The 144,179-nt window shown below is 40.8% G+C and overlaps 3 protein-coding genes across 8 annotated transcripts; 2 read left to right on the forward strand and 1 right to left on the reverse strand.

Annotated features, from left to right (window-relative positions):
• The first annotated feature begins 8,101 nt into the window (after nt 1–8,101).
• WASHC4 (WASH complex subunit 4) lies at nt 8,102–47,648 on the forward strand. 5 transcript variants are annotated; one of them, XM_066183953.1, is made up of 34 exons: nt 8,102–8,212; nt 12,066–12,205; nt 13,282–13,335; nt 13,442–13,507; nt 13,679–13,724; nt 16,137–16,204; nt 18,917–18,999; nt 19,973–20,015; nt 20,529–20,632; nt 21,291–21,411; nt 22,879–23,002; nt 23,101–23,228; nt 23,840–24,000; nt 26,182–26,308; nt 27,655–27,780; nt 29,060–29,167; nt 30,444–30,590; nt 30,699–30,778; nt 31,660–31,765; nt 32,496–32,612; nt 33,639–33,807; nt 33,942–34,096; nt 35,583–35,657; nt 36,465–36,569; nt 37,951–38,085; nt 38,810–38,918; nt 39,595–39,661; nt 40,388–40,474; nt 40,977–41,124; nt 41,282–41,378; nt 41,850–42,046; nt 43,047–43,146; nt 44,551–44,626; nt 45,368–47,648. In XM_066183953.1, the coding sequence occupies exons 1-33, from the start codon at nt 8,152–8,154 to the stop codon at nt 44,616–44,618; spliced, it is 3,522 nt and encodes a 1,173-aa protein (XP_066040050.1). In that variant the 5' UTR covers nt 8,102–8,151; the 3' UTR covers nt 44,619–44,626; nt 45,368–47,648. The 5 variants fall into 5 exon arrangements, with proteins under 5 accessions (XP_066040050.1, XP_066040051.1, XP_066040052.1 ...); XM_066183954.1 differs by having other exon boundaries at nt 45,387–47,648; XM_066183955.1 differs by having other exon boundaries at nt 46,224–47,648.
• A 203-nt stretch (nt 47,649–47,851) lies between these two features.
• APPL2 (adaptor protein, phosphotyrosine interacting with PH domain and leucine zipper 2) lies at nt 47,852–81,645 on the reverse strand. The gene is made up of 21 exons (XM_066183958.1): nt 81,535–81,645; nt 76,700–76,798; nt 66,735–66,794; nt 66,178–66,249; nt 64,270–64,357; nt 61,469–61,510; nt 61,293–61,351; nt 60,187–60,333; nt 57,935–58,017; nt 55,261–55,419; nt 54,075–54,263; nt 53,713–53,755; nt 53,579–53,635; nt 53,377–53,465; nt 52,780–52,932; nt 52,607–52,656; nt 51,640–51,814; nt 50,966–51,002; nt 50,716–50,856; nt 49,993–50,040; nt 47,852–49,214 (listed from the first exon to the last, which is right to left on the reverse strand). The coding sequence occupies exons 1-21, from the start codon at nt 81,586–81,588 to the stop codon at nt 49,089–49,091; spliced, it is 1,971 nt and encodes a 656-aa protein (XP_066040055.1). The 5' UTR covers nt 81,589–81,645; the 3' UTR covers nt 47,852–49,088.
• Nucleotides 81,646–96,939: 15,294 nt separating this feature from the next.
• Nucleotides 96,940–115,919, forward strand: CUNH12orf75 (chromosome unknown C12orf75 homolog). 2 transcript variants are annotated; one of them, XR_010720875.1, is made up of 7 exons: nt 96,940–97,065; nt 104,199–104,223; nt 109,787–109,822; nt 110,772–110,851; nt 111,648–111,683; nt 113,067–113,469; nt 114,536–115,919. XR_010720875.1 is itself a non-coding variant. In XM_066183959.1 (6 exons), exons 1-6 carry the CDS (start codon nt 97,023–97,025, stop codon nt 113,072–113,074), a joined length of 228 nt encoding a protein of 75 aa, XP_066040056.1. In that variant the 5' UTR covers nt 96,940–97,022; the 3' UTR covers nt 113,075–114,150. The 2 variants fall into 2 exon arrangements, 1 of the variants encoding a protein (XP_066040056.1); XM_066183959.1 differs by lacking the exon at nt 114,536–115,919 and having other exon boundaries at nt 113,067–114,150.
• Nucleotides 115,920–144,179: the final 28,260 nt, after the last annotated feature.

Raw genomic sequence — 144,179 nt, forward strand, 5'->3', positions numbered from 1 at the left:
CTACGGTTGAAAATAGATTAGATATGCAAACATCCATATCTCAGTTAGACTTTTTTATGCTTTCCTGCAAAAGAACTGCAATAGTAATCACCAAGGTTTAACTCCCAGGTCCCCAACCTCTTCCTCAGGGTACTTCAAATGTTGAGAAGTACGTTAAAGACAAGAACTGCTGCAGTACTGCCGTTCCATGCCTTTTCAGGGGGCACAGGAAGGAGAGGTGCTTCAAGAGGTAAATTGTGCCAGTCCCCAAGGAAGTCAGGTTGGCACAATACAATCCCCCCACAGAGTAAAGTTACACAAGGGCTTGCATTATGACCCTTGTACCACTATTCCTTCCCTGATAAAGCCCTGTGTAGCAAAATTATATCCTGTCCTTTATTCAAGGCACTTGGTGGTGCCATAAGTAGATGGCACTGAGTAGAATTAACAGAATTTTTTTAAAAAAAAAATAATTAAAATAAACCACTGTGCTTCTGTTTTGCAAAGAAAGCTCCACAAAGAAAAATCATTAGTCAGTTCCTAGAATTTCTTTTCTATGAGGTGAAAAAGCTACAGGAGTACTTGTCCGCTTCAGTCAAAATTCTTCTCTTTGATGGTGCCACGTGGAGTGTGTGGTGACATCTCGGTTTGGAAGACAGGAGTCAGCTAGGGAAGGCAGGAGCCTCCCTTGGAATGGAGAATGTAAACCCTGTCCCCCTGAATTATTATAATTTTGAAATTAAGGGGGCTCTCAGGCAAAGATATGAGGATAGGAATAACAGTTCTTTACTACTATGTATAACAAGGCAAACAAACAACAATAACTACAGCATTAACAACAAACAGAACCAGGAATCCCGTGACAGCCTTCTCGGCCGAGACGGGAAGGGATGGAGGAGAGGCTTTGCTCCACAAAACCCTGGGGGCAGTCTGATCCCGGTGCCCCTGCAGGACTCTGAGGAGCACCAAGCTGGAACGGCAGGAATGAGCAGAAATCCCAGGCTGGTGGATGAGATGTACCAGAAGCTCCGCGGTGGCAGCTGGAGGATGTCCCGGGCAGGGCAGGGGGTGCGGGGCTACAGCGTAGGGACACCCAGAGCAGCAGCGGCGGCCCAGCTCCAGCAGGACAGGGAGAGGCGAGCTCAGGATCCCGGGCACACGAGCAGATGGTGACTGGTCCCTCTTTTAGTGAGGTAGGTGACAATAATGCCCCGGCTCAGTGGCTGCTCTCATGAGCAGAGGCTCACCCCACAGAAGAAGCAGAAGCTCCGGGCTGGGGTATGGCAGTGGCAGCGAATCCCTTTCCCCAAGCAGCAGTAGCTCGGACCCTCGGAGAGAAACTCCCCAGAATGAGAGAGTTGCAACCAGATGACCTCCTTCCCCCTGAGCTTGGCCACTTCTTTGTTTTCTTAGCTATGCATAAGTGCCCAGTAGTCCGTGTTTCTTAGCACCTTATGGGAAAAGTTCCATAGGTAAGAAGGAACAAAAGAAAAGAAACCCCCAACAAGTGATTTGATTATGGAATAATCAACCAAGGGAGTTAGTTACTTTCTTTGACCTTAAGTATTAAAAATGAAACAAATAAAATTAATCAAAAAGTTCTCTTAACAAAGTGGGACAATATATAAGTGGTTCCTTCTCTAGTATCTATTGTACTGTGGGTTTAAAAAGAATGCTGTAAAGTAATTCCAGATTTCATTAAGAAAGTTAAAGATTTTGCTTCTTTTAATCTTAAAATACTGTTATTGGCTGCTTCCATGAGTATGCAGCCTCATATCTTGCAATTATCTCACAGAAAATCTACAAAATTTCATTGCTAAATTTCTTTAAAGTACTCCCTCTTTAAATTGCACAATAAAACAATTAAAACTCATAAAATGCATCATTTACATGCATGAACTGTTGGTCTGAAATGCCTGCTGTTAATATCTTGTTTTCCTTTTTGAATTGGCAGTTTCTTTCAGAAAGATTAACTGCCCAGTTTGATAGATCATGTTGTAGCAATACAAGGATTATACAGGTTCATGAGCAGCTCAGTTTGCAGCTGAGCAAACCCACTATGCTCACAAGAAGTATTGACAGTCCTCACTAAAGGAATGATAACACTATCTCTGACAGTAGGAGAAATTAATGTGTGTGTAGTATTCCCATGACTTGATAGAAGCTGCAAAAATTCCATGCAATAGGGTGTAATCAACTTCTACTATAACAGCTGGCATCAAAATGATCCTATAATTCAAGGTTTGGAACTGGATTAAAGCATTGCTGAAGTTAATGGAACTTCAAATCTTGATTCATGATCCAAAATCCTCTCCGACTAGAACACTACACTTGGCATTTAACCACTAATGCACAAGGTTATGGCAAAATGCCTGATTTTCCTGGGTAAGCAATTTGTAATAACCTGTGGCTCTATTCCCTGTACACACACAACATAGATAGTACAACAATGCAAGTGTAAATCTCCAAGGTTTACTTAGTTGGCACACCTTCATCTTCAAATGCAATTCCTAACCTAGTGAGACAATAACAGAACTCCATTTACTTCACAGACCACTAACATGTTAGATGACAAAAGAGGAAAATCACCAGAGGAGATGTCTGTTGTCAGATATAAGAAGAGTTATATAAAAAAGAGCTGGGAAGGAAGACGTAGGATTTATTGTAGATTTCATAGCAATAAGAGGGGCAGGGAGATGAATGGCCATGAAAGTGTGCTAAAACACAGACAAGGATAGTATCTGCAGACCATCAGTTTCACACTCATCATCAGAGTGGTGAATTCATACAAATGGGTTTTAACAACCACTTAACAAATTGCCTATGTAGAATTTCAAGCGCAAATAATTACAATAAAGATTTTTGGTATCCTGATAATTATTAGGCTGATCTTTTTGAAATAGGTCTTGTATGACTGTCTTGGTTTAGGAAGACAGGTATCTGCTAGGTAAAATTACAATCAGAGGCTCTTTGGCAAAGATTTGGGAAATAGGAATAGCAGTTCTTTACTAGTATGTAATACAAAGCAAACAAACACAAAAAAACTCCCCCCCCCACCAAACAACTACAGCATTAATGACAAACGACAACAGTACCAAGAACCTTGAGGGCTTTGTTTCACAAAACCCAGGGCAGTTTGGTTTCGGTGTCCCTGCAGGATCCTCAGAGCACCAAGCTGGAACAGTGGAAAAGTCCCGGGCTGGTAGCTGGGATGGCAGGGTGTCCCGGCAGGCAGGGGCAGGATGTCCCGGCAGCGCAGGGGGTGCAGGGTCACGCTGCAGCAAGAGGAGCAGCGCCGAAGAAACCGAAGGCGAGGCAGAAAAGCGGCCCAGCTTCCGCGAGTGGCAGAGAAAAATTCAGGATTCAGGTCGAACCGGTGATAGTAGATTTCCCAGGACTGGATCCCTTTGGCCACAGTGAAACTCCTCCAGCCAGCAACAGCCGTTCTCCGCTCGGCGTGCTTTGCGGCGGCTGAGCTCCTCGAGGAGCGGCAGACACGCGTCTCCCCGAACGCCGGAAGCAGAAAAGCCCGCAGCTGCCTCAAGCTTTGTCTTTTACCTGCGTTATCTCCCCCTTCCACCTTTTGTCCACCTCTTTGTTTCGGTTAAGTACTCTCCAGTATCCAACACTTGGTCTCCTTGGTAACTTGTGGGGAAAAAATTCTTTAGAGAAAAAAAAAAGGAACAAACCTAACCCCCAACAATGACCTAGTAAACTCCAACATCAGTGTTAAATGTCATAACAGTTACAGTGTATTCCTCTGGGCTTTAAGTTGTTGGAAAAAGTGACACAAAGCATTACCCATTGATTTTTGTACCCCAGTCAGAGTACCTTGCAAATTCTCAATTTCTTGTTTATTTGGGGAAAAAATTCTTAGCACCAGTGCTTACTTTGGAGCACATTTTATACATTAAACTTCCTTTTTTGATTTTTTTCCTTCCAGTACTGATCCTTTTTTCATAAAGCAGTAGTTCAGCTTTGGGAAAAAAATCTGCAATTACCCATAGTAAGCTTTTCAGCATGGGTGTTCAGCCTTTGTGTTACCAAATTTTCAGGAGATGTATGTTAGACATGGCAAAAAGTCACAGGAGGATATGTTTACAAAAGCTATTCAGGAGTTAAACATGCTTGTACAATAGCAAAAATGTGCAAAATGTTTTCGCATGTACAGAACAAATATAAGACCTAATGTAGCTAAATATTTTAAATCCTTGTTGATTTCTGTGAAGGAGAAACTACTCAGTGTCTTTGAAGACATCATCAAGACTTGGTAAGATCATTAGGAAAGACTGTTCCACACAGTGTGCACATACTGAAATACTTGGGAAACTGCTTGGAATCTTCCAGGATTTGCTTTCTTTTGAAAATCATGCCCTGGGACTCAGTAATCAACTAAATTAGCTCTGCATAGGGTTTTTGTTGTTGGAAATCAGCCTTGATGGGGCTTTTCATGATGATTAAAGGTTTGGTCATAGTTCAGACCCAAATTCCTCAGGAGTACTTTAGAGTTCATCCAGTTTTAAAGATGGAGTAATTAAAAAAAATAAAGTAAGGCTTTGTATGGTTGTTCACTAAGTATGCTAATTGCATGACAAGTTTCAACTAAAATTTTATATGATAAAAACATCTTATGTTTTTCCACTTGCTGAAGCAAGATTTTGTGGGAAAGTTACTTTGTCTTTATCTCTGCAACATTTATATTTAAAACTAGTATTTTTTTCCCCCGAGGGTCTTAACTAGACCTTAACCATATAAAACCTTACAGCTGACATTTCATTTTTCCAGACTAACCAAAAGGAGGCATATATTTGATGAAGAAAGGAGATTTTTTCACCAATTTAACAAGTAGCAAGAACTCTTATGTGCAGATGCCTTACTCAGATGGATAAAGAGAAGTCTCTCAGATTCCATACGACAGAGTTGAAACTACATCTGCAAAAATTGTTGCTATCTTAGTGGAGTGGAGCTGCAAAGAGCAGATCTCAGATGGTAAATCCTTTCTGGGAATTCTGCCGCAAAAAACTTTGAGCAAGATCTTTATTTTACTTAAAATGTTCAGAGCTAAGCATCAAACATTCCACAGACAAGTAACATAGAGAATAGCTGGATTTCAGCAGATGCAGCAAGTCAAATTCTTTCTCCTGTAAGTAATTACAATTCTAGTAATTACTAACTGTCAATCTTGGCGGAGTTTTGCCTGTATACATGAGAAGCAATATCTGCTCTAGGTGCTTTTCTATCTTTTTTTTTTTGTTTGAAAAAAATGGCTTCTGTTTGGATGCTTAAAATATCAGATGGATGGTTTAAAACATCAGAAAAATACTGTTTAAAATACCAGGCAACTGTATTGTCCATTGAAGTATGATATTTCCAATTTGGATTATTTCAAAGGAAAAAGGGTGTTTAATAGCTCATGGAATCAGGCCCCTGTCGATTTATGAATCCACAAATAACTAACCACTTCATAAATAAAACAGTCGTAGTATCATATTAATTCTGCTGTATTTTGGACTTTATTCTCTCATCTACCCTTCCTAGTACCCAAGTGTAACAAGTAATTTCAGCTGGAACATATTTGTGTTCACATTTTCTCAGTTCCTGTGAAAGTCCATTGTGAAATTTCATTTCATGATCATTTTGGCCTGATCAAAAGAAATTATTGTTTTATCGATTATGTCTGTGTTCAGTAATGGTCAGCTTAGAAATCACTGTCTATTAAACAAAGTCTAAAGACTTTTCTTACTACTCCATTTCCTGAAGATTCTAACATTTATTTGAGCAATCTTTGCAACTCCTATGAGTTTGTACCACATAAAATCTTCCTGGTACAAATGGAAGCTGTGTCACCCAACTTTCAGAAATTATGTTTATAAAATGTCAGTAATTTCACATGAGTGAACAGCATAAAGCCATTCACTGATAAGACAGCTCAGCAAACATATCAATCAAATCCAAGGCAGTCTCACTGCCAGTGAGCTTCGAGATAAAGTCTAAATCAGGTTTCCAGAGAAAACAGGAATTCTAGAAGAATCTACAAGTGACCTAAATATCTTCAGTGTGAGAAACAAAACACTGCCACCTAGGGAGCCAAAGGAAAAGCCAATTATCAGTCATTTGAATAAATGGACCATGAATAGCAGCATAAATTTAAGCAGTGTACTTAATTGAGTATAATTGGGATTTTTTGTTGTTGTTGTTGTTATGGAGCCTCCTGCTCCATTAAAAAAAAAAAAAAAAAAAAGCTGTATTTCAATGCATTTTCTTTTGAAATAATTTTCTTTTTCCATATTTAAAATAAGGGCTAATCACTTATGCTGTGGGGGTCACAGTGTGCCCTTTGGTGTGGCCACTGCAAAGTTGGATTACCTTGCATCCAGTTTTGACGATCTCAAAACATTGCAATAAGCAACTCTGCAGTATTTACTTTAAAAATTCAGTTTAGATGTGGGAAGGGAGGGCCCTACCAAGTGCCAGTTCTGCAGGTTTCTCCCTTGTAGCATCCTGCAGAATTGAAGGACACCTTTTTCTGAGACATAGAGCAAAAGGCCTGGTAACTACTTTTTAAGCAGTCTGAAAGCCTCTGTTCATGTGCAGTGTTACACAGCTGAAGGAAACAGTGCTTTTTTCAAAGAAAGTCTGTAAAGAAAATTCCTCTATTTTTTGTCTCATTTTCCAAAATTGGAAAACCTACATCAGCTTTGAAGAAATGTACAGCAGCTATACTGAGTTCAATTAAAGCTGCACAGACAAAACAAAATCCTTAAAATCTAGCATAAGTTGTTTTCATTTTGTGGGATACTCATTATCTCCTTAGGGACATTTGTGTTCTCTGCCAGCTGTCAATGTCCTACACAATTAAACATCTAGTTCCATTAAAACCCAATGTGAAATCTTCAGTTTGCCTAACAGCCAATGAGTAGAGGAGACGTATTGACATATTCACGTCATGGTTATTTGACATGTTCCAAATCAGAGCTCTCCCCAGTAAAAACAAAATCACAACAAAACAAACAACTTGTTTCAAACATTGTTTATTTCATTTCACACAAAGCTAAATTTGATCTCTTCTTTCCCAGGGCGGCCTCTTAGAATGCACTTTCAATTAGAAAAACTTATCAATAAACGTGATCTTTCAGCCAACCACACCTTTTATCCCTAGAAACTTTGAAGTCAATATATTCCAAAGGATGGATTCCTTTCAATCATAAAGCAACCAGAAAGTAGGTGCTATTTTCCGAATTGCTGCATTATCAAGCTAGCACTTATGCATGGTCATGCCCTTACTGATACGTCTCGCATCCGGGTTGCTATTTTTGCTGCTCTTTCCCCACGGACATTGCTGATGCTCGTGGTGATACCGCTTTTGAAAGCCATTTCCTTTTCTGCTGAGGCTACAGATTCTGCTGAGCTAATGAAATTGCTGTGGTGGCCGTTAATGGCCCTGAATGGCTACTTCTCTCCCTATCCCAAGTGATATTTATTCTGATTTTACACCCCCTAGGGTCCTGGGGGAAAAAAAAAAAAAAAAAAAGAAAAAAAGAAAAAAAAAGTGGCACATAGGTAAGTATCTCATGGCCCTTGTGACCACAACTGACGGGGATTATTAGCGGGCTCTTTGCAGCTGTCCCTGAGCTCCAGACCGCCCCAGAGCAGGGACAGTTCCTCGCACCGCTTCCTTCCCCCAGCACCGGAGAGGGGAAGCGCTGGGGCGGCTGCGGGGGCTGTCACGCCTTAGAGCCGGCAGAGCTCTCCCTCCTGCCGGCAGCCTGGCAGAGGCGCGGGGTCGGTGTCACAGGCACCGGCCTGGGCTGCCCGGCGCCAGCGGAAAAGCAGCGAAGCTCCCAAAGCCCCGGTGCCTCCGAGGCCGGCCCCGCCTCACCCAGCACCACCGGCTCGAGCTGCCGGGGGTCGGAAGACAGAGGGCGGCAGCGAACTCCCTGGCCCGCCGCAGGCCGTGCCCGCGCTCGCCCTCAGCGCCCGGCGCGGCGGGCGGAGGGAGCGCAGCAGGCAGGGCAGCGGGGTGGGCCGGCGGAGCGGCGCCAGCGCCGTCCCGCCTCCTCCCGCGGAGCCCAGGCTCCCCCTCCGCCTCCATTTCCCGGCGTGCGGCGCGGGCGCGGGGCAGGAAGTCCCGTGCGCCTGAGTCAGGGGCGGCCGCTGCCGGGGCCGGCGGCGATGGCGCTGGAGACCCTGTCCCCGGACTGGGAGTTCGACCGCCTCGACGACGGCTCGCAGAGTGAGCGCCCGCGGAGGGCGGGCCGGGCGGGGCCGGGCCGGCGGGGTGCGGCGGGAGCCGCGGGCTGAGCAGACCCTGCTCCCCGCGGACCGCCCCGCTGCATCCCCGCCGGGAGCGGAAGGCAGGAAGGGAGGGAGGGAGGGAGGGAGGGAGAAGGAAGCAGTCGCGGGAGCTGAGCGGGGTCGCCCTCCCCGGATCCCCCGCCGACCCTGCCCCGCGCCCCTGCCGCCGGCCCAGCGCTGATCCCCCTGCGGCCAGGCCTGCGGGGATGGGCGGCCGCCGTGACCTTCTTTACTCCCACCCCCCTCTCCGTAGTTGTCGGGGTTGTTTTGGGGTGGGGGGTGGGGAATGCCCGTTCCAGCCCTTCATCTTTTGGGAGGGCCAGCCTGCCTTTGCCGCTCTCTCTTTTCTTGCACGAGCCGGGCTTCTCGTGGGAACTGTGCTTCTTTCCTTCCCGGTCATTTCTCGTGGCTCACAGATTTTTGCAGTGGCTTCCTTGGTTATCCAGAGAAGTCACATCAAGATATGTTGTAAGCAGTTAGTTGCACTCAGCTTTCATTGGTAAGGGCTCTGTCACGGGAGGTGGGCGGTCACTTGCAGTTTCACCTTTAAAATATAATCGAATAAGATCTTGCGATGCTGAAGTCTTTCACGGTGGGTTCGTGTGCCTGTCAAAATCCACGTTTTACTCAGCCTGTGGAGGTGACCTAGTTCCTAAGCAGGGAACTTAGATGATTGTCACACTATAAGACACACTGTAAATTGAACTCTGCCAAATTAATTATACCAGGTGTTGCTGTGAAAATATGTCACTCATGGACCAACTGTTTCATATGTAATGTTATCCCAAGGGCTGATACAGTTTATGCCATGTTCGTTTTGTCTGGATTTCAGTGGCAACTGAAGCTGTCCTGAGCAGAGCTTTTCATCAGTTCTCTAGTTGTAGAAAGGAAAATGTAGCTTTTACTCAAAATGCCAGATCCCCACTAGTTAGACCAGGACATGAAGTGCCAACTCCAAAAAAATTGCGTGACTTAACATGCCCTGTTATCACCATCTCGAGGGTGAAGAAACAGGCTGATCTTCCATCCAGAACAGCACACAGCGTTCTAGAGGAAAGCCAAAGAAAAATCCTGTGACTGGAAAGGCATTTTTTTGTTCTTGTTGTCTACTTTCACTTTTGTATCACTAACATGTAGCAATTGCAACTTTCTCAGCTGAGGACGTAAGATACTATGTAAGACTAGTTTGTTACATGTCTGTCCTGGATAAATATGGCTGTGGCACTTGCAAATCCTGCTACAATGAGTTCATTGAATATTGATATTGCTAATTGTATGGAAGAAGTTAAGATTAAGCTGAGGGATCTGTGCTGCTGAGTTGATCTCTTGCACTGTTCCAACTATAATGCTTTGGTTTTATCACTTGAGGAGAAACTAAATCAAACTTTATTCTAAACACATTATACCTTATGAAGTATGTATGCTGCTCTGAAGAAAAGGATGATACCTGCTTTCTGTGATTTCATTTTCTTCCTCTGTATGAGTCAGTTTATTTAGGAAAATTGTTCTGCCTCTTAGAAAGCTCCAAGTAATTTTTCATCTGTGCAACTCTGCCTATCTCTGGCTAGCTAAGAGCTTCCACTCTCTTGTCTCACTAAGAAAGTGAGAAGTTATTCCTGTCTCTTATTTTATAGATATAGGCTATCAATAATTAAGTATTTAGAGAGCTGTAGTGTTGTTCAAATCCATTATTTGTCTGCTGGAAAGGTGACAGTCTGTGGATCTCTAGCAGAGTGCTGCTGTGAGGTTTTGTTTGAGAAATGCTCAATGTTTTTGTTTCACAGGGAACTGATTTGAACAGCAGTGCCAATTTCCTACTCTTGTACGGCTTTGAAGTTCTTTTCTGTTCTTCTATAAAGCCCCAGTGACTCAGTTTTTTTGGGTTTGGTTTGTCTTTTGTGTGAAGGGAGGAGATGTGATTGGGGAAGTACCAGAGTATACCTCTCTAATGTCTCCCCTACTCCAGATTTTCCAGCAGTGAAGCACTGAAGTTGACATGGTAGCTGGTTAAAATCCATTCAGCAGGGCTGTGCATCTATCAGTGTTTTACTGGTTTGCTGCAGCAGAGCTTACAGAAGATGCACTGGAAAAAAACCTGAAGGATGAGATGGATTTTATGGAATAGTATGATGATACAATTTAAGGGCTACACATCAGTGCCTGGAGTGCTGCTGATGGAGAGTGTTTTGTTCACTTGCTTCTTCTCCTACGTGAAATTCAGTCTCCTGATCTTGACAATGCCTGTGCACTGTCTAGGCTGCAGGTACTGCTCGAACTCAATGGCACGGATGCCATTAATGTGGGAGAGTGTGCTGTGCTCCTTGGTTAGGCTTTACAGTCTGTCTGCCTTTATGGTTGGCATTGCTGCTGCTGCTTTCAAAGTACTATCTTAAAATTATTTCAGGTCTTCACTGCAGTCATTTCTCCTCAGTCTCAGCCTCCCTGTACATAGTCCTTTTTATATTTTCCTTATCAATTTGTCTTCATTGATTCCTCCCTTTCTGCCTGGTGCAGTTTCTCAGTCAGATATTTTCTTTCTGCAAAAAATGTTTCAATGGTAGTTGATTCAGCAGTGCTCTCCCACTGAAGTAGCCATCAGCTACCATTTGGCTCAGTTGTTTGCAATGTGGATGGGTAAGAGGGTGAACGTGCAGAATAATAGAATACATTATTTTTAACTTTCTAGGGCAGTCTACTTGCTGAAATGTGAAAAGGGCACACATAAAGCTACGTGACAGCTGAGTTCTTGTGTAAGAAAAGTTCAGTTGTTCAGCTGACCTTCATTCTCTAACTTTTTTTAGATAATCCTATTTTCAACAAATAGCAGAAGATCACAAGCTGTTAGATTTGTTGCCTAATTATGGGGAAGACACTTTAGTCTTCACATGAAAAAGATTGTACTTCCTGAGTGTAGAAGCCTCGAAGTGTAATCATTTACTCTGTGGTTCAGATTGTGCAGCTAAGTCAGTAATTGTCTATAATTTGGGGAGGAGTGGGGAGTATCTTAATATAGAAAATAAAAAAGATCAAGATAGAGAGCATGAAACTTTATTTGCACCAATTGCCTTTAGATTTACTTTACTAATTAAGACCACTGTTGTTGGTGTTTGACCAGCTGAATGTTAGCCTTTGAACCTGTTTGTCCCTTTGAACCTACTTCCCCCTGACACTAACAGGACAGCCATGCATTTCAATGCCCATCAGAAGAAAAATTCTGCCTGAGAAGGGTGAATTTGAAAGTGGGAGGGAATGACTAAAAGCCATAAGCTTTCTGTGGAGTACTCAAATAAAGCACTGAGAAGTACCAGGGAGAAGTGGAAAGAGGATTGCTGAAAATTCAACTGCTACTCAGGCTGAAATGATTAGACCCATTGCCTCAAAGTTCTTAAATAAATGCATGTGTACTGGTTCAGCTGATGGGTAGGGTCACCTGCTGTGTTACAATTTCTACAGTAATTTCTTTGCTCAACACCTTATGTGATTGTTAAGGTCTTAGTTTAACAACACATGTACCTTAAAAAAATAATTTTCTGCATACAGCTTTTAATGTTTGATACTCTTCAAGTAGCATTTGAATTTCTTTTAAACCAACACTAAGTTATAGGATTGTTTTAAAACAAATAAGAGCTTTGTAATAAATCTACATTTTATTAAGAAAAAATGCCACAGCAAAATAAGGAATACAGGAGTAAAGCTAAATAGCAACAGGTTAAATGTCTTTTAATAACATTTTTTGATATTGCAGTTTATTGAATTGTCTGTAAAACTGTACAAATGTTATCGATTCTCAGAGATCCATGCTGAAGTGCAGTTGAAGAATTATGGAAAATTTCTTGAGGAATATACATCTCAGCTGAAGAGAATTGAAGATGCTTTGGATGATTCTGTTGGAGATGTTTGGGACTTCAGTCTTGATCCCATTGCTTTAAAGGTCTTCATATATTTAATATCCTGTTACTTTCCTGGTTTGTCCTTTCTTTCAAAACCTCAGAAGTAAAGGATTGATGCATTTGTGCACTTAAAATTTTGACTTTTGTGTTTGAGAAACGTATTCAATACTATTTTAATTATCAAGTAATTAGTGACTCAGTCCATATAATATGAGAAGAAGTTTTCATATTACTATTTTCTAGTCTTATGGATACTAGCAGAAGTTAAATGAATTTCTAATTCTTCATGTGTTGGGAAAGCTGATTTCAGCAGACTTCTTACCTGTGACTGTTAGTGTTTTTATCTGGGGGCTGTGGTTTCAGGAGAGCTCACTAGTAGTTTTAAAACTGCAGAGTGAACTGTGTGTGTATTTTGTAGGTTGTGTTTTGACCTAATGGCCTTGGTGCAGTATTGGCTGTTTTCTTGGTCACAGGTTCCCTTTTCTCTGTGGAGCATTAATTTTTCCTCTTCACTGAATTTGCAGAGATAATTCAAAAGCGCTTTTGTTGCCATCTGAAACTTGTCTGTGCTGAAAATGCACTCTTAATCAATCATCTGTCTGAATGATTTGAATAAATTATGTGTAGGGCCACCACAGAACTGCATGTTTGTGGACTAGTCAAAATCAGGCTGACTTAAGTACAAATTGTCAGTGCCTGCATACAGATGTATTTTCTGCTTCTTGTTTTCCAGCATTTGGGTTATTAATTCATGTTTCAGTTTTCCTGAGCTGTTTTTCTCCTACATGTGCGATAATGACCATGCTTTTGCTTTTCCAGTTTTGTAACTAAGTTGTTGTAAATGCTATGTAATATACCTAGTAATTTGCCTGTCTGACTGAAGTGAAAGGAAAGGTGTTTCCGTGTGAAGGTGAGGAGTGAAGGATTCCTGCAGTGCAGGTTGCTAGTAATGTACAATTGTGACTCTCTTATTATTGACCTTATTTGTGGTTAAACGGGGGGGAATACTTGCCTAGCTGGATAAATGTATTTTTGACTAATGTTTTCTAAAGTTGCTGATTTGTTGTTTCTGTTTTGTTGTTTTTGGTTTTTTCTTTGCTTTTTATTTTAATTTTAGCTTTTGCCATATGAACAGTCTTCCCTACTAGAGCTCATAAAGACAGAAAACAAGGTAAGCACTTTATGCTTAAAGGAAAAAAAAGTTATTCAACCTCAACCCAAGCCCTCTAAATGTACTTGTTTGTAATCTGTGTGATTTTTCCTTACTTTGAGTCTAGGTTCTAAACAAAGTTATAACTGTGTATGCTGCTCTTTGCTGTGAAATCAAGAAGTTAAAATATGAGGTAAATTCAGCTGACTTTTTATTACTGTATATGAAAAGGTTTGCAGTTTGGCAAACTGATATATAGATTTATTTTTATCAGTAAAGAAACAAGATAATGTCTAAATAATTTTTGTAGTTTGATTACGTATGCCTTATTTATTAAAAACCAAATTTCTGCTTTTGTTGTTAGGCAGAAACTAAATTTTATAATGGCCTCTTGTTTTATGGAGAAGGAGGTAAGTAGCTCCCTTTACTGTAAAAGTATGTAGTTTTGTATTATTGCTTCAGGTTATATTAAATGCTACAATAACAGTAATTTTATTACATGGATGCATGCTTTCTCTGTGATGCACACCAACTAGAGAACTTTGAGGGTATAGGGATATATGTTAGTGTCTTGTAGTTGTCCTGAGTTAGCTTAGGATGATAAGGTTTATCTGTAAAGCCCTGCAGTAAGTATTGTTACGTGAACAGGAAATTTTGCTGCAGCCTTATTTACATGGGAAGTAGGGAGTGTGAGCTGCTGAGATTGTATTAAATGTCTTACATACAGCTTGTCTACTGTATCAGCTATTTTGCAAGATATGGCATTGAAAACATGTATTTCACATGTAAACACATCCTAAACCAAATTACTTCCTTTTGGAACTGCATTTGACATTGATTGTAGTAAAACAATAAATCTGTGATTTAACTGCAGTAAAACAATGAAACCTTTAATAAATTACTTGACCCAAGTCCTGCCCTCTTCACTTACGCAACTGGTGCTCCAAGACAAGTTGGAGTGGGTTGATGTCAGCTGCCCTTCCAGTGCAGGTAACTCATGCCACACATTTAGACCATGGCATGAGATGGGCACAAGTAACTGTAAGTCAGTTCACAAATCATGAGACACTGCTTTAGGTAAAAGCTGATTTTTGTCTGGGAGTTAAACTGGTAACTCCTGAATTACTGGCCTTAAGCTTCCACCTTAAGGGGTACTAGTGTAGGAATAAGCACAGATCTTGATCATAAAGATTGAATATATTAAAGAGTTGCTTCGGGGACCTATCACCCAACTTCGTGTCTGTTTCAGTAATTTGAAAGAGAGGCAAATTCTTTTCATAGTAGTATTTTGAAAGGGCATTCTTAAAGCTTTTCAAGAGATGAGAGAGTGTGACGAAAATATCAGGGAATGTGAAATCTTTGAGCTTGGGACTGTTTATCATTCTTTTAAGTGCTATATAAGATAACTGTTGTGGTTAAGGAGCATGGAAAAGTGGGGCATTTATTAGCTTGTTTGTGGGAGGTTCTTTGGTGTGGTTTTGTTTCTTTCCTTTTTTTCTTAGCTGACTTGTGTGTCTTGGCAGATACGGTTTTAAATATTTTAAAGTCATATGCTGCCAAAATGATACTAGGAGATCCCTCAGAATTTTCCATGTCTCTAGCATGAAAAAGTCAGACTGTAGCAGATTAATATATTACAGCAACAGTTTGTTCCTGATGGGTATTGTGCAGGGAATGCTTGGAAATGGCAGGAAGTGAGAGGTCAGCCTTCTGAGGGTTAGGTAGGAATGCAGGAATTATGTTCTTTATTTCCATATCCCTACTTGTTGCATTTTTTAATGATAACAGCAAGCTGGCTTGCTTTAAACAACTGGCAAAGTTACTGGCACAAGGATGGTTGAAATTTAAACAAATACTATGCTGGCTTTTTCCATCTATGTAAAGAATTTTTTTTTTCCCCATCTTGTCTCTGCAGTGGCTAGGATTAGTCTAGGAACTTCAAGTACTTGGATAGCAGTTTTTTGGGACGTACATTAAGGAGATTAAAGGTCATATAAAATGTGTGAGGGGGAAGCAATGCAATGTTTAGTATCCTGTCCCAGAGCTCCATGTTAGAGAAATATGGAGACTGCTTTAATCTCTGACAGCTGCAAAAGAATATATTTTTTGTAGCAAGAAGACCTGCATTTCTTAGGCAGGTAAAAGTGTAATTTTAAGTGAGCTTTTTTTGTTCCAAGTGACCCAGAAGAAAAATCTCAAGTCTGTAGCATCTATCTATTGTCAGATTGGAAAGAGGGTATTTTGTCAGGTGATGTTCAAACCGCTCCAGATGACTGAAACAGCTTGGCATGGCTGATGTAATTATTGTATTTCTGTGTTCTGTGTCATACAGATAATGCTGTGAAGCTATGGTGGTAAGCCTGTTCTTTTGTGCAGAGGGATATGTAGGAAAAAGAAAATGAATTCTTTCTGGTTAATCATGTAGTATATTCTTTCAGTAAAAAAACATCTGGGTGTTTCTTGCACAAGATAAATACCTAGTATTTTCATGCAAATTTCTTTAAAATGGAAGCATATGAAGTTACATAATACATATGCCCTTAAAGAATTATGGGGTTTATTCTTTTTCTTTCAAATGAAGGAGACTTTTCCCAGCTTTGTATCTAATTTATAAACAGTGTAATTTTTAATGAAAAAGAAACTCCAAAAATAAGTCTTCCTTAGGAAAGCAAAACTAGGAGGTTTTGAGGCTCCATCAATGCATTTATAATAGTGCACTCTACTAATATGACAAATAAATGGCTTGGAGGGCAACCTTCAGTGTTAGTTTAACAGGCAGAACACAGGCTTTAGAAAGTGTTGACAAGTGTTTCTCTCTTAAGCCACAGATTCCAGCATGGTGGAGGGAGATTGCCAAATACAGATGGGAAGATTTGTTTCTTTCTTGCAGGTAGAGTATGTTTTGATTGTTTGACAGCAATTATAATCCTAATTTTACTTGCAAAGTGGATTTAACAGTCTGCCATATCCTGTTTGCATTTTGCTGAAAGGCATAGCAGTCATTTGATGTGTTACCGTGTTTTGCCTGCAGACCTGTCACAACCAGCTGACGTATCACACATCATTTGGGTATTTTTTTATACTTCTCTCTGGAAGTCTAATGAAAGAAGGAATTAGAATTTACTTTAAAAGATTTCAGTTGAAGAATATAAATTGAGGTTGCTTTCATCTGTAGTTAAAGATAGCTGTTTTTATGAGTTTGGTTAGTAAGTTTTAGTGTTCATTGAACATTAGAAATGGCTTAATTGTTTTATATGTTTGGGGGTTTTTTAGCTGGTAGGAGAAAGCAAAATCAAAGTTATGTACCTGAAAAAAATTGCTTGTCTCTCCTTCAAACATTTTTGGAAGAACGCTTATTTCTTATATAGTTTGGTTGTTCAGGATCCTTTGTGTGAAAACAGGATCTGTTTTTCTTCTGAGGGTTTTTCTTCTTGGGTTTCAGTCTGTTCTGGAGTTTTTTGTCCTTATTGTAATTTAAGTGACTGTCCCATTCCCAAAAGTATTTTTATTTTTATACAATATTGCTTGTAATGAAATATCTATGTTGAAGTAGAGAATAGAGAGGAAGCTTCCAGAATGTTTAAACAAATTCTGGTTTAACAAGAGTTCCTGTTCTTGCTGTATAGCAGCATGGCAGTAAGAATTTACTATATCATTACAAGTCAAATGCTGCACGAAGTAATTTCTCAACTTCTTTTACAAAGCTGAAGTGCAATTAATTGTTAGGATCTCTTGGGTTTTCTTCCCCAAGCTTTTTGTCTTGTCAGATTTGTAGGTTCATCCTTCATTCTCTGTTTCTTTCCTAGCAAATGTTTCAGACCTTTTAGTGATTCTCAGATGGGGCTACTGTACATTGGTGTATTTCCAGAGCTAGGATGCTCTGTCTAGGTGGAAGCTGAGAGCGGGGTCCCTGGCTGTCTGGATATCTATGTGCATTGCAAACCAACTGTGTAGAACAGATTTAGGTTTTTATGGGGCTTGTGCTGATATGTATATTTTTAGGGTAAACACTACACAAAAATACAGCAGTATTGCTTGTGAGCCCACTTCCTATGTATGCTATGATGCATTAGGGATTGTTGAAAAACTTTGGAAGGAAGGGAAATACAGGATGTTACCCCAAAGGGAGGGCTTACTATGCTAACAGATGTGTGTTGTTTAGGATAAAGTTATGAGGAATACATTTTGCTTATGAAGTTTGTTATTTTTCAGCAGTTATATTCTCCTAAATCCATTCAGCGTTCTATAACCCTAGATTCGGAAATGCTGTTCTGGTCAGTGTTATAAGCATATCCCCAAGGGTGGTGTGAAAATACAGGGTTGACAAAAAGCTGAACAGTTGCTCTCATAGAGCTAATATTCATGTATTGGTTTATTGGCTCTTCCGGGATTTCTGGATTAGCTAGATGCAGTAGCCTCAAATTTGCTAGGTCAAAAAGTTTTTTAAAAACATAATCAAAATCGTGCTCTGAGATATTAGTTTAAAATTACAGTCTTGTCTGTATTATGTAGCTGCTAATATGCATGTGCAGTTGAATTGGACTACTTTCCAGAAATTTTAAAATGGCAGCTGGTGCTGCCTGCCCAGGAAACATGATCTCAGCTATCCATTAATCCATTCCTCTGGAATCTGTTGGCTTATTTCAGCCTCATTTGTTAGAGCAGTAGAAGTATAAGAAGTAATGTTTTGTGAAAACTGGTGACTAATAGAAGGCAGAAGCCCAAATAAGATCTATTTTTGATGGAGAGAAAGACAGAATTCAGCTGTTAGCCAGTCTCCTGGCAGGCTGACTGTTCAGCCGGTGTGGGCTGTCTGCTATAAAGCCATCTGTGTGCAGACTGGCTAGACTTATCACACAATGACATTTCCCTGATGGGATTTGTAAGGTAAATTAATAAACAGATATTACTGCAGTCAAGAGAAACTCAGATTATTTTATCCTGTTGTTCAAGGAATACCATGTTAAAATCCATTATAGAAATCAAGATACTTCTTTATGTAGTCAGAGTTGACATGTTCTTTCTTACTCATTTTGTGTTACACAACCAAGCCTAGGTTCTACCATTGTCAGGCAAACCTTTCAACACTTTTTGAACACTTTCAACACAAAAAAATGACTTTTTCTGTTTGTTTTAAAGCAGTATTCTGTGGCTTATCACTCTTACAGTAGGTACAGGCTTCTGTGGTAATTTCTAATTTCTAATTTGGCTATTATCAGCATCCAGAGTGTGACTCTTTAATCTAGTGGGGGAAAAAGCACAGTCTCTGCCACCAGGGATATTGTCCCTGAAAGTACTTGGGCTTTGTTGTCCAGTTGCTTCTTGCTGCCTTAGATAAATTGAACCAATAATATAAATGGTCAGAGCTGTACTGGAAGCTTGTGTTTGGTAGTTTCTTAGCTTAGTCCCAGATCCTTTTTCAGAGCTGTTAGTAGGATGTCTTCCATCCTGCTGTAGATCTGTCCACTGACTTGGGTTAGGGATGTAGTTGGAGCTTCAGCTGCATATTCTGTAGTTTATGTTCAGTGTTTTGGGTGCAGTGGCAACTTGTGTATGAGGAGGATCTTTACATTTATATGCATTTTATTTTCTTGTATTTCAGGAGCTGTCTTGCTTTGTTACCCGGTGTTACGAAGTGGTGGTGAATGTAGTGCACCAGCTGGCTGTTCTGTATACCAGCAACAAGTAATGATTCCCTAAAATGCTGTCGTTAGTATGTAGAGTTAAATGTATAAAATATGAATGTTCTATTTAAGGCATGGTTATTTTTGGAATATCGTTGTCTAGAGATAGAGTCCTCTGCTGTGCAAGTTTGGGCTTCATAAAGAATTATGGAAGTGGTTTTGTTTTCAGAAAAAATAGTGCTTGTATATAATAAGATGCAAGGATGTTATTATTTATCATTTTTAGTCTTTATGTTTGAGAAATATTCCTAATTTTTCGTGCTTGCTCTGTTTGAGAGGCTTCTCCTGTTTCTTGATAGATTGCTTAAAAATTAGATCACTTCTACAGTCTATTTTGAAAATGTAAATTTTGGTGTATATTCTTCATGGAACAGCCATGATTTTAACACCTGAAGTTAAGCTTAGTAAGGGTTGTTTGGTTTAGCTCCTTGGAAAAATGTGAGGAAGGTTTAGTTCTGAATAGGATTGTTGGAGTTAGCTTTGAATACCTCTGCAGGACTCTCAGTTGCTTCCATGTCCCCCAATAGGATAGTATCATTCTTCTCAGTTTTATTTGTGGCTTTTATTTTTGGCTTATACCACAGCACAAGGCAGACTTCCTGTGTGGTGCTGGATGTGTAGCTTGGACGTGGCTTAATTAAATACGAAGTGATTTTATTTTCTGGGTATGTCAAGGCTATTTGCATAACTGAATTGGGAATTGTTGACACACGTATAAAGTGAATACACTTGGTGGTTTCAACCAGTCACATGCTGTATCTTTAAAAATACAGTATCAAATTCGATCAGAGCATACAGATTTCACATAGCATATACTTCTCATCAGGTTTTGATGTTCTTTTGTTTCCTGAAGTTACTGTGTTAATGAAGAAAAATGTACCCCAGGAAACAGAGAACACACCATGATACAGAACTGATAAATATGATCTGTTCTAAGGATTAAAATGGCATTAAAATATTGATTTTATTTACAGGAATGCACCTAAAATTATAGAGACATCTGGAGTTCATTTTCAGGTGGGAGTGGTTTGGAACTCTTTTGCTTATGTTAATATATAAATATGTAGGTCTTGATGATTAATCCTGAGAAAAACACCATAAAAGTTACTTCTGCGTACAGCTTTCAATTTAAAGGTTTTATTTTATTAATCAGCTTTTTTTGGCCTTTATATGGGAAGGCCTGGTGTCTCCATGTCTGTCATATTCTAAATTTCTTAGCAACAAAGTGTTTGTGTGCTCCTCTCTTGCAACGTGTGCCTCTGCATATAGACAGTTTTAAAAATTGTGTCTTCAGTGTCAAGATAGATCAAGGAATTTAGTTTGTGTGCAGACACCCCTTTAATACTTCTCGTGTCAGTACAAGTAAAATCTTTAAGCTGCCAAGCCACAAATTCTCCTGTTTAACTCTCCAGCTGATATCTTGTTGGCTGAAAATATGTTGAAAGGAACTGAAATTTTATGTGCTACATATGACTGCAGTAAACTTTTTGATAACTACAGTCCTTTTCTTCATTTTTCCTTCACAAACAGGCAATGTATGAGCATCTAGGAGAGTTGCTCACAATCTTGATCACTCTGGATGAAATAATTGACAATCATGCCACGCTGAAAGATCACTGGACCATGTACAAGAGGTGTGTCTCTGATGTGGAAAATACTCCTACAACCTAAAAGATAAAAGCATATGCCTCTGTCTGTGTTCCAAGAAAGTCATTGTGGGAACATGGATTTTGGTAATCTCTCCAGAATTTCAGTGAAGAGCAGGGTTAAGCTCCCACAGTGTCCTTCTGAGGGCACCAGTAAATATTTTGTGTATTTGAGTATGAATATTGCATTTTCAGTGCAGGGTAAGCATCTTGGCAAACAATGTAATAGTTGATGGAGTTTAAAGAATATTCAGTAAAAAATTTAGTTGTGTAAAGAAATGAGCTAAGACTATCCCTATCCATATTGATCATGGGAATTGGCATACAGCTTTAAGAAGGGATGGTACCTTAAATAAAAGGTGAAGAGTCAACAATTTTAAAGGTAGCTGAATTAGTGGAATATTAACTCTGTCCTCAAAAATCCAAATAAATATAAGTTACTCAAATGCAAATCGTTTATACGGATCTAGTGTATTTTTGTGGGAGGTTGTTTGGTTTTTCGTTTGTTTGTTTTAAATTTTGGGGTTGCTGCTAAGGGCAGGAGGTGGAAATCAAAATCTCTTATCAAAATAGTGCAGGATATGATAGAACTGTGACTATGTTTTAAGTGTGCTCTGTGTGTGTGTTCCACACCGACCCCTTACAGGCTGCTAAAATCTGTCCATCACAACCCTTCTAAGTTTGGGATTCAAGAAGATAAGCTAAAGCCATTTGAAAAACTGCTGTTAAAACTGGAATGCCAGTTACTTGATGGAATGATATTTCAGGTAATGGACTTAATATTCCCCAGTATGATGGATGAAGCTTATATGAAAGCAACACTCTTCTCAGAATGATTGGTTTGTTTGTTTGTATTTTGTTTTTGTTCCGGTTACAGTGATGTGTGAATTTGGCTCTTGCATCTGTGCCTGGGAGAAAAAAGGCTCTGTTGTAAGATCCTTTCTTGCTCTTCCCATGTGCTTGAACTGTGCCAAGCTTTGAATGGTAGCAGTAAATGCTGACTGTTTTGCTGAACTAGAGAAACACAGACAGCTTGGCATTAGGGCTGTGTATTATCAGAATTCTGCTTTTGTCCACATAATAGTGAGCAGGTTTATGTAGCACAGGTCTTTATTTTAGCTGCAAATTAATTAGTTTCCTCAGAAATCTTTAAATCTAAAATATGTTCAGTGTGACCTGTCATTCTTTGCATACGAGACAGGTTGCTGTCGTTAAGAGACCACTGTGGTGGGAACATACCCCTGAAACATGCAGGGGCACAGGTGGATGAGAAGGATTTTATTACATTTTCAGTACAGTTAAAAGAAATGTGTTCATAGAGGAAGCCATTTCTTTAGAAAAGTGTGTATTACAGACATTGAAATGTGGTATAGTGGGCAGAGGATAATGTTGTTGAACCTGTTCAAAGCAGAGTCAGTTGCTCAGGTTGTGCCGTTACATCTTAAATGGCATTAGGGAAAAAGGGCTTGTTCTGTAAAAGCATTCAAAAGGGAAATTGTAGGCAAATAATTAATCACAGTTTGGCTTATTCTTTCAAAGGTCATTGCTACCAGCTATCTATTTTTTGTGTTATATTTCCCTGATGCTGTGTAAGTACAAAGACTTCATTATAGGTTGGAGACATCAGTAGGATTTGACTGGAATTTATTCAGGAAGTTTGCCCTCCTGTCCTGCAAATGCCTCTAACAAAAATTCATTAAAAATATTAGATGCAGTTCTAATAAAGACTTTTTTGATCTCTTTAGAAAGTAAGAAATGTTTTCTCTGTTTTTTGACTGTTGTGGGGTTTTGGGAGCTTTTGTAAACTGCCAGCAGTAGTGTGTGATTTTATGCTGCAAGGTCATGAGCCACATCCTACAAGCAACTTGTGTGATAATCTTGCTTAAAGGACAGTTAGTAACATATTACAGTGTGATAATACAAATATGCATATAGTTTCTTAGCACTAGCTCATCAAATGGTTTCTTTAAAAATGTTCCTTAAAGGAAATGGGAAAATAAATAAAATGTGGGTTTGAATGTCAGGTGTAAGAGTGTTTTAATATTTTCTGGTTTTATACTTAAAAAGGTAAGCATAGTTAAGAATCTGTATGCCATAGAAGGTTAAGGCTTACTTTAGATTAGTCTTGAATCAGTGTGCTCTTCCAGTATTCTCTTGAAAACCAGTACTCTTTTGAGGTCCAAAATGTATGGCATTGTCTTGATATTTTGACATTTTTCCCCCTTTTTATTCAGGCCTGTATAGAGCAACAATTTGATTCTTTAAATGGTGGAGTGTCAGTGTCAAAGAACAGCACATTTGCTGAAGAATTTGCTCATACTCTTCGTACAGCTTTCGCAAACGTCGAAGCCAAACTTGGTAATGCAAGCTAATGCTTTTCCTGCCAGCTCCACTGTTTCTAAAATTGTTTATATTGTTTGTGGGGGAGTAAAATTCACAAAGGTGTATTTTTGCAGGTGAACCTTCAGAAATTGACCAGAGAGATAAATACGTGGGCATCTGTGGCCTCTTTGTACTACATTTTCAGATTTTTCGAACTGTTGACAAGAAATTTTATAAGTCATTGTTGGATGTCTGTAAAAAGGTGAATGCTTTATTCTTTTGTTTTTCAGTAATGAAGTAGATAATTTCCTGAGTTGTGTAGCATAGCACAGACTTGGGAAAAGAAAGAATACAAAAAAGCCACAAAAAACAGGGTTAAGAATTTTCTACTTTTTACAGCCCCCACCTGCCATTTTCTTTTAAAGATGGTCTAAAATTTGTGCACTCACATAGCAGCAAGGTAAAATAAACTTGCCATTTCTATTAAAATCTTTCTTCTCAAGATTAATGTTTTTGAAGACAAAAAACTGTTTGAGTTATGAGTACTCTGGTGCTGAATAAATGTTGTCGGTTTTGACCATGGCTATAAATACTTGTTTTGGAAGATCTCTAAGTGCAAACTTGACTGGGATGTTTTCATATTGGATGGCATGAAGAAATTATTAAATTATCTAGTATCGTTTAGAATCACTGTGAGTGGTTATAATTTTGCCCGTGATGTCCTTAGTGAACATCTAGGGAAACTTTTAACATCAGTGTAGTACTCAGTAGAAAACAGTTACACAGAAAAAACTGAACTGTGTTAATTGTGTTTATTGCTACTTGGTAGTATTTCCCCCTCCTTTTTTTTTTTTTTTTTTCTCTTTTTCCCAGGTACCAGCCATTACATTAACAGCTAACATTATCTGGTTTGCTGACAACTTTCTGATTCAGAAGATTCCAGCTGCAGCCAAACTACTGGACAAGAAAAGTATTCATACAGTTAAAACACAAAGGGAGAACTTTCTACAGCAGAGGGCACAGTCACTTACCAAGTATGCTTCCTAAATACTGCTTCATGATGCTATTTTTCAAATAGTTTTTAAGCACGTGGGCTTGTTCATTCAGTATAGTAGCATGTTGTATGGTGTCTCTCAGTGATTTTAGTCACTTGTTCCACTTCACTGCAGCAGTGTGTGTGTGTGTGTTAGCCTTGCTGCAAAAATTTTGGTCCAACTGCTTTTCATGTCATGCTTTCAGAAAAATATATATTACTACATCAAAATAATAATGTTCCTGGCAGTTCTAAATATTTGTTTCAGCTACTTCTGTTTCCATAGTTTCAAATTCCCTTTTGTTTTTTAAACTAGTGTCTAGTAACCTGGGCTGCTTTGTTTTCTATTAGGGCTCTCTGCTTTCTATGTGTTTATGGAGGTAAGTTGCTAGTAGGCTTATAGTGGTACTTTCCTCTGCTTGGTGATGATACTTCCTTTGCAAACATTTCTTTCTTTGTGACTGTTTTTATTGTTCGTTTAATGGTCTTTGAAATTATCTGTATTTGAGGAAAGCTGCTCTTGTTTTGTGTTCTGCATGTAGTGTGCAACTCACTTCTTTCTCTTCTAAAATATGCTTAAAGATAAGATAGAATGTTTTTAGCTGTTAGTCTTAAGAACAAATGTCCTGCATAGGAAGATAACAGGGCTAAGGTTTGTATGTTTCAGAACAAAATAAGAAAGTGAACACTGGGATCTTTGGAATAGCAGTAAAAACTTTGATTTTACACATTGTCTTCCAATTTGACAAGCAAGTTGGCAGAACTGAGTTGGAGGGGAGGAGGGAGGGGGAAAAAGCAGCTCTGTGCCTGATTTTCTGACAGATTATTTTCACTTCTGCCCTGTTTCTTTTTCAATCCACTTTTTCCTGGCCCTGATTCTTTCCTGGGCTTTAATTTCTAGGTAGGGCATAATTGCACTGCTGCTTTGCTTCTGTTCTTGGGCATTCACATACATTTCATGGAAACATAGAATCATTTAACTCGGAGAAGAGTTGGAAGATCACCAATCGTAACTCAGGAGTGCCATATTCACACCACTAAAATATGTCCCTAAGGCCCACATTACGCATTTTTTAAATACCTCCAGCAATGGTGACCCAGCCCCTTTCCTGGACAGCCTGTTCCAGTGCTTGACAGCCCATTTGGTGAAGAAATTTTCCTCATATTCAATCTGAACCTCCTCTTGTGCAACTTGAGGCTGTTTTCTCTTGGCCTGTCACTTGTTACTTGGGAGAAGAGACCAGACCCCACCTCACTAAAATCTCCTTTCAGGGAATTGGAGAGAACAGTGAGGTCTCCCTGGGCTTCCTTTTCTCCAGGCTGAACACCCTCAGCTCGCTTGCCGGCCTTATGCTCCTTCCCCAGATTTGTTGCCCTACTTTGTACGCACAATTTTGAGGATATTGTAATAAAATCCAGATTTTGCATCTGCTGATTTGAATTGTGCAAATAACTTTTTCTTACGTGTTTTCAAATAAATCCTTGTACTGCCTTTGATAATTGGACTATTCCCTAAATATGAGGACTCTTTTTAAAAGTGTGATTTTTGGTGACAGGATCAATGACCTAAATACTTTCCTGCTACAACTGCTGGAATAAGTTCTATTAGAGTGTCACAATTCTCTATTGAACTCTACTTAAACATTTAATTACAACTAGTGTAATTCAAGCAGATAAACTTCTGTAGAATTATGTTACTTAAGAGCAGTCCAGTCTGGCATTGATATAATGACAAGTTATATTTGTTTGTGTACATATGTAAGCAACATAAGAAATAAAGCATACGTAAGAAATTCAAACTGGGATGAAAAAAGTAGCACCAGTGTTAGACTTTTCTGTCTAGTGTTTAAAAGCATTTTCTAACAGTTTTATATAGCCTTTTAATTTAAGGAAGTGTAGTATGTGCATTGCTAAGAGGGCCATGTGTTCTCTTGAAAAGTAGATGATTTTTGACTCATTGTACAGATATAATTGGCAGGCTAGCTAATCCTTACCCGTAGGTAAGGAAAATGTAAATGAGCATAGAGTTCTGATACTTTTGGAAAGGTGAGTTATTATTTTGGAGACTGAAGGTTTAAAATATTTCCCTTGCCTTGCAACATTTAAAATTTTGGAAAGAAATAAGAAAATCTTCATAATCTTCTTACTTGAAGTGAACAACATTTTCTGTTTCCTTCCCCAGAGATATGCAGTCATATTATGTTTTTGTGAGCTCGTGGATGACGAAAATGGAATCTATCTTGTCCAAGGAGCAACGCACAACGAAGTTTTCAGAAGATCTTTCTAACCGCTGCAATGTCTTCATCCAGGTGTGCAATCTTTTAATGTGGTGATGCAGCAAGCTGATTTTTTGGTGCAAGTTGTTGAACATAAAAAGAAATCACAGGAGTTCTGTGGTCGCTGGTGTGATACTTCACAGTTTTGGAATTCTTATAAAGAATTTCAAATTCTTTTAATGCCCAGTACTCTTCCAAGAAAATCTGTAAAAGGTCCTTTGATAAAGAATGTGGGGAAAGGGAATCTGACTAAATATTCAGCGGCTAGAATTCTGAATTTTTCTCTTGACATTAGGAAATCAAGAAAGCTTCATCTTCTCTGTGGTAAAGGTTTTGAGTTTCTTTCCTTTTGAGTCATGAGGTACTTACAGTGGACTGAACCAGTGTCTATTTAGTTTTATTTTGGACAGTACATACTCCCAGTAAAGGTTTTGTGTTGTTTCATTGTGCTTTGCCTAGTGATGGTACTTTGCAAGAATCTTACTACATTCCGAGAAAGCTGGTTTTCTTTTGGCCTACTAACAGCATATAGTCTTAATGTAAGATGCATCTTATTTCTGAATTTATTTTTTGCTAGTTTTTATAAGTATCTATCTACCTGACAGAAATGTGGTGAGAATAGATGTGTGAAAGAAGCATGATCCTGAATCTTCTTTAGCTAAAGATAGGCATGTACTTGGATCTGTGGTTTTTACATTTGAATTAATTGCAGTGGACTTAAAAATTTTGCTCCATACTGAATTGTGTTTCCTACATGACTTGCTGTCTTTTCCTAGTCTCTTTTTCTTTTTTTTTATTGTTACTACTTCTTCTTTGAAGTAAGTTTAATAATTGTTTCTCATGCTGTATATAATCAACATTGAATTTAAAAGCTTAGCATATACTGATGTAGAAATGACTGGTATCTTTATTGTGGGATGGGCATCTCTATTTAAAAAGTATGAAACTCCGTAAATACTGTCAGTATATTTGTTCCACAGAATCTGGAAGTTTTATATTGTTTTCGTGATGGGATGTTTCTTGGGGAGATAGGAATTGTTTGATGGGTGGGTTTACAATAGACTGAAATTATTAGACCTTTGAGGCCCTGTGATTATTTCACTCACTAACCTGTGTTTAATTGGGATGGCTTTAGAAGAGGTTAATCAGATGATCTAATGACTTGTAGGTAGTTTCACAGTGTCTGCTAGTAAAAGGGTCTCATTCAGCTTTGGGATCCCAGGCTTGCTTAGTGTAGTGAAGTGGCAGGCTCTCTGTTGTGCAGGGGCAAAGGTCAGCTGTCTGTCATGTATGGAACAAAACAAAGAGCGCTTCTTTTATTGACATGTGGAAATACTGATTATTATTTTTTTCTTCCCCTTTATTCGTTGTATTTTTAGGGTTTTCTTTATGCATACAGTCTTAGCACCATCATTAAAACTACAATGAATCTTTACATGTCAATGCAAAAACCTATGACCAAAACCTCAGTAAAAGCCTTGTGCAGACTTGTGGAACTTCTGAAGGTAGGTCACTGGATGAAAACTTTTTATTTCATGTAGGAATTACAGAGAACATTGACCAAACATCCCATATTAAAAAAAACAAAACCAAACCTGTGACAGGAAGTGTTTTTGTGTGCATGGCTTCTTGTTTGAGAGTGGTTTGGTTAGAGAATAGATTTGGAAGGCTAGGACTGAGTTTGTTTGTTTGTGGGTTGTTTTTTGTAGCTTCTAACTGTCTTCCTTAGTTGATGTCACAGAATGGTTGAGGTTGGAGGGGATCTCTGGAGATCACTGGTCCAGCCTATCCCTGCTCAAGCAGAGACACCTGGAGCCAGTTGTCCAGAACTGTCCAGATGACTTTTGAATATCTCCAAGGCTGAAGACCCCACAACCTTTCTGGGCAACCAGGCTGTGACAGTGCTTGGTTACCCTCATAATAAGAAAGTGTTTCCTAATGTTCACAGGGAAACTCGCATGTTTCAGTTTGTGCTCTTTGCCATTTGTTCTGTTATGGGGCCCCTCTGACAAGAGCCTGGCTCCATCTTCTTTGCACCCTACCTCCAAGTAATTTTGTACAATGATAAGATCCCCCTCCAAGCCTTCTCTTCTCTGGCTGAATAGCCCCAGCTCTGTCACCTTTCCTCACATGTGAAGTGCTCCATCTGTGAATTGTCTTCATGGCCCTTGGCTGGACTCTCTCTCTTGTACTGAGGAGCCCAGAACTGGAGCCAGGACTCCAGGTGTGGCCTCACCAGTGCTGAATAGGGGAAAAGGTTACCTCCCCTGAGCTGTCAGCCAAGTGTTGTCCAGTGGACCCAAAGCTACTATTGGCCATCTTTGGGACAAGGATACATTGCTGCCTTGCACTCAACCTGCTGTTCACCAGGACCCACCAGGTCCTTTCCTTCCAAGCTGCTTTCCAGCTGGGTGATTCCTGGTATATACTGGTGTATGGGAGATCGTTCCTCCCCAGATGTGGCAATTCACATTTCTCCTGGTATTTTTTTCCAAAAGGAAGATACTCTTTTTCAGGATAACTTCAGAAAGCAGTGGTGAACAGAACTGAAAAAACTCAAACCAAAAAAACAAAACTTGGATCAGTCCTGAAATTTTTTAATGCTCCTAACTAGTTTGATTTTCTTGGTTTCTAAGGGTTAATTGTAACTGCTAGTAACAGCACATTACAAAATGGAAAGAGTTTGTATTTGCAGTGTGAATGAGTCACACAACATAAAGCCAGATTCTAAAGGCAGCAATTTTGGTAACTACATGAACTAATGTGTTTTGGGATTGACTTCAGGCAATAGAACATATGTTTTACCGAAGAAGCATGGTTGTGGCAGACTCTGTGACACACATCACGCAGCATCTGCAGTATCAAGCTCTTCACTCTATCTCTGTGGCCAAGGTATGTAATCCAAGTTCTAATAATTAATCTCCCAATCTAAGTATTTTTAAAAATATTAAGTTTAAAATAAAATATTTTTTGTAATTTTTCAAAATCTGTAGTGTAATGGTCTATCATACTCCAGAGATATATAAGCTTTCCAGTAATTCCAAGCTTTTTCCTAGTAAACTGTACAGCATAGATGATTACCTGGTTTTTGACCAAGAATGGCTCCCCTCTTCCTCTAAACTGCTGCATCTCTTGTCATCTTCTTCTTGTGTTCTTTTTAGATTTCATTTCTAGTGAATTTTCACAAACTAACCTTTGCTTAGCTCTTTTCTGATGCACATTCATAAAGTAGTCTGTTGCAGCTCTAAGCAAACAGGCTGTTATTTAAATCTTTGTCTTCTTGGCAAAATAGCAGTACATGATGGCTTACAGGAGCCTACTGTGGGCATGAATTCTCTGTTTCACTGTGGCATAAAATGGCTTCTTTTGCTTGTCAAACCTTGAATTTCAGAATTTAGGGCAAAGGGGAAAAGAGACTTTAGTATGTCTGTTCTGATGTATTATGACTTGGTTTTATTCTTCCATCACATTCAGTAGCAGAGTTGCAAATGATGCATTCTATTGTTACTGGTGCAGCTATTAAATTTCCTTTTTATTTGGCTGTAATCTCAATTTATGTATCTGCCATCTCTATATTTTCTAGGGTAAGCAAAAAAATAGTTGTACTTATAAAAAATTTATATACAGATATATTGATTTATATATAGCAGGAGTAGCACAACCTGAAGTGGTTCCAACCTTTGACGTCACTAAGAAAAACTGTATATTTTCAAGCACTTCACATATATATATATATATAGATAACTTTAATAAACTTTTCAAATTATATCTGTAATTACATTACAATTATTTTTAAATGAATAAAAATGTGCCAGAACTTTTCTACTGAAGGATATTGAAAAGAACACTTGTGCAAACAGATCTTGATATTTTGACTACTTATCAGAAAACACGTAAGGAGGCAAATGTTGGTAAATAGAAGGATCCATTAGTATGACTTAACCTGTGTTCATGTTGGTTGCACATATTGTTAGAGTATAGACAGTAATATCAGAGAATTGGCAGAGTAAGTGATTCTGGATTCAGTTAACTCTGTTCACAAAATATAACTTGTTTGCAGAAATACTCAATTTATGACAAGTCCACAAGCTTTGGTCAAAAGCAGTAAGCTATTACCTTTGGGCTTAGGTGACTTTTCTCTGCATTTTTGTGTCTTTTTGTCATCAAGAAAAGGGTAATTTCTGATAAGAAGTACAGTGAGCAGCGCCTGGATGTCCTCTCTGCTTTGGTGTTGGCTGAGAACACCCTCAATGGGCCAAGCACAAAACAGAGGCGACTGATTGTTTCCCTGGCATTGAGTGTGGGAACACAGATGGTAAGTGCCATGATTGGTCCAGCCCTTCGTTTGTTTGGTGGAGTGTCTTATGAAAAAATATCAGCTTGTGTGATCTCATGTTTATTTCTTTTTTCTTCATTTCTACAGAAAACATTTAAAGATGAAGAACTTATTCCCCTTCAGTTGGTTCTGAAAAAACTGGACTTGATCAGTGAACTTACAGAGAGGTAAGCAGTAACAGCAGTATATTGAAGGGTAGCATAGTGTCTTGTGGGAGCTGGATCCTCACTGTGTGAATGGCAAAATCTGGTGTCTGCATGCTGGTGACGATTTTTGCAAGTTTTGTAGACTAGGAATGGACAGAAAGAATTCCAGAGTTAAGCCAGAAGCTCAGTTGTCTTTGGGCAAGTCGTATTTCGCCTGACTGTTGATTGTTTAGAAATTCTGTCACTTTCTTGGATGACTTGGTTTTATGGTAAACTGAAGTACTCCTTTTAAGCCAACCCCAAAATTTCTGAGTTAGTACCAGTCTGTTTGGGAGATTGGGCTGCTGTTTACATGTGAACCATGTTTTACTGTTGATGTAGTTTCAGTGCACACTCAGGTTACATCATAGTGGCCATTTGTAAGCCAGGTGGATATCTGGGTTCCATGCAGTTTTTAGGAGAGAGGCAAACACCTTTAGTGGTTGACTCATGAGATACAACCAGTCTCCATTTATCCCAGGATTTTATCAGGAGAGGCCTGTTTCTCATTTTGACTTAAAAGAGAAATTTAGAATTTATGTTTGATCTCTAGACTAGTAATTGCATGTAATAAGAAAAGAGTTATTTAGGACTTTTCTGAAATGTAAGATTTAAGTCTTTCAGGGACTGACTAAACATTTTCTCTAAAGTAGGTACCTTTTATTTATAAATAGACTAGTGGAAAAAAAATAAAAAATTCTTCAATGAAGAACTTTCTTTTGTAGGTCAGTGCATCTGGAACATTAAAATAATGGTGTAAAACTTAGGCTTGAAATGCGCTTGTCTTTAGCTTAAACACACTTACTGTGTTAGAAGAATGGTTTCTTCCAAATCTGTGTCTAACAATAAATCTTTTATTCCAGAGTTCGAGCACAATGTGACTGTTGTTTCTTATACTGGCATCGAGCTGTCTTTCCAATCTATTTAGATGATGTCTATGAAAATGCAGTGGATTCTGCTAGACTACATGTAAGTAATAATGTTACAACTTACTAACTGTTGTGACAGATTCAGATGAAGAGATGATAAACCTTACGCTGAAGCTCTTAAAGGAAAAGCTCAAAAAGCAAATCCCTGACTACTACTGAGTCAGACATTTCTTCTCATTCTGAAGGATATAAAAGCAATCTTTGTTCTAAATCTACCTATTAGATTTCTTTAAAAAAATCTCGGGTTGCTATTGTTAACTCTGTGTCTGTCTCTTTGTTCCACTCTCTGTTCTAATTTGAAATGAACACTTGCTAGACTTGAACATTAAAAGCTTTTGTTCCTCTTTGTGGTTACCTATTTCTAAAGCAGATATCACTGTGTTCAGTGATTCTGTGCTGGATACTTGTCCGGTAGCTTTTTCCACCCCTCATCTCCTCTCCCCTTGTTGAAGTACTGTGTACTTGCTGCAGATGTGAATCATGCTTTGGCATGATAATCCTGATAAAAGTCAAACATCTGTTCAAGGGTTGTACAGTACTGAAATGAATAAAATGCAAATAATTTTGGATGAAATAGCTAGTAATTAGGATCTTCCAGTCAGGAGCAAATAATACCTCAGATTAAGGACAGGACACTTCAGTAGTGTTTATGGAGTAAATTTTTAATAAAAATGGGAAGAGTAGCGATTCAGATTTTTGTTAGCTTTGAACACTATTTTGAGTTGCTGCCAACATATCAGTCTGTTAATAATATATATATATTTAATAAGTATATGTTTAGTGCACTACGGGACTGTGTACCTGCTATGATGCATGCAAGACACTTGGAATCTTATGAGGTGCTTCTGGAATGCTATGACAAAGAAATCATGGAAGTGCTCAATGAGGTAATTTGTTGTGGTTGGTTCAAATATCTTTAGCTCAGATTAGCATCTATTACAGAAAATCTGATATGATCTGTAAAATTAGCACCGAGAACTTTGATGTGAAGAATTTAAATAAATAAGAAAGTGTTTGGTTTGACTGACAATTTTGGTTATTGAAGACTCATTTTTAATGGTATCTGTGTTGGCTGGGAACATGAAAATACTGCACTCTAAATCATGTAAGTTAACAAAACCTCAGTTACAGATTTGACCGTGCAGACAGAGGAGTGCTTTTTGTCAGATTAGCCTCTGTTTGGGTGAATGCCTAAAATAAATGCTACTGTTCTTCGTGTGCATGGAGGGCTTTTAGTCATGAAGGGTCTGCAAATACAGATGGCTTCTTGACTGAATTATTATCTAGAATAATGGAGGTTTGACAAAGAAAATGCAAATTTGGATTTCCCAAGTCTTAGTTTTTAACCTTTGAACTGTGCTTTTTATTGGACTAGTTCAAGACAAAACATTACATATTATTCAGAAAATCAGACCAAATTTCTTATTGCAAGACTCTTCCTCACTGAATTTGTTCTTACTATTTAGATAGATAGCTCTAAGCTTAGTTCCACTTAAAATGAGAAGTGAGAATACTTGAGTGTAAGTTGTGTTAAACTCCCTTGTGGAAGTTTTAGTCATGTAAAAAATGGCATTAGGTAGGTAAACCTTTACGTTTTCTGAGCCGCGTGAGCTTGCTATTGTGTACTAGAACAAAAACACAGGAAATCAGTATCTTTCTGGTTCCCAAGTATTTATTCACTTTGACTTGTGTGACCCTACCAAAGCAAAGTTTCTTCACTAGTTCAATCAGTCTTACTCATAACTGCGGAGTGAAACGTTGATTCTGCTAACAGAGCATTGTAAATGGACACTGAACATGACTTTTTTTTTTTTTCCTTTTTCTGTGTTTTTTTTTTTTTTTCTTTGTGTGTGTATGTGTTTGTTTGGGATTTTGGTGGGTTTTCCTTTTTTTTCCTTAACTTTCTTGAATAGCACTTGCTGGACAAATTGTGTAAAGAGATAGAAAAGGACCTGCGCTTATCAGTTCACACACACCTGAAGCTGGATGACAGAAACCCCTTCAGAGTTGGCATGAAGGACCTGGCTCACTTCTTCTTTCTGAACCCAATACGTTTTTTCAATCGGTTCATTGACATAAAAGGTGAGGAGTTATACATTTGCTTGGTTCTGTTATTTTCATCTCTTATACTTTGACTTTGTATATCTTCTCACTTCTTTCCACACTTTCCTAAATAAATAGGTAGCACTATTTGAGTTCATCCTTTGTGTTCGCAGCTTATGTAACTCATTATTTGGACAAGACCTTCTACAACTTAACGACCGTAGCTCTTCACGACTGGGCCACCTACAGTGAGATGAGAAACTTGGCCACCCAGCGCTATGGTTTAAGTATGACTGAGGCTCACCTTCCCAGCCAGACTCTGGAGCAGGTACAGTGCCCACAGCACAGGAATAGAATATAAATCATTCCACTGTCATAGGACTGAGTCACTGAACTTAAAGTATCCAAGAGCAGAGAACTGTTTGGAAAAAGTGACCTTTAATTTCTGTTTGAATTGTGAGGCAGGATCTCTGCCTTTGGAAATCACACTGATACCAGTTAATATCAGTGTGATTAACTTTGTGTTGGACTTGTTCATTTTTTTTTCACATAATGAAATGGATTGAGTATGCAAAGTCAGAGAATGTTTTCTTGAAAATTCAGTGTCAGCAGTTTGGCAAGCAGTAGATCCAGACAGCTGTTACAAGTCTGGAATGACGTTTGAGTGGTGGGACTTTTTCCCTGGTTTATTGCTGGCTTTTCAGCAGATTCTGCTTAGTGATCATCAAGAGAAACTATTTCACAGGCTGGACACGGAGGACTTTGGGACACCTGTGAATTAGATTCTAGGAGGGTGACTTAGCACCTCCTAAAAGCTGCTAAACATGGCGACATTCAGAATAAAGTTACAGTGTCATCAAGTTAATGGTGAAGATACTCACTCTTGCAGGGTCTACAGATTGCATAGTTCTGAAGACTTTTCTTCGAGTGTTTTAATATCAGATATTTTTCGCAGTTTGCTTCATTCCCTCATTTGGCTTAACACATTGGTGAAAGCTCCTAGAAATACAGCACCTTTTTTTGATGTTCATGATGACTGTGTCTTCCTAAGTTGAAGCAGGGCATAGAACTGAGAACTTCAGCTGTTTTATTGGCACAAAAGTGCTGTAGATCAGTTTCTGTTTCCAGCTTTGGTTTTCTATTTGCCATATTTGATCAGTACATTGTTATAAAGAATTAAACAATTCCACAATGTTGGTTTCATAACTTTCATTCTGGCATGAGCTCCCTGGCACAACTGGAAATAGGGTATATAAATTAAATAAATCTTTAGGCACAAAATTAAGGGAGTAATTAAGGGACTCCTTAGGGGAAAAAGTGTAAACAATTGTAAAATTTATATTGCAATAGCAAATATTAGCAAACCTCAGTCTTTTATATAGGTTAGGTTAACAATATTGAAAATTAGCTAGTTGCTTATTTCTCTGTAGATATCTATGTCTGTAGGAATCTCTAAGGCAAGTTTCTATGTTTTAGAATCTGAAAGCAGATAACTCTCCATTTTTTTAATGTTTAATTGTGCCTAGTGGAATAGGCTGGAAGATTCCTTACTTTCAGGGGAAGCTGGAAAAAAACAGGCAGGAGTGCAATTGTTCAAACATGGGCTGAGCTGCTTTTTTCTCCTCAAAACATTTTCTTACAGACGCTGAACAAAAATTATTAAGAGGTTCTTCATTTTGCAAAGGAAAACACTGTTTTCTAAAATACCTTCAAGTAACTGCAGAAACACTGTTTCTGCACCTTAGCTGTTAGGTGTGTCAATAGTTCTTGAGAAGTTTTATCATAGTAATTCTTGATAAATAATATTGTTTCAGGGTCTGGATGTTTTGGAAATCATGAGAAATATTCATGTTTTTGTATCCCGCTACCTCTACAATCTGAATAATCAGGTAAGGTATATCCCACACTTTTCCTGGCATTTGGCTCCAGTTTGAAGGGATTGAGAAATGCAGAGGGGAGTATGTGTTAAAAAAAGCCCAGGCTGCACATGCATAGCGAGAGGCTATAAAATACTACTGGTGCTCTAGAAAATCATCTTGGGGTATGCTGTGGCTTGGTCTTGGAGAATGTTGTGTAGCATATCTTGGAAATATTATGCCAGTAGGATCACTGCATGTCAATTTTCCAGTGAAGCTAGAAGGCAGCAAGGATAATTGGCTGTTCTTTAAGAACATACTAAGTATGTGATTTTTCTGCTTGAAAAATGTGTATCTGAAAATGGGTTATTGGAGAGATGGAGCAGTGAATGATATGGAGAACATGGACGGGGAGCAAACCTTTGGGGTTTCTCACAGTGTGAGAATGAGGTCTCCACTACAAAAATGGGCGGCTTCCTAAAAGAAGTGCTTTTTTTCATCGCTTATAATTCAGTAGTGGAACTCATTGCTGTGGTATATGAGGGGTTAAAAGTGCAAACAGGTGCCAAAAGAGTTTTGGCTACTTAATGTGAGATATAATCTCAAATAGGGGAGTCTTAGTGCAACATCTGCCTTAGAATTGTTGAATCACAGCTGTGTAGAAATGAGAAGAACTTGCCAGAGAAAGTTCATTGTATCCATGCTGTGTTTTCTTGGTTCTTTCCCTAATCACCAGTTATCAGCTGCTCTCAGAAATAGGATATAGGCTATTTAGATCAATAATTTATCACAGAACCAGTTTTGGGTAATTTACTTTATTTTTCCCTTCCTGCCTCCCAGATCTTCATTGAAAGAACAAGTAATAACAAACACTTGAACACCATCAATATCCGACACATCGCTAATTCAATTCGAACTCATGGAACAGGAATCATGAACACAACAGTGAGTATCTTTTGCACTGCTGCTGTTGGATCATTTGTTTGTGATTGTGCACAAAAACCTCCTCCTTGCATCTCCTAAGACTTTATTTGGTTATGCAGTTTTAATAACGCAGTAATAATATTCTGTGTGAATTAATAAAACAAATCAGTTCTTGGATGTGGCACAAATCAATATCACGATCTTTTGAGTGTTATCACTTCCAGTTACATAAATATTAAGGAAGAGATCTAAAACCACATCAAAGGAGAGATAGATGTTCTGGTTGGATTGTTCTGGACAGTATGACCTGATTTTCACCTCATTGACACTTAGTAGACAGATACTTTTGCTGCAGTTAAAGCAAATCTTGAAAAAATGCAATGTTAATTTTTTAAAGTTCTTCTTGTAATTGTTATGCTTAAGAAATATCAGCTTTTCAATTTGCAAAATATAGCCACAGAGCTCTGATCACTTGTTGGAAAAACAAATTCTTATTGCAAGGCTTTTAATGATGTCTGAGGTGTAGGTGTCTATCTTAACCAGCCAAAGGTATATGCCTCTTTGCAAAGTAAATGCAAAGAGGTGCATTGTGTCTGCTACAGCTGGAATTTATCGTTGGGATTCTCCAGTTTGGGTACAGTGATTAAAGGTGTTTTCAGGTCAGTGCTTTCCAGTCTGCTGGTTAAGTTCCACCTTGTCGCTGTTTTCTCTATTCTTCTGGCTCTGTCAAAAAAAAAAAAAAAAAGAACAACTTGCTGAAATATTGAATCCACTCTCAAGTCATTATTTTAGAAGTGGAAATTACTAAAAATAAAGTTTTAATGATTTCTTTCACTTTTCTTCTCATAGTGGGACAGTGGGGACTGTCTCAAAAAATGCTGCTACTCATTATTTTTTGGTGATGTAGGTTTATTCACTTCTGGTTGTGAGTTAAGTTATTTTTGCCGACGTGAGAAGTATTGAGATATGTAGGGTAGAAGTTTCTGCCCTATGAGAGAGTATTTTAGAAAACTTTGAGGAAGTGAAAAAGTTGTGTCAGGAGGTTATGCAGATTCTACAGACTGAGGAAGTTGATCATATTTGCCTGTTTCAACTTGATGGTTGTATTGTTTCAAAAGGGCAGTTACAGGATATTCCAGATCAACTAATGGCTGTGTAGGGCAGGTGATCAGCTGAAATACTGACCTTGTCCCTTGGTGACTCTGCCTTTCCTGGAAGAGAGAAGACCTTCCAGGAGAATGTTTTTTCATTTTTCCTTGTTCTTTTAAAACAGTGAAATTAAAGTAAGTTGAGAACTTGCCTTAGAAGTTACTCAGGCATGTGGTGAAAGCAGGGCGTTAGATGTCTTTGTTACTTTGCTAACTATCTTGATTTGACTGTTTTGGTTTTTTTTGCCTTTTAGGTAAATTTCACTTACCAGTTCTTGAGGAAAAAGTTTTACATTTTTAGCCAGTTCATGTATGATGAACATATCAAATCCAGACTTATCAAAGACATCAGATTCTTCAGGGAAGTCAAGGATCAAAATGATCACAAGGTATAGTAGTTTTTGGAGTCTCAAGAGTAATTTGCTAAAAGAAGTGCTACTTTCATGTGACTGAAGGTGCACCAAACCATAATACTCCTATTATTTAGATATCCCCTGATAAAGGGACAGCTTTTGTCCTGGCAAAATGTGGTGCCACCAGTGTCTGTGTTCAGGAGGGCTTTATTTCGTTCTGTTTGCTCTGTAATTGGCTAAAATCATTGTCTCAGTGACTTAAGGATGATTTGATGGAGTTGTTGTCTATTGGAGGTTCTAAACTTCTTGTTCAACTGATGCACAACAGTTTTTAGTTTTGAATAATAAACTTACTTGAATGGAATCCAAAATGATGTGATCATGTAGCACTCATTTCAGTATGTCAGGATTTGGGAGTGAGGGTCTGGTTTTCCTTGCTAGAAAATTGTCTCAAAAATGGGAGAGACAACGTATTTAGTAAGATAGACTGCTAGCTTCTTTGCATGTCAAGTGCTTATTTGTTCTAGGAATACTTTCTTTTTCACAGTAAAACTATTTTACTTCTCAACTTGCTGAAGTGACTTAGTTAAATTACTCTTGTGAACTAATACAGACAAGCAGGTATATAATTTATAAAAAAATACAGCTGTAAATGTGGCATAAAACTACATTACAAATAGAAATCTATTGATGTGATGAAAAGGGGGTTTTTTTCTAAGGGTAGGTAATTATTACAAATAATTTTAATTTTTTTTTCTAGTATCCCTTTGAAAGAGCAGATAAATTCAACCGTGGCATCAGGAAACTTGGAATAACCCCAGATGGCCAGAGCTATCTTGACCAGTTCAGACAACTCATAAGTCAAATTGGTATGAAATGCTATCTAACATGTTATAAGTGTTATTAAATGGAGGAGATCTTTGTCACCTAGTAACTGACCTTTTAGCTCAGTCTAAAGCTAGATTTCATTCCAGTCAGATGGAAAGTACATGCTAAGTACATGCTCTCATCTAATTACACAGAAATGGCCTTTGCATGTCTTAATCTAAAATACAGTTATAGCTTGCATAGATTTCTGTTCCTTTTTCAGTTATTTTCTTTGTTATGGAACTGACTTTTATCCATGTTGAGTGTATCTCCTAGTAAAAACCTATTAGTGCTAAGTTCACGTATTTCAAAAATCGGCCATGTATCAGCTGAAGTATCCTTGAATGATGCACAATATGACAATGATATTTTCAGCGCTGATGCTATAAATGTGCAGAACTGACATGAACTTACAAGTGTTTAATGTGCCCTGTGGAAAGAGTTTGTATGGAAGTGAACAAAACCTTGCTTGATGACACATTTTTGTTTTATTTCTCTACATAGGCTTTTGATAGTAGGGTTCAGTTTAACTTTTATAACTTGACTTTCAGAGCCAAGGTCTGTGCCGGAACTACATGGCAACTTTCATGTACGTTTCAGAGCCTATAGGAGCTATGAAGAGTGTGTGTGTATTTAAGTAATTATAAATTGCTTCCTTGTTTTCTCTTGTTTTTAAAGGCAACGCTATGGGTTATGTACGAATGATAAGATCTGGTGGACTTCACTGCTGCAGTAGTGCCATTAGGTATTTCCACAAATATTTCATTTTTCTCTATGCTCCTTCTCTTCCCCTTGCTCTCTACTCTTGCTGATATTCCCTATGCCCTAACCTATTCTCCATGAATTTTGAAAAGCTCCATTTATATGCTTTCATTTAAGTGGAATTATTGAAGACAGTGCTGGGATTCAGCACTGTACAATCATGGGCATAAATCACTAAAAATAAAACAAATTATATGGAAAAACATGGCAAAAAAGTTAATAGAATGTACACATTAGTGAGACATCAGTCCATAAACCAACAATATGTGACGTTAAATAATTTCAAGGATGCATTAAGGAAAAATAATACAAACCTTGAGGAACTTGGAAAACATTCCCCAGTCCTTTAATACTTCTTTCTGTATACATTTTGTCCATGTTTCTGATAGGTCATTAAAACATAGTAATTTTTGCATAATAAGAAAAAATTGGTTTTCTTGCAAATAATAGTAACTTAGAGTTACCAAGAGTATCAAGTGCTAGAGAGAGGAGATGATAGCCCAGTAAAAACAGAAGTACAAATAATGATGTGTATGTGTTTAGAAATGAGGTTAATAATGCCTGGATGAGAATGTATGACAGATATGACATAATTTGAACTAAGTAGTTCAAGTCCAGAAGATTTAAATTAAGTAAATTATAAATTAGGGTAGATACTTCAATGAATACAGACAGTTGAGCATAATCATAACAAACAGTAAGTTTTCAGGTTTGTTCCTGATCTGGAAGATATTGTTAACTTTGAAGAGCTGGTGAAAGAAGAAGGACTTTCAGAAGAAACACAAAAAGCAGCAAGGTACACAAACATCATACTTTTGAGGTCTGGGGCAGGGGTGGGATGAAAGAATTGTCATTTTATGTTTACAAATGCAGCTATTAGTTATTTGTGTGTGTGCATTAGAAGTTCTGCTGCCTTTATGCAAAAAAAATTGTTTCAAAGCAAAGCAAATAGAAGCAGTTGCTTTGGAAATGTGAAGTAGCATTGATAGTAATTGACCTAGAACCTGATTTCTTGAAGGAATCCTTGTTTAAAAGCTAACAAGCTTTCCTCACTGTGTGCCTGAGCTCTAATTTTAAAATTTTCAGTGTCTTAGATAAAAAAGATGCAAATATTCTATTCATAGACCCTTTTTTTGGAGACAATTAAATCAAGAAATGCTATTGAAATGAGCTGGTACTCTCCCAAATCCTGGGTTGTGGACATAGGCAAAGGGCAGAGTGAGGGTTGTTATCCCAAGAGGTGGGTAAGCAAAGGGAATTTCAGCAGAACCAGGTAACTCATTGCTCACCCCTTGCAGGCAGCTGGACTCTGTGCTCAGTGACCTGACACGGAACTTTGCAGAAGGAACAGAGTACTTCAAGATGCTGGTGGATGTGTTTGCTCCCGAGTTCCGCAGCCCCAAGAACATGCACCTGCGGAACTTTTACATCATCGTGCCCCCCCTGGTGAGTGCTGCCGTTGCACCAGGGCACCTGCAAAAACTCTTGTCAGATCAGGGCTGTGTTTGAGTGTTTCATGTTAGACTGCAGTAGCACAAATGACAATGCCTTGTGATGTTTGTGAGTCTCTTTGTGATTCCAAGACAGCCTTTCATTCTTGCAGACCCTCAATTTTGTAGAGCATTCAATCAGTTGCAAGGAGAAATTGAATAAGAAGAACAAAAGTGGAGCAGCTTTCACTGATGATGGGTTTGCCATGGGTAAGTTTCAGCACTCTCACTAGCCTTTGGGTAAACCAACATAATGGGCATTTGCAAGAAAAGTTTTGTTTATACTTTGTCTGTTCCCATAATTAAAAATTGCATAATATATTTGGATTTGTCTTTGCTTCAGCAAAATGGATTGAGGGTTATGGTTGTGTGCAGAATTTCCTAAACGTGGAATAGCTCCGTATGGGAGCAGGCAGGTTTAACATATATTGGTGCTTCCAAATTTCTTTCCAGTAGTTCTTATCCAGATAAGGAGGAATGCAAGTGTTTGAATAAGTGATGTTTTTAAAAAATTTAAGCTTGTTCTTTGTTGTGATTTTTCCTGAAAGATTAACTGGAAGTTAAAAACAGTTTAAAATATATTTGCATGGAATTATCGGCTTAGGCTCATCAATTAAAGATATTCACAAAATGTTTTGCAAATTGCATGTTGACTTTAGTACATGGTTTCTTAATGACTAGGTGTGGCTTACATTCTGAAGCTTTTGGATCAGTACCAGGAGTTTGATTCTCTACACTGGTTCCAGTCTGTTAGAGAGAAGTATGTGAAGGAAATAAGAGCAGTAGCTAAGCAACAGAATGTGCAGTCCACTAATCAAGATGAAAAATTACTACAGACTATGAACCTTACCCACAAGCGACTGGAAGTTTGTTTACAGGTACAGCAGGGGCCTGGTTACGTGTTCTGGTAACAATTTCTGTTCTGTATTGGGTTCAGCCCTTCCTCATCACAAATCATGTAACTGTGTTCTGATGGAGCTCATTGAGAAAAAAACGCAGAGCATTGTCTGCAGCAACAATGCAAAAAGAGCATGAAGACTTGAGGTGTATGACCTGAAGGGAATGTCGTCAGGTTTTGTGGTATTTGAAGAGCTGATTCATTAGAATTCTTTGTCCCATGGAGTTTGAAACCTAATGCAACTAAACCATAAATGCTTAAATAGGAGAGAACGTATTTTGGTTAAACTTCGTATAACAAAGATTGCACATAACACTGTGAATTCTCAGAGTTGCCTGTGTGTTAATTCTGAGCTGCTAAATTGAATGATGCATCAGCTATCAAATAAGGAAAGGTGCATTTGAATTTGGAAGCACAGCAGCTCAGGTTTCATCTGTGGTATGGTGCTTTCTCTCTCTTGATTGGAGAAGCCTGTGGGACAGATCTGCCAATGGCTATTTTTACAGCCCATGATTTCATACTGTAATGTGTTGTTGGAATAGATAAGGCCCTGTAGGCCCTCAGGGTTCCCAGGGGTGTGCACTGTGTTTGGTCCTCTTTGTTAAAAACCCACATCACTGAACCTTGTTCAGACACTGATCAAGCTCGTGGTTGTTTAAATTATTGGCTTGCATGATTTTCCATGGGCAAGTTGCTCTAAGTTCTCACTGCTGCTGCAGACCTCATTTTCAGCCTCAGTGGATCAGTGACAGGTTTATTGCAGTGATGCTGCTTTGCTTAAGTTGCCCTTTAATGTAATTTGACATTTGCTTTGTGAAATGCCTGTGAATAAGGTATGAAAAGAGGAGGATTTTCAAGGGCATTTAAATGATTTAGATAACTGAAATCTAGGTGCCTAAGATGCTCATGGAAAATCCCATTGATATTTGTCTACTAATCTGTGATACACTGACGCTCCTACTCTTTATCTTTTCCCTTAGGAATTTGAACTCCTTTATTTCTCACTAAGTAGTGCAAGAATTTTTTTCAGAGCAGATAAAACTGCAGCAGAAGAAAGCCAGGAAAAGAAAGAAAAAGAAGGTGAGTGCATCCTATATGTAGAACATTTTGATGAGAATGTGTGCCTTAATAGAGTTTTTTTCATAGCTGCTTTCTTGCTCATAGGTTGAGTGAGTATTCCAGAGAGGTTTATGTGGTCATGAGTGATAAGAGACTCACCGAGAACAGCTCAAGAAGTCCTTCTTTGGAATAGGTGAATTTCAAGCTGGGCTTCTGGGCTGTGGAATAAAAAGCAATACCACAGAAGACATAGCTGACAAAAAAAGCCTGGGACAGGGAGAATTGCATACTTGCAGTGATATTAAATTCAGTAACTTCAGCATCATGCTTACCTCTTCAATCACCAGTGCTGACAATGACAACCTTAGGGGCTGTTAAATAAAGTGGTTTTCACCTGTTGGACCAGCTGGTTTTCAACGTACATAGCAGATGATGTAGTCACTATAGATATTCAGATGTTTATGATATGCTTGGTCTCCCATTGAATTCTATTATCAAAGGGTAAGATCTTAATCTGTGGTTGGTCTCTTGATTAGGTAACACTGGTGTTTTGCATTTCTATTCCTGGTTGTATATTCTCCCTCATGAATTCTGAAAGATCCTCTTGAGAAAATTTCTCTTGAGAAATTTCCAAAGAAATGAGAGTGCTCCTCAGGATCAAGAGATAGAAATGCAGTTCGGTCACAAGTTACTTAGAAACAGTAACAGTATATTAAAAACTGAATTGGAAAGTAATTCTCCACTCTAGTTCTGACAAAGGCACAAGTGACCTGTGAGATTACAGTCACTGGAGAAAAAGATTTGTTTTGTTTTGCACTAAAAAAACCTGTTTGTAAAGAAAAATTCTTTTAGCATGAATTATATTTGATCAAATTCAGTGAAGTTGCTCAGATAAATCTTCAGAGCAAGAAAAAAAAAACAAAAACAAATCCAGAGAACTCCAAGCATTGTGGGAAGAATAGACATGCTGCTCTGGAGTCTGTAGGAGACCATTTTGGAGAACATCAGCTAATTATATTTTAGGTTAAATATTCTCTGTTGTGGTACCTGTTTAGTTCCCCAGGCAATGTGTGAGAAAAGCTGGAAATGCATACCAGGGTGGAAAGTTTTGAACACGGTAATAATATTTATGTCCCTTACTATGATATTTGAACTTGGACCCTGAAAAATCTGTGAGCATTGTATTTGTGATTTTTAGACAAGTACTGCTGATTGAAGAACCTTTCACCCCAAACATAAATTTCTTCATAGGGCCAGGACTTCTTGTGCTGCAAGGTCAGGTTGCATATGCTGACCATGAAATACTGCATGAGGTGTTGCTGTGACATCAGCATCATATATATACATATATCTGCTAGGATTTGAGGGGTTTTGTTTGAGTAGAATGTTAAACATGATGCATGCCTTTATTTTTTATTTTTGTAGAAGAATCTGGTAAAGCAAGCAATGGAGACCTTTCCAACTCTACGCCTGCAGAGCCTGTTGTGAAGTGACATGGCTGGTATGGGTGATGCTTACTTACTCCAATAACTCATGTCCGTGTCTTCATCAGTAACACTCTGTAGGGGTTAAAGCTCTAGATTTGATTTACTTGCTCTGTTAAATCCAAGAGAAAATGTACAGTAGTATACTAGCATCCACTGAGGCTAGGTCTGTGTTTGTCTATATTTCCTGTAGAAACTCCTATTTTTCAGGAGTTTGTATTATTTTCAGCACTTTCTTTAGATTGAAAATAATTTAATAAAATGTTGACCTTGGAGGTAGTTATTTGAAAGTACAGATGTGCAGATAAAAAAATCCTTATTGATTTCTAGATGCATTCTTGCATCTCTATCGTAGCATTTAAAAAAAACCCAAACTCATAGGCTGTTGGTCCAAGATTTGAACTGGCATCTCTTCAACCAGAAAAAAACCCCCCTGAATACAGGTATTGCGTGTATCTGTTGTCCAAAAAATAATAGAGACCTGTCATTGTGCAGTCCTGTTGCATTTAATGCAATCACAGATTGCACTGTGGGTGTAACAGTCTATGTTGAATGTATGTTAAATCTATTATACAAAATGAGAGTGCTTATTAGTGTTTTATTTCAAACCCCCCTGTTATTACTATAGACAGTATTTGTACTGTGGGAACTTAGGATCCCATCAAACATTTATTTTCCCCTGTTTTTGCCTCCTTATCAAAGAATGGGAAAATAAGAAAAAGTGAACATAACAAATTACTTCTCATTTCATACTGAAGGTCTGATTTGCATCCACAGAAGGAAACCCAAGACCCAAGACCAGAACCACTATCAGCTCTTCCTTTTATGACCAGACACTGTGATGGGTGTCTGTAACTATTAAGTGATCTTACAGTTCATGAATATGTTGTGCCTAATTGCAAGTTTCAGCCTCAATTCTGTATTTCCTAGCCTTTGTAGGTCTGTTGTACCGTGTGTTGTTCATACAGTCTTACATGCCTGATTATTAACAATAATTGCACTGCAGGCTCAGAAGCTGCTGAACACTGTGAGAACTCTATATAACATCTGTCCATGCCTGCAAGTAGAGGTTCTAGATTTTGCAAGAGTTACTCAGATTCCTAACCTAAGTAGCTAGATTTAGCTTAAAAGAAAACACCACTCCTATTAAAATATGCAGGTGTGTTTTAATCTCCCAGAACATAACACCCTTCTAGTTCTTACCAACCAGAATAAAGTACTCCAGTCAGTCCAGCTGTGAGAACTACCCTTGGGGGTTTTTTTTGGCACGCTTAAACTGTATTTTTAGAGCAAACTTGCTTTAATACTTGTTTTAATGGTTCAAATTGTTCCACCCACTCTTGGGTCATTGGTTAAAACAATTCCTGATGTACTTTTGATTCGCCTTTTCCTGCCAGTCCCTTCAACATTCAGACAGCAAGGATGAATGTTTTGTCGCAACTGGAAAGACCAGACTGATACAAACGTTCCATTTGTTGGTTCTGAGAACATGATACACAAGTTTCATGGACTGTTAAAATCAGCTGGGTTCATTAAAGTTTTTATTTTTAATTCATTATAACTGCCCTTAAGCATGCTGCATTACTTGATTTTTGGTTTTTTACTTTGATACAGGGTGTGTTTTTTTAATTTGTGTACACTTTTTTTGACCAAACTGTGCCCGCACTGAACGCTCAGTGGCACTGCCGAGATCAGCATTCTTGCTGCTGCTTCCCATCCTGCTGCAGTTGCTATGCGCATCCTTCCACATTCCCATCTCTGCTGAAGTCACGTAAGTTCATGGAGTGGAATGGCCAAGTGCTGCATTTCCTTCTTCCACAACAATGGCAGAATCACCCATAGATGGTGTTCCTTTCCCCAAGATGGCCTTGCTAGGGAGCTGTGTACAGTCAAGACACAGCCCACGCTCTAGTCTGCACTTGTATTTTCCCTTCTCCATATTTTTTTTCTTTTGGAAAGACATTATCTTGCTATGGTAAGACTTTGCAGTTGAACATAACGTGACCTGAGCGCTGTCTTCAGGTACAGTGGTTAACAAGTCCACGTGGTTCTGGTGATGGAAATTCTAGAGGAAAGACATAGCCTATTTTTATAGACGCCTGTTTAATCTGGGAGAACTGAATGTATACTCTATGTGGCAAAATTATTTACATACACAAATATGTACAGTGATAATAGAGCTATTCTTGCTAATACAGGACTGTAGTTTGTATTTCCTTCTTTCTCTTTGTCATGTAGCAGCATAGATATACAGAAACATTTTTCTCATCTGAAATCCAAGGTGGGTCCTGGGTTTGGATGTCACATGCGACACTGAGTTACATTAAATCCTTTTTTCTCCCCACAAGGATCTGGAAGGAGAGCAAAACTCATGCTGTGGTGCTACTATTTCTGTTGCTTTTGGCCTTCCGTTGCAATTACAGGAACCAAACTGACCCTAACTGGTTGTCTGGAGATGAGACAATGGAGCTAAAACAAAAAATCCCCTAAACTAAACCAAACATGCTCACTCAGAAATTCCCTGGGGTGATAGAAGTGAGGATGATGAATTTGCTGCAGGGACATAAAACATGTCTAAGGGTTTTTTCCTTCAGGAGAGGGCTGGAACAGGCTGAAGGCCAGGCTCTCACCCCCAGCAGGCACCTGCCACCACTGCTCTGAGGTGTTCAGCCTTGTGCCAAGGCTGCTGAAGTGGCAGCAGCTGCTCTCCCAGGGGTTGTGGATGCCCAGCTCCCTGTCAGCCCTGCCACTAAGGGTTTGCATGGCCCCAGCAGCACCCAGCTGCTGCAAACTCCTGGTGCTGAAGGGCACATTCTGCAGGTCCTAATGCAGCCTGGAACCAGAAGGAAATTTGAGTTGCATCAGACATCCATCAACAGCTGTTTTCAGCTTCTCAGGTACAAAGGACCAAATGTAATACTTAGTGTTTCCTAACTCATTGTACAAATGGGTATTTTGTTACTCCAGTCTCTTTGGTTTGTGAGTAGAAAACATTATGTACATAAAACTGTGTTAATAAATGCAATTTTGAGAACCTCATTCCCAGTGTTTTCAGTAACAGCAGTTCAGTGGGTGTTAGTTTCTTTAATAAGAGAGCTTCAGTCTTTTTATGAAGATGTTTTTGTGTCACTTACTAAGAGTTTTCTTCCATGATTCTTTTAAACATTCAATAACTAGTTAAATTAGATTTATTCCATATCAAACACTTCCAGTCTGGGATCTTTCAGATACTGTTGCACAGATTCTGCTTATGGAAAATCTAGTTTATTGGTGACAGAAGAGTTAAATTAGGTTTGAGGAATTTCAGCCATTTTTTTAGGTACCTTATCTTGATTAATATAAGTTATACTACAAGTTACACCCCTCCCCCCAGCTCTTTGTTTTGTCTATTTTGTTTGTTCTTGCAAAGTAATGTTGCTGATATTCTCAGGACTGAAAAAAAATGTAAACTCATTAGCCATATCTCTCTAGTGTCTAAGCCAAGAAGGTACTATGAGACTTGTCAATACATTGTAGACTTGTAATCTAACATTTTATTGCTCAGTTTCTTAAAACCAAAGGTTGCTGGTAGACTCAGCTGTTGCATGTCACCACAATGTTAAAAATACAAAGAATTCTTACTATAAAAGTACTTATTTGTCCTACTATTACCATCTCTTGCAAGAAACCTAACCGTAAAAAAACTGCACACAGCTAACATGCCACATTCACTGCCTACTTCTGAGGTTTGCATGTCAGTGGTATTTAGAGTAATAAATCAAGGAGGTACATTTTGTCCATTATTTAATTACAGAATGTGAGAGTGTGGTCCCCTGGAAGGTAAGAGTAGGCACTTAGATTTGTTTTGTAAGCTTATTCTAGATGCAATATAAAAATAGATTATATTAATAGGAAAAATTTAGTGTTTAGCAAACTGTTTTGTAAATAAGCTAACACAAAAGGTAAATCTTGTTACACATAAACTAGACTAAAAATAACTTCATCTGAAATAAAGTAGATACTAGATATTTTTTAACCTTCATTCAGATGCACATAATCATGCAAACTATGAAAATTGACTATGGTAGGAAATTTGAGGCCTGATATTTGTCCGAGGAGCTGGCAGCTCACATGAATTTCAGTGGAATGAGAGGCTGCTGGCCCTGTAAATGTAAGAAATGCCATTAACCCTCGGTGCCTGACAGCTGTGCTCTCCCGCCCACCAGCAGCAGGGGCTCCGTGGAAACACTGCTCAGGATTGTCTGCTCCCCAGACACAGCTCTACCCTACACATTACAAATGCAAAATGCCTCAAGGCCACAGTCCTGCTGTGCTTCTGCTGTAAATCCAGAGGGCCTCTGCTGCAAAGATACCACTGCTCTCCAGCAGGAAAGGGCAGCTGGCCTCAGGTGTGCACAGGCGACTGAAAACCAGAGATTCTTGCAAAACCACTCTGCTTTTGCTGCTCCCACACAGGCTGCAGGAAGTGACAGGAGCAGCTCATGCTTCTGATTCCTCCCCTCCATGCATGGTTCCATCCTCTTCTGACATGTCATTCAGAAGCATGAACTTCCCATCATTTGTTAATGGCACAGACTTCATTAGCTGAGCTAATGCTTCTGGATCCTGAAGAAAAAGAGAGGTCAGCAAGCTGTAGCAGCTTTTGAGGAACACGTTTCCCAGTACTTCTTGCTAAGCTTTTGCAACTTCCTTTTTTTTTTTTTTAACAAGCTTTATTCTAAAGATTTGAAACACAAATACTTTTTGGTTAAGTAAAGACAACCCTTGGGTATTTAAGAAAAAACAATTTTTGAGCATTTATTTTGCTACTCTTTAGTTACTGAAAAGCAAGGAGAAAAGTACCTAAAAATTTATTATGGATGTGCTTAGTGGTTGTGATTAAAAGCTCATTCCCCAACTTGTTCTGAAATCTTAGCAGCAACCATATACAGCAAATAATAATGTCACGTCTATACAGATAAAATGTATCTACAAGGGACAGGATAACTGCCATTCATTTTAAGTGGAAAAAAACTGATTTTCATCCCTAGGCGAGGAAAGAATATGTTTCTAAAAGTGAACCTGCTGTGTGTGGGATTTACACATCATCCCAAAGAGTTGGTTTGGTTTTTTGAAAACTTTGCTCGCAGCTTTCTTTCAGACATGAACATTTGGATTTGTGTAATTCTGAATTTGGATTGGGGTGGCACATTTTTATCTCAAATGATGTTACTGAGAAATCAAACTGAGTTTATTTTTGCTGTGTTAAATAATGTCTGCAAAACTTTGTCCTTAGGAGGAGTAGCAGTTCTTTTTTCTTATGCACACCAGAGGTGGCTGGACAGTGCAGCCGAAAAGCAGAACATGACATATCATACATATGTGGGGAATGAAACACACTTACCTTCTGTGCCTCAATAATTTCTTTTCCCAAGCTAATGGCATAACAGATCTACAAAGAAGAAATACAGGTAAAGTTCCATTCAGTTCTGGTTTAGTTTTTTGTTCCTTAATTAAGAGTCAGTCACACAACTGTCAGTGCAGACTTAGTCTTAAAACCAGGCCTAAAAGCAGAGGTGGAATACCAATTGGCTACGATTTCTACTGATAAAGAAAGCTATCTGAGCTTCAGCTTCAAAGCTCAGAGAGGCTGGTAAATCTTTGTACTCCGCTCAGTTAGTTTTAGTCACCAGACTTTATTCCCACCCTTGGGGGAGTGCATATAAGTGTTTGTAGGGACAAAAGTTCTCCATCCTACTCCTTATTTCTGTTACAGCAGGCAGCAAACACCCAGTGGTGTTAGCACGTACGTTGTCTTGTCTGTGAAAGCTTCACAGCCGTACATGTCTCAACACAGCTGACATTCCTTTTGTTAGTGCTGCTACTGGACAGCACTTTCCCATCTCTCTTAATGCTGGGATTAGCCATCCCATCCTTTCCTCCTTATACACGCTGCTGCATTATCTACTCATTTGGTCCTTTTTAGACATAAGCTAGTAAAGGCTTGCATGTTAACACAGGTTTTCTTGGCTGCTCTTGTTTCTAGGGCACTCTTTCCCAGATGTGTAAGCCAAGAAGCCACAGACCTGTTTGCTAAATAAAGAATTTTATTAAATGTTACACAAACCTTTTCCCCTTCTGTGTTGCTCTCAAAAACATATGCACTCATGGATTCTTGTCCCAGAGTGTCACTGAGGTGGATCACAAAGCCAATCAGTCTCCTGTTCTCCTGATGAGCAGCAAACTGTGTCACAGTGCTGAGTTCAAACTGGAAAAGTAAAATAAATAATTTATTTGTTTTAACCAGTTCAAGTTACCAGGTTGGCTCAGGTTCATGTGACTGCGTAGTCACTGCTGTGATAGAAAGAGTTACTTACACTTGCTCGTGTAACTTGGGTTTGAGGATCTATTAACCTGCAATTACATGTAGGGAAAAAACCAAAAACTATTTTAGAGTGATTCCTGGTAATTTCAAGAGGCTTTGTAATAGAAAGGCAATAACTCAAGCAATTTTACAGATGAGGAAACATATGCACAGAATCAGGTACTTTAGCTGAGATTGGCAAGCTTCAAATCTAGGCCTTGATTCTGAGATGCTGACAAGTACAGGTCACAGCACCTTTCTGAGTCACTTGGAAAGGATCCTGAGTGCCTGGGCTAACACAAAATGCAGAGGGACATAAACACACTCCAGCTCAAGGGAATGTCTGATATCAGCATATTCTACAGTGACGCTACTGTCAAAGGACACTGTTAGGAAAGAGAATCTTCCAATCCATTGTTTTGCATCTTTTTTTTGTATCTTCGCAGGGTCTTAGAACCCCACTACATCCCTTAGATTTTGATAGGACATTCTTACAACTTAGTCTGGGGGATCATTTCTAGGTAATACAGACTAAGAAAACAGACGTTTCTTTCTAGCTAAAGTGACTCTTGGGATCTTGCTTCCTCAAAGGGTGTGTGTTTTAGAAAAACAAAACCAACAATACATCATTAGTCACAAATGGTATGAAGAGAACAGAATATTGGCAAGTTGAGGCTTCTGCAGTACCTCAAGTTCTTGCTGGTGACCATGAGGTGGGACTCAGTCATGCGGAAGATGTTGTGAATGGCCCGAGCAGCCAACACTTGTCTCATGGCTTCATAAATCACCTCGCACGTCTCGTCACACTGAACAGCCATGGACCCTAAAAACCGTACCACGAACATCTGCTGCAGCAGGGAATCTGCAAGAGAAAAGCCATGGCTTCCGTCACTGTGCCACTTCAATTTTCCAGTAGCTCAAAGTATCAGTGGAATTATTTTATTCACTTTGGAAATTCAGAAGTAAGCCTGTGGTTGGTGACTGTCATGAGTGGTGGCTTTCTGCCATGAGTCACACAGTGCCCTGACCCAGTTTCCAACTGCGTGAACAGGCAGCAGTGTGGAGGTGGGGAAGGAAGTTACTGTAGTTGCCTGGAAGCTTTAAAAGTGTGACTGGTCCTTTATGCTTCATTTGATTAGCTAGTAAAATTCTCTTGCCTATTTTGGATCACATAAACTGTGATGAATTTGGGACCGTGCACAAGCCTTGGCATCCATTAAGCCTTGTACATTCTTCCCTTTCTTCTATGTCCTTCTGACCTTCCATGCAGCTGGGCCCAGTGAGGTTTTCACCAAATCCTTCCTTGCTTCTTGACTGTCACCGTAAGGTTTAATGACAACTAAGCAGCCATTATGCAGCAAAGCCATCACTTGACCAGACTCCCTTTATGGCCAGTGGTGAGCAAGGGAAAGCAGAGTGAATGTTCAGAGCGGTAGGTACTGCTTTGGTTCTGAGAGCAGATTTCTGACAGGGCTGTGGGTTCCAGGCACAGGGGAAGAGGAGAACAGCCAGGGCCCAGCCCTACATGTGCTGGTACAGGAAGGTCACTTTACTGTGGATGTTACTTCTGCTCCATGGTGTCAAGTGCTTTTCTTAAGAGACACTGGGTAGCTAAAATCAAGACTAATTTTATCTGGAAGAAAGAAGAACTGACCTTCCTCCTCATCTTTGCTGTCTTCAGATTCCCCAAATGGATTTGCACGCCTGCGAAGGAAGAATTAAAACTTTAATTACAGATTCTGGTCATCACCACAAACAAATTCTGCAATACTTCATCTCACCTAAATTCACACTGTTACAGTGATGGATCACTGTCTCTGGTCATACCTGCCACCTCTGTTTTGGTCCAGAAATTCCATGGCAGGCAGTACAATATCAAATTGAATTGGTGTTCCGGGAGCAATGAGTTGTGTAGAGTCTTGAATGCCAACTGATTCACTGGGAATTATTTTGTCATTTTCCATATTCTTTACAGTCTGGCTAAAGTGCAAATGTAAAAAAAAAAAAAAAAATTACATTTCCATCCATCAATGACACCCTACCTTTGCCCTGGAAGGGAGACAGGATTATTCAAAAATCCAAAGCAGGACTGAACCCCTACGCAGACACGTAAGGTATTTTCCTATTTACCTGTTACTGAGGACTCTAATAAAATCCTTTTTTTAGCCTAATATTATTTAGAACAAAAGTAAACATGGTATATTAAACCTGAATGCAGATCAACTCTTGAGTGCAGGCTGACTTTCAGCAATAGGTGGCCATTTGTCTCCCTGCCCCGTCCGTATTCACAGCTGCATTACCAGCAGACACCTGGACTTGTGTGTACCCTTCTCAGTGACAATCCCAACATCTTCTTAACACCCTGCAGCCCCAGGCTCAATACAACTGCACACAGTCCTCGCTCCATGCAAGGGAGAACATTACCTGGAGTGCTGAACTTCATGTTTTTTTCCCAAGCTGGTAATGGGAGTCACTGCTTGCAAAGCTGTCTGATTTAATTTGATTGCAGCTGCCTATGAAAACAAGACAGAACAGCTCTTTTAGACATGTTGTTTACCCTACCATGTGAAGAATAATGGGAGAGCAAGTTGAAGGAATGGACTGAAAGATGGAAACAAGCTCCCACCTCTGGATTGTCAGTGAGATAGATCTGTCGGGAGATGTTGTTGATGGCACATATCCACTGCAAGGGAAAAATGAAATTGAAGTCTTCAAGCTCACTTATATGCAAGAATAATAACATTAAGAAAATATTTTTACCTCCTCATATTCTTTCTTGCTTTCTGCTTGAAGGGTTATACCCCTAAAATATAAACACAGTGTGTTAAGTGCTAACAGTGGACACCAGGACTGTTTAACTCCAGTGCTTATAGTAATGTCACCAAGCTTTACATCTATTAACCACCAAAGGAATAAGAATCGTGAATAAGCTGTAGCTAAAAGACACCACATGTGCCGTTCAGGCACTTGTGGGGGAGGACTGGAAGGAATATGCTTTTAATTTGGAAGCACCCTTCTGGAAATCCAGAAAAGCTTACTACTATACCAAGCAAGTTTTACAGGAAAGAGCATCTGAAGGGGTGGGTGTGAGTGGCTGTCCTCAAACAAAACCTGTCTCATACGCTTTGCCTGTAGGAGTAGTGATCTGAAAGCAGTATCTTCTGTCTTCACAGTCCACAGCCATAACAGAGCAGTTATCCAGGTCCTGAATCAATCCTCCAGCTACTGCTCCCCTTGGCTGACACATCAAGTTGCCACCTTGAGTGAAGAAATAAAGTCTTTCCCAAGTTGTAGTCACCAGACCTGTTTTACTGATGAGAAGATGCAGAGATAAAGACTCGTTACTGTTTAGAAGTAACTCCAAACAGGTATGAAACTGCAAACATATCATGATGCTAATCAGAACTTTATGTTCACCCTGGCATTTTTTTTTAATGATGGGTCTCTGTTCAGATGAAAAAGCACCACCTGTTCTTAGCAGGAACTAATCCTTAATGAAAGCTGAAAAAATAGATTAATTTCAAACATCCAAGTTAAAAATCCTATCTTGTACTTAAGGAATAAAAGAGTATTGAGTGACATGAAATACTATGAGCAATTTCAGCACAAAGATTCATAATATAAAAAAAAATCTATTGCAGTAGTATCTCAGAGTCCATCTCTTAGCTCTAGAGTCCTATTATACTGTAATCCAGCTTTTGGAATACTATGAGAAATTATCAGATGTACACTCACAAAGAAAAAAATGACTAGACAAAATTATAAACTCATATTTAATCAATCACATAAATAGGGTTATTATATGCCACCAATATACCTAACTCCTGTGGAAGTTTATGGAAAATTTTAAATGTAAAATCTGCAGAGGTAATTCTACACATGATACACATTCAAAGTTACACACTTGCATTGTCCTTAAAGATTTTATTTATGTAAAAGAGGTCATTTATGAAAATATGCATTAACTACAAAATATAGCTGTTTTGTAAACATTAAGATCTGGGAACAATCTGAACCCAGCCTCATCGGCTTCTTATTTTTAGCCAGTTGAATGCAGGAAATTATTCCTGAAGGTAAATTCAATCAGAAGCAAAATTCTGTTTTCAGAAAAATAGTCTCAAATGCCTCTAGTTTGGTTAAAGCTTCAAAAGCACATTTCCAAAGGTGACAGAGGTACTTGGAGGACGAAAAGTAGAGCTACCAAACTGATTTAGGACCCTCAAACATCAATACCTGAGGAGTCTTTAGACCCGCCCCCAAAAAAATGTACCCACTAAACAAACCAGCAGATAACAACAATGTTCTTACTTTCTAAGATTAAGGTAGCCAGCCTTCTGGATGAGATTTCTATTGATGGCAGGTGAAGTTACATCAGAATCTGGGGTGTAAACAGATTCATTAACTGCAATTAAATCCTGCTGGGATATTCTCATTTTTTCAGCTTCGGCATCCAGCTCTCCCTGTATGCTGGAAAAAAGAACACCACCACAAAAAGAAACCCAAAGTCATCATTAGCCATTTATACCAGAATACAGGTAACATCTGTAAGCCAAAATGAACAAAAATACCACCTGAGATTACCTTGGAGGGTAATGCAAAGATGAAATTTATTTTTCAAATAGACTTTTTAGGAAATACTGTTTTATAATACTGAAATGAGCACATGAGAAACGTTGAGACATGTTGAGAAAGAAGAGTTAAGTTTATTTTTTGAGAGACAGTTTCTAAAACTAATGCTTCTCTGAATTTACACTGAACACATACAGACGTTGCCTAGTATAGAGGTGTAGTTCAAAATAGGCTGTACTAGAGGATCTGTTGGATTTCAAAGAACTTTGTCTAATCCTTTCAAGTCTGTAACACAAGAATTCCTGCCTTGACACCACCTATTAACTGGTCATGGATTTTAATTAGCTTTAATTTTTTATTTATAATACTGTGTTCTACTTTGGTGTGATTCAGAAAACATCAGATCTGAATTAAATTAGACTATATTTTGCAAGCTAATGCCTTTCCACTCCATCACTGAATGCCAGAAAAGAATTATTTAAATTCCACTTTTAAATACGATGGAACTATACTGTCGGTTTTTACCTCAGTGTTATTTCAATAAATCTTTTGATTTGTCATTTTTGTTACAGCACAAAATGCTTTTGACAAAACCTCGCTGGCACCTTCATGGTTTCTGAGACTATATTTCTCTTCCTAAGATGTGCTTTCTCCCATCTCCAAGGCAGGAAGAAAAGTGCTGACAATTCTGAAGTTACATGCATTTGTGGCAATTAGGCCCAGTGGTTACTGAGAATGTGTTGGTGTAGATATCTCCTGTGTTTTTACACCATTAGCAATATTCACTGTAAAAATGAAAATGCTTTTGAATACCACTGAAATTCCGTAGCTGCACAATGGGTCACATCAGCTTGTTGTTCCAAAAGAACAAATCTGACAAGTGGAAAGCTTTTAGCTTGACTGGCAAGCAGATGTGACTCACTGAGGCCTTGTGATCCCAGCACTAAGGAAGCAGAAGAGTGGGCAGAACAGTTTTCAGTGGCTGTGCAAACTGAAGTCACAAAACCCTGTCCTGTGTCAGTAATTCTGTGCTGCACAGTGCCACTCAGAATTTTACCAACTTCTCTTTTGGTTTTTCCAAAGACACCACACACCTTCACTAGTTACATTTGAGTTGTACTTTCAAGCTTTACTGTGTGACAATCTTTAAACACAAAAACCAGACTCAGCAAAATAACTGAGCAGCCTATTTTTGTTTCCATTTACTACTGTACACTGTCCAGAACTCAAATCCATCTGACTGTGGAAAACAAGGGCTTATTCTGTGGTGAGGATCCAATGGCAGGATCCTCCCAGTGCCTGTAAGACAAAAGTAAGATGCCTTAGACTTACCAAACAATAGCCACTATTTCAATGGAATTTAAAATCTGTCCTCCAGTCTCTACAAATGCTGTATAGACTGTGTAGAGGGATTTATTTCACGAGTGAGTGTGCAAAGGTATATAAGGAAGTATAAAAGTACAGAAAGTAAAGAATCATTCAGTGAAATAATCTACTGTACAGAGCACTTGTTTGTAGCATGGTTCTCAAATTAACAAGTATGCATTATTTAAAGTGCCACCAGAGTTAGAATAAGTAATGCTTTGGTTACAGCTTGATATATAAAGAATGAGGCATTAAAGTCAAGGACTCACTTGGGACTATATTATCTTTATGGTCCATTCCAACCCCTTAATATTTTATGATTCTGTGAATAATGTTCTATTATGATTACACTTCAAGTGTAAAGTTTACATTTACAGGGACTTAATTATAAAGAAACTCTTCTCTACAAGTAGAAGATGTGGAAGGGACGTGTAAGAAAAAAATCACAAAATTAGGAGTACAAAAGCAGTTTATTGAAATTTAGGACTTAGCCAAAGCAGGTTGAACTCAGTGGAGTAATACAGCCTACACTGAATGCAATGAATATGTTCCCTAGGTTGAGGAGTTTGCCTTGTGTAACTATACCACCAAACACTTTAGGCCCTAAATCCCAGTTTGAGAAGTTAATGGGTTATTGTTGCTGTATTATTACAGAAGACCCAGTAAATATAAATATCTGTAATTCAGAAAGCACCTTAAGTCTATTATATTAATCCTGTTAACCCATTTCTAGCCCAAATTTCATGCTTTTCTGTTCATGAATGGACACAGGGATGTAAGAAAGCATGTGAACACTTTACAGTATATAGTTTCTGACCATACTGTAAAAATACTCTCTTCAGTGTACACACACAGCATTTTCTTTTCCATGTACAAACACTTTCTTTCTACCTGTTGCTTCAATAAAATATGCCCAACAATGCAATGTATGCATGGAAGGAATCTAATTAGAAAGAAAAAGAGACACTCTCTGGTACGTGCTGAAGGTTAGAGAGCTACTGCTCTGACTCCAATGGAATGACAAAAGCAAACAAAAGCACTAGATTACCTCTGAACCATGTCTGAAACAGATGACAAAAAGCTGTCCATTCTTTTGGAAAACATCTCTGCTCCTTTCTTAAAGAAGTTGATCTGAAAAATACCAAGAAAAAGGGCACTGAAGGTTCTGTTGGCTTTGACAGACAAGCAGCAGATTGTGGGAGTGTTAACAGTGCTCCCATTATGACTGGTACTTTTGGCGGGCGATCAAACACATGGGCAAAACAGCTGCCTTGCCTTTCTTGCTACTTCCCACTTTTGCAACTCTCCACCCTTTCACCACAGATAAACTTCTGGCTGCTGACAGGTATGTTTCCAAAGAACTTCCTAAATGACTCAAATACAGGAACAGGTAGATTCGCCCATACTAGCACAGGGCAAGGCTGGGGCTCGTGGTGTTAGGAACTGCTGCGTGCAACGGCACCCTGTCAAAGGGAATGGGACACAAATCATCCACTAGATTTAGCAGTCCAACCTGAACTACCAACTCCACCATGAAAGTTTTCAAAGTGCTGTAGCAAAGTCAGTCAGGGAAGTGTAGCTGTGCTTGCAGAAGCTTCCAGGGCAACTGGTTGTATCAACTACAGTTTCACCATGGGTTTTGTTCTACTGAAGAAGCTAAAAAAAAGCTACTAGGGCCAAAGTGCACATTTTGTGACAGAAGATTAGTTCTCTTAGCTGGTATGGCTCAGCAGGCACACAATAGAAGCAAAGCACTTGGTGTAGACTTGACCTTGTATTATCTGCTGCAGGGCACAGTCATTATTAGAGCCTACTGGAAACTGAGTGAAACATGGATACAGCTAAGGATGTGTGTGCAATTAATTAGGGTAAACATAAGAATCAGTCATCTACTCTAGAAAGAGATGTAAAAGGAAATTCTTGGATGTTAAGCAATTTATTAGCTATTTCATCCACTTTTACTTGTGATTTCACTCCCTTTCCCTAACCTTGGGACCTAGGAGTCCCAAGATTCAGATTTCTGCAACTACGTTATAGACCACAGCTTCTCTTTACAAAGGAGAGAAAGAATGCCCTCCTAAAGAATGATTCACCTATTCTATTTCTGAAGCCTGCTTCAGGAGGAAAGAGCTCTAAATTCCACTGATGATAAATGTTGATACCAGTTTTCAATCACACGAACCCTCTATTAGCCACTGCTTCTTCCAAAAATTCTGTATGACCTACTCATTTGTTGGAAATGTGAAACTGGAAACACATGTTTGAGTAATTAATTAAGAAAATATACATTTGTGCTGAAAGGCAGTTCACAATATTTAAGGATCAACATCAACTGGCTTCTGGTTATTCAGTCATTCCCATGACAACCTGAGACTTTCCTGTATAAAGCACTGGGATAAGGCAGTTTTGCCAGAAGAATAGGGAAAGAAAGTTCAGTTTGGCTTCCAGTAAAGGAAACCAATGCAGTTCTTACACCTAAGATAATTACAACAGAGAATCAGTGTGAACTCCCATGGTGGAGAAAGTGACTGAATCCTCATTTACTACCTACTTTAAATGAGGTACATGGGCTGCAAAAGACAGGATGATACAGATAATGGTGAACCACACTACAATCTCAAACAGAGCACCACATCCACTTTGCCTCCCTTCATAGCTCAATTCTCATTTTCCAAACACTTTCTTTCATCAAAATCAATGACCCTTAAAACAGGTAATAGTGAGAATCAAGTGCTGTGGTAATACTGGTTTGTTGATCCTCCTGATATCCTGGAGGGTCAGACTGTCAGACTTGAGAAATGCTCTATCAAATTGCTGTTAGAATAAAACTTAGAAAGAAAAAGGATTTTCCAGCCTTATGCTCAATCCTCTCTACTGTTGTGTCCTTCCAGCTCTCCCGAGCATGCTCCGTTCCTCATCGTGCACACTCCTCATCAGTATGCTGAACATTGTGTGCCAGGAAGGGAACTGCTACATAGGAGAGGGTTTGTGCAGACTGAGTAAACAGTAGAAGTAAATGCTGCTGCACTGACAGCTCAGCTGTGAAAAAAACTAACCCTAGGTTGATTTTGCATAGAAGTGTATTGGATTTTCTTTTCATTAATGTCTTCCCTGAATATCTAAACATTCCACAATGTGCCACAAACAAAATCTGGTTTTAGAATCTAGGCAAGCTGAATGCAAATTGTTTCCCCCTCACCCTCATTGTAATTTGTCAATTCTCAAAATAAATCCTGAATTAAAATGTTTTACTTTTCCCTGGAACATGTCTAAGTGATACAGACAATTTACTGCCAATACCTGTCCTCGTGTATATCCTAGCATAGGTTCCATCATTGCCACTCTCTTCCTGTACTGCAGAGCATTCAGGGCACAGTAATATTGCAAGGATGAAAGGTGCTGCTTTCTTCTTGCCTTTGCCACTTCTTTTGCCACTTCTGCCTTAAGCTGAACAGAAAATGATAAAGGGGTTGACAGACTGTTACTGTGTATATGGATATGATTACTTATCATCTTCAAGTTATTTTTAAATCACTCTCATTACAGAACACCTCCAGGTTAAAATGAAGGATGAGAAACAAAGAAAGCAAATCAAAAACCCAAAGCAAGTAGTTCAAGCCCTTCTCTGTCACGATACTTTAGCATTTGGGGAGCCCGCGTGACTACAAACTATGTAACTACCACCACTAAAAGTCTGGATCAGATCTCTGTGCAAGAAATTTATTTGCAGCTGAGATCAAAACACAAGTCTGCAAGTGCAGAATACAGAGGTGAATAATTCAGTGTGCTATATCACATTGTGTTCCGTAAGGCATTTCCTTTCAAAGACCGTCCTGTAGAATGGATTCACTCTCAGGACAGGGCCAGCCATACACTTTTTGACAAAGGGATGTATTTTAGAATAGCAGTCCAGTGGGCAAAGAAGAACGACTGTAGAGCAACCCCACCAAGAAAGTTATGTGCATTAAGTGAAATGACAGTCCATACAGAGTAATTTATCAGGAAGGTACATGCAAAGAAATGGAATGCTTTAGGAACAGCAGACACAAGGCTTCATGGCAGTTCACAATGAATTGTCCTCAGTGATACTGCATCACCACCTCAGCTGTACAACAGCAGGCCTATACAAAGCTATTTATAGTCACTGGGACTGCCTCTATCTGAAAAGCTCCCGTGGATCTGAAGGGCTCTAGTAGAGCACATTTGATCACTTGCCTAACTTGGATAAAACAGGTGTAACTGGCTGAGTTGATGTTTAAAAGCTTTGTGTCTGCTTGGAAACAAAATCACAGATATTCTTGAGCTACTGTGAATTTAAGCAATGAACTCTCCAAGGTTCACAATGAACAATGATGCAGACAGAATGGCAGATGAAAACATTCTATTTTCCCTTTTACATTTGTTACCTTTTCATTTTCCTTCCTTTTCGGTAACCTGCTATACTTTGCCATGGACACGTCATGTTCTGTAGACAAGGAATATTATTTTTTTAAAAAAAATGTGATGTGCATGAGCACACATTAAACATTTCTTCTCTGCACTAACAGCTGCATATGAATAGAAACAAAACAGGGACACATACCATTGCTGGCAAGGCCAAAGAGATCCTTCAGTGTGCTTACTTCTGGAAAAGAGAAATCAAGTATTTGAAGTAAAACCAGCTGTTAACACTTTGTTCAACTGAGACCATTTATAGCATATTTACTGCCCAAGTCACTCCAGTCCTTCCACAGCAGAGATATATACATTGTGCCTGCCTTGAAAATGCTAAAGCAGATCAGCTGCTAGAGAAATGAATAGGCAGATAGCTAATTAAGGGTGGAGTGAGTTTATTCTGTTGAGCAAGTTGTCACTCTGAGAAAGATGCCGTATCTGCCAGTGTCATTTCTCCAAAGAAACACCATTCCAAATATGTTTACCCTGACAAAAGGCCCACCACTATCCTACAAGATCAGCAGTTCTGAACAACCTGACAGTGCTTATGTGCTACCGAGAAATTTAAGACCCAGGGACGTATGAACTAAAGCCTTTTTCCTTTACATGGATGTTCCTCAGTGTGGAACATTTTTTGTTAGGCTGCTGTGTGAAAAGAAATCCGTATCTAACACACCTGACTGCTGGATATGATGCATCACAAACACCGGCCATGAGATTCTGATACAGGTAGAGAGAAGACAGACTAAACGGGCAACTTAACTTCACAAGTGTCAGGCACAGACTACTCTTAGTGTCCACACCAACATATGCTGCAACTGGCAAAACTCTCCCAAAAAGCTACAAAGAAAGCACACTTACAAGAACAGACATTATGCAACTGTGAAAATACCAAGGGGAAACTGTAGGATGTCATCATGGTCTCTGATTATTTTTAACACTCTACTCATTAATCAGTTTCACTCCACCTTTTTTTTTTCCCCAGAATGCTTCATTATGACTCAGATGCAGAAAGACAGAAGATTTTTCCACTTGTAACTAACTTGTATCTAGAGGTATCTACAATATTCAGTGTATAGTTGTAACAGGATCAAAAGTAAAAACAGTAACACAGTTAGTCTTCCTTTTTTAATCCCTCCATGAATTTCGATACAGCCAGGTCTCTACTAAAAAATGCTGTTCTACAGACTGCATCAGAAAAAGTGATGGATAGAATAAAAAAAAAATTACATCCAGGGAGGTTGAAGAAGCTTCCATTTTTTGTCATGCAGCAGCTGAAGCTTTGGTTGCAGGCTTCATATGCTTTTTCATATCTTTTTTAATGAACATGAGGGAAGAACCCATAAATATTGAAAAAGAATTACTATCTCTGAGGCCACATGAAAAAGGTGAGAAAGTGTTTATAGCATCAACATCTTACCATCCAAATTCTGCTTTATATTTGACAGGATATGATAAACAATGTATTCGTTAACATAGACACCTGAGTGTCTTCACACTTTCTGATCAGATACTTTAAGCAACTTAAACCAGTCATTATTTTGCTGCAGTCATTTTGTCTGACATCAAAATGATGTCTACAAGAGGGCCGTAAGTGGGACTGTGACAAGTGAAATGAGCAGTGGGGAAAAGAGGGGAGGGGAGGGGAGGGGAGGGGAGGGGAGGGGAGGGGAGGGGAGGGGAGGGGAGGGGAGGGGAGGGGAGGGGAGGGGAGGGGAGGGGAGGGGAGGGGAGGGGAGGGGAGGGGAGGGGAGGGGAGGGGAGGGGAGGGGAGGGGAGGGGAGGGGAGGGGAGGGGAGGGGAGGGGAGAGGAGAGGAGAGGAGAGGAGAGGAGAGGAGAGGAGAGGAGAGGAGAGGAGAGGAGAGGAGAGGAGAGGAGAGGAGAGGAGAGGAGAGGAGAGGAGAGGAGAGGAGAGGAGAGGAGAGGAGAGGAGAGGAGAGGAGAGGAGAGGAGAGGAGAGGAGAGGAGAGGAGAGGAGAGGAGAGGAGAGGAGAGGAGAGGAGAGGAGAGGAGAGGAGAGGAGAGGAGAGGAGAGGAGAGGAGAGGAGAGGAGAGGAGAGGAGAGGAGAGGAGAGGAGAGGAGAGGAGAGGAGAGGAGAGGAGAGGAGAGGAGAGGAGAGGAGAGGAGAGGAGAGGAGAGGAGAGGAGAGGAGAGGAGAGGAGAGGAGAGGAGAGGAGAGGAGAGGAAAAGAAAAGAAAAGAAAAGAAAAGAAAAGAAAAGAAAAGAAAAGAAAAGAAAAGAAAAGAAAAGAAAAGAAAAGAAAAGAAAAGAAAAGAAAAGAAAAGAAAAGAAAAGAAAAGAAAAGAAAAGCTGCTGCAAAAACTCACTTTCTGTTGTGTAAGTAGGTAAGAGTGTCCTTGACATAGAATATGAGCTTGTTTCTTTTGAAATTACATCAAATGTTTGCATTACTGCCTTGCTGTTTAAGTAATGAAAGCCCAAATTTGTGAAATCAGGTAACTTGGAACTACCCTTGCATGGAAAGGATTTAAAGAGGATTGATTTCTTGAAAAGGAGGGACTATACTATTCTGTGAATTTGAAACAACATTCTTGCTTGTGCTTGTCAAGCAGCCCCAAACTTCCGAAGTGGAATAAATATTGTTTACAAGCCTAATTCACTGCTAAGTTTCCCTTCTGGCAATTATAACATCAATGACTGCAGTGAAATTACACTGATGTAAAAGCACAGTGACCCAACAAAGAACAAAGCTTTATTTTTAAACTTGCACCATATGGTGCATAAAATGTTATGTGATGAACTTGAACTGGTTTTGTCTGAGTAAAAGCATGCACCTGTCAATGAAATTCTGTAGCAGAAAAAAAACCCAAGAACTTTTCTGTGAATCATCAAGGAAAAAATTAATACATGGCATTATGTCTCAGTTTATGATGAAATAAACAAGAAGGAACATATAAGGAAAATTGAAACTTAGAATAAAATTTACCTGTGAGATCCTTTTCTCGAAATTGTATTATTGGGAGAACCATTGTATCTGCAAGCTGTTTTGCCAGTTCAGAATGAAGAATATTGAGCTGAAACAGAGAATTGTTCTAAGACACAAGGTAAATAAAAAACCCAAACCACAGAGAATATCAAAACACACCAGCCATTTGTGCCCAGAGGATATAATGTACTTCAACGCTTAAAATACACTTCTCAAGGTATCTGAGACAGATTAGGGGATGTCTCCCTAAGTGCTTCATTCCTGCCTGGTATTTCCCAAGGATCCAAGAGCTTTTCAGTTCCCACATAATGGATTAGGGCAACTCACTTGACCATTAATTCTAATGCTTAACCCAACAGGATTTAAACTGTAATTATCCTTTATTAACCTGTTTTGTTAAGTCTCAATGCCACGGAGTTACAGTCCCACAACTACAGCGTCTTCCCATGAACAAGGGTTAACCAGGACAAAATCAAAACTGGGGGAAACCACAATGAAAGGTCCCAATCAAATATTTTACCTTCATAGCAGTTTCCCATTCCTGCTTTTATAAGTGTTTCTAAAGTTCAGCACACAGGTGTTTTAAAGGACCCATGTGACACCACATAGGATGAAGGCAGGCAAGGCTTTCATATCAACAGTGGTATGCCAAGAATATGAGATGGGTGCAGGTAGGACAGCTATCAATCACACTGCTGGAGCACCAGAAGGGTGCCACACGTTGAGGTGACATCCTGCCTGTTTGCTCAGTGTCCTGGATACCTCCAGGAAGCCTCATGCAGGTAAAGATGAAGTCAGAATTTCCTATGAGACAATACAATTCAGTGCTGATAGAACAGACAACTAAAACAGGCACAAGGGGAAGCTGACACACAGAAAATGAGGCCAAGGAATGGAACAAGTTCTCATGAGGGAAAATGTGACTGACAGAACTGAGCAGAGGCGCAGCTTTCTGCCCTCAAATGGCACCATTCTCTTCAACCTGGGAAGGAGAAAGTTGTTGTTTTGATCTACCTGGAATTCACATAAGCAACTACAAGACCTGTGATAACAAATGCTCCTTTCTAGTATCCAAAGAACACATATGCAGCAAGAAAAGCCTAAAAAAAAAGTAAACCTTTGGGATTCCTCTCAATACATCCTTAAAGTTATCCACGGGCTCTAAAATTTTTAACTTACTTTTTGTCCCACGACTCTCTCTCCTCTCCCAAACAGCAGACCTCAGTAGAGCCTTTTGCCTTTTTAATCAAAGTTGGAAATAGACCAACAAGAACAGACTTTTCTGATGGCACAGCACTGCTCACAGCAGAGAGTGATGTGACAAATGAAACCTAAGCAAGAAGGACCATATATCAAGGCTGTATTGAAATGTTATATGGGCAGGTCTAACAAAAGCATTTACAAACACTCCCAGTGCTTAGCAGAAACCTCCAGGGCGTGGGGGTATTCACTGCATACAGCTTCACTATCTTCACCACACAGTACTGCAGCCTTCCCCAGACATCTCTGGATTCTGCATGATCTCACAGCAACTAAACCACAACTGCCCTGCATCCATACCTGGCAAGTTTTGGCTCAAACTGCAGTGTTTAAAGCTAAGTGTCATTTTAATACGGAATTGAATAAAAGATTGCACCAGCCTAGATGACACATCCTGTTTCAGTCTCTTTTTAAATTCCCTTAGGAAGTTCAGCTTTGCTCTGAGGAGAGAATATGGGATGAATCCACAGAAACAGCTTTAACCGTTACGGAAGGGTGGTAGCAAACTTCTTTAGCCAGAATTAAACAACTCTAAAACCCAGGCACAATCTAGCCTTCAGTGGGAAGGCTCTGAGTCAAAAGGAGAGACCCAAAGAAAAACCACTAATATTCTGTATTGTAAAAAGAGATATTAGTAATTCAAATTACCTCATCCACAACTTTTGAAAAATAATGGAGGGTGGATATCACTTCTTCATCTCCTTTACCTAAGGCAAAATGCTGGAAATAGAAACACACATTTGGTCCATAAACCAATAGAGATGAATATAAAATACAACACGTTTTACTACAAAGACAATGAATATTTCTACAAAATACCACAAATAATAAAAAATAAATGTAAAAACAGAAACTCATTAATATATATTATTTTACCCAGCTTGTCGTGTGTTAAATGAATGGATTTTGGACAACACTTAATTCTTATTATAGTTATTTTGAAGACAGAATTGGAAAAAAATGACTTGTTTCTTCATAAATTCATTAACTCAAATTTAGTACCTTTTTGGGTTTAATTTGCTTGGCTGGTTCTTTTCTTTTTTTAAGATTCTCAGAAATTACCCAACTCCCTTGAACACCCTGGGGAAATTCACATGAAACCAAGTAAAGCAAATGCCCTGAGCACTTCCAGAAAACACACTGTTTACACACTTCTTCACAAGCGTTGAGGCAGAAAAGAAATCAAAGTCATATACTGAACATACCTGCTTTTCATAGGCAAGGAGCTGCTTCGAAAGCTGTTGTGTGGCAAGACACATTTCATTCTACAAACAAAAATGACATGTTAATAGAAATAATGAAAGGTCCCTAGTGCTGCTGTTACCACTACTTTGCTGCCAGCTTCTTGACTGAATCTGAAACTACTTACCCAACATTCAGCTGTGTGCAAACAGCTAGTCCCAAAATACCTGCACAGATGTCCTGCTTTCAGTTAGGATAGAGTTAATTTCTTCTCAGCAGCTGTTACAGTGCTGTGTTTTGGATTCAGAATAAGAACTGTGCTGATAACACACTGATGTTTTGGATTTTTGTGAAGTCGTGTTTATCCTAAGGATTTCTTTTTCCTTGACTCGCACTTGGCCAGCGAGAGGGCAGGCAAAAGGAGCGGGGAGGGAGCACAGCTGGGACAGGTGACCCAAAAGGACCAAATGGATATTCCACACCATGGAACATCATGCCCAGTAAATAAACAGGGGCAAGTACTCTAAAGGGAGGCCAGTCTGGGTTCGGGAAGGGAGCTCTGCCATCAGTTAGTGGGTGGTGAACAATTGCAATGTGCATCACTTTATTTTTCCTTTTTATTATCATTATTAATATTATTATTGTATTTTACTTTATTTTCAATTATTAAACTTCTTTTATCTCAAAATACAAGTTTTACTTTGATTCTCCTTCCCATTCCACTGGGGTGAGAATTTCCAGTTGGTCTTAAACCATGACAACAGAGAAGCAGTAAGAGGTACATACTTTAGATCTACAGCTTAACTACTTCGAATAGAGCTAAGATTTGGGGCTTTTGTTTTAGGCTTGGGTTTCCACCCACCACAAGAAAATAACAGAACTAGACAAACCTCAAACACGTAGGCTGCCATACCAACATAAGAATGTTTCATACTGGTTAATCATCTTTCCCCAAAATCTACATCAATAAAGTAAACCAGTAGATGTGCGTCCATAATGCATTCATGCTCAGGGCATGTACCAATGTAATTACAGCACTATAAGTGGCTACAGGAACACAAACCAGCACATCTCTCTTCTCCTGAAAGTACACACACACTTAAGATGTGCTTACACCAGGTAAGATTTGTAGGGAAGGTGTATAATTTTACTTTGACAGCTGGAAAGACCAGACAAGCACTTGGATATGTCAATCTTTAATCAATGTGTTCCTAACACTAGAATATCAACTGCTCTGCCCCTGATTAGTTAACAAGGATTTACAACAAGAATAAAAGGAAAAAGGGAAGGGGGTAACCAACATCTGTCTTAACCCCTATCAGATCCTTCTCTTCTTTAGAAATGCAGAAAACTAGTTAAATTTCATTTTAAACCTTAAAAAACTATTCCTGTCTCCAAATATATAAGGCCATAGAGAGTTTGTAAAACTAGGAGCAAATCTCTGAACCCTTTATACTAGGGCTGATACATAAAACCACTAAAACTGGGACACAGCTTGTGTGCTCTCTTATTGTCCCTTGTCATCCTGAGCGAGCAGAGCCCAGCACAGTGAACTATCTGGGCCAGAGACCCTGAAGCACCCCTTGCTTTGGCCTGCTGCCACCTGTGACATCCTGCATTACAGCCTGGTGCTTCCGCACCACCTCAGCACGCCAGGAACGGGGGCTCGTGTGGGCAGCAGGCCCAACGCTCAGTCAGTGCTACTAAAGTGTGCCCAGGTGCTCAGGGGAGAAATAAAAGAAGCCAAACCAGCCACAGCCTAGGTACCAGCAACTGCATATGAGCACGTGACAGGAAAAGCTGAATGAGGTAATTTTGACCATCTTAAAACACCACGGTGGTAACACTCACAGGCGGGAGAAGATGGCACAGCAGAAGCTTGCTGAGGTACCAACAGGAGTTCAGAGCTGAAATAATGTGGGGCCATGCTTGGATCAAGCACACCCCATGACTATTCTCACTTCACAGTGACTGATTAGTCCTATTTCTTATCTCAGCCCAGTTAGTAACAAGCACCACACTTTCACACAACAATAATGCCAATGATTCCTGTGAGATTTGCAGGTCAGTTTTGCGGATTACATGTTTTTATTCTTTAAAAAAACACTTAGGATTTCAGCATTTTCCAAGGCAGAGGATGGAAAAGGATGTTGTGCCTTATAATGAAAAAAACAAACCCTGTTCAGGGCTCAGGCATGGATAAGAATGAGCCCTAATTATCTGTCCCCAAGCAGTGGGAACACCAGAGAGACTTTGCCACCTCCAAAGTAGGAGCTAGCAAGCAATGAGTTTATGACAGGGAGGACAGGACTCCCTGCAAGTAAACAGAAGACATTAAAAGGGTTTGTTTGTATGTGTGTGGGAGGAAATTAAGATTACAAAAAGAAACAGAGGTTCTCAGACCTGGCATCTTTTTCATAAACACAACCCCAAGAACAGTCTTCTTGCAGTTCGTACCCAGCTCTAAGTCCTCACACAGCGACTGTGATGCCACCTATAAGTTGTACAGCTGGATCAGGGTGAGAGAAATCTTTTGAAATAAACCACGTATCAGAAACATGTTTCTTTCCCCTGTTTGTTTCAATTTACTTATTCCTGCAAAGTCTGCAGTTTCGTGATGGGCTCTGAATCTGGAAAATACATGCTTTTGGTTTAAATCTGCTAACAGTAAAAGAAGCTTCAGAATAATGGGCTGATAAAAACAAACAAACAAAATCCCCAACCCCAAAAAACCCTGGCCAAAGACATCCTGTTCTTTTGTGTTCACCATCCACAAAGCTTCTACCAGTTTGGTTTTTAGACTCAACCCTTAATTTCCTCACTTAATATTCAAAGGGCATCACTGCTCATCTGTGTGGGGCAGTTTGAAGATTGGCAGTGTAAAGAACTGCAGTGGAATAAGCATCTTCCAGGGATCACCACTCCCCAGGAGTGGCCTCCAGTATGTGACAGGATGATGGGACAATACATAAACCCGAGGATCTCAAAGGGGTGTAAATTAACAACACCTTACCAAGTACACAATCAGGTGACAACAGTTAATTACAGGCCCCAAGTAGACATTCATAGCCTACTACTCCAGATACAGAACAAATTGGGAGGTGTGCCTGACACAAAACTTACTATGGGATTTTAGGCTGATTTGGGGACAAGAGTTCCGTATATTAATCACAACCCACTGCTGCCAGCTGGTCACATTTTTCATTTATTGGCTCAGTTCTTTGTGTCAGAACATCACAAATTTGTTACTCAATCCCTACCCACGTGGAAAAGTTAATCTTGGGTCCTTCATCCTCCCTCCCAACACCTGCTAGACTTAGTTCCCATCAGAGGTACAAAAAAATTCATTGTATCATTTGGGAAAAAACCCAAACAAAAATCAAAACAAAACAGACAAACATCCAAAAACTGTAAACAAATCAAGTTAAGCTACCAAGCTGAAACACAGTCCATTGCATAAGGAACAGGAAGCAGGCAAAGTGCTCTGCTGACCTAGTAGTAATACTGCATTGCTAAGCACATTAATCTGGGAAAGTTTGGTTTAATCCTCCTCCCATTTCTTCCTAATCAGCCTTTTCCCCTCCCCCTGCCCTGCTGCCATTCAGTTCCAAGACTTAGAAGTTATTTGCATTGCTTCAGTTGGCAGATCCACTAAATCCAGGCAAATTATTTTAACAGGTTTTAATCTATTTCCAAGGCATTTTCCCATGGATACAGCAACATTGATTTCCTTTGTCCTGAAGTGACTGCAATTCAATACGCCACAGCAAAAGAAAAACTACAATACATTCCTGACTCCACATCTCTTTCACATTATCTTGACATTTCAGAATTCATCAGGCATTTATGGAGTGGGAGAGCTATCAATGAGATGATCTATCAAGCAAAAGCTCAGTAAAATCCTGAACAGAAATTGAAGCCTTCTAAATGAAGGCAAACTTAACCAGTACTGGGCCTTGCAAATACATTCATTTGCATTAGATGGTTTTACTTAACAGGGAAGACATCTCTGCAGCATTAATGTAAAAGAAGTGTACAAGAAGGAAGAAAGAACAATATGTAAATAAGTATAATGAAATCAGTAGTGATTACAGATGTGCTGACTTTTTCTTCCCCTTTTGTTTAACCCTGCCCTTGCATGATAGCCCTAGGAATAGATTTCTGTAAGTCTAGTTCAAATGGATAAGGTAATAGAAGTGGTGTCTTGAATCTAGTATTAATCTACCAGAAACGAAAAACAGCAAGTTTAAAAAATATTGTTTAATTTTCAAGTAACTTCAATACCTGACCCTGACTTCAAATATGTCAGTGGGAAAAAAAAGGTCCAGCTTATTTTCTGAGCTAGTGCCCAGAGTAAAGACATGTGGTTGATTCCACCTTCTACATTATTGCTTTTATTCACTAAGCTGTTCATATCACCAGAAGAGACTGATTTTTCTACAACCTCCATGCCGTTTACAATTTCCCACTGAGGCAGTCCATCCATTTTTAGGATCGCTGTACTTCTCCAAAATAAACTCTGAGGACTAATCTGCTGAAATCCAAAGGTATTTCTGTAGACAGTTGTCTAATAGACTACAGATTTGAAGACATGTAAAGGATTAAGTCGAGCTATAAATTAACTTTTAAAGACACAGATATTCCAGCATGCCCAGTTCCAATCCCAATATAATGAAGCTTTCCGCAAAACAACTTTCCTACTCCAGCTACAGTTGGCATTTTTAAAACTACAAGTAAATACCACACAAAACTGCCAAAGACTGCTTCATATAAACAAGCAAGACACTGGTAAAGGCATTTATCCATGCACTCTGTACGTGCAGAATGACACATAAAAAATTTTGGCTTCCATCTGGGAAAACTTAATGCCTCATCAAAGAGAAAAAAGACCCAATATGTGGTTGAAGTGGAGGACCCTGGAGGTAGCTGAATCCTGTCCTCCCCCTTCAGAACTCAGCAACACATTTACCATCAAAATCAGGCACAGCACAGAAAGAATTGCATTTTGATACAACAGTTTTATGCAGCTTCATTTACATATGCTTATCTTCCTACAAAACACAATTATCCAGCAATCTAGTAAATGGCACAGTCCTACAGGCTTAGGTTTGCATATTAAATGGCTTGGAAACATGAACCCAGGGTTGCAGAAGCTAAGCCTCACCAGGGTGCTCAGGCTGCACAGCACTTTACAAGATCAGGCTAACATATGGCTTGCCCTGGTGCTGATTCACAGCAGGCACTCCATCCTTGCAAATAGGAACAGATCAGAAAAGGTTCATCCAATAGCTCCAAGGAATACAAGCCACCAGCCAAAGCTCCACTGAAAAACACCAAAAGTAGCTACAATAGGATGGTTAGCTCAGTACAGAAAGAACCTCTGTCAAAAGAATTACTATCAGCAGGGTATCCATACATTTATGCTGCCTCAGATCTCCTCTCAATCCTCCTTAGCGCAATGCTTCCAGGTACGATGACAATGCTGACTTTACAGGCAGCACTAAACACAACTCCCATGCCTTTGTAAATACATTAGTTCTCACGTGGTAATCTTCAGCTTATCTCTGTCAGCAACGTGTGGTGAATATGCCTCAGGAAGGTAAGAGGTATGATGCAAGCTTATGAGTATGGAATAATAATACACAGAGTATTTCACAGAAGTCAGTGACAACAACTGTAATTTATTGCAAATGTTTGCTCCATTCTAACACTCTATTGCAGCTTCTCTGTGTCGAACTAAAAGTTTATAAAATGCTAACTTAATTTTTGTTCCATCAAAATGTTTTAGGAAAAAAGGTCTTACAATTTGAAAAGGCAACATAATTGTTCCCTTAGACACGGAAAGAAAAAAATTAAATTAAAAGCTGTATCAGTGCTTACTCACTAATTGAAAAAGAACTCTCAGCAATTGAGGTTAGCTATGCAACATAATAAATATGAAAGTCCATGCATAGCCTAAAGAGCCTGACACCCAATTACTGAGTTACAGCCCACTGAAGGCAACACACAGGAAAATCAAACAAGCAGCACTCTTCAGAAATGCAGACACAAGGAATCGTGAATTTGCAGAGAGAAGTAACGCTTATGAATCACTACCTAAAATAGCCTGACAGATTCAAGCTGGCCTGACACCCACGTAATGCGGTACCTATAAACCAAGAGTATTCCATGACTGTCAAAAGTTTCTCTAAGAGTCTGGACGTAAAAAGGCAGTGAGCTTCAGAGGTTGTGGCTGCTTTGCCTGTGTGCCTCTGGAATCACAAGACAACTGCTCACAGAGACAGATGCTGAACGAGATCATCCTTCACCATTCCCATGCTGTTCCCTCTCCAGATATATTGATAAAGACAACATGTGTTTCTTTTTACTCCTCTTCTGATATCACTGCCCCTGTATCTAGACATGTTTGTCAGGACTCATGAGATGAAATCTCTTAACAATGACAAAATACTGCATCTTACTCTCCTCTTACCTGCTCAACTGTTTAGCCCTTCTAATAGTCAGTAGAGAAACAAGAGCCTCCTACATTTCCTAAAGGCATTTTGCTTCAAGTGAAGATTCCCAGCTCAGCCATTTCTAGAGCATGATGGAGAAATGGAAATGGTAGTAAAGCTCTGAAAATAATTGACTGTGACAGTGGTCAGGAAGGTAAAGAGGGAACACTTTGCTCACAAACCATTACAAAAACCTCAGCATTGTAAATTAAGCAAATTAAATTTTCCAACAGTCGTTGCTTGCTGCTGCATTATAATATTGCTCAGGTAACAAGACATCCAGACTGACAAACGCAACATTCACAGAAATCAGCAGTAATGCCAGATTCAACATGAGGGCTTGCATGCAAGAAGGAAGCACTACAGGAATAAACTCTGTAAGGAAGATTTCCTGTATAAGACCACTACTGTGGTAACTGTTTTGTAGGGTATTACAGCACAGCTGGGAGATCTACAGCAGGAAGTATAATATGTGCTCACATGGGTGCGGTTTCTTTGATGAATATAAAAATGCTTCATTATGCTTTACTGTATTTAATCACACTGGTTTGCCAGATCAACCAAACCTCACTCCTCCAGGGCTACTTTTGGGTTCTGTCATTTCTGCTTAATCAGGGCACCAGGGCAACCTCACTCCTCAAGTGCCCCTTTTGGTCCTGTGACTTCTCCTTAATCAGGGCATCGCACACTGCATCTGTCTTGTAGCATCACAGCCTCTTTTCCGTTGAAGAGCTCCATGTGCAGAAGAGCCACCACGTGACCCCATGTGGTGTGGGTGCCCAAGGAGGGGACAGCACGGTCCTCACCCTGCAGGGCAACCAGAGGCTTGTACAGCATCCAGGGCCTTAGAGCCAAGGCAAAGCTGCTAACCCTTGCATCACCCAGTTGCAGCCCAGGCAGCAGAGCCACTGCTGCTCAGGATGCTGCACATCCCCTCTCACACTCTTTTTAAAGTCCTGCTCGAATACATGTAAGTCTGAAATGATGTTTAAAAGGATTCCTATTTTTCTAAATGTTTTAAAAAAATATGGGCAAGTATTTCTTCTCCACACCCTTTTCAAATGCACTGATCTAAGTGCTTAAAGAAGTTTGAGCGGTCTTTACAAATTTAGTGTGGCTCTCCACACAGAGCAGTGTTTTGGGACAGCTATTATGCATGTATTCACATGGTTAATAACAGCATGTATTTGGTAGTAATTGCTACTCCCCTGAGACTTTGCACTGAAGCAATGTTAACTAATGCTATTTGATCACAAGTTACAGTGGTTTGAATTACATGAAAATCTGGGCTTTTTCGCCACCAGAAACATCAAATTCCTAGTAAGCTAGCCCAAAAAGATCTTGAAAACATGGTTAAGACATCTGGGAAATGTTAAAGTTCAGAACAAACTATGGAAGAAAACAAAATTAATGGTTTTTTTTAACTGTCATAAGTGCTCTGAGGGGGCATAAACCCTGAATTTTCAGTACTGGAGACTGGTACAACCCACTGCTGCTTTGTCTGACTGCCATGACTGTGATTCCAAGGTATTTTATGGTCACTGCTTTAAAGTAGGTCAGTATCTGCAATTCCTATCTTACAGATATAGAAATCAGAGCAGGAGATGACAATGACTTTGCAAAGAGAAAATTTGACTTTGCAGAGACAAATTTTAAGTCAGGAAAATAAAAAAGGCAAATTCAGAAAGTGGCTTCTCAGTACTCTCAGCTTTTACAGAGTTGGTAACACCTCCTAATATGCTGCTACTGAGGGTCAGGTAACACAGCAACAAAAGTGCTTTTTCTCTCAAGTTGTGATTAGGCAGCCCAGAAATATCACACACATTTTTCTTAACCATCCATTTATGTTTAATAGGCAATTCAGCATTACCCTTCTATTTCTACATCTCAAAATTGCATCAGACTCCAAAGACCTATTTCAAAGGATATATCCAATATTCACAAGTGACTGAATATTTATATCAAACTAAAGTAGTGTTCAGGAAAGAAGTGGCCAAAAAGTGCTAGAAAAATGAAGTAAACTCAGCAGTACTGCGAAATACTAATGGGTAAATGTACTGAGACAATGAGAAGAAAAAGGAAATGTCATAATTGTGGTGAAACAGAAATGGAGAAGGCTAAAAACCAAGATGGAAAGGAAGAGGCAAACAAAAAAGCATTTTGTTTTTCTTGAATCACAGACCAGAGCAACCACTTCCTAAAATGACATCCTAAAATGTCATCAGCATTGGAATGGGACATGCAGCCTACAGGCCGGACATTGAAAATCAGATTTATCTCCTGATTCCCTTCTTCATGCATTTCAATCCTACCCATCTTTGCAGACAGATTCCTGTCACCCAACATGCCCACAATCTGTTACTCTTAAAGCACAATGACTCTAGCAAAATGCCTATCCCTGACTTTCAGTGCTGATCTCACGTCACCTCTCAAGCCCTCAGCTATGCCCTGCATCATTTCCTATCTACCTAAGATGTGCTGCAAACCTCTGGCTGCTCTGCATTTCCACAGCACTCAGGACATGAAGACTTAAAACCTCTCCAAAGCTGGATCCTCCCAGTGTAGGCAGCCAGATCCTGGGCAAATGTTTCTTCCATGTTAAACTATCAGTCACCCAAAGAGCTATCCCACCAAAAGGACATAGACTTGCAGTAGACTTATAGCTGAGCTGATTTCTAATAATGCAAGGATCGGGCACTCTTCAGCAAAATTCAAAATACCCCTGAGCTCTTAATCTCTCCGTGTACTCTGATTTACTGGTTTAAGAACAGAAAAGTTGTTTCTAGTGAACTCAGGAATTTAACCTACATAAATTCTTGCAAAACTTTCATAAGACGTCGTGTATGTCTTTAAAGACCCAGATATGGCATTTTTAAACACCTACTTTCCTGCACATGGGAATCAGCTTCACTGAAAATCACTCAGATTTACATTTTCCAAGGCACTGGATATAATTTCTCTTACCGGTTTTACTTTCAAAGGGATTTAGTCATCTAGGTCATGTAAACACTGTAGAGAATGTTATTTCTCCTGCTCATGGTTTTTTCACAACTACTGTAGGCTTTCACAACTGCTTGACTTTAGTACAACCCAAAATGCACATCTGCTCTGTAATCAATAGATATGGGCAGCTCCCTCCAGGAGGTGAGTCACAGCATCAAAGCTGGAGCCTACAAGTCAGTATGCAGACCTGGGAATACCTTTTGGCAAGCAATTTTGTCAAGGCTGGCCTCCCCAAAAGCTAAGGGCACAACACAGTTTTACTTTAATTGTTTGGAGACAAAGTAAATAACTTTTTTTTTTTTTTTCATTAATAAGAGCTTTCTGAGCATCAAGGCAGGAAGAGGTTGAGCTATCAGATGAAAAATGCCCACAACTCCTCTTAAAGCACAGAAGGCACACGTACCTAGCAACTCTAATGTAAATAACAGCATCATAATAGCAATTTATCTTTCACTCTACATTGAACAAAAGAAATACAAATGAAAAATTACCTGGGCACCATAGACTCGTTGCATTGCCTGAAGCAACTGGTTTGTGTATTCAGTAAGGGTTCCTGCATCTTCTTCAAAGACACTGAGCAAAGAACGAGTCTTCAATAAAAGAAAAAAACAAAACAAAACAAACAGTTTTCAGTCCTGAGTGGAAATATTAGAAAGAATCAAACAACTGCAAAGAGGTGATAGTAAAAAGCAATCAGAAATAATATGCCTTTGACTAGCACAATTCTGTTTACTCAGAATCTCTAAACATGTGGAAATTAGTTCTTTTCTTATGGATAGGTAAACTGAGGCACAAGGAGACAAACTAATAAAATGCTTCAGACACATCCCCACTCTCAGGCTCTTGCTCCTACTAATAGACAGTCCTTACGACATAATTAGAAATGTAAAAAATCCTGAATATCTTCCTGCTGACGACAGTAATTCAAACCACACTAAGGACTGGGGGTCAAACACCACTGCTTGCTCACTTTACTTCTCTAGTGTCAGACTGCATTGAAAGCACCCCTTTCCAGCGAGATAATTTACACTCTGTTATTCACACCCCACTGTCTTGAGCAACTCTTCAGGGGCCACAGCCAAAGCGAGCTGATATCACTGGACCAAAGAACTGAGTGTTCATCCCCAAGAGGCACACAAGGATACACCCATTTGGAGATACCCGGCTCTTTCTTCACTCTGCTAACTCATCCTGGTCAGCAAGCAGGAAGGAGAAGGAAGAACTTGTGTTATCTTAAAAACACAAATTCCCTTGGTTTGTTGAGGTGGAATGATCAGGAATAAAGAATTATGTTGGTGACACAGCTCCTAAGATGGGAAAGAAAAGCTATTTCAGAATAATGCTGGGCTCCAGAATTTTGTAGATCTTTACAATAATTAAAGAGGAAAGACTGTCCCTTTAACAAAGTCATGATCCATACTTAGTCTTAGCTTTGATAAATCCAATCTATTTGAAGCTAACTGGAAATGTCCCTCCATCTGTACAGCTAACTTATATGACAATAATGAGCTTCATCTGCTTACATGAGGTGCATACATAAACTCCAGTATTTTACAGATATGTCAGTCCTGTAAAAGAGCAAGTGCTTTATATATCCCCCTATTACAGGAATCTCTAATGTACCTAAAGTATCCAGGTTCAAATTTGGGCAATTTATTTTTAAAATTTTAAGATACGCCACTATTTTAACAGAAGGCACATGCATTTTCCAAGGCATTTTTTCTTCTCTGCAAAACTCTTTGCCCAGACTTTCTTTGTCCTGGAAAATTCCACACCTGCATCCTTCAAGAATCCCGGCCTATGATTAACTATCATTTCACCTCTGCTGAGAAGTATCTAAGCCAGAAACTAGTGCTGCTCAGCAGTTAAAATACATGACCTGGGAGTCAGTCTTTGGGTTCTCTTCATAACCTTCTTACTCTGAGTCACTCCAAAATCTCCCAACAGTTCACTCTGCTGATGTGCTGAGCTGCTACAACACTTCGTACCTGAGAGATGCTGGCAGTTTGGGAAGCTAGTTTGAGATCCTAGATCGTAAGGGAATATACACTACAAAGTATTGTTTTCAAATAAAGAGAACATAAAAACCAGAGAATGGAGAGAAGTCCAAGCCAATGGAATGGATACCAGGAACCCAAATGTTTAAAGAACCTTGGTACAGAACTTCCCTGTAAGGACAGCAGCATGTTTTTGAGAGTTTTCCACATTAAGATATTATTTCAGTAACTGAAAACACACAGATTTTCAAAAATATCTGGTTTCAAATGTTTTATCTTCAATGATGTATTAAAACAAGCAAAATAATGTCAACAAACTATCTTGTATCTATACAGTGCTCAACTGCCTTGTGTTACAACAGCATGTGAAAAGTACAGGGTACAAAGATGGTTAAAAGACAAATTTGGGAAAAGCAAAAATTATAAAACTTGATGCAATGTTTACCAAGCCAAATCTCAAACCAAAACTAAAAGGTTATAAAGAAGCTGCTTGAAGTAAGCTACAAATCATACACTTCTGCCTGCTGGAAAAGGTTCCCAAATACAGGAATCTCAGCTACAACAGTAAATTTTACTGAATTTTTGCAGGTTCAGATATTTCATTTGTCTAAAGATGGCTTGAGGTAGAACAGCTCCAGGAACCAACTTCTGAAAGTCTTGGCGTCTGTTATTAGCACATTGTTCAAAAATTATAAAAACAATAAATGATTCAGACAGTTTGGAAGTTATTCTTGGAAACTTTTACATTTAAGAATACCATATGAAATCACTGCAACAAAATACCAGCGTGTGTGTACTTTCTTTGTTGCTGTTTCCACAAATTTTGGAATAGCAGCTAATGTTGCTGAAATAAACCAGTAATCCAAATATTAAGCCAACATTTAGGAGGCCCCATTATTCACAACATTATCTCAGCTTCTGGAAAGATAGGAAGAAATTTTCTACTTTCATGTAAGTACTTCCCTTGATTTTAGCATGACTGCTGACATAAATTTTTCTCTATTTTGTAGCCAAATGCCTCCAAATTAAGAAACTTCTTATGGCCTCTTTCAGCCAGTGTCTGGAGACAAATCAAGACAAAAGTACTGTACTGATGGGGAGAGATAAATCAAGTTTCAGAAACCTAATGAAGAAATAACTTTGGCCTTATTCTCCTTGGTCTTGCATGCAAATCACATACTTCCCACATATTACACAAAGTGACGTTATATCCTCATTTCACCATCCCTTTGCACTCCTGTGACTGTGGAGAGCAGAAGAGAATCAGGTTCCTTCACACAGAAGTAAAGGATCCTGTCAGATGCCATGCTGCTTATTTCTGCGGAACAGTGACTTTTTGCCTTGATTTTATGAATCTAAAGCTCTCCATGGTGAATAAACTGTGGAGAAGAAACCCTTATAAAAACATAAAAGACCAAAAAAATCCACTCCTGCTTCCTTGCATGAAAAGAATATATTTTCCTAACACTGGGCCATTATAAAAATTAAACAATGCCCCTCCCTCCAAAAAGAGCTTCTAGAAAAAGCAACGACCAAATCAAGGCAAAACATCCTGCCAATACTCAGGTTTATGCACAGCCTGACACTCCAGTAATTGCAAAGGAGATGTTAACAGCCTTTATTTCAGGACACAGGAAAGACGACAACCTCCGAATTCAGTTCAGTGCATTGTTCAGCTGCTTTAGGTCAGCGTTACATTTTTATTCATTGAGAGAAGTGTTGACTGAAGAGGTAAATTAGTTCACTTCTCCTGCATGTCAATTTCTTCAGCTTTAGGAGGCAGTGGGCAGGTTGACACTAAAAATGTTACTAACTACTAGTTGTAACTAGTAATCCGGTACATTCTGGTAAACTGTGGAACATAGAAAAGCTTAGGCTGGTGACTCTGCAGGTCACCTCGTCTAAACCTCTGCTCCAAGCAGGGCTGACTGTGGTGCAACATCACGTTACTCAACACTTCTTCCAGCCTAGTGTTTAAAATTCCCAAGGATGATAACAAATACACCACATCAAACAGAGGATGGAAATCCTTCTTACTAGAAGGGGATTTCATGAAATTACAAAAAAAAAAAAAAAACAAAAACAGGATAAAACAAGGCAATTAAGATAAGATCCAAGGCTCATTAAGTTCTGACAGGTGCACTTTCAATCTTTCCTTCAAAATGTTTCATGACAGACTCCGCAACACCTTGCAGCAATCTGCTCTACAGCTTACCTATTCATTCCTCCTCCTGATCCGCCAGCAGACGAGTTAGGATTACAACACAGGGTTCCCTGGCAGCTGGGCCCATACTGATCCACCCTGCCCTCATTTGTCCTTCCCCCGCTTCACCAACTACTTTTGTATCTCTCTCTGCACCACACTTTGTCCCCAAGCGCGTTCACCTTCTGCATCCCTCAGTGAATTTCCACTCTCTCCCCTTCCTGTTCTCTCCTCCACTCAACCAGCCCCCGAACACATCGAGCCATGGCATGTTCTTCTCTGTGGGGCTTCCACAGCGCCAGGGATGCCCCGTGCAGCTGCGGCGCATCGCGGCCCCAGCAGCGGGGCACGGGGCGCTGCACGGGGGCCAAGGGAGGAACAGCCTCCCCTGCCCGCACTCGGGAAGGGCAGCGACCGCCTCTCCTCGTTCCTCAGACCCCTTCAGAAGGAGGTCATCTTCGGTGAGATCCGCCTCACTTATCCTCATAGGAGCTCCTGTATGGGAACTGCGGCCCCTGGGGAGCAGGCACGCTGGCGGTGACACTCCTGCAGCCCATTCTGTCACCGAGGCCAGGTGACTCACCGCGCACAGGTGTCCCTTTCCCTTCGGGGGAAGCCAGCGCACCGAGCCCTGCCCACCCGTCCTTCCCCGACACACCTCGGCTGTTCAGGGCAACCCTTACAGCCACCGAGCGCACACCCAGGCGGGACGGTGCGAGGAAAATGCCACAGGAGTTTCACTAAGGGCGGTGAGGAGAAAGCGGCAGTGCCCCCGCGCTGGGGGACAGCCCTCGTACCAGGAGATCCCGAGGAGCAGACTCTGCCTGCTTTTGCCCCGACGAACGCCCCGCGGGACACCACACCTCCCCCTCGGCCGCACTGGTGCCGTCCGCCCGCCCCGGAGCATCCCCGCTCCCCGACGGCTCCGACCGCCGAGCCCTCCCTGACCCACTTCCCCGCCCGCCAGGCTGCCGCGCTGTCCCCCGGCACCGCCCCGGCACCCCCGTCCCCGCCACGGGACGCTGCTCCGGCCCGGCCAGACCCGCGGGCTGCCCGCCGGCACCGAGCCTTCAGGCGCGTCACACCGACCGACGGACGGCCGGGCTGTCGCGGCAGCGGCCGCTACCTGCGGGCTGTCCTGCAGAGCCTCTTCCAGCAGGAGCTTGTCGACGGCGGGCATGTTGGAGCTGCGGCACGGCGGAGCCCTGGCAGGAGCGGGGTGCGCGGCGCCGGCACGCCCCGGCGGCGGGGCCCGGCAGCGTCCGTCCCTCCCTCGCTCCCTGCGTCCCCGTGGGGGCGGCCGCGGCGCTCTGCAGGCAGCGGGCACGGCCGGAGGGCTCCGCTGGCGGGGCCGGGGCCGCTCACTCCGCCCAGTTCCCGTCCGCTGGAGGAAGCGAGTCACGGGGAAGGCCGGTGGGGGGAGGCTTCCTGCCGCCATCACCGCTGCGGGCAGCGGGACGCCGGGCCCGGATGGAGGACGGCCCGTGCCCTCCTCCCCCCGGGCCTCCCGCAGCTCCGCTCCCTGAGAGCAGGGCTGCGGAAGGAGGGATGCAGCAGGGGCCCTGGATACACCCTCAGCTGAGAGCGGCTGTGAAGGTGCGATAAAAACCCGGGGAAGATCACCCCCTCCAGCCTGAGTTCGTGAGGCTTGGGGACCTCCAGCTGTGGGCGAGCCCTGTCCTCAGGCGCACGGAGGGACATTGCCTGGGATCAGCACGGTCCCTTGCTTATCAGTTTGTGGCTTCTGCATTTGTTCTTGTCCGTGGGCAACTCTGCAAGTGAAACTGGGACCTCGTTGTGCTCCAGACAGGCAAATCCCCACACAGCCATAGCCCATAACACCATAACCCCATAACACTTGGGGGGTTAGAAGGGATGCATTTTAAATTACTAGTCTTTCACGTACTGAGATATGTTTTCATGACTATCTTGATGCTGTCTTAATTGTGTTGGATAACTCCAGCATTTGGACATTAATTCAGATACTTAGTTGAACAAAATTAACGTTTGCAAGGTAAGCACAGCTTGATCTGTGAGTATTTGATTATATACATGCTTTTGAAGGGTGTCCATTGCTTTCAGATGCCTTTGCTTCTCCAGAAGTCCAGGGTTACAGATCTTGCAGGGAAGAACCATTGCTCCATTCTTGTCAGCTGTAGCTTTTGTTGCTCCAGTATGCCTTGAGATAAAAGTGGAGATACTCACATCCAGAGTCTCATTTAAGAAAAAAAACCAAACAAAAACAACCCCAAAAAACCACCCACTCCCGAAGACTTTAGGAAGAATGCTGGCAATTAAACAGAATATGTAAACAACCGTACTGGCCATAAGATGCTGCCATCTTCAAGGAAATTTTGCAATCTTCAGATAACTCATATTGCTACCCTCTTTTAAAAGAAGAAAAATAATTTTTAAAAATGCAGCTTGAGTTGTAAAAGAACTCCAAACGTTAAAATCAGCCAGCTTTTTGCATCTAAGTCCCACTGGATTTTTCCACTTCTGTCATTCTTAAGCAATAGCAAACATTTTGTATGACAAGGTGATTGCTAATAAAGATCGAGGGGTTTTTTTTCCTGTAAAAGACTTTTTGCAGGTTGGCTGGATGATTGTTTGTTTTAATTATGTATTAGAAAGACCACTGAACCCTGTAATTTTGGCTAAGGTATTTCTGTGTGTCTGACATTGATGGGTATTGCTTCTGAAGCTTGTGATGGGACCTTTAACCCAATGTGCCAAGCTGTAACAGTGGGACTGCTCCACCAGTCCTGAAGCTGGACTCCCTGTTCCAGGCCTTTGAGTAAGAACAGAGGTCTCACATTCAGTTCCTTTTCCTGCCTGAATAAAGATGCTGAACCATAATAAAAATCTCTAGCTAATACCAAAAATACCAAGGATGACAGTATGTATTTACATAAAGAGAAAAATAGATACAGGTTTATCATAATAATGTTTCAGAGAATTCTAGAATGGTGAAAAGAGGTCAGTGATTTTTTTTTTCTACAGAATATGAAATAGGGCACCAGTTAGGCATTAGGCTTGAGAATCTATGATCACATCTGAGCCAATTTTGTCAGTCTGCGTTAAGTCTTTTCTTTCATCTGAGATTTTGAAAACATTACTTGAAATTCATAAAGAACAAGAAAACCATGCCTCATCAGATTTTCTGTGTCTTTTAAATTAGCTTCAGGGCATTTTTTTAATATTTCCCAAACACTTAGTTTTAGTTACAACTCTTGCCTCTTTCTTTCCCCCTCTTGTCTTGAAATAGTTCAGCAACAGCTCTTACCCATTGAGCTGAAGGATTTCCTTCACCAGGAAAGCATTGAGGTGGTTTGTGGTTTTATTTCACATCAGTGCAATAACCTGGAATGCTTTGTCTTCTTCCTTTTGATGGCTTTATTTAGTCTGAGGTTCAAGAGTGGAAGCCTGTTGTCATTCCAAAGTTCAGGATAGTTATTTCCGGAACAGGTTCTACTACTTTTATTTAAATAAATAAAAAGCACTTCATTAACTTACTGAAGGGTGATGCTTTTTACTAGTTGTCATTCTTTCTTGCATCATTCCTTACACAGCTATAAATTTGGTAGATTGCTTATTTATAGTGATCAAAATGTTTTTATTGATCTTTCCCAATACAGTCCAGGTGGTTTTGAATTTCAAAAAGTTTCCTGTTAGTAACTGAAATGAATTTCCCAGTCACTCGGTTTTATTGGGCCTCAAGAATTACTCTTCAGTTTTGGTAACTCCAAATAACATTTCTAAAAGAATTAAAATAACCCACAGTGCTACCACCAAACATTTCAACAATTTATACAGCATTAGCAGTCGTATAAAAAGAACTTAGGGACCTTGAACATGGGCAGTCCTTTGGGTAGAGGTGTCTCATTCTTTGACACAAGGAAACAGAGTTTCTGGGTTTCCTGAGTTTCCATGTTCTATATGCAGGTACTGAATGGAATATACTCGCCTACTACAAAAAGCCTTGCTAGTGAAAAGCACTCATAGCCGTTCTAGGAACACTGAACATATGGAAAGAGAATCGGGAGACAGTAGGAACAGTACCCAGAATCAGCCACTGACTACTCAAAAGATCTGCCATGGAAGTGTGAACTGAGCTGGAGATCACCTCCAGGAAGCAGCCCAATTAATTGGTACGTGGGTATTCTATTACCTACAGATGACTTGATTATGTTAAGAAAAATGGCTCTTGGAGTGTGAAAACTTAAGAAAAAAACCCCCAGAATGGCTATAATAAACTGATCCATACTGCCTATAAAACTAGTAAGAAATCATCGTATCAAGTAAAATCAATAATTACTTCATACTCGAGTATGAAGTAATTCATTACATAAAGTAATTGTACTTCTTCTAAGAAAAGATGATGCTTCGTTCCAGCAAAAGCCTGACTGTACCCAAAAAATCTCATAGCCGGGAGAATGATCAGTTTTCAAGGAAAGAAGAAGAAAGTTTGAATTCATCTGGAATTTCAAGATTTGTCTGCTAAACAAATGTCTTGGCAAAATTATATAGAATCTTCCAGTATTACTGTAGATCCACAGGAATTGATGCATCTCCAAACCTGAAATGAGAGTTTTACACAGAACAGGCTTTTTACTGTTTGAGGATGGCCAGGAACATCCCTTGGAAACCAGCCAGTCAAGTCTGGCTGTGTGACGGAGAGGACCACATTGTGAGGTGGCAGCTGGGACTGTGCCTTCTGCAGGACTGAAGGTGTGCTTTCCCCCCTAACTGCCCAGCACCAGCTCAGGGCTGGAAGCAGCAGTGCCAAGCCTGAATGGTGCCGTGCCTGAGTTAATAAGCCCTGCCAGCTTTAATTGGACTGTTTGGAAACAAGACAGCTGTTGTGCATCCTTAGCCTAATTTATTTCCAAATTTGATAATCCACCCAGTATTAATGGAGAGCTGACTATAATTATTTTTTTCTGGTTAGACTAGTTGCAGAGTAAGTCATACTGCATTGTGCTCTCTTTCTCATATGTTCCATTATGACTTTAAAGAACATATTGCATTATGCTTCCTTTTTGGCTTCCTACCTTATACTTTACAAGAAATTTCTGAGCAGTGGTGTGGTAGTCACATGTTTGCTAAGTCAGCTGAGTCTATTTATGCATTTAACAGAGTGTCTCATATTCTTCTTTGTGCTCAGTAACAAATCTTTGAACTAAAGATGACTTTTAGATGTGTAATAATTTACCATAAGTTGTGCAGCTTTGTATAGATATATAAATATTGAGGATATGCTATATGATAGTAATAAATTGCTTCAAATGAGTACAAGTAAAAGATGTGGAAAAGACTTCTAGTACTCTCGCTACTAGAAGCATCCCAAACCAATTTTTTTAATAGTATCTGCGTATATTACTGGTTAAAATAATAATAGGGCATCTGATGTACTGGACATGTCTTGGACACATAGAAAATGAGTTTCTTGTGATTTTGTGTATGACCCATAACATAATATTGGGCTGAAATAAAATTCCACTGAAATTATTAATTGCTATGTGACCAAGATGTCTTGTTCTTTGTTTTAACATAAAACACATGGCTTTGTTTATTTCCATTAAACACGTTAGTAATATGCCAAAATGGATATGCACAGATGGACTGGCTGGTGGGATGGATCTAATTAAAACCTCATTGAAGGTGAAGGGTATAACTGCCATCTTTAATTTCATGTAATTTAAGGACAATTAAGTCCCCTCCTGTAACCAAGCACAGCAGCAGCCTCCACCCAGACCCAGAATAAAAATACGGTTTCAAATGCTGGAGTCACTGATGGCACCGCCAGTCAGAGGTGTTGCCACCACTTCCTCCACGTCTGCCTCTGCCCTGTGCTGTATGGACGTGTTGCTATGATTTTTGTTTGGGGGCCTGTCTGATGGAGGGCATCTGATTTAACAGTTTGCATTTGCTTTGCAAGAAACAGGAACAATGAGAGAGTGGGTAGTTCGTTGCAGAATTAGTGGAATATTTTAAGCTAAAATTTTTATATTTTTGCAGTGCAAATGTCAATATACAGGCTCCTTCTTCCTTCTAGCTGTGCTTTTTGTGATGTATGTTGCTCCCTAACCTGCTTGAGGTGATGGTCCAATGGAGTTCAGGGCTGTCTGAGGAATGGTGAAAAATCTTTGGGTGAAATAGAAGAAGTGACCAAAAGAAAAATACATGTACTTCATCAAAGAAATGCATATCTGGTATGATTCTGTACATTAATATAAGAGACCTCTAATACCTGACATATGATTATGAAGTGCCAATAAAGAACCTGCTGGGCATAGAGGTTACCAAAAGTCAAAATAACATATTCAAATTCAGGCTGGATCTGCAGAAAAGACCATCAATTTAGTATCAGAGGAAACCTGCTTTTTTAGTCTTTGCAACATCAGTACAAATATCAGAAGCAAATGCACTTAATGTCACTGTGTCTAAAGCCAGCTCTTGGTCTAATTTTTTTTTTTTTTTTAATCATGAGATCACATGAACCAATCAAACCCTGGACTTTTGTGTTTCTTTCTGAACAGCACAACTGAAAAATTCATGTGGTCTTAATTCTGATCACTCCCTTTGATTCACTTCCCTTCATCTTTCTACGGCTAAAAAAGCTGAATGTTAATATCTTAACATTTATATACAGCAGAACACACCTTATGGCCTATAGAAGTCCACAAAAGTTTGATTTTATATAAGGCATGATTATATCCTTTTTGGTCTTCTTGTCTTCTGTTTGGACTCTTTTTGTTCTCCACACACAGTGTAGCACAGAGGGGTCTGGGTACATAACTGAGGCTACTGCAGACCACAGGAGCCCCAAACAGCTCTCCTGCCTGCTTCCCCCTTGAGCAGAGCCTGTCTGTGCTGCCCAGGGCAAAGGCTGAGCAGGATGTGGTGGTGCAATAGGATGCTATTTTGTATCTTTAGAGAAACAGCAAAAAACCCCCAGAGGATGATACAGAAAGCAATAAGGAAACTCTAGGAAGCACCCAAATGGGTACTTGATACCGCAATCTATTTGTTTCTTGCTGGGCAGTGACTCCTCCCAGCAGGCTGCTGAGACAATATCAGAAGCACAAGTACAGGAGCAAGTGCAGTCAAGCAAGCAAAATGCAGTGCTGCATTTCTGCCCAGGTAGCAGGTCTGGGCACCCCCAGTCTAGCTCAGCAGGAACCCTCTCACGAGCTCTGTGTTCCTCCACAGTGCTCAGATGCTTCCAGTATTACAAGATCAGATGTTTGTGATTTTTCATCCTGTGACGGCTACTTAGAAGTTCTTCTGCTGTCTGGAGAAAGCCGAATACTGGGAACCCTTTCTCCTGTCATGTGGCTGGACCTACTGCTGCAAATGAAGGGCTTGCCAGAAAGTTGGAATTCTGCAGCATGTGCACTGAGGCCCTCCATCCAGCATTGCTGCTGGAGGCAGGGTTGTCATTGTGGCGAGCTGGTGACTTGCTTTAGTAGGGGCCAGTGAGGAGTGTGAGGGAAGAAGAGTTGAGTCATTATAGGAGAGGTTGCAAGCCACGTACTGTGATTGTTTTTTGTAGCTTTGCAGCTCTTGGAGTGTCTTTTCAGAGGTGTGCTGCCCTTACAGCATGGGTGAGAGAGGCCAGCCCCTAGGAGGCTGCCAGCAGAGCCTGACTGCTGCTGTTAGTAAAATAATTCTTCCAGCTGGCAAACCTCTCTCAGTGTTTTCCTAGGATAAAGGTCACTGTGAGCAAGGTACAAGCAAGGTGAACTGTCTCACCAGGCTGTGGGCAGCTTTTGGGCTATAAACTGCCCACCATATGTGACTGCTCAAGCACCTGAACTTGTGCAGAATTTGCCTTGCAGCCGAGAAGCTGCCCCACCCTTTTGCTTTCCATCATGTGATTTGCCATGCAGGCAGGTGGTTTGTAACCTTGCAGCAATGCCCTATGTCACCTGTGCACTTGACAACCCAGCTCCAGTTCTGCAAACTTAGAAACTTGTGTTTAGCCTGTCAGATTCCTAGAGATTAATCAGGCATATAAATGTTGGCTGGATCAGTAAATAGTTTCCCAGTTCTTTCAAATTCATTTATGGTAACACATTGCTTTTCTTTGTTTTTCTTTCACATTTTAAAACCAGAACATTTAGTTCAAGGGTCACATACAGTCATTATCTTTAAATACTCTGTAAACATAAGCGCTGACAAGATCCTAGGTCAGCAAGTATCTCTCAGTGAAAACCATGAAGCAGGCAGATAGCATGTACTGCAGTCAGTCAACAGCACCTAGTAATATGCACAGGTTTTTCTTAAAAGGGACCAATGGTTTCTAATTAGTTTTTCACCCTCTCAGACCAACTTCTATGAAGTAGCAAAAAGAAAAAAAAACTCAAACAGAAGAGCAGTATCATATCTGTGACTGTGAGGACATGAATAATAATGCAATGGAAAATGTTCTCATCAGTGTATAAACTAACTTAAAAGCTTTGAAAGAAATCTGTGACAGAAGAAAAGTTGCTAGAGTTTTTTCATCCTTCCCCTGAACAGAACTGCTTGAGCATACAAAATTTCAGAGGGTATATTAGATTTGGTTTACACTGTGTTGTAGCATTGCCAAATGGAGCCATGTTCAGTACTTTGAAAACTAAATCGAAAAAGAGTGTCTTCATTTCAGTTAAGTGCTCTTGTCATTGTTAGGTTTGAGTCCAGATCTCTTCTTGTTTATGCTTTTGTACATTTGGACTGGTGCTGCCAGCACCTGTGGTTTCACCATGTCCCAGCCTTCTAGGGCAGGTTTGCTGGGAAGGGCTACCAGGCTGACAGCTCTCCGTAAGAGCTTCCCCAAGTGACATGTGCTTCTTATTTTGAGATGGGAGAGATTTGGGATTGGTTGAAAAATGACTGGCCCGTCTCATTCTGGAGGAAAGAGAAAAGCAAGTCCTCGAATCCTAAGTGCTCACTGTCAGAAATCAAAGAATTAAATCTCTGCAGCAATTATTTTAAGTTATGTTCATTATTTTCACCCCATTCTGTGCATTTTAGGAGCCCCAAGTCACGAATTTTGAAATGCAACACAAATACTAATAAACAAAATACCCATGTTTTGGGAGTTATTCCAGGTACATATTAGGGAACACATGGTTTGAGCATGCTGCCTCCATTTTGCTGTTAAACCCAGAACAAATGAAGCTAGATAAAGTATTTAATGCAGAAATTCCCAAATTGCCCATTCCTATGTATCTCTCTACCACTTGCCTCTGCTTGTGAATCCAAAAGCTGATTCTGTGTTTAACAAGGGTGAAATGCTTAATCTATATTAATATAAATGAGAGGAGTTTGTCACCCTTATAGAGGTGCTAAAAGGATGTCTCCTATGAGAACATCATGTGAGGACATCACGTAACTACTATTGATTGCTTACAGTTTGTTTCATTTCATGGGTACAGATATTCTGCTCTTACAAATATTTGAAATTGTGTCTACAAGAGCCTTCATTAAATGCTTAAAAATTGCTAGTACTTTATCTGTCAAAAACCACATTTTGTGTGTTAAAAGCAGCCAAAGCACAATATATAGTTGGTATTTGTGGGTGCCTTTTTAATGACCTAACACACACTGCTTCCATATTGCTAATGGTAAGAACTTCTATTTACTGTATGCCGAGTATGACAGAAGTTTTGATTAATCAAAATTGTATTAAGCCCATATTTAGATAGAGAGGTGCTGTTTTGATGTACATTTATCTTTTCTTAGTCTGGCTGGTATTTGCTGAAGCAGAATTCTATTATTTCAATAAAATGGCATGAAAGTTATGAAAGCCCAGTCAGTGTGAATTGTATATAGGTACTGTAAAAAGACTGGCAAATTTTAGCTTCCCTAGGCTTTCAAAAGCTAAGGTATTAATTAAGCAGAGGTGGATAAATATACAGCTTTGGTGAAGACAGTTTTTGTTGTGAAGATGTGTCTGTTGCTTCTATAGTCTGTAGGCACACTGCATACAAAAACAAGGCAGCGACTGTGCAGGTTGGCATCATTACCAATATAGGGCAAAAGCAATTGTTGTGTGTGGAAAACTGTAATGGAAATTTACATCAACAACAGAGGAAGAATTGGCACTGAAAAAGTGCATGAAAATAAAACATAATAAAGCAGCGATATCATCTTCCCACAGTGCTGCACAAACAAGAGCTATGTGTGCAGAAGGGCCTCTTGAAATAAAAGTGTGGGACTCCAAACAAGAAATGTGCCTTTCTCATACACAGTTCTGAGGCTGAGAGAGTTTCCTCTCATGGATCTAAATGCAGTTGTCGTGCACTACTCAAGTACTAATTTAGCCTTTTCAAATGGAGCAAGTGTGTTTTAGGTACTCGTGTGCCTGAAGCGATGCACACACTTTGTTTCAAAAAGATGCAGTGCTGCACTGACATCATCAAGACAGTAGAGTATAAAGGTCCTTTCTCTAGCATTTGGCCAGTTTTTCATCTTTTTCTTTTCTGATGCTGTTGTTGTAAAAGCTGATTTAGCTGCATCTTGCAAATTAATTTATCAAGTGAGAGACAGGGAAAGAGATTAATCTGTCTGCATAGTGTATTAAAATAAGAGAGTAAGACGCTTTTCTCCTGGAATAGAGCTTTGGGAGGCTGTTTGTCGAGGTAGTAAAATGAAGCTTGAGTGATCTCAGAGGTAGGAAGCACCCTTACTTATCTCCCATATTTTTGTGAAACCTGTAATAGAAGAATCTAATACATCACAATAAAACATCAACGTTTTGGGCACAAAAAGGTTTCCAGACTGTTTCTTAGTATCGAATTTAGGCATTTGGCCATTTTTTATTTTCAAGGGCATCTGAAAATAACTCTGAAAGAGAAATCTTTACAGGGAGAGGGTAATGGCTGAGCTCAGCAGCAAATTCTTCAGTTCTGTGTGCGAAAATCCAGACTTTAGGAACCGATATCACACTGATGTGAACAGAGTAGCATTGAATTATGACTGATTTCCTCCCCAATCACTTACCTTTGAAAGTTTTAGTCCTGAACTCCATTTCTACCCTGTGAATCAGCTAAGAATCATATGCCCCATAAGCTTTTAGAAACAAAGGGATTTTCATGACCATGGACAATAATCACATTCAGAAAGAATTATTGCAAAATTAATCGTTATTTATTCTGTCAGAGACTGGGGAGGAGGGGGGCACAGAAATTTCTGTAAAGCTGGCATATCCACTAACAGAATTTTCACATTTCTTTGGCACTTATTGGCTGGCCAGTAGGTTCCTTGTTCTTTGCTTACTAGATGTTTTAGGAGAAATCATTGATTTTTGTCTCAATTCACGTCTGATTTGGCCCAATAATGAGAATTTTACTAGCGTCTTTCATGAGAGCAGGAACAGATAGATAAATTAAAATCTTGACTTAAGATGAAAGAAAACCCTTGGTCTTGGAAAATACTCTTCTTTCTTTCACTTTTAAGTGAGGTATTTAAATCATATTTTTAAAGTCTGCTTCCACAGACCATTATAAACCTACATGTTCTACCATTTTATGGGGTTTTTTAATAGAAGGAGTCCGCATTTTCATTTAAAAGAAATATTCAAGTCAAATTTTCCACTGTCACTGCAAGGAGAAAGACAAATTGCTTTCCCTTTTAAGTTCTTGCAGTTTGATTCTGTTCTGACTGTGCTGCCATGATAAATAATGTGGATGATTTAAGGTTAGATGGTAGCTGGCCCATCTATGGGCTATTCACTATGGTGTGAGCTCAAGGTGAGGCAAGACAGCTCAGAGCTCAGAGGAGTGTAGGGCTGGTGCTGAAAACCTCCCATGGTGAGTGTGGGGCTGCCAGGCAGCCAGAAAATGGAGAGAGGGGCACCTGGAAAGCTCTTTACCACATTTGCTCATTGCTAATGAGGAATGCAAGGGGGGACACACTGCATGGGTTAAAAAAGTCTGTGATGGGCAAAGAAATTTGGCTGCTCCTTCCATGCAGGGTCCCTGCACTGCTTCTCATATAAACTTGGTACTACAGGCAGAACCTGGTCTCTAGAATGGGGTTTTTAAATCCTTTCACAGAAAATCTCTTTCAAAGTGTTGTAACTACCTATTGATCAACTGCCAGAAAATGACAACTTGCTCTCAGTGCTGCTAACTAAAGGTGAGGCCTGGGGACATGGCATATTGATTCTTTGGTGTTTATTCTACTATGAAGAACAAAAAGTCAGAAATGGTGTGAGGTGGGGAATTGATTCTTCAATGTTTATCCTGATACAAGGAACAAACCACCAACAGCTGAAATGGGCAGGAGCCAGGCTCAATGCAGACAAAAGTAGGTTCTTCAATTCAGATGTGTCTGAGAAGTGGAACAGAGGATGCTTTGAGTACCAGGGTCATACATGGGTTCAAGGGCTGGTGGAACAAATTCATAGAAGAGAAATGTGCTAAGCGTTGGTAAATACAGGGTAATTGCATCTGCCTCAGGCAGACTGTGACCTGCAAATGCTGGAAGATGGGAGACTTTGAGGGGCACATACCATATGAGTTTCCTATGTTCTTTTCAGCTTCTGTCAGAGACAGGATCCTGAATAAGGTGAATCTTTCCTTTGACCTGATATAGCTTTTTTTTTTTTTTTTTTTTTTTGTTAGGCACATCCATTTTATAAATAGTAATGCTATCTCACTGCTTCCTACTTTGGATTCTCTATTATCTCATCCATCAGCTATTTCTTGTCGTTCTGACTGCCACCAGAGATGAACATTCATTATGTGTCCAGATAGTACCTTGCACAGTTGGGGTCACTTGGTGTGACCAAGTGCTTTCACAATACAGCCATTATTAAGAAATAGCGTAGAAATGGGGGTCTTAGGTTTTTTCTTTTTGTTGCTGTCTGGGTTTTGTTATGACTGTCATTTGGTTTCTGTAACCCAAATCAAATTAGTTAACACTTTTTGTTAAGAATGAAATGTTCCCAGCAATGTAGAGATCTTCTCAATGTCTCCCTTTGCCATATAGTGAGCAACTTCAAGGGCTGTAGAATCATGATACCTTTTACTAATAAGTTTTTGATTTTTCCCCTTTTTTCCATTAATGCAAATAATTTAGTAACTTGATGTATAGATCTTTCTTTATTGACATGTAAAACTAACAATCCCCAGTTGACACAAGAGTGCTTTTTTTTTGTTGTTAGACTGCGGCTTGGACTACTGAATTTTTCTAGAAGAATCATCCTTGCAGGTTTACTGGGAAATTGGGTCATAACTTTCTGTCCTTTACTGGCTAAGTGTTCACAATAGTGTACCATAATATTTGAAGATGTCAGTGCAACATACAAGCCCAGGTTGCCAGCTATAAAATAACAGTGCTCTAGCAAGACTGCAAAGCTGGCCAGGGAGAAACATAATACAAGGTAGCCGGAAAACATGGGAATTAGAACTTGAAAACAGTGGAACTGAGAAACAACATAAACAAGGCAGTTGCATTGGCAAACTGACCACATATTTGCAGTGCAACTTGCCCTTCTTAAACAGGGCAAGTTTGGTCTAAATTGAATTCCTGTTGCAGATTGGATTAGGAAAAAGTTTCTCTCACAGTGTTAACTACTAATAAAGAACTGACAAATTTTTCAGCACATTTGCAAGTTTGAGAGCATCCATGTCTAAGAAACACTGTTCAAAAGAAAATACTCAGAAGATGCTGATTAGCACTGTAATTTTTTTCTATAAAATCCTAGAATATCCTGAGTTGGAAGGGACTCACAAGGATCATCACAGTCTAGCTCTTATACTTGCATAAACTGAGATCCAAGCCTTTGCAAGCAAATGTTTTGTTAGAAAGAAATCATGGATGCATAATGTTTCTGTGTGGATACTTACATAAAAAAGGATTTTGAAAATAATACATTATTGTGCAAATAAGGGCCGTTCCCTAATACCCAGAAGTAATGAGTTTTAAAGATCCTTTCCTTGCATACCAGATAGACATACCTGCATACTTTGACAGACAGATTTTTTGGAGTTTAAGCACTCAGACTAGCAAGTATGTCCAAATGGGGAAAATCACTGAAATTTCAGATTTGGATAATCCCATTAATCAACCTGTTTTCCCAGCTGGGTAAATTTTTTGTTGATTTAGGGGAAAGAACAACAAAATCCTTTCTCACTACATCTTTGGAACTACTTACAGAAGTTCTGATCCATACATCTCCCAGTCTTCCTCAGAGGAGATGATGTACACAGGGTATGTGATGGCAGACACCAAGGGTTTGCTGATGCACGGACCACATTGCTCCTTTCCCTGAAGGTCATGTTAATTTAATTACCTTGCTTAGGTGACTGTGTTTACCTACCAGTTATTTTCAGAAATAAAGTCAAATGCTCTGTGTAAAACACAAGTAAAATTGAAACTAAAGTGTGTCTTCCCATTTGTAGTAGGAGGCAACTACAATAGAGCTGCCAAAAGAGTGGCTGACTCATTACAATCCCAGACACTATACAGAGAAATACATCACATTCCCTTTGTCTTGAGTCCCCTGAAAGTGCTACTAACTCCCATTTGGATAGGTGTGCTGGAAGTTTCTTGCCTTATTGAACTAAATGCGGCCCTTAGGTTGTGCACACAGGGTGCTTGGCTTGTGAGTGGTACACTGAATTTGTAGAAGGAATGAGAGCACTTAGAAGTTACATCACCTTTCTCTCATCCTTAATACCACTGCAGGTTTCTGAACCAGCCTCAGATCTTCTCCTTGTGGCCTGGGCAACGGCTTGGTGTAAAGACACCTCCAGGGATTTTTTGCCTCCCAGCTGCCTCTTCTAATATGTGAGGACATGACTTGGTTTCTGTACTCATCACAACCTCTTCCTCCAAAGCAAAGTGCACATTAAAAACATGTTCATAGATACTTCAAAATGTGCCAAGCCTGTGGTCAGTGTGGGTTGCTGGGATTATTTTTGTTTGTTTGTTTTTATATTAGAAAACCACAAGGGGCCTTAAGGAGCATGTCTTTCACCATTGCTTTCAGAGCACCCTTTTCTTCCTTCTTAACTCTACCATTAAAAATTTGCTTTGGGCTGATGCTTGGTGGTGAAAGCTAGGCCCGAGGGTTTATTTTTTGATGCGTGAATTTCAGAAAACTGGCCATCAAAAAGAGGTAGTTTTGAACATTTGTGAGGTTGGTTTTTTTTTTTTTTCCTGAAGAAAAATGCACACATTTGCACTGTCTGTCTGCTGTTGGGCTGCTGATGGTGAAGGAACTGTGTGGTCATACCTATGTGCCCATTAGCCCTGTCCTATTAAATTTTGAGCTGATTGTTCATGTTCAGGCAATTTGTTGGGAAGGTATGGACAAACACCCTGAAAATCCTGACTTTCTGGAGTTGATGTGAAAATAGGCAGCCAGTCAGAGGAGGGAGATCTCAGACCCTGTCCTGAGGTCGACATCAGTGAGCCCATGTCGGTGTTCCTCCCTAGGGCAAAAACCCATAGGACACTGGATGTTATTGTCTCTGCTGCTTATAGAGCTGCTTTGTTTTAATGTGTATTTCTTGGGAAACCTGTAAGAAAATTGTGATGTCTTTCCCTCCCCCCCCCCCTTCTCTGAACAAACAGCAAGATCAGGCAGCAACATGATCTGGTCCTTTTGTTGCAGACAATTATCAGTCATATGCGTATGTGATGCTCATACTGGTGTTTCTATGACACTCCTAAAACATCCTTCTGAGCCCTTAAACAAATTTGCTGTAGCAGTAGTATCTATCTATCTATCTATCTAGAGTATTTGCAGTTGTATCTAGATATATCCATTGGATTTCAGCATCCTGGTCATTTGAGGAAGGAAGCTGAGTAACCAAGCCATCAAGGTTTTAAAGTATTTTACTTCTCTGTGCGGTAGACAGGTTCGGGTTAACAGAAATGCAAATTCTTTTTGGTAAATGATACAAATGTTTAGTGAAAATGGTTGCTTGAAGAATTTGTAAACTTATCTTTCATGTTTCTCAGTGCTGCTGATATTACTTAGGGAAAGTGAATCTGTAGCTCTTCTCAACTCAATGGGTCTTCAGGTTCACCATCATGTTTCTTATAAGAAGAGAAATACCCAAACAAATCATAAAGATTTGCTTGAATTAGTGAACAGGGTGTTATTGATAGCAGATATAGGGTTTGCAGCCCGGTCCTGTGGTTACACCGATGTTCCCCTTGGCGAATGAGGGTGTCTCAAAGCTCCCGTGAAGCTCGTGGGCCAAGGAGCATCTCCACTGCCCGAGGAGACTCTGGGCTTGTTGCCTGCAGATGGAGGTCGCTCCAAGTCCTGCAGCTTGAGCCTGGGCTGAGCCGTATCTCCGGCTTAGCAGCTCCAGCCCGTCGGGACGACAGCCCGTCCGGACGAGGGGACAGCCCGGGAGGCGGGGTGTGCCTCTCCTTGGGGCGAACATGGGGTGCGGTGAGGGGCCGGGGCCGGGGCCGGGCGGCGGCGCTCGGGGCCGGCGGTTTCCCGGGCGATGGGTGGGGAGAGGAGGAGGAGGAGGAGGAGGAAGAGGAGGAGGAGGGGTCCCCGCGGCTTTATCTCCCACCCGGCTCCGCCCGCCGCCGGCTGTCTCCCGTGACCGCACCGCACCGGCGGGCGCAGCGCCGGCCAGGGCAGCGCCCATGGGCTGCGGCAACTCCACGGCCGGCGGCGCGGGCGGGCGAGGTAGGGCGGCGGGCAGGGCAGGGCAGGGCTGGGCTGGGGTGGGCTGGGGTGGCCTGGGGTGGGCGAGCATCCCCACCGTGCTGGGCGGCCCTGCGGGGACGGCGGGGCGGGGGGCGGCGGCGGCGGCGGGCACGCACCCGCACCTGGCGCGGATACAGCCCCCGGCTCGGGGGATGCCCGTCCGAGCCGCGGGAATCGCCGCCCGCCCTCTTGCAAGAGCATCTTCCTTTCCCGAGGCTGATCCTCTTGCTCAGGGGAAGAGAGGGTGATGTGGCCTGCCGCGGGCACAAGCGGCTCTCTGGTGCCCGGTTGTCGCCAGAATCACCACCTCCGACAGGAGCTGCCCAAGGCACGGCGAGCCCAGGCCGGGAGCTGGACGTAAGGATCACGCCGGGAGTGTCAGCCCCATCCTCTTCGCTTCCCTATAAGGCCACGAATGCCACTTCTGAAATGAATTTGTGCCACATCTTCTCCTTTTGCTTGTTGGAGAAGTTGGAGCATATTCCATGGTTGAGGTTTCATGCATGTTAATGTGTACTGCTGGTTGGTGCGTCCAGCTGGCTCCCTTATTTGTTCATTGCTATTTTCAAAAGAGATAAGATCTGGGAAGATGGTGCTGTTGTGCTCTTCCTCCCTCCTGCCCCCGCAGAATAGGAAAGTACATGGAAACTGATAAGTAGACCTTCACCCTGTAATTATAATATGAGCATTTCTCAATCATTTTTCATCCTAGCTGCACTTGGCAAACATTGCCACCTGTTCCAGTACTTCTGGAAGTATCAAGCCTTTCAGATGCACTTGTGAGCTTTCAGCTCTTGAAAATACACAGTAAAATAATGGTTGGACCACTTAGAATTATTGCGTCCCCATCTCTTACTGTTTTGACTTGATTTAACCAGAGCTTCAGTGGCGCCCTGGGTGGTGCTAGTCCTGACTTGGTCCTGCCAGTGAGTGTGAGTGATGCTGCCTTCTCTATGGTGTCCATATGTGTGTGTGCTTGTGGGGAGTGTTGCTGGTTTACCTGTTCAACTCTGCACTTCACACTCAGAGGAGAATGTGATTCTGCCATTCCCTACTCTGTTTCTGTTAAATGATTGTAAGTTAGGTTTTAGATACTACATCTATCTATCTATCAGAGGCCTCTCTCATTCATAAAGGATGCACTGTGTGAATTTTGTTTGAACATTCAGTGCTCTTATTAGAGCTGTCCTGTTGCACACATGAATTCTCTCCCTTTAGTTGATTCCCACATTGCTGTGACTGGATGTTCTTTCTGTATATGACCAGTCTAGCTTCATACCGCTGGGGTGATGCTTGTTCACATCCCATTTCTGTTTGCTGGGTAAAAGCACCAGTGCAAGCTTCAGAGAAGTTCAGATGAGAATGTTGAGTTGATTATTAGTCCATTTGTGGTAGTTTCTAAGTTAATGTTGATCTGGCTGCCCTGTGGAACTTGTACCAGGGTACAAATGGGTAAATGTCAAATAGACTAACTCTGACAGCAGTATTATTTTGAACTCAAAGTTTGTTTAAATGTGTCCTGTTGCATTAGAGGTAGTTGTCTTCAATAGGTTTTGGCTTGTAGATACGTAAGGTATTTTCACTGACAGTCTGACCCCTTTGATAGTTAAACTTACTTATACGTTACATGTAAAATATTCGAACTTTCATTTTTTGGTAAACTTTTGCATGCTCTTTAGAAATAGTCCACAGATCTCCAAGGGCTTACTGCAGATAAAAACCAACAGTGCCACGTAAAACACATCATTAGTATAATGGGATTATTACTGTGCACTGATAGAGCTCTCCAAATCCAATGCAGATCTGAAAGGTCCAGTTCTCTTCTCACTTTCACCACTGTCAGTCAGGAATTACTCTGTGCAGTCTATGGTCTTAAAATAACAAACAGCTGGTAATAAAGTAAGACGTCAGATGTCTACTATTTATTTACTTCATTTAACATTCCTTACAAAGTGTGTCTAATAAAAGTAAAATTATTTTATGAAGGGAAGGAGAAGGTTTTTATTCTGAATCCTCAAGCGTTTAAGGAAAATGCAACTCATGATTTTACCAAAAGATGTGAAGACTGTGTAAATACAAATAAATTTTCTGGTGTGCACAGCATGACTACATTTTTAATGCCAAAGTTATGACTATTCTGTAATAAGTAATGTCAAAGCTAGAGGTACATAACATGTAATTAACCTGTAACACTCTCTGTCATATTGTATGACTAAGTATAATATTGTAGCAAACTTCACGGAACACATTAGATGTGTTACGCCAATCCCCATTTTCTTACTCTGGTAAAATTTCTATTGTAGCCTAATTTGATTTTTCCTAAGCAGATGTATATATGGTGATAGTTCAGCTAATGATATTATCTTCTGTTGCATGGCTAGAATGACATCAGAGCTTTCAGCTCTATGGTCTGTGAGATCTAAACAAATAGATGTGATCTAGAATAACATTTCAGTCTGTGGTGCAGTACTCCAGAACACCAATATAACTCACAGCATTCAAATGTTCTTTCCAGGGTATCAAAAAGTGGCAAAAAACTCTTCAGTTGAGAAATGGCAACTTCAGTTATCCAAGTAAACTGCTGTATATACATCCATCTTAAACTACCTAGCTATTTTATGTATTAATTTATATTTATTAATTTATATTTATTATTTTATAGTTATTTTTTATTTATCAGCTTGCTGTTTTCCTTATGTTTTGTTGTCTCATTTTACATATCCTTCTTTCATGTTATTTCCTGGAGTTTTAGAAGCTTAAAAATAGCTCTTCTCTCTTCTTTTTTTTTTTTTTTTTGTCTTTTAAAAATATGCATTAATTTCCTTTTCTTTTTTACCGAGTTAAGGCATTTCCCTTCATTCTAATTATTCTTCCCTAAAAATTTTGAACTGCCTCCTCCTTTCCGTATCTATTGTAGAAGCAATGACAGCATCTTAAATTACGGTACTCTTTGGGGGCTGTCAGTCTAGCCTTAGTTTAAATTTATAGAGAAGCTGTTAGTCTGTGGAAAGCTTCAAATACAGTCAAGTTATGATGTAGGAGAACTTTCACCATGTTTTAACAGTTTTATTAACTTCAAGTTTGGTCCAATGCCCAGGAAGTCATCGTGCCATTCTATTTATTGGGTCAAATCTGTGTACAGAACTCCTACCTGATGAGCTGAAGAAATAATCAGTGTGAAACAAATTGATAATATTCTGTCCTCAGTTACAATGGGGTATAAATAGAATAAATTCATTGATGTTAGAATGTGCCTCCTTATTGCTGACTGTTGGAGCACATCAGAAAGAAGCCTGCAGTAGAAAAAACTTTCTTAACAGTTTGCATGTATGTGTGTGTAATTTGGAGGGGCTTTATTTGCTTTTTGTAAAAATTTGATATGCAAGAAAATGGGCAAGGCATTGTTCATTGAAAAATATTAGGAAAATTTTCTATAATCTGCTCAAAAGTCAGGTCCTGGCATTTTTTTTATCCATTTTATTCACATGAGTGGTTGCCTCTCATGCTTTTTATGTTTTTCTGAAGCCTTTGCCTCTCACCTTCACTCATGATGTATTTCTCAGCACAGAGGAATATCCTTTGTGGCTATCAATGTCTCTCAACCATCTTTCACACTAGGCCCGCATTTACTGAAATCCCACAGTGTTGTCAAGAGCTAAACCTCTTCTCACCTAATGGAAGATGCTTTGGGATAAATTCTCCTTCTATTTGATTTGTGATTGTTCAAATGCTGTGGGGTTTTTTTGAGGGATCACAGATCCACTGCTCCATACAGAATGTTTTTCTTCTGTAATCACTGGGGCTCAGAGCAATGTGTGGCCGAATGGGCGACGTTTATTTGCAGGCCGTACTCTTTCTTCCCCTTCTGCAGCTCTAAAATGCCCAAATGCACCCGTGGTCCTGCTGTGTAAATGGTGTGAGCAAAGAGGTCATTCAGGACAATTCAGTCTTGCCTATTTTTTATGGATGTGGCTTCGTAGCTACTCTTCCATCTCTTGCTGAGGTTAGGTTTGAGAAACCAAGTGAACAAGAGCCTATCAAGACAAGGTTTGTAGGGTCAAGTGTTGCCTTTTTTTAGGCCAAACTCTTATAGTGGGGAAAAAATGGACAAGCTTTATATATATAAGCCTTTTCTCAAGTCACTTATGGAAATCATCATATCTATGAGCACACTAAGCCTTGCTGCTATGGAATGAGTTGTAGAGTGTTTGTAGATTGGTAGTAAACAAGATTCTTTGGCTGAACTTCTGGCAGAAGGAATGTGAGTAGCAATAAAATTGTGTTGCTCACTAAACATGCAAGAGTTAGACAAATATGTCAGTGAAGTAACAGTGTGAGGGTGAATGGATTGGACTTTACAAATAAACACATCTGTATAAACTGAGATTTTTTGGTTCCTTGAGAAATAATATCTATGTGTAAGGAGTGTTCCGGCTCCCTAATGAACAAAACCTTCAAGTTTTTACCCAGAGATTTTTTTATAGCACAGTAGCTAAAATGATGTTCATTTGTGAGCTCAGAACTCTTACAGGAAGAAAACTCCTTTGTTAACTGGAAACACTCTCAGATTTATCATCAGGTACCTTAGTGGTACTTGCGTGAATTTGGACCAAACACTTGTTTCACTTTTGCTAGTGAAAATTAGAAATAACCCCACTTTCATTAATGGAATCCCATCAATGAAAGTGAGGATAAACTGGTTTGCTGTGCTTATAAAAAAAGTAGAAAACAATGTATTTCTTTTTATATGTATTTTTAAATTTATTATGAAAAAAACTGATCTCTTAAAAAGTGAATTTTTTTTTATCATACTCAGTTCTCAAAGGTTTTTTTTTGTGAAATATATATCAAAACACTGCAGTGATTTTTCAGGAGTGGTACCCTTGCTAATATTCCAAGAAAAGAAGTGCTGCCATGTGTGAACATTAGTGACATATTTCCAAACACTGGTTTGTATAGCTCTACACAAAGCCCAGGCTGATGGGTCTGAGTGACATCTCCTGTCTCCAGAGTGAGAATGTATTTGTAACATAAGGCATTGAAGTCAGGCATGGCACTGAACATGGATATGGCACTGAAGCGCACCCAGTGATTGACTTGACTTCTTGTATCATACCACTTGAGTATCACCTCTGGGGAGTGTAGCAGTACTGCAGGCACACAATTCTCACTCGGCTTGTGGTTTCAATTTGTGTATTAAACACTGTACCATTGCTGTACTTTCTGCAAGGAGGACACATTTTTTCAGATGGGCATCCAAGGTGCTTAGGCTCGGAAAATTCTTAGCAAAGGCCTCAAAAAGGGCCATGAACCTTTTTAGAGATACTGGTTTTGATTGCAGAGAGTTTAGACTAAAAATAAGAAAGTTATGGCCCTCATGCAGAACAGACACAGCAAAGGAATAGTTTCTTCTGGAAAAAATTTAAAATCCTGCTAGCTCCAGCTAGGCTTTTCAAAACACATGTTCTCTGAAATGTTGCTGATGCCTGAGCACCGCCTAGGTGTACAAGGAGGTGCCCTGAAGGCTCATTCCTGAGCTGACTCTAGATGAACTAACCTTGGTAGCAGAAAATCTCTCCCTACATTGGCAGAGATTGAGCTTACACAGCAATGCCAGCCTTCCACCTGGACACAAGTAGTTTGAGAGGTTTACATGTAGTGCTTCACAGATGTGCCTGCAAAGCCAAAAAGTCTCAGAAAGCTGCCTGGTGGAGTAAAGTTTTAAAGCAAGGGCCTGAGTTTATTGTGACTAGAGATATTCCCTCCAACTTACTTAAGGCTTTCTGCTGATGCATGTAGCCATAGTCAGATTTTGCTGATTCTGAAAGCAAGACTAATGTGTACAGTCTCACATGAGTCTAGTCTGTGCTGTTGCTGGGAAAAGCATGGATAGTCAGGTCATGGGAAGTGGGAATGACATTATGTTCAGGAATTAGCTGTAAAGGGTGATGTTTTCTGCCATTCAAGCAATCTGTTCAGGCAGACAGAGCTGGAAAGCCTCACAGGTCTATTTCTTCCTCTTGTTTTAAATAAGAATGCAAAAGGCAGATTCTTACACATCGAAGGGAGATGAAAGGTATTTGCTATTTATGTATATTTTTCAGCAGAAGAAATAAAAGTTTTCCAAAAAATGAAGTACCGTGGGAGAAAAAAACACAACCTACCTCCAAACTCAAAAAATCTCTGGAGTTGGCTACTTCAGTCTCTTCAGAGTGAGCTCAGATCACCTTTTCCAGCTCAGTACTAAGAGGAAAGGAGAAGTGAAAGGTTTTTCTAATGTCTGCCCTAACTTCTGTAATTAATAGACAGGATAATTTACTGGTTACTCGGCTGAATTATATACTAGCAAGAGCAATATAACAGTAGTAACTTGGGAGGAACAAGAAAGAGTTTGTACTTAGGGAAATGTTTGTCTCCCAGCAAGAAACATCTGAGTCACCAAAACAAAAAAGTCAGTCGCTTATACCAGGCTGCCAGGTGGTAGCTTTTGTCTCTTTGGTTTTTTTTTTAAATAGCAAGATGAATTAAGGGGTGGCTGATCTCGTTAGGTGTCTGGGGCTTTGGATGGGTTATGTCCCAATGTTTATATTAGTTCTGTCTAGTCGTTTTATAAAACTTTGTTTATCTGGCAGGAAGAACAAGGCAGCATTTCACACACGTGGTGCCAGCTCTACAACTGCATCAAATGGCAGAATAATCAGGCATTTGGGAGTAACTGCCTGGTTAGTTGTGCCAACTTTGTGGCAGACAAACCCACCAGAGGACTGAACAAATGGAAGCATATAAAATTCAGGAAGATTATTTTTTTCTTACGTTTTTCCCATCTTGGGTGACTGCACCTGGGCACTGGTCCACAGCAGCATAATTTTCACACACTGAGAGTCTGGCTGAGATGTGATAGATTTAAGGGATAGTATGGATAATCACTAAGGATAAATTAACAATCTGAACAATCATGAGAAATGTGTTCTCTTGCAGTAGCAAATTTTTGTTGCTATTTCTGTGTTGTTTAGAACAGAAAGACAGAAAAACAATCACTGCAGTGTTGGTTGGTTTAGAGGATTATGCCATTACCTGGTAAACATGTTTTGTGTTGGTTTTTTTTTTCCTAGGTGCTACAGGGACTACTAAAGATGTGTAAGTACTTACTCTACTCTTTTAAACATACAACCCTGGACATATTTTCAGTCCTACTAGCCTTATACTTGATTTAGTCATACATGATTCATCTGGATCCTAACATATAATCAACACAACCAGATGTTTACTGTCTTTAGTGACAGCTTTCATCTCCACAAAACAACTCCTTCTCTTGTTTACTTTTCTACAGATTTCTTTGCTTGTTATTTCTCTAACAGAGATTTCTTTTCTCTGCTTCTGTTGAGACAGTTGTCTAGCAGAGGTGGTTATGTTACATCAGACTGCTTTTCCCTGTCATGTGCCAGTGCACCTTTTTCCAAAGGCCATGTAATTGTATGAAGGCAGCACATAAATTTCCCCCAGGCCCAGTGAGAGGTTTAGAAAGCCACTGAGACAAATTACCCCTCTTTGCATGAGACGCACTAACCCGTCCAACTTCCTTTTTAAAGTATCCACCTTCTCTAGGTACTCTCTGCATTAAAGATAGTATCTATTAGTTTGACAGAGGGTAGCAGAAGGTAGCCCTGCCCATCCTGTTTTTCTCTAAATGTGCAAAGTCTTTTTTAGAACTATTCTTATTTGCTGATACAGGAATGTACAGGAACAGCTTTATTCAGCCATAAATGTACTTATCTATCAAAGAAAAGCATAAAGAACTCCTCCCGAGGTCTTGGCTTCTCGTATTTCATGTATTTACCGCTAGAATTTGTGACTGAGGGACCTGGGAAAGATTTTTGTTATGCAATAGGAACATTCTTCTGTTTTATTTACTTCACTTAGAATAACTATTCTAATTAGATGGAGGAATCCTGGTGTAGGAATGAGGGCAGCTGAGTAAGATAAACAAGTGGAGGGAAGAGCTTAACAACAGGCTTGTCCTTGCTATTACAGAGCACAGCTGAGAACTAACAACAGGTGTCACTTGGCTGATCCACTCTGTTGCCACAGATACTCTCGAGATCTGCATTACCTCTGTAGTCTGTTTTCTGGGCTTGCAGTGCCAGACAATAAATAAATTACAGAAGGCAACCTCTTCTTGATGCAGCCTGCATCATCACGGCCCTCAGTACTTCTGTATTTACAAACCCACTGGTTTAATTTATATCAGGGCCTTTTTTATTGTTCAATTTAGATGATTTAAGGACTGATTTAGAACTGCATCTTTCTTTTTGCTCATCAGTAGTTTTAAATTTCAAAATCGCATGCACTGTTAAATTACAGATGTTGTAGGCATGTTCCTGTGCTTAAAGGTATGGGGTTGTGTAGAACTGTGTTTATATGTGTGTAAGCATTTATAGAACCAGGCTGCAGGAGTTAAAATGGGAGCATCCTACTTATTAGTGTGAGTTCATCTGCCGTGTTTCAAAATAGTATCGAGATAACTTAGAAAAAAAAATAATTACTAGTGCAATCTTCAACAAAGCGAATGGGTCAATCCTGGAGCTATTACTCATTCAGATTAAGGGTAGTGGAGCCAGCCAAACAACCCATATGAGTAACAGCATGGTTGAACTTTCTCATCAGATGTTAGAAACACACATCTACTAAGGAGGAATGGCAGCCCTTATCAGGCTAACTTCTAAACAGAAGATTTTTAAGAAGGAAGTAAGATATCAGAAAAATTATTTTCATTTCATAGAAATGAACAAAGCAAATTTATATTAACTAATATTATAGATCCACAGAAGCTTTTTACACCTTTTTACTTTCATCAGCTAAATCTTCTCTTTAAATAACCCTTTTAATTTTTTGCTGCCAAATTTCAGTCATATCACTTCTGATCCAGAAACACATTTAAGTTTGTCCATCCTTACATGGTTTTTGATACCAAATCTGATTATTCTATTTGAGGTTTCTCATTTCTTGACTGTGACTCATTGCCGAAGCACCGTGCCTGTTGGAGTGAGCAGCCAGATGGAAGGGGAGAGGGCTGAGTCCTGGGTGAGCCCTCCTGGGTGACTGCAGGGAAGCTGCTTTGCCCTCTGGGCCTGGAGTTTCTCTACCAATAGGATAGAGATGATGATATGATCTTCCTCTGCAAAGGGCTCTTCCTCTCTGAGGGCTGCGTGGTGACGAGGAGACATACTCTGGGAATGTGTCTGCCCTCTGTGCTCCAACCCAGAATCTGTCAGCCAGCTTCAGCCCATGCTCCTGCGCCACTAATAAAGAAACATTCATCACTGCTAATTGGAATAGCTTAGCTGTAGGAGAAGTAGAGGATATGCTAGAAAGTAATGCAACACCTTCTGTATTCAGTGCATGGCTAAGTGTGGGGGAGGATTAGTTACAGTAGGAAGGAAAGGACACAGCAGTTCAAGCCTGTTTCAAAATATTGAGAGGAAATGCATCAAATACAAATGAAAGGCCTTTGTTCCCAAGAAACACCAAGAATCTGAGGAGTACTTGTCTGTCACTTGTTCCAAGTTCACTGAATCATTTCTGGTGGGACTACTGAGCACAGCTAGAAAGAGTCTCTGTGATGCTCAACACAAACAGAACCATAAAAGCTGAGGGAAGTAAAATGTGGATGGAATGAATTAGTGTGAATGCCTGTCATCTGACATTTAAAATATGTGAGAAATGGCAGCTTCTTTTACCATCAAATGGACATAGGACTGATGGATGTAAAAGCTGACAGATGAACAATGTGTGTTTTTCTGACTTTGGAAAGACTCTTGGGATGAGAGTCTTCCTTTCTGACAGGAAGACTCTTGGGACAGACAAAACCTTACCAAAAGAAACACTTATTCAGCTGAAAATAGAATGCCATTATGTGGTTTTGCTGTTAAATCTGCCTAATGGCTCCAGGACTCTGCCCACGCTACCTGCTGCAAGACGTGCTCTCGGTTCCTCTGCAGATGTCAACAGCATCTGAGGCAGGCACACAGCAGCTGCTCAGCACAAAGCACCTTGGATTGTTAAGTTCCTTTTGCTGTCTGTTCCTGGTGCAGAAAAGCCTATCCTAGCTTGATGTCCCTGGAGGACTGCTGGATTCCTGTGTCCATGTCTGTGAGCCCAGGAGATGTGGCAATGCGAGCATTGCCGAAACCAAAGGAGCTTCCCTCCAATCTCACTCCCACGTGGTTGGGTGTTGCTGTTGTAGCTCTGCTCCTGGAGCCACCTGTGTTCACCCAGCCTGGGCACGGAAGCAGCTCAGTGGTTCAGTGTGACACTAAACATGCAAAATTAGTGGGCGCCTTTCAAAAGGGGGTCTTGAGCCATTGTGTGTGAAGGCAAGAGGTGTGTGAATATGTGTAGTAAATAAACTGAGGCAGCATTCTTTCCTGAGCCCCCAGAAAGGCAAATAAAATGGCTTATTCCTTAATTGCCATCACCATTGAAAATTTTTCTTATTTTCCTTTCACACTGCCATGTTCCTCCTATCTCTGTTCACCTCCTCTTTTATGGCAGGGCTACAACAGCTTGCTCCCAGCCATTGCCCAGCCCAAGAGCTGTTGTCTGTACAATCCCAGATTATTTTTGCTGTCATGCATTTGAAGAAAATGGTAGTGAAAAATTACTACTTTGATTTATAGCTAGTAAAAGGAAAAGAAGAAAGCAAAATGTTTAAAAACCCTCTTATCTGCTTAATCATAGACCTGGATAATTTGTTTTGGTGAGAGAATTACAGTAATGGTCTGATGCCATATTACAAAACATTTCTGGAACAGAAGAAAATGGCCGTTTCCTACTAGAATATTTTTCTTTGTTAAAAAAAAAATTGACATTAATTTCCTGTTGGAAAACATTGGTTATTATTCTTACAACTCCATTTCAGAGGCTTCAAGCTGTGCATGAAGTTGTCAGTGTTTTTAAAGGACTCTTCTCTGGACAATGGTTAATCTGGATTATAGAAAATGTTCCCAATTGCGTGAGAAAATCAATCCTGTGACACATTCAGTTGGTTCAACAGAAATGACTGTGATCTTTTGGGACCCAAAGTCCCTTTCTTAAAGTTGAATTTTATTTTTTTTTTCCTAAAAGTACATCCTCATTTCCACCCACTGATATACACAGGCTTTCCATTTTCTTCAGGAGAAACTGGCCCACACTAGGACAGAGCAGCTTCACAGTCCTCAGGAAAAAATGTCTCTGCATTCTCTGGCTGTGTATGTGAAGACTGTAAGATGGCTTAGGTGACTAGATGGGGTCACAGGAGATGAGAATTGCCTTCTGAAATGGCTCTAGTTCCTCCAGGAAGGGATGGCAGGAAGGTAAGGGAATGAGGAGTTTATTGATCAGTCTTTCTTGAGTGGTAAGAAGCATAGACAAAGACAGCCAACAAGGAGTGCCATGCCCTAAATATAATTTAGCAAAATTGCAGAATAATAAGATTTACTCCAAGCCTCTACTATTAAAAGAACCGGTGTACCCTTATTCACTGTGGTGATGCAGAAAGGATAGTTGGTAATGTTCTGACCCTTAGAAAGAAGATAGATGTCAGAAGATTTCCAGGTTGTAGCAGTATTTTTAAGGCATTTGCTCCCCTCCCAGGAAGTTTAAGGGCATTTTCTTGCACTGAAGACTATATCTTGCTATGAGCCCTCTGCTCTTCAGGCAAAAATCCCATTGACTTCAGGGCCCTGTAAGGGCATAGAGCCACTAAGATTTAACAGTAGGCACATCAACCTTTTAGAATAAATAAATTGGTTGCAGACCAAGCTAAAGGGCAGCTGCTGCCCCATCCATACCCAGCCGTGGAAACAGAGCTTAAAATCCAAATATTTAATCAAAGGTAGGTGAGTGATTTGTCTGAAGACTGATGTCAGGACATAGAGTGAGGCTGCAGCACAGGCTTTGCACTCTGAAGGAGCAAGAATGAATTCCTTATATTTTTTGTATTACATTTGTCTTCACATGAGTGCTGGTTACTTTACCCACTGCTCCAGTTCAGCTGGACAGTATATAAGTGGGGGGAATCAAACCTCAGTGACTCCCTGTTGATGTGCAGACTGACCTGTGATTTTACCCTACAGTTAAAGGAGAAGTAATTGCCCACCTATACGGGATTAATAACTGCATTTGGTTTGCAAGCAACTGAATTAATGAATTGCAGTGCCTCATTTTATAGAGAGACCCCGTATCAGCTTCTGGCTTCTGTAATAGCTGCTGTGAAATTTTCTCTCTCTTCATCATCACTCACATGCCAGCACAAATATCCAGTCCTTTTCTTTCCTCTTTTGGGGGAATAGCAGTCCAGGCTTGTTCCTGTTACATGCAGAGCCTTAATGTTTGTTTTACATGGGGAGTAGTGTGGGGACTCACTCAGGAGGAGTGTTAATTTACCTGTTTCTGCTCCCAAATCTACTTTCAGATCTCACTGGTGAGGGTCATAAAAAGTAAGCTGCGTCTTTTCTCAATCCTTTATATCTTCTGTACATTCTTTGGAAAATTGTCCCTTTTTTTTATACTTGTGTGAGTACTTTGTTGAATGGTGGATGTCCTGAATTAAACTGGGGTCAGTAATAGTTCTTCTCTTGCTTCTGAATTTACCCAGATGGTCATGGAGCACCTGAAAGAAACAATCTGCTAACGTGCTTTTTATCTTTTGATGTTGCAGAGCAGAAGAATCCATATCAGATGATGACAAAAGGAGGTAGGTGCTCTGCTCAACCAGGGCCAGCTTTTTTTGCAATAGGCTGCAGTGAGTCCTGCCACCAGTTACGCATCCTTCCTTCCCCCCTCCTAACTCCCACCAACACCAACAAAGCAGAGGAGAAACGAAAAGAGAGGAGGAAATCTCACACAGAGTCAGGTATTGATGAGTCCACCCAGTCTGTTATTGAGCTGGGGAGGTGGGAACTTTGTGGCAAAAAGAGCACATTATCTCACAGCTGTAGGTGGTGTGCTCGATAAGGCTGGTGGCCTCTGCTTTCACACCAGCAGCGCCACAGAAGGTGCCATTAGCACTTGTGGGAGATCTCTGCTGGGCTGGAAGTTGAAGGAAGTATGAGTCTATCATCAAGCAAATTAGAAATTGGCTCAGAATCCCAGGAGCTGGAGGAGGTGTGATTTAATTCAGTACCTGAGGGCAGAGCAGTGTAAAGGGAGCCTCTTGCAAGTAACTCCAGGCACAGTAGAGGCTTTACAGAGCAAGTTTTTTACCTCCCTTCATCTGTGCCTGCTTTTCATACAGGCTCTTTGGAGCCAGAAAGTATCCTCTGCAAGTCCATGGAGGGGAGAGGGTTGGGCTATGAAAGTACCTGAGACACTTTTGCGTCTTTCTACTAACAGTTTTCTCTAAGTGTGACCCTAAGCAGGGGCAGGCAGGTCACATTTATTAATGAGGTCAAAGTGCACGTTGTTCGAAGCGTGGTGTTTGGTGGTCCCAGTGTCAAACATCAGTGTCAGGTTAGCTCTGTCCTCAGATCAATATACTCAGAAGAAGCTGGGCAGGTGGAGTTTATTGTTACAGTTTATAGGTGTCACAAGACAGTGGGGATCTCGTGATAAATACCAGGAACTTGAGTGAAAAAAATAGCTCCTTTCACAGGGAGAAGTGTCCCAGCTGAGCTCTGACGTGGCTGTAATTGTTTCTCCCCCAGGAACTATGGTGGGGTGTACGTGGGCCTGCCGTCAGACGCGGCTGCCATGGCTCCCAGTCAGACGAAGGCTGCACCCAAAGGTACTGGCAGGTTGTGCGTTGCTTTTTTTCCTGCTTTCTGGGGATCGCTTTATCTCGTAGGATGTCTGTCCTTTAAAAATCAATTATTTCAGACAGACTGGCTAGCCTTGAAACCTCTTAAGGCTGTGGGGCTATTTATACTTGTCAAAGGGATTGTTTGCATTTATTTAAAATTTAACATGCTTTTGCAGAAGGATCCTGGAGGAGATGCTGACAGTGTAGGTACATGGTCTTCTGAACAGCTGCTCCACACTCTGAGTGCTCTGTGAACTGAAAGAAAACAAACCCCCTTTTAGGACTAAGAGGCTGTGATAGATGCACTTGCAGGGCCCCCAGCGCTATTTTTAGTTTTGAAGGTATTTACTTGCATTGTGGTGAATTCCAGTAATAACAGTTAGCAAGAGCTTGCTTTCAGGTTTATTTCTGTTCTTACATGAAACACAGCAGAAACCGTTTCTTTTCTATGTTATATTTTTGAGCAGTGGGAAGAGCATTAGATTTATAGGTATTTGATTGACAAGTCATAAACATATAATTATGAAATAATGTAATATTCTTTTGATTTAACACAAAAAAAATGCTGCTGTCACATATGTACAGCACAGAGTTTAGTCACTGACTGGTGCTTCCAAAATTTGCTGCAAAACAAGAAAATGAAAAACGTAACACTCTTAATCAAAATAAAAGCTGGTTTTGGAACAGTACTAACTTAGTTGCATGTTTGTTTTTTTTGTTTGTTTGGGTTTTTTTTTAAGATTTTAACTATCTTTGTCTTTTGTTTTTTAATTAAGATTAGAAGGAAATAAAGACATCAAGATGCAAACAGCCCAAGGTACAGTATGTTTTGATTAATGTCATGTGCTTGGCGTGTATTTCTTGAACAGAACAAGGTAGCAATGCTCCCTGTGATGCTCTAAGTTGGTTTGGGAGCCACCAAGTTACATCTCCAGCTGCATCATAACTTCTAAAGGCTGGACCAGAGATCAGTTCTCAGTGGGTGCAGATATAAATTAGACAGTAGTAAAGTCATCTTCTTGGTGGAAATTGAGAAGCAAGGAAACTCTGTATTACTTCATTTGGGAGCAAATAAAAATCAAGTGTCCTTAGTGGTACTCAGGCCTCCCATGAGAGATGAGGTACATCAGCAGTGCTTAGGTCAGCAACTGCAGAGAAAAAGATTTTTCCAGGAATGAGGATATTGCAGTTAGAAAAAATCTCCTTTTTTGGAAGGACCTTGAGGTGTGTCACCCACTAAGTAATGTATGGGAGCTTTCCCCTTGCTGTGAGAGTGTCTGTGGGGGCTTCATTTTCCACCAGCTAAAATAGGACATTGAAGATTTATAGGCTCTATTCCTGAATGAAGAGTTTTGACTAACTAAGTTAAAAAAAATTCCTTTAGAAGTTCATGTCTGCAGAATAAATAAAAACAAATGAAGTTTCCATCCAGTACTTGAACTAAATAAACATTGACAAATTTTGATAGGGAACTGTTTTGATACTTATCCAGTGGGGAACTGAAAATTATTGAGCTGCCAACAATTTCCATAAGAAGCAGAGCCCTTTCCTAATTTAGGTGAAGAGCCAGAAACAGTTTTGACTGGTCCTGGTGCTGGATGCAAGCCTTGTAGAACAGAACACGTATAATAAGTGTCTGTATTATATGAGTGGTTAAAGCTCCAGAACTTTTCTAGGAGCAGTCTTAAACAGGAACGACTTCAGGTGGTCTTCACAGCTAATTTCAGTAACTTGACTGAGATGTCCAAGCTAGAAACACCAGCAGCCTTGACCAGACCAAGGCTCAAGCACCATCTTGGGGTTGCAGCTTTCCATCTGTGGTTTATGAACAGAGTCTGAGTTACTTAGGTCCTTGTCTAGGTGCCTTAGTTGTATGCCTGAGGCTGGATAGAACCAACCACTTGACATTTTTTTGCTATTTATAAAAGTGTGCTTTGCCTTCATTCATGCAAGATCAGAGCTTAGCTGCTGACTCAAGTCTTCCACAGATGAGCAGCTCCAAATCTGTAAAGGGTCCTCTGAGCTCCACAAGTATATGTGCATGTGTTTGCAGTTCATGGACTACAAACCTCTCAGCTTCTAGTGACGACCTAGCTCTCTGGTTTATGTACAAAATCTTCCTATATTGCTTTTCCACTATTGCCTTCCCAGTCTATTAAATCTGTTCCTTTTTTTTTTTTTTTTTTTTTTTTTTTTACAGTCTACTAAGACCAGTTGCCAGTGCTTTGGAGACAGCTGTCGTTGTGCTGAAGATTTTGATACTTACACAGCCTTCCAGAGAGCAAGAGAGATCAGAGCACCAAAAAATCCAAACTGTTCCAAGTTCCAACTACGGGTAAAGCTTAAAGTACAGCGTTGAATCAGTTTCCTATGATAGTTGCATTATGGGAACCTCCTGCTGTTCTCCAGTGAAAGATGAAACTAGTGAACTCATGGTGGATGTTTCTGCACAAGAGCTAACTTTGATGATCTGCAACTTATTTCTCTGTGGCCATATTGCAGATTCCATCAGCTATCAGCTACGCATCATATATTTTCTCCAACAATTTTTGATAGATTTTATATAGAAAACCATCACTACTGTCCATTCAATAGTTTCTATGGTAGGTTCCTGTAAATTAATTGTTACTATTCTTCAGAGTAATATATTTGACAAGTTTGCATCTTTTGGGGAATATTGCAAATTTTAATATTTTTGCTGTGAAATCTTAAGAATAGGATGAAACAAGCATAAGACTGTAAGGTTGTTTATAATTATTACTGTCCCTTTTATACCATGAGACAAATATTAGTATTTAATTTTCACCTTGTAAAAAGATACTGTGCGAGGAAATTGATTGAAATAAGAACGATATACTTCACTGTATTATTTACGTCTGTTTATATTTTTCTTTAGCTATATCTCTTTTATAAAGCATTATGTATAAAAAATACTAACAAACTAAGCTATTTTGTGTTCTGTTCCACGTAATAATAATAATATGTCCTTGCATAAGGAGGAAATGATACTATTTTCAGAGATAGTGGGACTAAACTCCAGTGCTGCATCCTCCTGACCTGTGGAGGATTTTTGATCACTGAGTTTTGTATCCCTGTCTCATCTGTAAGCATCTCCAGTATGGCAAATTGAAACAGAATGAGTGTTATTACTACTTTAGCAAATTGTTGAGGTTTTAAAATTCGTTAAGTTAATATCAATTGTAAGTTTCACATAGAACATAAAACAGATTGTACATTTACAGATGGCTGAATGAGTATTTAAATTATTAAAGCCTTTTGCATAATTCTTTAGTCAAACTCTTTTTAATGGGACTTGAAGTGCTATACACCTTAAATAATCAAATAATCAACAAAAAAACTCCAATCTGCATCATGTTAATATATTGCTGTACATTAATGACCATTTTTAAAATTAAAAGAAAAAAACCCAAACCAGGAAATTTGGACATGAAGAAATAAGTCGCCATGAACCGTGAAATTCCTGCCCTTTTCACTGATAGCTGTTAGTACCAATGAACTACTAATGACTATGATTTCCAGTAACTTGCAGCTTTCACTTTTAAATAGTGGTAGTTTGATGTGAGGCTTGCAAAAAAAAAAAATATTTAAAAATATTTCTTGGTTGTCCTCTTTTAATAATTTGTGACGTTATTTATTGCTATTCTCTAGAAATCTGCTACTTGGGTTATCAACGATTTCAGGCTTCCAGCTCCTGAAGACATACATGCATCTCATTCTTGACCATCGACCTCAAACCAAGATGAAATAAGTTTGAAGATTTAAGATGTGGTGTTAAAATATCTCTCAGTATGAATGAAAGTCTGTAGATTATATTTGCAGAGTCTTGTTCTTGTAAGCCAGTCTGGTGAGGACTCAAGTAGCACTGGGTGATAAACATGCAGGCTTCTCTCCTACCTGCTTACCATAGCATGAGGGTATAGTTTCCACTTCACATGTTCCACTAATGGCCAAAATGGTTTGCATAGCACAAGTTTATTTAGTACAAAACAATTAGGCCTATGCCTGACCTGATCACAATTGTCTTTCCCAAAGCAGAAAAAGCACCAGTCATCCTAGGATACATCAGCATTCAGCTTGTTCTCAAAAAGCCAACAGCAGATGCCAGTAATCAACCTGGTTGTTTATCCACTCCTATCCTTCAGTTGCTGGGAAGAATCATCAAAAAGGTGGACAGGGCTAAACTCGAACATCACTTATTCTGCTACTGACATCTGAAGCCCCGTGTGTGGGTGAGGGAGCAAGGAGGTGATTGCTGATGAACAGCTCCTCGCAGCTGGTGGTGGGACAGTTGTAAAGGGTACTTTCCTTGGTTTACATCATTGCTTGTTTTTCCTGTGCAGAGCTACAGAGAAGCTTGGAGCACTTTGCAGAATTGGTCTTTTAATGTTTCATCCTCTGAATGTGTAGGAGGTACAGTGGTTTCTTAATATTTTTGTTCCTCTGCATCGTTTATTCTCAAAAGTTTACTGACCAACTGACAAATGCTCAGCATCACAGACTGGAACCTCTAAAATAGACATACATTCATTTATGCTACATTAGCCTGTATCCATCAAACTAAAAAGCTAGGGTCATGCCCTTGTCTTCAATTTGCAGACACTTGTCCTTTGTTTTCCCAAGGATCCACGAATCTAGAAACTGTGTGACAGGACGCTGTATTCTGTCCTGGCCAAATTCTACTTAGGGAACTGATTTTCTGCTCATGAAAATTCCTCTGTGATGAGCAGCCTTTGTTAATAAAAGCACACGTCATTTCATGGAGAAATGAGTGTATCTGCTCTTTCAAAACTTACAATCTATGGATATTTCTGTCAGGAGGAGGAACAGAAAAGAAACCCTATATGCCAGCTGCCAGCTGTGCATGTGACGGCATCCTTGGAGAATATTTAGGCACTCAAATGATGGTTCAATGGAAGAACTGAGAACAGAACACAAGGAGCCATTGAATGACAGAGTTATTATTAAGGAATATACTTTGGTTTTGTCAAAACATCTTGAATTACCATTTGTGAAAAATAAACATTTAAATGTTGGGGCTGTAATGCCATTTTCCTTGCAGTGGTTACTGTTTCTTCAGCCAGAGCTGAGGAGCCAGTGAAAATAATTCAGCAAAGAGTGGATTTGGGCTTTATAATCTCAACATCTCTGATCTGAGATTTTTAGGCAGCCCAGAAGTAGTATGCTTGAATTCATGAATCTTGAAAATTTCTGGAGTAGGAAAGCATAAGATTGAAACTACATTTTGTGACCAGCTGAAAAATACTCAAAATATCTTGTATTGCAAATTTTGGTCTCATACAAACTATTTCACCCAGACAGCTTCTCTTTTGAATTATTCCAATGAGACAGTGCATTTATTTTGCTTTCTTCTTAATGCAGGAGCTGGAGTTTTGTTGCAAGGGCCCAACTTCTCAGTTTCTGGGTAGTCCAGACAGAAATACTGCCTGTCTTTTATATGCCACACAACTCTAAACCTCTGTGTTGTTCAAGGGTTGAATCTTGTCACTTAAGAGAGTTGCAGAAGACCTGGTAAAAGCCAGTGTAAGCTCAGTTAGAACTTCATTCACTAGAATTGAAATCCTTTTCTAGCACAGAGTCCACATTAGGCTGAAGCTGCAAAAAATCATAAAGGTGAAATTTGTCTCTAATGAACACAAAGTACTAATTTACTTGTTTTCATCCTGCATGTCTGGCAGAGGAGACTCTGCTGTATGGAACTATGGCTGAAATGGCATCACTATTCCCTGTCACCCACACAAGTCTAGCAATTCTCAATAATCATACTTCCCAAGCAGTCGGTGAGTCACTGCTGATCTGTTTTCTGCAAAGTAGACCTCTGTTTGGTTCCCATGGTGATCAGAAGTGACAATTATTACGGGCTGCTACTACAGTTTCTCAGTTGTGTCTGCCCACTAAAAGAAGCTCTTACCTGGTTATAGTCCCTGGGTGTTTTGCAGTACATCATCATTGCTTCCTCTTGACAGCAATTTAAATGCTTTGGGTGAATTGGCTTTGTGGAAAACAGGCTGAAGGAGGAGAATTTGGGGAGTATTTTTGTTTTGCGATGTATTTAGAACAAGACGAAGAAAATAACAACTCTGTAAACTTTCCATAGAGCTACGGTTTTCCAGTATTGCAGGAAATCTTTTGAGGCTGAGCTAAATGACTCAACCCTTGTTTCAAAGACAATCAAACACATAACTTAAGTTTATCATGATAGGAGCTATTTCATTTTACCTGCTCTGACAAGTTTTGCTGTAACTCTGGGGTTTTCAAACATAGAAGTATTTCCAGACAGCAGAAATATGTCACTCCTATTGTGGGACCTTCTGTGTACGGCTCACGATCTGGTCACTATTAAAATACTTACAGCTGAAGATAGGACTCAGCTCATGAACGAGATCATTCTTTGAAGTGCAGAGAAACTCTCATTAACTGAGACTGAGAAAAGAATTAGAAAGATACCACAGAATGAAGCCTGGATAAAACTGGGCTTTGTGTGCCAGAAAGGAGAAAACACATAGGAGAATGAGGATTATTATGCAGTGAAGACAGATGTAGAAAGAGGTTAGGAAGAGAAAATGATGTTAAAAGGAAATACCTTAATTAAGTATCCGCTCCATTTCTCTGTGATTCTAATCTCTAGAAAATAGAGCAAGAAGTAGACAACTGACAAATTGTTTTAGACTGAAGAGAAATGGGAGTTGGCTTATCAGGTCATTCCAACCCTCAGATGTCTGAGACTGCAAAGCTTTAAGGAAATAACTTGTCTCATTTTTATTTGCCTAATGTCCAGTGTAATGAGCCCATGCACCTTAAAAGTCCTTTTGGGTGTTACCAGGATATATAAATATCCTGCTGTCATTCAAAATTTCTGTTGGTGCTCCCTTAGTTTATGTCTTTCTATGCAGACTGAGACAATACCTGAGTTGTAAAAACAATTAACAGGAGTAGTGTAAGAGTAGATTACAGAACCTGCAAAAAGGAAACCAGATATTAATCTGAAAAACAGTGTAGGGATAGAACCTAATCTTTGGTTTAGTTATGCCATGTACTTTAGATTTATGATATAACTAATGAATCACTGTGCAAGTGATTAGTTTGGGTCACAGCACCTTATTGGTACTCTAGAATTATCTGTCCACTCACAGAATTTTGTTTCTGGTCTTTGATTCCTATGTTACAGGAGATGGCAGTAATGTGAAATACTAAATTCCACACTTCACCTTTGTTGCCCACTTTTTGTGTTGGCTGAATCTCAGTCTTGTCTGCAGGATGTCTTCATCTCCATAAAAGCTGAGGTTGTGATTCAGAATGACAGTTAATTAGAAGCGAGTTGTATTTAATAACAGTTTTGTGGGGGCTACCAGACTGCTGGAAAATGCAAGACTTCATTGCAGTTAGGGAGGTATTCAGACTTTGGAGAGTCCACACTGTGTCACTATCAAACTTTACTTGGCAGTGTGCAAACATAAAACCACACACATAAATGAACAAAATCAGGGAGGTAACACCTTCAGGCTTACATCTAATATCATGTTTATGGTTATATATATCTGGAGTCTGACTGTAACCTAGAGCTGTGAATATTTACCTTACCTACAGCTAGGTTTGCATTCCTCAAAGGATATTGCTGTGAGGAAGCCTTGGAAGGACTCCTACTACATGGTTTGTTTGTAGGAGCCTCACATGCTTTTGAGAAATCAATAGACTTTCTCTAAAATTAGAAGATAGATCATAATGTATAAATAATATCAACTTGATCAAACTCCAAGTATTTGGTTATTAAAACAATGTACTTCATATTTGAAGTCTTACATGAAATCAGCTGCCTGTTTCTTTTTTCTCTTTCAAATTGTGAGTTAACTTAATATATAAATAAATAAATAATTTCTTTTGGTTTTACAAGGAACTGCTTCAGATCATCAGATAGAAACAAACCGTTTTTGGCAGGGAATTAATTTCTAAGAAGGAAACAACCAGCCAGGAGAGACGGAGGTTTTATAAATTCCAAATTATTTTAATAGGATGAATAATAGTTGGAGAATTTACACAGCACTGTTAAAGAGCCTTTGATTAAGACATCATTGCTTGTGTAAGCATTGCTTCTTGAGAAACCCAAGATTTCCAGTGAAAAGAACCCTTAAGATCACTGCTTGAAAAATAAGTTTTGATTTATAATAATATTTTCTCAAAAGCAGCATTATATTTTTCTCCTTGAATTTCAAGAGGAAGCCAAATTCTCACTGGAGCCAGTGAATAAACAGTCTACCTCTCCTTGCCTGCAAACAATCACAGACAATTCTCATTCAGAGGTACAAGAAAAAAGATAACTGGTAGTAGGAACATATATGTTCATACACTTGAAATGAATCCAAATCTTTAACAAATTGGTGTAGATTAGAATAGATTTCATGCTTGCTCCTTTCAAGTATTTTCATTAAAACAAACTTCTTTTTTTTTTTTTTTCTTGTTGGTTGAAATAATCTGCAGCAGAAATATTTCTTCCATGTTTGTTGCAAGAATATATAATTCTTTATAATTCTGGCATAAAAAACCTCTGCCACAGACTCTGTTTTTCCAAAGGGCTAGGCTCGAACCTGAGCATTCCAAGTAGGCCCTGCTGGAGATTTTATCTTGAACATTTCACTACTCAGCTGTCTTTCTCAGCTTCAGGTGAAACAGGGACAGTGTTGTCTGATCGTTCTCCAGGAGGAGCATTTACTGCATGTATGACTGTGTCATCTTGAGATTTGTACTGGCACAGTTTGAGTCTTCATTATCCATGAGGATATTGAAACCTCATCTTGGCTCCTGCATGACACCTACTTGACCTGGTTTAGCCCAACCAGCAACTAAGGCTCATGCAGCCACTCTCTCACTCCTCCCTGGGGGGATGGGAGAGAAAACTGGAAAAGTGAGATAACTTGTGGATTGAGATAAAGCAAAAGCTTCACACACAACCAAAGCAAATAAGGAATTCATTCACCACTTCCCATGGGCAGGCAGGCATTCAGCAATCCCCAGGAAAGCACGGCTCTGGCATGAGTAACATTGACTTGGGAAGACAAACACCATCACTCTGAAAGTCCTTCCCTTTGTTCTTCTTTTCCCAGCTTTATATGCTGAGCTTTATATGCAGGTATGGAATGTCCCATAGGTCAGTGGGGGTCAGCTGTCCCTGGTGTGTCCCCACCCAGCTTCTTGTGAGCCCTCAGTCCACTTGCTGGTGGGATGGTGAGAGGCAGAGATGGCCTTGATTCTGTCTAAGCCCCGCTCAGCAATAATGAAAATATCCCTGCAGTACTAACACTGTTTCCAGCCAAAAATCCACAAAAACACAACCACATCTGAGCTACTCTGAAGAAAATAAACTCTTAACCCAGCCAACAGCAGCAAGCTCCTTCAAATTTTGTGTTACAAAGTTGGAAGGCACAAAATGGTGGGAAAGTGTCTCCATTACATTTCCGTTTGTGCAGTGGTGTGCAGAACAAGAGTAATCATTTCTGGTAAATTAGTTGGTTAGATGACTTGGCGACATTTCAGGGTCTCTTTGGAGTGGCTTGAAATTATGATAAAAGGAGCAACATAAGGAATCAGTATCACAAATACCCATATTAAACATTGCAAATGCAAGCAGTATCTGGTGTTCTGTCGTTGCAATCCTGTGACAATTTCACCTGCATGCCCCTGTAGATAGTAAGGGAAATTACTTCCAGTAGAGTTTTTACCCCAAAAATAAATTCCTCACAGTGGCTGATCCATGGGTTTTCTCACCTAGGTCATGGGGCCTGGCTGATGTATGCAGAGTGTAGCTCTTCATAATCTGGAACCCCCCACTCTGCAGCCTGCTGGGTCTGTCACGCAGCTCTGCAATGCACCTCCATGCTGCCTGCCTGTGTAAATAGTCAGAGTGGCCTGGAATAAGAGCTGGTTGACTGGTGAGGCAGAAGGACACATCCATGGCATCCTCCCTCTGTTGATACCACTGTCTTTTTGTTCCTCTCAGTGAGGTATGGCAGCTTCACCAAGGCAGCAGCCACATGCTGGTGATTGTCCCCAGGCTGGCTGCACCACGTCATCCCCACCTGGGGCAGCAGGCCAGCACAAACACTGCTGTGCTGGAGAGGCTGAGCTGGTCTTTGGCTGGCCAAAGCCTTAAGCAGTGCTGGGGTTTGTTTTTCTGCATCCCTTGCTCCCTTAGCAGCAGAACCCAAGAAACTGCACTGGGTTTCCTTTTATGTGCCTCCTGAACAAGTCTCATGTTCAGAGCTGTGCTGGTGACAATCAAATTAATCATCATCCCGTCATCAGTTGCACATTGCTGCGCTCTCCCAGCAGTCTCAGAGTCTCATCCCAGCCTGTAGGCTGCATAAATCCTTGACCAAAGTAGGTCAGCAAACCATGCCTGGCCTCGAGAAACAGCTTTGATCAGGGACAGCAAATTTCTCGCTATTGCTCATAATAATTTTCTTCAAATGCAGTACTTTTCTTTCAAATGGGAAAGAGCCTTACAGACCTGGATGGCAATGACAGCTCCCTGAAGCTTGGATCCTCTGCCAGTACTTTACAGAAAAAGTGTTCTGATGAAAAAGAATCCCAAAGCAGGCGATTTAGGATTTAAAACAAAACAAAACCTAAAAATGTGTTAAGGAATCCTTTGTATCTAACCTTGATACACATCTAGCATTCTCGTTTCTGTAAGATTCAATTGCTCATTCCTTAAAAGTGGACAATATCTGAAGTTTTGTTTTCATAATATCTATACATGTAATTTTAGCAGCTAAAAATTTACCTTTTTTCAAAACACTTCAAATTTTGAAAAACGTTGCTCTATGTCTACTATCCTAATTCCCAAATGTATCCAAATCCCCAAATTTCCCAAATTAATTAACCAATCACTTCAAAGCTTGTGGTCATTTATTTTTCACTTTACAGTTTCATTTTAATAGATAGACTCAAGTGCTGGTGTTAAAATGAGGGGTTGTGACATTTTACAAAATATTTAGCAATGAGAATGCTAGCAGTACTACTTTTCACTTTGGCACTGCTTGTGACAAAGTTATAGTTTGTGGACATAACTTAAAAGTCAAATTATTTAAAATAACTTTGCCTCTAAAGGAGTTTTTAGGTCAAGTCTCAAAGATTAGACTATACAAAAATGATGCATCTGGGCTACTTCAGATTGTCCTCTAAGCCATAAAAATATGTCTCTGAGGTTTTTTCTATAGAGAAATTCATGCTGTTGTCCAGTGATTCATTAGAGCTCTGGTCTAGCCTCTTTACAGGTGTTAATATTATTTTGCAATGAAAAAAGGTAACCAGCCATTTCAGGGCACTCTGTAAAGTCTTGAAATCAAAACAGCTTAAAATAAATGTTTGTATCCTGCTGTGTTCTTATGATGCCCAAGGCACTTTGGGCAATACTAAACTATAAAATAGATACAAATAAGATATAAATAATATCAAAAGATTTACTCTGTCATTCATTCTCAAGATTCACTCGCTCGGAAAATTTGAAGAACACCAAAATTAAGCTTCCTGATATATTTGTATTATGAGACATTTTTTGACAATGTGATGAATATTATTTTAATGCTACAATAGATTCACCTAATCAGATATTTATGGAAAAGCATATTTTCTCTTGAAATTTTGAAAACACTTGTTTATTCATGTTATAATAATAATAGTTTTATTCTTGCTTTGGGCTAGTTTGTTGCCCAGTATTATGCTTTCCTTGCCTGTGTGCAAGTTTGATAATAAAAATGTAATTTTTTATGTCCTTTCTTATTTTTGAACTGCTGAAAGCTGGTTCTTTATTATCCAAAGATGGATAATTAACAAGGGCAACGTTTCCCAAGGCTTGTTAGTTGCTGTCTAAAATGCAGAATTAAAATGTCAAGTCTTCAGATTGCTGTAACTCAAAATATTTTGTTCTGCCATTACTGTAATTTACTGGAAATTCAAAAACTTCCATCATGCTGCTGAATGGGTTAAAATAAACTTCAAGAGAACAAGAAGGGTGGTATCCTTTCTGCTTCATGAAAACTAGTATACAGCAAGGTATGAGAGAGATTTGAAAAGAGACCCCAGCGCCTGCCTTTGGGTTGAGTCACCCTTTGGGAGTGTGATGTGAAAGTGTAAAGTTTTCTTCACCACCCAGATGACAAGACTGTGAAAACCGTCAATTGCTCATTTATTCTCTCCATCTCTTTAATTTTATTTTTTCCTGTTGTTGCTATTATTACTTAATAGTAGCTACCTGCTGAAGAAAGCCCAAGGTACACAACTTCTATTTTTTAGCAGGTTCTCTGTTGCTTGCCTAGTTGGTTTTGGTTTTTATTGTTTATCTGATTTTAGAGCTAAAAATAGACATGAGGGGCTGGGAATCAGAAACTCCAGCCTTCCTTATGCCACAGGCTTGTTAGTCTTGGCTGAATCACTTAGGTGAAATCCTTCAAAAACAGTTTTTAAACTTGAATGCTCAAGCAAAGGACTTTCGTTTGAACAATGTCTCGATAGTCCTTCTCCAGGGAAAGCAGGGCAGAGTTTGTACCAGTGAGGTTATCTGTGAGGCTGTTGGGACCACCATCGAGGCTGGGTGACAGGGCTAGGAGTCCACACACAGCCAGCAGGCAGCGCTGGGAGAGGAAAGCTCATGTCCTTACAAACAATTTGATGGGTGAAGGTATGGATATTAACATCTTTGAAATGGGGCTTAATGTCCCAACTGACTCTGGGCAGCAGGTTTGTTGAAGGGCCCAGACAGCTTGGCTCCTGAAACAGGCTGCACAAGCCTGAGTTTCTGAACTTTGGGGTAAAAGGGGGAATATGTGGTAGGTGGTTCTGGAAGGCTGTACCTTCCCTGTACCTCAGCCAGTGGGGAAAGGAAGAGGGCAACATGTGGCCAGGAGTTTAGGCTGAAAGGAGCCAGTGTCCTCCAAAACCGAGAGAGAAAAGCCCACAGGTGTGTGCCCCAGTGGACTCTCTCCCTTTATTTGAATAAAGTTGCAGGGCTCCTCTGTCTCCTTTTTGGACATAAACCTCTGGAGTTTGTGGATTTTCCGGACACTTGCAAAGGAATGGGTCTCCCTCTCTGCCCTCTCCCTCCCTTCTGCTGCCCCAAAGAAGTTTCTCTGCTGGTAAAACACCAATGTGTTTTACATCAGCTGAAGAATAAGAGTTCAGCACCTCTTATGTGTGTGCTAAAGAAAGGTGAACGAGGGGAGTTTGGAGGTGAGCAGAAAAGCAAGAGTGATAATGATGTAGATGAGTTGATTATTGTTGAAATGCTGGTCCCTGCACTTCTTCAGTGGGAATTACTCTTTTCTAGATGGAGAAGCAACCAGTAACGACTTCATTACAAATGCCAAAAAACATTACTCATGTTAACAAAACAGTTTTTTTGTTCCATCTTTTTTTTCTTTAAAACCTCAGAACCTGCTACTGTTTCCAGGAACAGCTTGGAAATGGGAATTTAGGTTTTTTGTTGTTGTTGTTAGGTTTTGTTTTTGGTGTTTTTTTTTAAGTAGGAAAAGCAAATAACCCCTGATTTCATTCCCTGTTAAAATGCAACAGTGTGGATCTTTTTGTCAATTATCCATGATGTTTGCAGCTCCACTGGGGACAGAGCAGCAGGCACAGCAAAGCATGTGAGCCAAGCTCTGCACATGCAGCGGTGCTGAGGGGGTGGGTCAATGCTTTCTTGGCTCAGGGGCATGCCTGTGTCTATGCTTCTTCTCATTTGACATCATTAATTCTAACAGTGCCCACTCTCAGGGCTGAACAGCTGCCAGTGCACCTGTACAGAAAGCCCTGGAAGCAGCTTGCATGCTTTTTGTATGCATTTTAGCAAAAATCCAAACATCACAAGGACTTCAAGGGAGCTTTTCACATACTGAAGAAGATCTGACTGAGTAAACAGCTGGTTTTTGTCTCACTTAAAACTGTAATTTCCCCCCATATTAGATGTTCTTCCCAGTAGTTCACGTGTCTTAGCACAAGTCTCTTCTGACTCTAGGCACAAGTGTTAAATTTGTCACCGCTCTTCCTTTGACATCAACCATTACCAGAAAATTCTTGGACTCTTTCTCTGCAGGGGACACCTGTCAGGTGCGTGGAGCAGGGGGTTTAAGGAATGACATCTTGACTTATAGAATAGAGTGGCAAATTGAGTTTCTGGCCAGGGAAAGGGAACCAGACAGAGGGAAGTGGGGGTTTGAAAAGCCCCTCAGTGCACAGGGACTGGCTACAGGCAGGTTCCCTGTGCAGCAACAGCAGCGGTGAGGTAAGACCAAGAGTCCCAAGACACTTTCCATGACAACACGGAAATCTTATCTTCTCATGAACTTGGCATGTGTGATATCTACCCAGGGAATGGTTGAGAAAAATGAGAAACACCTAAATCCCTGGGGTATCTCCTTAACTCAGCAATTAGGGGTGAACTGAAGAGCTTTTCTGCGATGTGTAGAAATCATGAAAGGCCTGAAGTACTTGAAAGGGCAACAAGATGTAATTCAGTGAACTGACCCAGCTGTACCTGTGGGGTTGATCCCACTGAAAGCGCTCCTGGGGCTCAGGGCTGATGATCAGCACAGTGAGAAACTTCAGGGGACTCCTATCTCGCTTCAGGACACTACTGAGGGGCTAAAACATTGAAACCCAAATAGGTAGTGGGGGCTGTTGGAGGAGGTGGGCTCAATGGAGCAGAAATCCAGCGGGGAGGAAGTCGGAGATTTGGTCCTGCTTTTTCTGGAAGCCAAGATGGGACAGAGGCTCTGAGGACGAGTGAACAAGGCCCACAGGGCAGGCAAGGAGGCTCGCAGCGTTTGTCTCCCGTGTGTGTAGATGGAAGAGAGCCAAACCAGCAATACACCGGAGCTCGTTAAAGCGTGACGATTTCGACATGGTGAAGCCTGATGTTGCTCTCTTCCTGCAGCGGCTGGAAGGGGATTGTCCGTGCCCGTGTGTTTGCATCAGTGCTGTGTCCGGTGCGCTCAGGCAGGAGCATTCCTGCCCGCGGCGGGGACACCCGGGGCTCCCGGCGGCGCAGGCACGCCGCTCTTTCCCCAGCAGCGGGGCCCATTCCCGGCTCCCCAGCAGAGAGCAGCCTTGCTCCACAGGCAGCGCTGCCCGCGCCATCCCGGCCGCTGGAAGCGGCTCCCGCGGCGCTGCGGGGCTCGGAGCCTGGGGCGGCTCCTGCGGGGCCAGGGACACACGGAGGGAGCAGCGATTCCCCCCGTGCGGCCGAGCAGGACAAGGGCCGACAAAAGCACCGCGCTGAGAGCATTTAATGGGAGGAGAGACAACCTGGAATGAAAAGCTTTCCGTCTGTGGAGGTCAGAGCTTCTTTTATTCTAGGGTGCTCCTTCGCATGAGAAAAATTCGAGTTCATTAGATCAGACGCTTTCTTTCCAGGAGAAGTTTAAAGACTTCGGGTCCTGCAAGCAGTGAGAGGTGCCAGGGTCAGTGCCATCAGAGGTGGAGGTCACCTCCAAATGGAGCTGAGCCCAGCTGGGGTCTGGGCCACAGACACTGGCATGGTCTGCCGTCTCCAGTTCGGTCTCTGCCAGCCCTTGGAAGCGGCTGAGACCATGTGGTTAGTCAGGAATGAGTCTGAGCTGGACCTGCTTGAAGCCGGCTGCTGATCCCACATGCTGGGAGCTGGCAGAATTCCTTTCCCCAAGGGCCCGGGGAGGTCTGTTCAGTGTACACTCAAAGTTTCCTTAGAGCCCGCGATTCCCTCTCCTCCAGGGAGTGAACTGTCAGGCAGAGCTGTGTTTTTGCTGCGGACAGCAAAGCAGGAGCTGTGTGCTGGCGCAGGGCTGGCCCTTTGAAACAGCCCCGCACCATCGGAGGGGCTCAGCCCAAGGCCGCGTGTGTGCTCCGTGCTGCGGCTGCCTCTCCACCCTTGGCTACCTTGCAGTGCCACTTCACTTCTCATGGGCGATCACTTCAGGCTCATTCTTCATTTGGGCTGCGCTGGAAGTGGCCTCTTGAAGCAACAAAACCCAACAGCCTTGTCTCTCTGCCCCACTGAGCTCTCCTTGCTGGGCCCAGGAATGTTCGTCCCTCTGACGCTGCCCATCACCCCTGGCCTCCAATTGCTTTGAGAAGCTCTGCTATTTCAGTCCATTTTCCATATGTATTTAGTGATGTTGGGAAAAATGCTTCTGCCAGCAGGAGGATTCCACACTCCAAGACAGAAAAAGCAGGAATATGATTACTTGGGGTGGTATTTTCATAGTAATAAAAGAAGAATTCTGGAGAAGGGTTCTTTCTCTATCAGCACAGACCAAGTGCAGAGGATGTCATTTGTCTCGGTGTATTTTACAGCCGTGGGGGAAGTGGATGATCAGGCTTACAGAGATTCTCTGGGCATGTTTCAGTGCAGGGAGAGCTGTGTCACAGCAAAGCCTTCCTGAGTACTTCAGAGACATTTCTGGATCCTGTGCTGCCAGTCCCAGGCTCTCTTCCAGTTTCTCTTTGGAGCGATTTGTGCCTAGCCGGTATGAGACATCCCAGGGCCCTTGAGGGACCTGTCATTACTCACTCACATCACTCCATGGGTCCTCATGTTGTGCAGGGCTTGGCTTCAAGGGCTTTTTCGACGCACCAAGAAATCCAGAAGTACAACACAAACAGCCTTGCTAGAGGAAAATGCCATGGACTCAGTTCTCCTGCAGGGCTGAGACAACGAGAGAAGAACAGGCTTTAGCTGTGGGCCCCAGTGCTGCACTGGAGGATGTGTAGATACCTTTGATTTTTGGTGTAGGATGGGTGAAAAAATCAGGCAGATGAATAAACATGCCCTTGTTGTGACGAAGAGTAGTGAAAAGTGGAAACCCGTCTCCAAGACCAAGCCTGAGAAAAAAAATTAAGTTTTCCTGTGTGTTGAAATGTGGACACTGCAGAACTTGTCTGACACCCGTGCAGAGCTCCTGGGCTGGCTGGGAACATGGTGGGAAGTGAACTGCTCCTGCCTTTGCTGTGCCTGCAAGTGGCCAGTTTCTCTGGGCCAGAGCACTGCAGGGGATGCCCGGCGTCCTCTGGCTTTGTGCCTCTGCCATTGTTTGCTGTCTAACCAGATGTAAAACCTGCTTGGATGTTTTCTCACGTCAGGAACATTGGTAATGGCTGTATCCCATGGAGAAGTCTACTTTCTCATGGAGGAAGGGCTTCTGCTACATCTTTAGAGGGACAACAGGGAAGGAGGATCAAGAAAAACTTTCCCTCTCAGCTGACATAGGTATGATATGACCCTCAATGACTCTTAGTCTTAAAAGGCACTTTCAGGTGTGGTTTTTTTTCCTCAGTAAAGTCACATGTAAATGTAATTTGTTTGTTCTACAGCAGCCTTGAAGGGAATAACAAAGACTGTGTGCGTAGTGACTGAGCCTGTACCATGTAAGCTGCTGCACTCCTTAAAATCTCATTGAGATAATAGCTCTAGTGCCATGACAGTGATAATTTCTCTGCTGACAGGCTGTAAGCTCCAGCAGTAGCTCAGCTGTAACTTCCTGGAATCAGGAATTCCTGCTGAGATTTAGTGGCCATACCCCAGGCTGTGTCCGTAGATCTTCCTGCTATTTGGCTGATGTGTTGTCCTCCTTCTGCCAATGCTCTGACTGTAAGAATGGAGCACTTTTACTCTTGAAATAGATGAGACCTGTTGCACAGCCCAGTAAAATTGTTGTAGCTATTTTTATGGATTTCAATAGGCTTGGCTCTACATGAAACTTGGAAGAAATCTTAAGTAAATAAACCAGGCTAATATTCTGCATGCTAATTGTAACTGCCTGAGGAACAAGTTAAGATCTGAGATAGCAAGTGTGTAAAAAGATCAACAACCATTATTTTTAAAAGCTTTATCTGAAATTTTCCAAGCTACCTTATGCATATGTTCTTTATAGTAAAACTCAATGTAAGAGCCAAATCTCATCTCCAAGAGAGTTGTTGCATCTCAGCAGGATGAGTCTCTCTTTCAGTTCATTAAATTAGAGTGCACATGAAATAGTTGAGCAAACTCTCCAAAAGGCTGAATCTGGAGTAAAAATTTTTCTTAAGGAGCCTGCTCCATAGCCCATGGAGACAGTCGTAGTAGTGTCACTGATTTCTGTGACCTTTGGCTCCTTCTCCAAATTCTAAAAGTGTAAACTCCCAGTTCTGTGCTAAAGCTGGTGTCTTTTTTCTTTTATTTACTTGTGGTTTTGTTGTACTGTATCTGTTGAAAGCAACAGCTGGATTTCTGAAAGTGACCACTTGAGCAATTGGAATGGGTGAACCTTTGCTGGGAATAAATTGTCACAAGAAGCAGTACTTATGGCACCCAGGAAATGTGGATTCCTGGACTAATTAATGGGGCTAATTTGGTGCCACAAAGGGACTATCACAGCTCTTTGTGCTCTGACACAAACTGAATGTTAATGAGTCCCCAGAAGTGTTTGTATTTGGGTTCCAATTACTGTAACCACGTGCATGACTCAGCCATGTGCATGTAGCACAGCAATGCCCAGGGTCTGTGAATCCTCCTGCCTTTCCCTGTCTGTTGTGACAAGATGTTGGTGTTCTGAAGTGTCAGTGCCAGCACTTTAGCACTAGAGGCCCGTGCAGCAGTGGAGTAAGAGTCCCATCATCCCTCTGAAGATACCTTGTTGATTGTGAACAACCTTCACGGCAACAGAGGCATCCTGAGACTTTGTGTTATGACAATAAGAGAAAAACAAAAAGTCCCTCTTTTCAAGTATAAAGGGAGCAAGTTTTGTGAACTTAAAATGTTAGAGGCAAAGGGGTCCCTAGATAGGGAGATCTGAGGTTCCTGACCAATTCCTGTGCTGGGTCAGTCTCTCAGGGGAACCTGTCTTACTTAAGGGTACATGGCACCCAGTTTGCTAAGCACAGAGCAGAGGGCTGGAAGTGAGGTGATGCACACTGAAAAAGAAATGATGCATGCACAGCTTCCCTCTCTTTCCTGGTCACCCTCTACACACACAGGTCCTGTGTGTATCACTGCAGGAGCTCAGGGCTTCATTGCTTTTGGGAAACAACAGGCGTGGAGTAGCTTGGCCAGCCAGCATTGAAGATTGCTCTCCATGGGGGCTTTGCAAACTTTCAAAGGATTCACCTTCCAAAGGAGAAGCCTGGATTTGCTTTTGGAATTGGACCTGTGCTGTAAAGAGTAGCTCCATTGCCCCTGATGTCTCTGCATACTCAACTTTCTTCTATTCTGCCTGGTGCTAATATTGTGAATGTAGCTTGGCTTCTAAGCAGTGTTTTCCTATTCACTGAATTGATCTTCTAGAACTGGGGAACCTGGAAGTCATGTGGCCCTGTCTGAAGTGCCTGCTGCCCTTTCAAAGGTGCCACTAACATAGGAAGTGTTTGCTATTCATATGATTTTAATATACACCTCCAGCATTAAAATAAAGCTTACTAGCATAGAGATTTTTGAACACTGTTCTGCAGGAGCTTGAATTTAAGAATTGCCTGCATTTATTTTTACATTTCAGTAAGATGTGGTGAAAGCTGTGCCCTGCTGGAGCAGGACAGAAGTGGTTCGTACATGTCTTTGTGCACACATGTTTCTGTGATTGCCTAACCCCACACTGCACATGAGTAGATTCTGTTGAGTAAGGTGGTGACATTGCCATCAGTGAAGATATTCATCTGTGGGGTCTGGTCTGAAAAAGAAGTTCCATATACCATAGTCAATATGACATCTACTAACTGTCTGTCTCTCTTGTCAGAAGACCAAATTCTATCCATAAACTTTCACCAATAAAAGAAGGTGGAAGTCTTGGGTGCCTGACCCACATAAGTCTCCTCAGGTGACAAATGAAGTGCAAATCCTATGGCTGTGGTAAAACTTGGATTAATACTGTGTGCAGAAAAAGGATTTCAACTTCCAGGAAGATGTTCTGAATAATAATCATTAAAATAAAGGGAGTTATTCAAATTGAATTATCATTATTAGAATTTTCAAACGTTATTATTAAAAAGAGTAAGATGGGTTGTGACTTCTTGGTTTGAAAAGCTATCCACTTTGAAGAAAGACAGGAAGTTCCCTTCTGTCTTGTGTGCCCTGTTTTCCTCAGCCATTAGGTACAGACTGAAGTGAAGAAAAAAAGGTTTTATTAGGGTGGTAGATCTTGTTCCTGTGGACAGAAATACTGTTGAGATAGATCCCTCAAACTGGTTTTAGACCTGGGGGCACACCACCAGTTTGAGAACACAGAGGGAGTGGGTGGGTTCATCACATCTTAGCTGCATGAACATGGCACAGTGATGTTTAAAAGGCACTCAGAAGTATCAGCAACTGGACTGTTGTCAATGGCTTTTGGACATTCCTTGAAACCTACTAAAAGATGGAATTTTGGCTTTGGTCTCAAGAAACTAAACATCTTTATAAAAGCTTCTTTAGTTAGAGTTGAAAATTCTCTAAAACAAAAGACAGGGCTGGTTAACTGGTGAAATCACAGTGGTGCCAGCCTGGAGGATGAATGAAAGGCTCTCCTGTTCTGGTAGATGGCAGCAAACAGAGACATACTGGGTCTTCTCCTTGTAGGCTGGGGGTGGAGGTTTGAATGTCTTTGTCTCCTTGGAATGTGCTGTGCATCCTTAGGGATACAAGAGAAGTGAATAGAGAGAAGGGAAGTGCACTGAATAAATAATAGTGTGGCAGGCTGGATGGTGTGCATAACCAAAGGTTTCTGTGTAGGGAATCAATTTGGGCTCTCACAAGGATGTAGCAGAACTAGGCTAGCTGGACTCACATGGATGGCGTGTTTATCTTTCTGTGTTTCAAGGATTCTGTAATTTGAATGCTAATAGACCATTCCTGTGGTTTGCTTTGTTCCATGGAATCTGAACAGTGTTTTCTAAGTCACTTTGGCATCTCTTCCAGTTGGATGAGAAAAGCTATTCTAGCTGGATGAGAGACTTTGTGGAGGGCTGAAAACTAAAACATACCAGAGAAAGTGCCAGCCAGAGAACACAATGGGGATCATGCAAAAGCCAATATGCTACAGCTACAGGGTTAATGCTATTACCAGGGGTAAGAATCCTCCAGGCTGCTCATTTTGAATGCCTGTCTTCTTCACTGTGAAACAAAGGGCTTGGATCCAAGTCATGACATGTAGGCATAAAGGAGAAGGAGCTTGAAACAGAATCACCTGAACTGATCCATTCATGTCAATGCAGGAAAGCAAGATGATATAGATGTACTTGGTGCAAGTATTTGCGTACTGGCACGTGGGGCTGTATTCAGTGTTTCCAGGAGAGGCCGGTTGGATACTAACCTCAGGAGCTGGCAAGGCTTGGAGCACTTTGGCCCCAGTTCAGGACAGCAGAGCATCCAGCACTCAGGAGGATTTACTCACATGCTTAAAGCCAAGCACATGTGGAAGTGTCCTGCTGGCCCAGGGCCCACCTGTGTAGCGCCTTACTGAACCAACTTGAAAATGGTGCAGTGGGCAGAGCAGCATTAGCAGCATCATGTTATTACTCCCAGTGCCTGGAAGTAAATGCAGTGCAGTAGCCTTCAGCCCTCTCCTCATGTTGTGGCTGTTGTTCTTCTTTTGCTTCTTCTCCTTCTCTTCTTTTTCTTCTTCTTTTCCTCCCCTGGTAGCTGTCCAAACCCATCTGGGAAAAGTCCTTGTTGGACCAAACCCCGTATCTTGCAGGCTTGTTGCAAAGATCTTGTTGACTTCCTTGGTGCATAGTTTGGCAGTTGGTCTTGGGGGTCTATCCAGCAAGGAATATCGATCCTGTGACCAAAGAGAAAGGCTTTGGTGGCCCTAACTCTCTGTTAGCAGCTCAGCCAGCGTCCCTTCATTGCAGTGGCAGATTGCCAGCTGCTCTGTGGCCTCTGGGATGCTGTGCTCTGCCACAGCTGGCTCCTGCGGGCTGCAGGCAGCAGCCGGGCACAGAGCACTGCCCGTGCCTCTGCACCAGGTGCTGCAGCCAGGCAGAGCCCTGGGCCATCCTCCTCATCCCTGCCTGCCTCCCCAGGCAGTGCCACGCCGCCCCTCCTCAGGTAGAGGTGGCGGGGCTGGGACTCGCCTCTGCTGTGGCAGATGCACTTGCTTGTTCAGCTTAGCAAGGAAAGGGGCTACTATTGCACCATTCCCTGCAGAATTTAGAAAGTTTATCGGTTTATAAGGAGAAAGAAGAGTTTATCTGTTTTTGAATTTTATAGGACTAATGGCACAAAATGTGTAGAATAATAATGTTTTATTCAAGTTTAGCATTAGGAAGCCATTTCCCCCTCTCAGCTATTTCTTCTCTAAATGATTGTGATCCTCCAACATCCATAAAAGATGTGTGCACAGAAGGGGAAATCCTTCCACAAAGAAACGGAGTGACTTGTTTAACCAGAAATGCCCTTGGTGTGAGGTGAGGGACTGGAGCTCTGGAGCTCTTGGCTGCCAAGCTCTGGATTTTGAGTGCTAGGCAAAACTTTTTATTATTCCTTCACTTTTCCAACAGGACTGAAAACCCCACAAGAGGACAATAAAACGAGCTGATGAATAATGGAAGACAGGCATCCCCTCCCTAGACAAGCAGTGTTGAACTGAGGATGGCAGCAGCAGGCACCCTTTTCTGACATCTCTCTTACTGCTGTTCCACATAAAGATTAAGGGGGATCTCAGAGAACTTTGAACTCACACCACTGAAGTGATGCCAGTCAGAATAAGATACTCATTACCAGGATCATCAGTAACCCCACACAATCACTTGATGCAGGACCTGAACTTCTGAGAGTATTTCTATCCAACCTCACCAATCACAGCAGCTTTCCTATTCCAGGAGAAGCAGCAGGACCATCTTGTCTTCCAGAAGTATGAACTCCAGAACTAGGAGCAGTACTACAATTGTACCGATTTCACAGAAGTTCTTCACAGATAAAACCAGGTCTATAAGTAGATTGAATGGACTGAAAGGATGCAAAGCTCAAACAAGCAGCATTTCAGTGGTGGTAAACGAGGTGGCTGCCCTGCTGGAAGCTGCTCACTGGTTTCTTATCTTCCCCAATCACCTTGACTCAAGGCATCATCTTTTCCAAATATGTGGAGCTTAAGATTACCCATTATTTTTACCCAGGCAGAAGAGAGAGCTTTCCAAAGCCCACAGGGATTACAGCTTCAGCTCAGTGTGTGCTGGCTAAAAGAGGGCACTGCTAACACCAGGCACTCTGCCCACAACCCACCCCCAGGAACTTTCCCTGTCAGAGGGGATGCCCGGCCCCTGCTGCTCCCTGTGCCTGCCTGACCCTGCCCAGGAAAGAGCAAACAAAGGGCAGCCACAAATCCTCCCTGCACAGCATGGGACCTGCTCCAGGCACGCCCCCCATTTACAGACCATCTCCCCTAAATTCTCAGGTGGGACAGGATTCACACATCCCTTTACTGCACAGGCAGCTTGTGCACCAGGAGGCTGGCAGAAAACTGCTGGGGGTCACTGGAGCCTCGCCTCGGCTCCAAGTGCCCCGGGCTACCCTGGGCAGTGCTAATGTGCATTGCAGCAGCCACCCCTGGCCTTGGAGATGACTTCAGCCTCCCTTCCTTCAGCATCGAGGCTTACATTAAACATGGGAAAGAGGACCTTGGAGAGTGAGGGAGGCAAAAATACACTTCAGTGTGTCTTGTTTCCTCCTCAGCATTCTGATTTTGCCTCAAACACTGTACAATGAGTCCCAGGCTCTTCTGATCCCCTTAGAATGACCTGAGTGCTGGCAAGGGGACAGAGTGACAGCCCTGGTGCCATGGCAAGAGAGACTCCCTGTTTCTGGGGAAGAAAGAAGATGGCATATCCCTTGAATTTGAAGACCTGTGAGTTTTTGACGACACACTAGTGCATGTCCATGCAATGTCCATGGAATCAAGTTCCCTCATCTTGCTGTACCATCTGCTGTTTGAGCGGCTCCCAGTTTCCCAATCCTCACTGGCAAGATAAAGGACAATGATCTCTAAAGACCTGCTATATCAGCTTTCTGAGGTCCCTCGTTATTATGGTTGTATAAACAGCTGAAAAATAGAAACTAATCTCTTTGTAGCCACTCACAGCCACGCAGATTTTGACAGAAATGGGAAATCACAGCTAGAAAATCTAAATCCTGCCTTTGATCCCTAAACTTGGAACTACAGATTAATTTGACAGATGTCTGAGCCTCATTAATATTGCTATTGTCTTTCTCTGAATAATGAGCCTGACGATCACCGTGCTCCTTTGGGACAGGCAGGCTTTAAGGGTACCCTCATTACTGGAAAATTATGAACACCACAGGAACTGTGGGGTTTTTCACACAGTCATGAAAAATGCATTTGAAAGGGAATTTTGCAATCTTTCCAATTTTGTTCAAATACTGTAGAGAAAGAGGGAAATACTTCAAATCTGTTGCAAAGGGATTGACATAACTGGGAATGTTTTCAGCTTATTTGACAGGCACTGTTCATGGCAAAGCTCATTCAGCTGGCCAAGGACCCAGTGGCACTGGGCCTACGCCAGTGTGGCTGTAGCAGGAGGAATCCCTAAAGCAATGGGGCCACAGCCAGTGCTCCTCCATGTTCTGATGGTTATCTGGTTCCTACAATGGCTTGGGAAAATCAGAACCTGAAGCATGTCTGGACCCAGTAGCTCTTCAATCCCCTTGAATGTCTCACTGACACCAGACTATTTCTGTTTCAAAATCACACAACTGGGGGAGCTCAAAAAATCATTACAAATTGCAGATCTATCTTTTAAGATCAGTTCAGGAATTTACCGAGGGAAAGGAGACATGTCTGGGAGAGAAATAGGAGAATTAATGCAAGATCTGTTCAGGGAGTCCATTTTGGTTTGGGAATAAGGCCAGTTCAATTAGCCTGCTTGAAGTTCCCAGAAGATCTCAGGAGATCGACAAGTAAGAGATGGCTGATGTAAGATTTTCAGGGTTTTCTGGCTGTCAAGACCCCATGGCACAGCTCCTGCTCTCCCAGCACTCCCTACATCACTTTTGGGTAAAGTGACAAGAATCCTTTCAGGAGCTAAATGAGCAAGTCAGGAGAAAATAATCATCTCTCAGACCCAGTTAAAGAGGTTGGTCTAATTTTTCATTCCAATCTAATCCCATGGGAATTACTAGGCTAAGACTGCCATTTCTACCACCCAAGTTACTGACTCCCGTTCCCTTTCCCACATTTGCCAAAATTCTCCCTCTGATGAAGTTTTCCCCGTCTCTGTCCTGAAAAGCATTCCGTTAATATCTCCCGTCCTTTTGCTGGCAGTCTGTTCCAAAATGCACGATCCTGATTTCCTCAGCAGGGGTAGAATATCTTCTCTTATTAAAAATACCGAAGCACAAGCTTAGCCAGAGGTGTGTTTCATTTGACGTGAAGAGATGCAGTAAAAATGCTTCCCTGGGACAGCTTGTGTTTCAGCCGTCCTGCAAGGATTTGGCAAAAGCTTCCAATGTTCTGCTGGACTGTCGGCTTGAGATTTTGTTAACCCCTTTCAAAAATGGCAGTTTCCACTCTTTCCAAGTGCAGATGGATGGAAATTTCCAAGTCTTTTGTCTGGAGCTGTGGCAGAGGCAAAGAGAAAGCCTGACTCTCCTTTCATTAATCACAAGGGAATGAAGTGGAGAAGGATGATTAAAATCTTCATTTCTAAAATTGGGTCCATCTGTGTGTTTCGAACACACAGTGACCTAAGACAGTGACCACCAAAGTATTCCTTCCCATCATCATGTGTGGGAAGGATGTTGACCTGCTGGAGCCATTCAGAAGTGGGCCACCAAGATGCACCAAGGTCTCGAGCACCTTTCCAATGAGGAAATGCTGAGATATTGGGTATTATTCCATCTCTAGAAAAGAAGGCTTTCTTTCATTTCTGTCCTTGAAGAGAGCCAGTAAGGAAGATGGGGACAGACTTTTTTGCAGGGCCTGGTGTGAACAAGGCAGAATAGTTTTAAATTAGATGAAGGTAGATTTAGATTAGAAACAGGGAAGAAGTTTTTTACCACGCGGGTTGTAAAACATGAACAGCAGGAGGTAGAGATAATGGGATGTCTGCACTGTAGGTGAGGAAGAGTGATCCCAGAACTCATCCACCACCTGGATGGTCACTTTGCTGCTCATCTCTCGAGTAGTTGGGCCAGCCATGAGCTACCTTGCACCACACTGGTGTTTGCATGCAGCCTTCAGGGCACATCACAGGACTTTGCGTCAGCAGACTTAATAATTAGATAATTTGATTAAAGACAGGGTATTTATGGCTTCTGTAGCAAGAGCACAGTATGCTTTCCCATGTAAATCAACTCAAAGTTAAGAATTGTTCTCAAATGTAGTGGGATCAAAAACTTCACCAAGTGATTATCTGCAGTGCAAACACAGAGAATTAGAAACCAGGAAGCTCTCTCAACTCAGAGGAAAAACCAGCTGAAGCAGAGTCTGTCTCTCAAAGCTCAGTGATCATAAATTGCAAAGTTTGGGCTTGTCAGTGCTAGAACACATTATTTTTCTATTTAAATTCTTGAAAAATGGGAAATTTACATTAAAACAGACATCATCAAATGGCACCTCCAGCAAGTAGGAGCCAGTTCCTCCTTGGGTTATCAGCTCTTTGCAGGGTTACACACGTTATGAGAAAGTGTATCCAGAAGACAGGGTATTTCCAAATGGAAGTGTCTCAGAAAACAGGCTGTGGTTGGCTACAGCTGACAGAATTTCACTAATATTTGAACAAAGGCTGTCCTTTTAGCAGAAAGTCAGCGGCCCAGCAGTGAAGAAAGAAGGTGCTCCAAGCCTCACTTCCATCATTCGCAGTCCTGCCAGGCATAACACGGTGCAGGGAAGAGAGCATTTGAGTCGTACCAAAGCAAGCAAACTCCCGCTAGACGAAAGGAACAAGAACAAAGATCCTACTGCAGCTTGTGCCTGCAGCTCAGCCAGAAGAGGAAGCGTGACTTTTTGGCTTTAGATTCACAAGATCACAGAACCCAAGACATAATTGGCTGTCTTTGGGTAGAGTTTTAATGTTCTTAGTTTCCACATAAGAGATCTGCCACAGCAGAGGCGAGTCCCAGCCCCGCCACCTCTACCTGAGGAGGGGCGGCGTGGCACTGCCTGGGGAGGCAGGCAGGGATGAGGAGGATGGCCCAGGGCTCTGCCTGGCTGCAGCACCTGGTGCAGAGGCACGGGCAGTGCTCTGTGCCCGGCTGCTGCCTGCAGCCCGCAGGAGCCAGCTGTGGCAGAGCACAGCATCCCAGAGGCCACAGAGCAGCTGGCAATCTGCCACTGCAATGAAGGGACGCTGGCTGAGCTGCTAACAGAGAGTTAGGGCCACCAAAGCCTTTCTCTTTGGTCACAGGATCGATATTCCTTGCTGGATAGACCCCCAAGACCAACTGCCAAACTATGCACCAAGGAAGTCAACAAGATCTTTGCAACAAGCCTGCAAGATATGGGGTTTGGTCCAATAAGGACTTTTCCCAAATGGGTTTGGACAGCTACCAGGGGAGGAAAAGAAGAAGAAAAAGAAGAGAAGGAGAAGAAGCAAAAGAAGAACAACAGCCACAACATGAGGAGAGGGCTGAAGGCTACTGCACTGCATTTACTTCCAGGCACTGGGAGTAATAACATGATGCTGCTAATGCTGCTCTGCCCACTGCACCATTTTCAAGTTGGTTCAGTAAGGCGCTACACAGGTGGGCCCTGGGCCAGCAGGACACTTCCACATGTGCTTGGCTTTAAGCATGTGAGTAAATCCTCCTGAGTGCTGGATGCTCTGCTGTCCTGAACTGGGGCCAAAGTGCTCCAAGCCTTGCCAGCTCCTGAGGTTAGTATCCAACAGGCCTCTCCTGGAAACACTGAATACAGCCCCACGTGCCAGTACGCAAATACTTGCACCAAGTACATCTATATCATCTTGCTTTCCTGCATTGACATGAATGGATCAGTTCAGGTGATTCTGTTTCAAGCTCCTTCTCCTTTATGCCTACATGTCATGACTTGGATCCAAGCCCTTTGTTTCACAGTGAAGAAGACAGGCATTCAAAATGAGCAGCCTGGAGGATTCTCACCCCTGGTAATAGCATTAACCCTGTAGATGTTTAGTTTCTTGAGACCAAAGCCAAAATTCTTTCTTTTTGTAGGTTTCAAGGAGTGTCCAAGAGCCACTGACTACAGTTCAGTTACTGATACTTCCAAGTGCCTTTTAAACATCACAGTGCCATTTGATGTAGCTAAGATGTGATGAACCCACCCACTCCCTCTGTGTTCTCAAACTGGTGGTATGCCCCCAGGTGTAAAACCAGTTTGAGGGATTGTCTTGGTTTAGGAAGACAGGTATCTGCTAGGTAAAATTACAATCAGAGGCTCTTTGGCAAAGATTTGGGAAATAGGAATAGCAGTTCTTTACTAGTATGTAATACAAAGCAAACAAACACAAAAAAAAACTCCCCCTCCACCAAACAACTACAGCATTAATGACAAACGACAACAGTACCAAGAACCTTGAGGGCTTTGTTTTACAAAACCTAGGGCAGTTTGGTTTCGGTGTCCCTGCAGGATCCTCAGAGCACCAAGCTGGAACAGTGGAAAAGTCCCGGGCTGGTAGCTGGGATGGCAGGGTGTCCCGGCAGGCAGGGGCAGGATGTTCCGGCAGCGCAGGGGGTGCAGGGTCACGCTGCAGCAAGAGGAGCAGCGCCGAAGAAGCTCGAAGGCGAGGCAGAAAAGCGGCCCAGCTTCTGCTCGGCGTGCTTTGCGGCGGCTGAGATCCTCGAGGAGCGGCCGACACGCGTCTCCCGAACGCCGGAATCAGCAAAGCCCGCAGCTGCCTCAAGCTGTGTCTTTTACCTGCGTTATCTCCCCCTTCCACCTTTTGTCCACCTCTTTGTTTCAGCCAAGCACTCTCAAGTATCCAACACCCGGTCCCCTTGGCAACCTGTGGGGAAAAAATTCCCCAGAGAAAGAAGGAACAAACCCAACCCCCAACAGGGATCTATCTCAACAGTATTTCTGTCCACAGGAACAAGATCTACTGCTCCCATGAATATTTCTTGTCTTTACCACAGACATCTAGCAGCATTATTTGGTGACTGGGTAAAGAAACTGAAAAGCTTCTTGCTCTGGTTTGGAAGTTAAGAAGAACAATCATAAGGCACCAGATTCCATGAGAAGGCTGATGTTGTAGTTCCATAAAATTATGCTCTTTAGGAAACTACAGAGTAATTATCTGAGAAGTAGTTTGTAGTTACATGGATAAGAAGCAAGATCTACTGACATCTGTAACCTTTCCATCTCTTACAGTGCAGTTTTGAAAAACATCCTGGATGAAAGGGGAAACCATCAAAGAAGGAGAGGGATTCTTTCAATAATTTGTTTTTGTCTATCAGAAGAGGTATTCCTGTTTTTTGGTGTATTTCCTTCTGTTCTTCAGATCATTTACTGCTGCTGCCAGTCTGAGTAGAATTTCCCCTTGTTACACCAGATTTAGCATGGCTTAACAGTGTGTATCACTTATCCACATAGAAACAGATGCAGTTTCAGCAAGGAGGTTCCAAATATATGTTGTTTGGCTACGTGTTTTGCAATGTGTTGCATATTCAATACATTTGAAGATTTGAACAGCAGGGCATCATCATAAAAAGGTCAGCCTTGTCCAGAAGAAAAAGTGACCCTAGTAATTGAAACTGCACAAGCCTTACTGAAATGTGTGCCAGTCCACCCATATCAGCTCAGGGACACATTTTGGCCTGTAATTTGTCTGTTAAGGCTGCACTGCCAAGGCTGGTTTAGAGTTCTGCCATAAAAATAGTGACATCCTTCAAAAGCCTACTTGTTCTTGCTTGATCTTCCCCACTTAAAGAAACTGTCTGTTCTTTTGACAGAAGTCTTTTTTTATAGGTGACATTATATGTACAGTACCTATACATGCACTATAATGTACTATATGTACATGTATAGCGCATTATATGTACTATAGGTTTGTGAGAAGCAGGGCACACAAGACAGAAGGGGATTTACTTTTTTCTTTCTGCAGTGGATGCCTTCCAAAACCAAAGAGGGGCACTCACCAAGGAAGTCACCTCATCTTACTTTTCTTTCTAAGTGTATTAATAATAGTTGAATAATTTCAATATAATACCAATGAAAATAATTCAAATTTAATAACAAATCTCTTTTTATGGATAATTATGCAGAACAGCTTTCTAAATGTTGAAGTGCTGTTTCTGTACACCGTATTGATCCAAATTTCACCAGATCCACAGGATTTGCACTTTATTTGTCATCTGAGGAGAGTGCTGTAGTTCAGACATCCCAAGCTTTTGCCATCCTTTGTTGGAACATGTTTATGGACAGACAGCTTGGTCTTCTGATGGGAGAGACAGCCAGCTAGTAGATGTCATGTTGACTATGGTGTAAGGAACTTTTCTCAGCAAGACTCAGAGGGATGAATGATTGTAGTCATCCATGACTCTGCAATTCCAGCATATACAACTTTCCACATGGCTTTTCAGTGAAACCAAATATTGCCTCCTATTTTCAGTGACAACATAAGTACATGGCGTTGAAGTGCATGGGGTTGTCATTTAATCCACTTTCCAGAAGGCCTTCCACAGAAGTGTTAGAGCTGGAAGGAAATGTCTCTGAAGTTCTTTATTCTACATCCTTGCAGGACAAGCAAGTTTGTCCATGTCAAACTCAGACCAGACCCTACAGATGAGTATCTCCAATGATGGCAGTGTCACCACCTTACTCAAAAGACTCTACTTGTGTCCCATGTTGGCTTAGGGTTTTAAGTTCTGCAATCACAGAAACACGTTTGCACACTGACGTGCACAAACTACCTTTCTTCTGCTCCAACCAGGGCACAGCTTTCACTACATCTTACTGGAAAGTAAAAATAAATGCAGGCAGTTCTTAAATTGAAACTCCTGCAGGTTGGTATTTTCAAAAATCTGTAAGCTAGTAAGCTCTATTTTAGTGCTGAAGGTGTATATTAAAATAATATGAATAACAAACACGTCCTAGGTCAATGGTGCCTTTGAAAGGGCTTCTCAGATTTTCTTTCATTCCATTTGTGCTTGCAGATGATCAACATCACAGTAACTTCTGCCTGCACTTTCTCTGCAAAAAGATCAGTCTGAACAAGTTGAATGTACTGACACCTATCTGCTGCCCAATGCCCAGCTTCAGGTAAGACACAGTCATCATGCACACAGCTCCAAAGCTACTAAAAGTGCACTAAAAGTTAAAGGATCAATTCCATGTATGCCAACAGCCTTTTGGGCAGCCTTCCAGTCTGCAGCTTGAGGGGATCCATTTCAAAACAAAAAACAAAGGGAAGACGTAGATAGGAATTAAGGGCTTTGAAATAGAACCCCTGCAGCAACCAACAGGTCAATTATTTGTGTGCTTTTTTCTTTTATTTTTGGTGAGCTATTTCACCTCTCAACCCTTGTCAGCGAGGCAACATACATGAATCCAAAAATGGGGTGAAGAAAGAAGTCCTACAGTTATATTCTAGGTACAGCTAAAAAACTACTACTTGAAAACCCTTACATTCTTGCCTGGATAATGTGAAGAGAATTTGAAAGAAAAGGTACCACTTTATTGTGGCTATGGTATTTCTAATACTCAGACAGGGAAAGAGTCAAATATGACTGTGGGTGATTGATTAACTGAGCTACACCTTGAGGATGTATAAAAATATTTAAGTCTTCCTTATCTTGGCCCTCACTGAGGTTGGGGCCTACCATGCAGGTCCATCCCTATTCCCAAACCTGTGAACACTGAGCAAAGATGAAAACCAAAGCCTTATCAGTACTCCTTCCCTTCCTTTTGAGGTAGCCCATAGCTCAAATTTGCTTTTCCAAAACCAAGAGAGAATTAGCAGAGGTACCAGGAAGAATTAGCAGATCAGCTACTCTCAAAGTAAAGAGAATCTGTAAGGAGGAAAGACGCAATTGCTGAGTTATGTGCCTGCAAACAAAAGTTTAGAGAGGGTTTTAAGGTTTGGTTTTATTCCAGCTCTCTATTCCTTCCCTTATCTCCAACTCTGGAAACATCACACTACAGCAGAAAAACTTGGCTGCCACTGGACTATCTGCAATGCCAAAGTTCACACCACACGTGCTTGTCTGAGATCTCATATACCTGATGTCCACAGAGGAACCAAGAAGGTGTCCATTTCTCGTGGCTTGGACAGACCCACGCCATGTACCAGATTTTGGGTGCTTTGTTTCCACTGCACAGCTGGATTCCTTCAAGTTGAGCCAGCTTGGGGGAGTCACTCTGTCATATCAGTTTTGGGAACACGGGTGTTGACAGAGTGATTGAATGGAGAGACCTTCAGGGAGTTTAGAAGGTTCTGCCAGCAGGACTGAAGAAGTGCCAGCAGGCATTGCAAAGACATGGAAAGGCAGGAGGATTCACAGACCCTGGGCATTGCTGTGCTACATGCACATGGCTGAGTCATGCACGTGGTTACAGTAATTGGAACCCAAATACAAACACTTCTGGGGACTCATTAACATTCAGTTTGTGTCAGAGCACAAAGAGCTGTGATAGTCCCTTTGTGGCACCAAATTAGCCCCATTAATAAGCCCCTAGGAATCCACATTTCCTGGGTGCCATAAGCACTGCTTCTTGTGGCAATTTATTCCCAGCAAAGGTTCACCCATTCTAATTGCTCAGATGGTCACTTTCAGAAATCCAACTGTTGCTTTCAACAGATACAGTACAACAAAACCACAAGTAAATAAAAGAAAAAAGACACCAGCTTTAGCACAGAACTTGGAGTAGGAGCCAAAGGTCACAGAAGTCAGTGACACCATTACAACTGTCTTCCATGGGCTATAGAACAGGGTCCTGTTCGGCCTTTTGGAGAGTTTGCTCAACTATTTCATGTGCACTCTAATTTAATGGACAGAGAGAGGGATTCTCCAGCCCTTGCTTGCATGGAACATCTTGGTTTCAAGAAGTGGAATGGTTCTGACAGGCAAGTGCTCTTTTACACACAAGCTACATACCAATGTCTAAACAAGTCCTGGAGAAAGGAAGTCATTTCTAATAAAGACACTTCTCCCTTAACCTACATCCAGTTAGACCACATTGGTGCCAGTCTTTCATATCTCATTGTCATCTATCTCTCCCTCCATCTCCCACTTCTTTTAAAGCTGCTTCTCTGAGTTCAATTTCTTGCAAGCATAAGGAGAGGGGGCTCAATCAGATTTTTCTTTATTACTTTTCAGAATGTTAAATCCCAAGAGCTCTGTCTCCAGTGGCAGACTTCCTACTGATCCACTACT

The sequence above is a fragment of the Chamaea fasciata genome, unplaced genomic scaffold, assembly GCF_029207755.1.
Source record: "Chamaea fasciata isolate MVZ Bird 193981 ecotype frontalis unplaced genomic scaffold, bChaFas1.0.hap1 SCAF_5, whole genome shotgun sequence".
NCBI classification, from domain to species: domain Eukaryota; kingdom Metazoa; phylum Chordata; class Aves; order Passeriformes; family Sylviidae; genus Chamaea; species Chamaea fasciata.

Bases quoted from the DNA above. Each gene is read 5' to 3' on its own strand.
- WASHC4 (XM_066183952.1), top strand. From the start codon at position 8,152: ATGGCGCTGGAGACCCTGTCCCCGGACTGGGAGTTCGACCGCCTCGAC. The intron at 27,781-29,059 runs GTAGGTCACTGG...GATTGACTTCAG, and splicing joins GACTTGTGGAACTTCTGAAG to GCAATAGAACATATGTTTTA. The intron at 40,475-40,976 runs GTACACAAACAT...CACCCCTTGCAG, and splicing joins GAAACACAAAAAGCAGCAAG to GCAGCTGGACTCTGTGCTCA.
- APPL2 (XM_066183958.1), bottom strand. From the start codon at position 81,588: ATGCCCGCCGTCGACAAGCTCCTGCTGGAAGAGGCTCTGCAGGACAGC. The intron at 66,795-76,699 runs GTAATTTTTCAT...TTTTGTTTGTAG, and splicing joins AACGAGTCTATGGTGCCCAG to AATGAAATGTGTCTTGCCAC. The intron at 51,815-52,606 runs GTCAGTTCTTCT...TTTCTCTTGCAG, and splicing joins CAGCAAAGATGAGGAGGAAG to ATTCCCTGCTGCAGCAGATG.
- CUNH12orf75 (XM_066183959.1), top strand. From the start codon at position 97,023: ATGGGCTGCGGCAACTCCACGGCCGGCGGCGCGGGCGGGCGAG. The intron at 97,066-104,198 runs GTAGGGCGGCGG...TTTTTTTCCTAG, and splicing joins CGGCGGCGCGGGCGGGCGAG to GTGCTACAGGGACTACTAAA. The intron at 109,823-110,771 runs GTAGGTGCTCTG...TTTCTCCCCCAG, and splicing joins TCAGATGATGACAAAAGGAG to GAACTATGGTGGGGTGTACG.